The 144179-nt window shown below is 41.4% G+C and overlaps 1 protein-coding gene across 8 annotated transcripts; it reads left to right on the top strand.

The window, feature by feature from the left end:
- Positions 1 to 36651: 36651 nt before the first annotated feature.
- Positions 36652 to 133939, top strand: nlgn3a (neuroligin 3a; the record flags this gene model as incomplete). 8 transcript variants are annotated; one of them, XM_083914692.1, is made up of 7 exons in its annotated part: positions 36652 to 36772; positions 37866 to 37925; positions 50903 to 50962; positions 58868 to 59017; positions 94287 to 94472; positions 122662 to 123451; positions 133081 to 133939. In XM_083914692.1, the coding sequence occupies exons 1-7, from the start codon at positions 36667 to 36669 to the stop codon at positions 133937 to 133939; spliced, it is 2211 nt and encodes a 736-aa protein (XP_083770818.1). In that variant the 5' UTR covers positions 36652 to 36666. The 8 variants fall into 8 exon arrangements, with proteins under 8 accessions (XP_083770818.1, XP_083770822.1, XP_083770819.1 ...); XM_083914696.1 differs by having other exon boundaries at positions 50903 to 50974; XM_083914693.1 differs by lacking the exon at positions 37866 to 37925.
- Positions 133940 to 144179: the final 10240 nt, after the last annotated feature.

Below are 144179 nucleotides of genomic sequence, written 5' to 3'. Positions count from 1 at the left end.
CCACTCAGAATAACCATGGTGCTATAATTGACTCGTAGTTCACAATGGCCACGCATACATTTGCATTGGAAAAGAATTATACATTTCTGTGCTCTAAGGTATTACTGAGAGTGTATGTACATGTCTCTGTGTCTTCAGGTATGGAGACAAAAGAGGGACTTGATGCATCATGCAGTGTTGAGGAACTAAGTACAGTAAGTATAGTGCTGCTAACCCTGTCAAGGTTCTGTTCATGTCTGTTGGTTTGCTTCTGTCACCCGGCTGTTTGATTTACTACATGTGCTGTTATTTTCCTCCTTTTCTTTCTGCTGCTTTGTTTGTTTTTTCTTGTCAGATAAAGTTATATGTATTAGATGAAATTGAACAACACATACATTTTCCATAACCACACACACGTACATTCGCGATGCAGATGCAGAACTATTTAGGCATGTATAGTGTAGGACAATCACTTCCGGACAGTCTTATATTTCAGGCGTTTCCATTATTTTTGTCTTGCGTCGTCATAAAACTAGTTGTGCTCCCTCTTCATCATTTGCCAATTGTCCAAACCAAAGTTCTACTGTTTTTAGAGACCAGAAGATGCTAAAGTATTCATTGAATTTACAGTAAAACAAAAGCAAAGATAAGTAAAAAAAAACACAAGTTTAACTTTGCATAGCATAAATACATCACTTCTTTGATTAACTCGTCACCACAAAGAGTGATCTCTTGTGCACCATCTGGTTCAGTCACTACTATCTTTTAAATCTCTTCTTAAAACATACTTTTACCTTGGTTCAGATGTTTTTTTCATGTTGATTTTTTAAATTTACTGCCTTGTATGCATCATTTATTAACTTTGGTTTTGAAAAGTGCTCTGTAAATAGATGTTGTTGAGCAGCCAGTGGGTTTTAATGTATCATCGCTTCACTGCTGACTGTGAGCTACTTACACTATAACATTTAGCTTAAAAAGGTAGATTTTAATCAATCAAGCGTCATACCGTTTTGGGGTCTGTGTTGTAGTGCGCTTGCTGCAGATACATATTTGTTTCAGTGACTCAGCTCTACGATTGGCATTCAGTTGAACTCCCTGCAGGATTTCAGGCAATAAATATGGAAATCTGAGCATGAGAGCCAAGCTCTTGTCTAGCTGCTTTTTGCCTATTGCACAGTTTAGTCAAGTATCACTTCAGCATAAACAGACTGATAGCAAACAGTAAGATTGCAGCTTTCTCAACTGGCAACTATTTACTTCATTTCCAATTTGCCCAATCTTGGTTACCATAGTTTTTCAGTAAGTATATGTGGCAGATACGATAATGGGTACAGGAGGCAGGGAAATCATTTGTGCATAATAGATTTTGTTGGGTTAGATGTTACTTTTAAAGACTTGTATAGGAAAAACCAGCAGAACCCCCGGCGTTCGGCATAAAAATATCCCTAAATCTCCTCTCCCACCGTGGGCAGTGACACAAGCTGTGACTAACCCTCTTCCCGCAATAAAGGCCTTAAGATTATTGTACAGAAAAGCGTGTCCTAATAAATACAGTGTAGTAGTAACCATTTAACCAGTATCTGATGAATACATTAGTATTAAAAGCATACATCAACAGCTTGATTAAAAGTCTTTGTTTCCTCGACTATTGGGGTCCCAGGGAGATCTCCTGATTTTTGAGACTACCTGGGAAAGTGCCTGATGTTGCAAGCTGTAATCAGCCTCTGCCTGAGACTCAATCACTGTGAGAGGAGACTGTCTCAAAATACCATAAATGTGTTCTGAAAGCACAGAAAGCAGTTCAGCCAAGCTGAAAATGGATGTTTAGGAGGAGAAATGATCAGAGGGAATGTACAATGTACAGGGGTATTAATGTGAGCTGGTTGTGGACATGAACTGTGAGTAAAACCATGGAAGTATTACAACGCCATACACTTTTCCTGACTAAACTGAAGCTTAAAGCTTTTACACATTGGAAGGGGAAAACATATTTACATCAGACTTTTTTCATTTATCCAGTGTTTCTCCTTCTTTTAACCTGGCTATGTTAAAGATCCTTTATTATGCTAATTTTCAGGTTCATACTTTTGGCTTTCTACTAGATCTAGATCATATTTACATGCTTTAAATGTTCAAAACCACATTATTTTTCACTTACTGTCTGTCAGAATTTACCTGTAGGGCTGGACGATACGGCCTATAAAATATATTGCAATATTTTCATGCTATATTACAACACACAATATATCTCCCTTAAGTACTTATAAATGCTCAATTGTAACCCTTTAATGCAAACAATCACGCCAGCATTATAATTCTAGTTCCCCCTTCAACATATGTCTACATTAAAACTTTCTTGTTTATATTTATATTCTTGTGGTTTCTGTTGGAACTATTTTGAAAATACTTGTAAAAAGGGGAAATCACAACCAAGTTCAAATGAACACAATAGTTGACTGTTTATTCGAACCAGGTAATTACAAACACACACACAAAGACTTTTAACTGCTGTTAAATGTGTGCAAATGTGGAGTTATCTACCTATTTGTTTCAAGTCCTCTCCCTTAGAATGGTCATAGCAACAGCAACTGTTGGACATTGGATCTTGAAATCCTGTGATCATTATCCATGGCCAGGTTGAGACTGTAAACAAAGATGGGAGGAGGACTAAAATCTAGGCTAAAGCTACCCAGCATTGTTCTTGTTCTTTAAGCCCCCCTTCCAAAAAAAGTCTGGTCCGCTCTAATTGGTCAGTATTTCCAGGTCTTCCATGTATGTGCTCTTGGCGTCACTACACTGTCATTGCAGACGGGGAATGACTGTAACAGCACTGTAGCAGCACTTTCTACCTTTATTTATTGTATATATATTTGTGACATCACAACCTTACAAAAGTCCTGACGGCTTGTTTAAAGACAGTTTTTTGTGTGTTATATTTAGAATATTTCCATCGATTTACCTTGCCATCAGACAGCCCTGTTTAGGTTTACACGGGGGAATTGAAGAAGTTAATGATTTTATAAAAGCAACCAGACTATTTTGACAAAAACAGTTTTTTGACTTTGCAGAACGCAGGAGTAGTTGGGTCTACTGCTGCCTCTTTTTGTTAGTTTATCTACTGTGGTAATTCAATTCCGTCCTGTTGACTGTTGATAGTCCCTTAACATGTGTGGGGTGCTGTGTGTCTGTGCCATCCCTACTAGGATGAGAAGATTGTCGGTTAAAGTGGAAATCTTATTTTAATATTTGTCTGGCATAATTTTACAGTAAGATAAGGATGTAATATGAATCAAGATCTAATGGTTCAAATTCATGCCATGCCTCTACCCCCTCTTCACTTTCTATTTTTAATATTTCGAATGGCAAACCAAAGGTTGAAAGGTGCTGAGTAAATTGGTCAAGCTCTGACAGAGATTACAGAGTTGATCTTTAGGGTTATGCTGCAATAAGGGAAGTAAGCTGACTCCAAATAAAGCAGGAAGTATTTTACAGTGCCCATATGAGAACTATGTAATGCTCTGTAGAGGACAGCTGTTACAGATAACTGACAGAAGCACTCAACTCACTCTCCTGATTCATATGTAAGAGGTTCAACTACAAAACATTCTGTCAACTCTAAAGTATCTCAAATTCAAGATAGCCATCGTAAAGAGATAGAGATATATACTGCACGAAGACATCTAAATAATTTACAAATACATTATAAAACAATACAAAATACATGTTAATAATTGCTGGTGCAACCAGCTGGCTTCAGAACGTAAGACACGTCACTTTCAACAGCCAATTAAGTCTATCTCCGTCCTCATTTATAATGCTACAAAAGACTAACCTGACTGTCGCCAGATGAATTTATTTTCGCCTTGCTTCCGCCTAGCTCGTCCTAGCTCTGCCTAGCTCCACTCATCCATCTGGGATTGCTCCATAGGAAAGGGATTTCGGGACCACTGAAAAATGGTTTTGCCAATCAAGACCGCCGGATGTGACCTAGCGGAGAAGCGTTTTCATTCAGACAGCAATGGCGGCTTGCATCGAGGAAACAGGCATTGACATTGATGCTGCTATTTCATCCATGTTTTCCAATCTAGCAAACATTTACCCAATCATATGCAAGGATTTTTGATAAGGCCCACCCTTCTTAAACACCTCTCCTAAGGAGTGATCCCAGATGGATGAGTGGAGCTAGGCGGAAGCAACGCAGAACAAAATTCATCTGGCGAGAGTCAGCTTGACAAATTATATCCAGCTACGAAATAGTCGGGAAAGTCGGAGGATAGAATGGAAGACAGAGAGGCTATGGAGGTGATTCACCACCTCGCCTTGTCTCACTGGTGTGAACTGGCAGGTTTCAGAACGTTGCAGACCTGCACATTGTAAGTAGTTGCAAGTTTCAACTCATCTCGTCGCAAAATCTTTGGTCTGAACTGGGCTTTAGAAGTCACATAATTAGTTCCAAGTGAATACAGATCCCCTGTGTGTATCTATAAGGTCCCACTTTAGGTGAGTCTTTAGTAACACCTACACAGTGAAGAAACACTCCAAGCAACTCCACATTAAATCCCTTTTGGTTCAAGGTTGTAAAACAATACATCATGAAGACATCCAAGGGAGATGAATACTTGACAGGCACTATAGGGATATAAACTGCAAGCATTTAATAATACATTGTGCAGCAGACATCTGAATGTGTTGGCAAGGAGGACATTAGAGAACTACATAAATTAAACTAGTTGACCCCAGAGTTCTATGGAGTGGGTTGGACTGTGGATCCATTTTACTCATAAACTACGGCAATAAAGTGCCACGATCACGTCACAATCACTTGTTTTAGAATTAAAATTGTGAATGTACTGTAGGCCTGTGTGCCACCTTTCAGACTCCTGACTCTCTTCAGCACTTTCATCCAGACTGTACTCAAAGCCTCTCTTCCTCTTTTGGGATCCCCAATCCATTTGTGTACTTTTGAGAGCCCATTTGTCCAAGTCCTTTGAGAGCACTTGGCCGCACTGCAGCACGAGCCAAGGGCTTTACAGTATCTGTGAATACCAGCAAATTGAAGCTGCATTATCCTTCTCATTATGTGCCTACAAAACATATTAATCGTTTCGTAAAATATATTGATTTTAATCATTTTATTACAAGCTGAAGTAAATTGCAAGCTTGGAGGAAAAGGAGTTTCAAAGAATTTAAACCAAAGACTAACCAGAGGGTATCGTTCATTTCTTTAATATACCGTTTTTCACAATGTAACTGTAAAAGCCACATTTGAATTGTTGCACTGTAACTGAAAAGCTATACTTTACTAGTCCTACAAAGGCGGAGCATGGCTCTATCAACAATTCAAATGAATGTCATAAATGTGTGAGTTTGGACACCAGCAGATCAAGTTTACTAAAGCCACAGGCGTCACCTGACTTGGGCACAAGGGAGATCTTGAAACAAAAAAACTGAACTCAGCATAAACTCCCTACAGGCCTGCAAATGGAACAAGTAGCAAGTGTGGTCGTTACCCCAAGATTGATACAGTACGCCTATTTTGGCGTCATGGAAGATAGCTCACTTTCAAAAGGGCTCGATCTCCATGGTAACCTATGCTGCCTGGCTAACCTGCTTCCACTCAGGTTAAATGAGATAGAAAATAAATCCAAATATCGGTGAAGCCTTCTTTCAGTTCTCTAGAAAAAACTTCATAATTCCCACAGGACTCTTATATGGATGAAGGGACTGCATTCACATTAAAGTGACAAGAAGCCAAGAGCACTGGGTATTGTAAAATGCAGAATAGAATCACTTTGCTCTCTATGACAATTCTTCAGGGGTGTAATAAATGTCAGATGAACAGGGCCCCTCTTACTATAAAACATGCGTTATGCCCACTGTGTATTCATGATGGGCAGTAATAAGGAGTAGAAAATGTTTTTGTTGATTAAAAATATAACAGTGGGTTTTTGTTTCTGGGTTTCTTGCTCAATGTTCCTCGAGTTCAACTAAACCAGACTCTCTTTTGAGTTATCTGGCTATACTAAGCCTGACACTGCAATCCTAATAGACAGCACTGAGGCCGTTTACATGGGGGGGAAAGATCGGGGAGGGAAACAATCACATACAGCATTAACATATCGAATTAATGATCTTGTGAAAAATATTGTTGCTTCAGCAGCTGGAGAAATGATATGATTCAGCTGCGTATAAGATGAGCACATTAAAAAAGAACAACAATAATAGTTTAAATGAATGGCATCACTGATGCAGAAGCAGATGTTCTCTGTGTATTTTTTTTTCTTCTGAGGACAATGCAAGTGGATGGTCCTCTTTAGAAGACACTATCAAGATGTTAATACATTAAATGCTGGCGTTTAAAATGTCTGAGACTGTGGGCCATCCCTCAGACAAAACTTGGAAAAAGGTGCACCCAAACCACCATTTAGTTTAATTACTAGATGTCTGAGATCATGGTTATGTTATTTGATCTCATAGGTACTGAATAATTTAGCCAAGATAACCTAATAATATTGCTGTTTGATATAACTTCACGTACAACAAATATATGAAAAAAACTCTGTCCTAAGGCATTCATTAGTTTCTGACTCTGGTAAAGAGTGAAAAACAGTGTAATTCCCCAAAACGACTGTCTCTGAATCTATTTAACCAAATCACATACATTTAGGGGATTCTCTGTGATCATTTTTTGATAACTAATGTAATTTTTTTTTCACTTCCCTTCACTAAGCCTCTCCTGAAACTGTTTGGAGGTCCTCCGGGGAGGCCTGCCCCACACTTTGAAAACCTCTGCTTCTTGTACTTTCCATTCCAGTGCAGCTGAAATTATTCTTTATTGATATACAGTCATCAGGGCGTCAGTTATCTGCCTCACCGTTCTGCTGACTCTCATGTCCTGCTGGCCTGTCTTCTTTGTTTATCTTTCCCTTCTTGCATCTCCTGCTTGACATTTCTCCCTTAATCTTGACTGTACAGTATTTGACAGATCGGAGCTTTGTTGCTCCATGTATATGTTTTTTTTTTTTTTCTTGGTGCTCTGCTTTTCTTTTCTTCTGTGAATCTTGTACCTCTATGCTTCACGACTAGTGTTTTTACCGTTTTTTACGAATGTCATTGTAATGTGCTTTTTCAAATCTGGCCAGAGACAGACAGCAAAGATCGTTTACATTTTCATAGTTCATTAATGGCCATTGTTCCTAATTAACCATTTAAGTAATTATAATAAATCTTAGCCAAATATGAAATTCTTCTATAGCAAACAAAATGATTTCCCTGGCAGTTCCACCTGTTTTACATTATTCTGCCCTCATTGATATTTTGTGTAGTAATAGTGATTGATTGGACATTATCAAGCTGGTTATATTTTCTGTCCTCATAGATCCCTGTTCTCACTTCCCATATGATAGTTTTCTGATCCTCAGATGTGACTATTTTCTTGATAAATGATGAAGATAGGGAAATAGTGGTATTTCCCGTTGATTAATTAACCACAAGTGACCAAATTTATTGGGGCTTTATGTACAGTATAACCTAAACTTCAGCAAAAATAGGATTTGAAGACCATTTTATGATTTACGCCTGTATTTTGACATTGTGATGCTCACACTTGCGCCTAAGGCATACGTATTATTCTCCAGTATGCTCAACGAACCCATCCACTCACCTCAGACACAACATTCATCTGTTTGCCACTGAGCCAGCACTCTTCTGAAGAGAAAAATTGTCCTTGTGAGTATGAATGACTTGCCTGTACCAACTTGGGGTATTATAGGGTAAGACCACTTTTAAAGTATGTTGCAAAGTTAAAAATGTTTTGATTTGTTAGTTTGTTTGTAATGTTATCGACTGTCTTTCATTCAGTCAGCGTTTGGTTTATTTTGAATATACACTCACCGGCCACTTCATTAGGTACACCTGATATATGATCCAATACAACAGCTCTGCCATGAATTCTAATTTTACGAAGCTTGTAATAAGTCAAGTAATAATTCTACTTTATGGGTGTTGTTGTTGTGGTGGTGGTGGTGGTGTACTTGGTGCATTATAGTGACAGGGGTTTCTTATATTCTGTCACTTTCATGTAGGTACATATTAGGATCACCTTTCAATAATAATATTAATAATGTAGTCCAGTTCAACTGGAACCTCAATAACAATCATGTAGTTCAATTAATACCTCTCTGACAGCGTTAATCAAAACTGAATGTAATTATCTTTGAATTTATAACAGAGTGGTTGTATTGGATCTCATTGTACAAGTGTACATAATGAAGTGGCCGGTAAGTTATCTAAGCCTCTTGCTAAAACACAAGATGTCTTATGGCTGTATTGAATTCTTGCCTGCAGGATGTTTGTATCAGTTTCTTTTCTATATTTAACTGTGTGAGCGTTGAATGTCAGTAAAAGTGTCAGCCCTAGCATCAATCCCTCGCTCTTCAGCTGTGACACTTGTTGACACTGGATACTTTGTATAGTGAAGTGGTGTCAACACAGAGCGCCGTGCCTATAATGTATAAGCTGATTTCGGTTGCAAACTAAATTTCATTGATTAGCAAATTCAACATAAAAGAGGTATGACGGGCTGCTATAGTGTGGCTGTAATAGTTGCATTAAATTATGTCTATTTAAATCTGAACTGTTCGGTAAGTATTACTTATTTATTTTGGTATTTTTGTATATACAGATATACAGTTTAGCAGTTGAATTACATTCAGTTAAACTAAAATTAACTTCCTTTATTGTCACAAAGGGCTTTATTTTATGAATAAAGTATATTAAGAAGGCTGCTATTCAGATTCACAACAAAAGTGATGTCGGCTTTATTTATAGACATTTAAAAACAAATAATGTTGACTAAAGCGCAGCGCAACTTTAGATAAACACATAAAGGACAATACAAACATAACAGCAGAAACACAAGGACAATAGAGGTACAACGCAGAGAGACAAAGCACTGATGATGCAGTATTGATCTCAATTGGATTTAAAGGCCAAGGAAAAGAGAGAGGTTTTCAACCAAGATTAAAAAATGTCAACAGAGGGAGCAGACTTATGTGGAGGGATAAAGTGTTCTCGTACCGCTACTGTGGCTCTAACATCACGTAGAGTCATAGAGGTTGCTACAAACACAGTGAATCCACATTCACGAACATTTAAGATTGCAAAAAAACAAATCCACTAAGGAGTTTCAGCTTATTATCGGAAATAGAGAAATGTAAGCTAGAAATAAAGTGGTGTATTAAGATCATGTAATAAAATTAATTTGTAATTTGTAGCTTATCAACATTATGTGTTAAGTGTTAATAATAAGATAATAATATTTATTGTTACATTATATAGGATCATTAGTACGGATCTAAATCAGGAGCAATGTCTTTTTAAGGTTACTAAATCGTTTTTATGATTGATTGCGTTAATTTATTGAGCGACAAATGCAAGTTCAACCACACCGCTGTAAAAACTATACTGTAGCTTATAGGCTTCTAACCAGCCTATTCACACTTTAAAGAACTTTTGCATTGTCTCTTCATTCATTCATTTCTCCCAACCTCATAAAAGCCCTCTTTCATGCTCTAAACAGATTGTTATCTGTGTAAATAACGCATTAGTAGCATTTAATGTTGATTTAGATTGGGAACTTATTAGAAAACGCTTTTTACAAATAGGAACAAGCTGCCTTAGAAAGAATGATGGCTGTGATAGGATGATATTCGTGAGACAGTAAAACGTGGCCCTCTCAGTGAAAAATGAAAAAAAGCCCTTTTTTGATGACCTGTCAAAGACGGCAGAGCAGAAGGGCAGAGTTGGGAGGAATAAATCCCCTGCTCCTTTTCATGTATGATGCGTGTACCCTTGGTTACCTAGTAACTCTCCTCTCCATCTCCAATCGGCGCTCCCGAATATCCAGGCGGGGATCGCGCCGCGCGCTCCCGCGAAGCTCGTGTTGAGCCGAAGAGTCCAGGCAAAAGCATCAAAACGCACCAGGACTAGGAGGAGAGCTTCCGCTCAGAAAAAAAAAAAACCACAACCCACAATAACATGGAAGAAATCCATTAAAATGAGAGCGGAGTGAGGATAATGAGAGACGTTACCGCTTCACAGGAAGGTCATTCCCGAAAAACATAGCAGTGCGCAGACTGTACGGATATTTGGAGTATACCCGACTGCAAGTGAAGACCCGAAACAGTGAAACATTGTCCCGGCTTTTTTTCTTTTCTTTTTTTTTTTAAATAAAAAAGGAAAGAAAAGCAGGGCATGGGGGGTTTTACATTTCGACAAGGCAGGTGAGTCATTTCATGTTACTTGATGAGCAGCTGGGGGGAAATCTTAAGGCTGTGTCTGTGCGTGGTGAGTGAGTTATGGAGGGGATGCGGGGGAAACGGGCGCATCGGGCTCCTTGGACTCAAATTATAGGCTACGACTTGTGTTTTTGTCTGTCAAGATAAAGATTGGTGTTTTTCCTGACGCTATATCGACGCAGCGCAGTACACCGACTCGAAGCACGTATACTTCCAAAAAACGCATTTGGATTTGTTGAGACTTGAACGGACTATCCCGACTCTCATTGGGATTTAGACGCCGGATAACTGTGCGCGTCCGTTACCCACACTGCCATATATAACGTGTTAAAACACTGCACTGCGAAAATAAATAATGTGGCAATTGTTCCGAGCACTTGTTACTTGGGCATAAAGACATCTTGTGTGCGTGATGGAGCAGTGACGCGCAGGCAGGCTGTCTCTCCCTCTCATAGCTCTCCCTTTTAACGCAAATGAAATAGCCCGGTGACTTGCTTTAGGCAAATGAGATTGCAAGCTCTAAAGTTTAACGGAAATTAAATGGAAGAATTACTGAATCAAATCGCCCAGGATGACATCAGATCTAATATATCTATATATATATATATATATATATATATATATATATATATATATATATATATATATATATATATATATATATATATACAGTATATATATATATATATATATATATATATATATATATATATATATATATATATACAGTATATATATATATATATATATATATATATATATATATATATAGAATGCCAGTGGGATCTGGCACCAATTTGTAGCAAGCTATCTCCATCTGTTGTGAGGAGCAGGATCATCTGCCATGAGCATACTTGGGGATCCCCATTTTCCTTTTTATATATATATACATATTTATATAGTATATATTTACGTATTTATAAGTATTTATAAATATATATATTTTGGCACATGAATTGATTATTTTGGGTGTCTGGATAAATAGATCGCTCACTCAATATGGATGCATAAGGTTCAATGAGAGTTTGCCTGGCTAAGCCTATTTCTTTTTGGCATTTAGAGTGACAGTAACTTATAAATATTGTATTAATTTGGTGCTTATAGGTATTATTTCCATGCCTACTCATCACTGAAATTGTTTCTCATATCGTAGTATTTAAATCTACCTCTTTTCATCATTGATCTTTTGACTTATTGCATGACTCTGCTAATTTCTTGCCGTAAACTACCTCACGCTTCCATTTTTATAATTCCTGTGACAGCTGTAGAAACCACATTCACAAACTGCTTGTGGAAGAAGACAGGATAAATCCAAAGCACTGTGATGATCCAGCAGGCCCAGAGTGTCTTCTTGCTTACCATCTTGAAATTCCTGGACACATTGCAGAAGCTTAAAGATAAATAGTGCCATTGTATTCAGTGGTAGAGAGAATAATTAACTGTGAGAGTTGAATCCCAAAAAGGGAAGAGGGAGTGGAAATGTCAAGTTAAGAGTTGTCATGGTGATTGGTTGAATAAGCAATGTGTCCCTGAAACCTTAGCATTTAGGAAATGGTCCAGCCTTTTCTTTGGCATGCACGCCGCACTATTGATGAAAGAAGCCCTTAATGAGTGGTAATAACGCAGACGCATGGAATTCCCAGGTTTTGTTTTGCACGCATTTAAAAACCATCCTATGAAATTTGATTAGCACTCTTTGGATTTTGATGTGCAGGCAAATTGTGTTCTTTTCTTTTGTATATGTGTCTTCAATATCATGTGAAGGATTATGCATGCTGCTGCTGCTGCTGCTGCTGCTGCTGCTGCTGCTGCTGCTGCTGCTTGTGAATTCTCTCACTGGCCCTTCAAAGTTTGTATTCCAGTCTGGCAAAGTGCTATTTTTCAAGTTCCCTGCTGTTTTAATATCCATTCTTCAATATTTTTTTCTGGGCTTGTGCTTGAGCTGTGGCAACTAGAAAGAGAGCTTTGTGTTTCAGCTGTTGAGAGAATAATTACCAAGAACGCTGCTTGCCGAATGTGTTCATTAGCTGGACATATTGGACTTGAAGGCTTGGGGCCATGGAGAAGTGGTCAACGATTACTGACAGGCACACAAACACGCACACACACACACACACACACACACGCACGCATGCACGCACGCACGCACGCACGCACACACGCACGCACGCACACACACACACACACACACACACTAACACACGGCATTTCAAAGTGCAACATTGAGTCTATTATTTACCCTGTGAGTCTTAGAACTGCTCAAGAAAAGCTCCATGAGACTTCCTGTCTGCTGCAAAGGTCAGCAAGGCTTCGTCCCGACCTAAAGTGAATACACCTGAGTATGCCTTGGCCTGACTTAACATGGATGAGCCGCTCATTGGCCCAAGAGGCCTCTTGTTCTTTTGCCTTCAGTTTCTCTTTCTGCATGCTCTCGTTATTGCTCTATCGCATCCAGACGCGTGGACGGAAGGTGTGTGGGCACGTGCGTTCCTCTGTGTATATGCAGAGGTGTGTTGTTGCACATATGAGAGGAGCGGCAGAAGGTTATTTGTGTTTTTCTAATATCCTTCATTGTGTTTGACGTCTTGTCTTGAAGCAGCAGGAGCAGGGGCTGAATAATTTCCCAAATGGATACCTCTGACCTTCTGAAAATAAGTCCACACTGCCTATCCCACACCTGAAGAAAAGCCTGTCTTTGTTCTAGTACTGTTTTCACTACTTCACAATGTCATACACACAACAAGTAAAAGGCAGTTGTGGTAAATTTTGATTTAAAGGGATAGTCTTGACGTTTTAAGTGGCGTTCTATGACTTACTTATTAATAGTCAGTGTATTACCTACAGTAGATGGCAGTCGGCACACCTTGAGTTTGGAGAAACAGGCAGGAGTCCTGACACATAAGCTAAGAAATGCACTGCTGTAGCCACCTAAAAAGAGCTGGAGTATTTTCACTGCTATTCCTTTCCGTCAGACAGCCCTGTTTATGTTTACACGTGAAGAACTGAAGCCATTATCCTATGCTCTTGTCGAAACCACCAGACTCCAATTGCAAAAACTGTAATTTTACCTCGCATGAACATGCAAAACAACACATTAGAAATAAAAATCACACAGCAATAATTACACGTTAAAACCACACATTAAAAGCAATTCTGATGGGGTGCGTTTTGGGTTAGGAACTAACAAAATTAACAAACAAACAAAATAACTGATCGAGGCAGCGGTAGACCAGCCACTCCCATGCTCTGTAAGGTAAAATTACTGTTTTTGTCGATGGAGTCTGGTGGCTTTGACGAGAGCTACATAACAGCTTCAGTTCTTCCCATGTAAACTTGTGTGAAGGCAAGGTAAAGCAGGAAAAATATTCTAAATAAAGTGTACACTTAAACTGATTTTTGTTTTAGGTGGCTTAAATACATGTAGTTGCTGCTCCCGCCCACAGCACTACATTGCTTAACACCCCCTGTCTGTCCTCCAGCCTGCTTCTCAAAGCCGACCGTCATCAACTGTGGGTATAAGTACCTTTATTCTACCCTTCTTCAAAAATCGGAACTATCACGTTGGTAACTTTTTATGAAAAATGTGGGTTTTTTTTTCATGTTTGCTGAAATTAAGACAGATGATTTGTGAAAAAGTCGTGTACCTCTGCATCCACCTGCTGCTCCCTGGGTGCTCCTAACGGCATCTGAAAGTTTCTATAGAGACCGACCTAAAATAACCAATGAGAGTCGAGGAATCTCTGGTGCTGATTGACTGACTGGTCACTGCCTGCTCTGAACTCCGATCAAATTGTGGCACCACTAATCAAATATGAATCAAGATTCTGTAACTGTATTTCCTATTTCCCACATAAAGTGTTTTCAAAAACATGTTTTAGTTTCTGTTTAGCTATAAAATGAGTATGTTCGTGACCGAGTCAAGCAAAAACTGTCCTCACAAACTTTCTCATTTTACAACTAAACCGTACATTAAAATGTGCTTCTGAAAACACCTAATGCAATGCCTAGTTTCACAGTTTGAAGGGTGTTAACGAGCAGTCATTGACACTGCGTCAGAGACTCTTCTGCTCTGAAAGATTATTTTATGACGGCGCAATGGAATCTTGCAGATGCCATTAGGAGCACCCAGGGAGCAGCAGGTGGAAGCAGAGGTACATTACAGCATACATACAGCAAATGTGAAAAAAAGTTTTTCATATAATGTTACAGACTAACAGTGATGCATGTTAGTTTTCACTACATCACTGTACCAAGCAAACAAGATACACAATATCACTGGCGTTGATGGCTGATTCTTTTAAAGGCACTGTGTGGACAGTAGTCTTACAGAGCAGACATATTCTATATACAGACATCCTTCTATTGGTGCAAGATTAATTTAGCGAGAGAATCAGTCTTTATGCTATTACCACTAAAACAATAGTATTGGTGCTTAGAGTCAAAACTGTGTTTTATGACTTGTCTGACTGAGCTCTTTCATAATCTGACTCTCCAGATATAATTGTACAGTGACTAATGGAGGATAAACTTGTCTCTTCATATTTGCTCCGGAGGTTTATCATCATTAAATCACAGTTTTTGTGACAGAATTTCCCAAAAATGAGCTGACTTTTTTATTTTTTAACATTCAACCAAGCAGCAATTCACTAGATACTCTTGTGTCATTGTCATTTTAAAAATGAATAAGACGTATTTGTTAAATCTGTGAAAAGATGAAAGAGTCTTTGTTTGACTAACAAAATGGTTTTGGCCAGAGGCACAAAGATACGCCTCAAGTCTACTGCACATAACATATTTAACGGAGATTTTACATTGTTCATGGCCCAAAAACATCTCCCCTGACTAACAGGTTTCCCTGCCAAGGACCAATGTCTGCTTAGTAAACAAGATTCTTTTGGACATCGCCATCCTAACTACAAAGCAGATGTCACACAGTATGTCTCCACTCACTGTCTGCCAGAAGTTATCTATTCATTATATATTTATTAATTAGAAAATTTATACTCAATGATACACAGACAGAGGATGAAGCCTGCTGAGTAAAAATCATAACTGAATATGCAGCAGCTGTGATGAGCTATTTTTGATTGTTTTCCTTTTTAAAGGACACTTTTTAAAAATGCATTGCATAGAGAGCGACATCAAGGGTGGGGGGTGGGAGACTGCCATGACTGGGAGAGAGGCTACGACTTTTACTTACATAAACTTAGAGTGGGATGAACCTCAGTTAATTTCATTCATGTGGCACATGCAAACAACACAAATGACCTTTTTTTAACTTTGGCGTAAAGGAATCAATCCACTGAAGCAGCGCATGCATGTTTGTTTGCATTCCATTAATTTTACTTTGTGGAAGCGTCACACTCATTTCCAGACTATGACTATGATATGACAAACAACTAACGCTCAAATTTATGTATAGATTTCTATGGCCCTGCACTTTCTGTCCTCTAAAAGTCCACTTCTGCGGCTTGCCAGCTCATTTGAATTTTAAATTGTCTGTCAAAAAGAATTTAAGGTAAGTCTGAAACGAACAAAGAAACAGTCGTTCTGTCCTTACTTTGTGCCTGACAGAGGTGAAACCCTGCCTGTTTGTTTTCCAAAAGTTCACCTTAATCCATATTATTCAAATTGCATTTTATTCTGCTTAATCCACCCTGAGAATAGACAGACAAGTGACAGGGAATCAACAATTTTAAATCCTGGGGATGAACGTTACTGTCCAGGTAAAGTGGATGTGGCAGAGTGTGCCATTCCCCCCCATCAATTCCCCGGCTTCTTATCCAACTAGGCGATCACTAAGCCCCTTTCTCTCCTCATTTTCTTAACATGGAGTGAGCATTGTGTGGGTCTGGCAGGACACAGAAGCAAATGCCTGTCTAATTCATGGGGTAAATTAGTGAAGATAAGGCCTGAGTCAGTACCTCCAGCCTACCATAGATCCCCCTGGGGCAGGCTCTTAAGGAGCTTAGTAAAAGCCTGTCGTATGAAGACATGACATGGAGCTGGCTAAATGGGCTACGTTGGAGTGTCTTCCATCAACCTAATATTCATATATGGGTCACTGTCGTTCAAGCTTTAATCCTATTCAATTTATTCATTCTTGGTTATTAATTCAGAGTTTTAGGAAAATAAGGCACTATGTTTGAGGTGAAAGAGGGTGTGTATTGAGGCTGCGCACCAAACTGACAAAAACACTTAGGCCCAGTCATAAGACCATGTTCTGTAAGAGTCTGTGCCACCAAATCAATAATGAATGCTGTTTTTTCCATATCAAAAGAACAAGGAAGAACTCCTCCAGAGTCACTGTGTCACATACACTGGGGAAACAATTAGAGGCTTCCTCGCACTTGTTTTTTTTCTTTCTTTTGTCAGCTGTGCACATTTCCCTTAATTTTTCTCTAGGGTCCAGCGGCATGTCTGTACCGCTGTTGAGAAATTACAGACACCGATCACAGAATTCTTTACCAGCCAGAGCTAGAAAAGGCCATGTCAGGTCCTTGTGATGTATGTGGGGCCACGTGAAGTGGAAAGCATGGTGACAGATAGGACACCAGTCTTGCGGGTGTGTGTTAACCTCATAATGCTGACAGATTACAGATTTAAATATTTTAAATCTCACAGAGCACATGCTGCTGGTGATGAAGAGAGTAGAAATGACTGCAGTAATGCAAGAGATTAATAGAGACCCCCCCCCCCCCCCCACACACACACACACACACACACTTACACATACTCAAACAGACCCAATAACTCCTCTGAAACTGGTCAGACATTGTATACTCACAGACTCCTGGGCCACAAGTCTTGAATTACAGTTTCTTTATACACTTTTGTATAGTCACTTCTTTCTCTCTTCCCTTGCCTGTTTCTCTTGCAGACGCACGCACGCACGCACGCACGCACGCACGCACGCACACACACACACACACACACACACACACACACCCACACACACGCACACACACACACACACACACACACACACACACACACACACACACACACACACACACACACACACACACAAATAACCCTGGCCACAAATATTGAAGATTTTTGATTATATCTTAGATTTACCAAATCAGTGCTGACATTGAGTCCAGCTGGTGCTGTGTCATGCTGCTTTATCTTTCTTTCTTTCTCAAGGCAAGTTGTAAATAATATAGAAGAGTTTATTTATATCCTTTTCTTAGATCTGTTTTAAAGTAGACTCTCCACCACACTTTTCACCTGTATTTGTGGCAGTACACGGAGAAGGTTTTAGGCCCAGATGTGAGTTGTTAAAGCTCCAGCTGACTGAGGTATTGCCTATTTAGCTTTTCTTTTTTTATCCCACTATTTTTGGTGTCTGAAGATCCTGCAGACCAAATAAAAATATTATGTGTATCATAAAGCACAGGATTGGACTGGCTTAGTCTACTAACGTGCCTTTGGTTTGTCTCTGGAGGGACTATGTTGGGGTTTTTTTTTACTCAGGGCTGTAACCAATTTTCTTTTTGGAAATACTGAGGCAATAAGTCCAAATTAGAATTTTTTGTCTAGCCCACTAACAAAGCAAATACAGAAGTTTCTGCATTTTCTATATGACTGTTTATAAATTGGTTTATAGTAACTAGTGTTTAGAAGTTATCTTTTGAAATTAAGTTTCAAAACCTTCTCCCCAATTCCTGGCATACAATTCTGATGGAGCAATACTAAATCCCTTTATTTAGCTTTTATTTTCTGGCCTTAAACTACTAAATCATTTTTTTTAGAATATCAACACTAAAAAAAACAGAATCAGCCTAAAAAACTTCAGCATTTAAACTAAAGTTTTATGACCTGAGGAGGGGTCATTAAACCTTCCAAATTCCCCCACACAATAGTGGGGACATGTCCTTGCTGTCCTCAGTGGGAGCTACATCTCTAGCTTTACTGATGCTCACATTTCCTTCCACATTGCACATACATGCAAATCAGGTTGACTGGAGACTCAGAAGTGCCTGCAGGTATGAATGCGAGTGTTAGTGGATGTCTGTGTGTTAGCCCTTTGACGGATGCCCACTGTGTCCTGTGGTGGTTGTAGTCCCTCCAGTAACCTCAATATAGGACACATAAGTAAAACAATATATATATATATATATATATATTAGTAAATAGTAAGCAACCATGTCTAATCAGAGTCTCTTAAGACTGTGTATTACATTGTGGAAGCTTTTAAAATATGCCTTAATGACATTGTAAACCCTCTACCTTTATAGTAACTGCTTTGGGATTGGGTTATTTTGGTGCTTACATGTAGACCTGCTCCTAACTGTAGTCTATTTATATCTTGCCAATTTGGCAATGTTTCCCGATAGCCTTTGAGGACAGAGAAATTCCTCCATCAAACTCAGGGCCCATCTGTGCCCATATTCCTCCCAAAAGGAGCCACCCTCCACAATTATAGTGTTCTTCCAATGATCCCATCATCATGCCATCACTCTGTGTAAGAACAGGCTCCAGGAAATTGACTTGATTTTAATCTGACAAAATTACCAAGAAAGGAAATTAGACTGGGGAGTTTTCTCTGGCATTGATTGTGTTTTAAGGAAAGATGCACACTTCACATGGCTCCCGGGCCTTAAATAAGAGAGCATTTACCTTATTTATTCTTGCAAATATTCTATGAGAGCACATTTCAAGCTTTCACCACGTTTAAATAGAGTTTATTTGCCGTAATATGTTCCTTTTGACGTGCTGTAGCTCATTACATTGATACGGATCCAGATTCACCTGAAAATCTGGGTCACTACAGAAATAGCCTCATGGCTTACTCTCCCAAGACGGCAGCTCTGATGAATTGGCGGCTGGAGGTCACTATGACAATGGAGTTTGAGTGAAAAAGTGAGCATGAAGGCAGGAGCTTGAGATTGTGATGTGTTTGTCCATGGCATTTTAATTTAGCAAAAGTTTTGTTTTTGAGGAGTTTGGTGATGTGGGCGAACACATAAGACTAGAAGGATCCTCAAGGCGCTTTTCTGATCCTTTAAGTAGCACAGATTTGAGGGGTTTTGCTAAAACTGCCTAAGTTATGCACTCCAAAATCCATAATCACATATTATATGTAGAATGCTTTAAGCATGTGGGATGCAATTTGAACTGTGATTATTAATATACTGTATATCCATGAGCCAAAAGTACATGTGTGACAGTTTGAATACAACCTGCTTGGAATCCTCGGAAGTGGCATGTGTCTTGTCTCTCGAGTCACTACAACAGGAAGGTAGATTTGGAATGAGAGACTCCAGAGTTGTAGTTTTTGTCGTAAGTCCTTTCAGCCTGCACCCACGGTGAATTTCAGCCTGGTTTAAGTACAGGTGCTGAATGACATAATAGTGGTGGGCAGTCCAGTCCTGAAGCTGAAGAGTGAAATGATACTGTTGGATAGAAATGGTTCTGTGAGAGTAGCAGAAATGGAGCAGGGATCAGAGAGGATAACAGCAAGGACAGAAGGAAGAGTTGAGATTGAAAGGAAACAAGAGGAAAATGGTTAGGTAGGAGAAAGGTAAGCCTGGATAAGCCTTTTGACAAGTGAGCTCTGGGCTGGAGAAAGCCAGTCAAACAAAAAAATCTGCCAGGTTTCTTTTATTCATGTTGTGGACAACTACCGCTCCACCATCTATTTTTTATAGGAATACACAAACAACAAGCAGAATACAAATGCTACTGAATCGCATTCTGCGCTCCCTCTTTAATGTGAAGTTTTTTTGATTGAGGCGAATCTCCCTGCCATGTTGAAAATTACTAAATGATTCAAGGTTTTCTGACACCCCAGAATTTGCTGTCATTCTCGTCTCTTATTCTCTTTAATCACATCCTCTTTCGGCCCAAACCTGCGTCACACACATTTTGTGCATTTTAAAATTCTACAGAAGCCCCAACTCCAAAGCAAACGGCGACAATAAGCATTTATTGTAGAAGCTTTTTGGTAGCCTGGCACCCAGTAATATGTTAATCAATGAGATTTCAAATGGAAGTTATTTGCTTTTGCTGCTGAATAATAACAATTCACCAAACAGGATTTTGAATTTACATTGTGAGCATCTTCTTGACTTGTATGACCAATTTATCGCCCAAGTCATCTGACATAAATAATTGAAAGGAAGATGTATTGTGTATTTTACGGTGCAAAAAGCATCAGAATTGTAAAATATATTTCAGCAAGATTGCCACACTGCAACACATTATACTTGATTGGCGCTTAAACCTAAAGGAAAGTCATTATCCAGCCTGCACACACACTGACACGCTGCAGCCAAAGACTCCGCAGGGTTGATTCTAATGATACCCATGTGATTTATCCAGCAGATCCCTGATCAGTGTGTGAAAAGGAATACAGGACTGACCTAATAAGGCATATCTTTGCCTTTGTTTCCTACTGTGCTTTTTGAAAGAAGACATTAGGAGGCAGGCATAAGGAAACCTTATCACAAAAGACTTTGGAAATGTGACATATTTCCTCAGGGATAATTGTGTGTTCTGTCTCGGTGGCCCACTTTTCCTTCATATTGATGCTTTGCTGCACACGAATAACAAACAGCTGCATCACATGTAAAGGTCTTTTTTTAGTCAAATCCATTACCAAAGGTTCAGAGCAAAGGACTTAAGAGCGCCATATCCTCCATTGAGGAAATGTTTACTCTTTGCATTTAATTGTTCAGCACAGTGTGAAAGGACTTGTCCAATTGGGTTAAATGGAGATCCTCAGTTCCCCTTTTAATCTGACACTTGCACCCCATACCCACGCAAAAAAAACCATAACACTGCTAAGGATAAAAAAAAAGTGGCCAAAACAGTAGAGAATGGATACAGTGGTGAATGGCTCATAGAGGATATTTATGTAATCTTGGGGCACCAGGGCTGACTCCAACCCGACTCAGAGCCGCTGTTGCAGAGAGAGGCCCAAGGACAGTAGCACATTTTCTAAATCCCTGGTAGACACAGAAAGTTAAGACAAGCAGTGTTGCAATAAAACAAAGCCCAACCCATTTATCTGAGCATCCCACACAACCCCTGGACCCGATTTACAGCCCCGGGCATCCAGAGCTACCAAATCTTCTGGCAGCCACTGCCGCAGATATTGATAGGAAGAGCGAGAATCCCACCAAGGAATTCTGAGCTGGAGGGCCTAACTTCCCAAAACATGAGCTGTCCCCTTATGGTTCGGTTTCAAAGTGTATGATATAAAATGTTATTTACTATAATCACGTTGTAAATTGGGATAAATTGTTTTTTCATTGATTTTTTGCTCTTTTTCTGAACTTGTCAAGCAAGTATCTTGTGCTATGTGGCATTAAGAGTTTAAGGATTGTTTGACAAAGCCAGGTCTTTGATGAGTATTTGTACCCTCCTGAGACAGAACACAGCCGCTATTTCATCAAGACCAAGATGCCTGTTGGAAAACAAATAAAAACTGTGTTTCTCTCATCATTAGATCTAAAGCACTTAATCCTGCACAGAAGCGGCTCTCCTCTTCCACTGAAAACCTTTTCTTTGTATCAATCACATATGGATTTCCTTTGTGAAGTATGCCTGCATACCAAGTTGCTGATGATAACTTCTGGAGTAAAGCTGGTTTTATGCTTTCTGTGTTCACGAGGGTCCCGTTCAGTATGCGTAAATGTCATCATCCCATGTCTGCGAGGGTCTGCGAGGACCGTCTGCATGCAGTCCAAAAAAGTGGCTTATTTACGGGTGCGAACCTAGAGCTGATTACCAAGAAGGAAAGGAGGAAGAAAAGAAGAAGACAACAAAATTGATTGTTTGTTTCGAAGAGGTCATGTGCCGGCGCTCCCTTGTACACAAATTATATAAACTTTACCACATTTATATAACTCTTCTTTAAATGAATACAAAGACCACCAACTGTAATACTGTGTAGTACGTGGCTCGGGTAATGCACATGCATGATATGCCAGACTGACGCAGACCCTCAATAAGGTATGAACGGAACTGCTTGTGCATCCACATGATGGCTACAGTTCTACAGCCGTCAGTAGACTCTGAATTCTGACAGTATGTCCTTTCCTTTGCCTTCAGAGTACAGTCTCCCCATCATGACCCTCTTAAGGTCACCCCAAGGGTGTGTGTATACAGATGTCTTTTAAATTATTCAAAAGATACAAAAGGGGAAAAAAAGTCTAGCGCTCAGAACGAAAGAGGAAGTTGTCATATTATCAAAAATTTTCCCAAAAACTTAAAGCATTACACTTTGCTTTTGTCATATAAGCAGGCTTTGAATGAAAAGATGGATTCTGTTCCTGCTGGGTGGATTTCTTCCCTGATTTATCGCACCCTTTTTTCACTGCCAACTCATAAAACATGAAAAGGACAATACAAATCACCCACACACACGCTTTAACACAGAATGAGACACACCTACACAGGCCTGTATTCATATCAGCAGGGCTTTCTGTTCACCACAGGAGTAAATATGGGTAATAGTTGACTTGCCATTGTGGCTCAGAGGGCTGCGCTCTTAGTGGCTATGAAAGGCCTTGTCGTCACATGAAATTTTTCAGCAGGCATGGAGGCATTTTGTGTTTGTTCGTTGCAGAAGCTTGAAGGCTCTTTAGCTAGAAAACAACAATAGCCTCGTTGTTCCGTCTCATCTGCGTTCATGCCTGGTAAAAAGAACATAAAACTCTCTTTCCCCCCGCGAGCCCCTGCTAGTTGCACTCGTATCGGCACAGTTCAGGCACAGAGGAATAGTTTTTCAAAGTGTCACCGTTTAGGGCATGGTTTGGAAGTCAGCAGCTAAATGAATAAATAATGTGCCCTCAAGTTGTATTTGATGTAGCGGGATCTGATCTGATACGACTTTTCACTCAAGGTATTTAACATCCAGATGTTAGAAAATGCTTCCCCCCCCTTAGGTTGCTAATAAAACATGGGACAGGAAGGATGTTTATAGTCGTTCCACCAATCAAAACATTAGGAGGAATGTTGAAAAGAGGCAAACAGCAAAATTGATTCGGAAACGTTGCCTCATGTGTAAGTCCGGACGCATGAACACGGCAAGTACGTATACAGTATCTACAGCGTGTGTTGCCGTTGCTCTGGGCTCCTTTGCTGCAAAGTAGACACAGAAAGGGAAGAAAGATAAAGTAGTCGTCTCTCTGTGCGTGCGGTTTTTGAGGAAGAGCAGACAACCCGAGGCCAAATTTGCCTGCAGTGTTTGGACATGGCCTACTTCTAAGCATGCAGTCATTAACGTGGTCTTCTTCTCTGTTTAAAGTATCCAAATGGGATTTAAATTCACACCCAGAGTTCTGTATGCAGGCTCTGTCCTTTCATCTCACTAAATTCAGTGCTGTAGCTCACCATATTGTATATACAGTACATAAGATGTGGATAAAAATGTCTTTTATTTTCTAGGAAGTGGTGACAACCTGTACGTGTGGCGCCTTGCTGTATGACCTTGAGTACCCTCAGTAAACCGCAGTGTCTGAGGATGTGTGTGTGTCGGGTACCGTAGTGGCCTACTCCTGTCTCATGGACTTTGTAGTGCCTGTGTGTGTTTGAATAATGTCCTGCAGGAGACACTCTAAGTGCAACGTCTAGGACTCAGGCGTCAGCAGTAATATCAGGGCAACCTCTCCTCTCTCCTCTGTGTGCAATGGCATGGGGGATATTACAGCATTAGAACTCTTGAATTATAGCCATATTGTTAGCTCAATGTCATGGGACATGGACGTGTATCTGGTACCACCACAGCATCAGTCAAAAGATAGAAAAGGAGGAATGGGGATTATAAAATGTGTGTTAAGTATATCCCTGTGCACACTTATTTGTACTGTGGTGATAAATTTAAGCCAATTTCACTGAATAATGCTGTGTTGAATTAGGATGCCACATTTGTCTCAAACTGTTGTGAGCTTAGGGCTGTTTCCCCCTGTTTGATCTGAAGGCTGCTGTGCTATCACAGAGCCTGGTTCCGACTCTGTATTCTGTATCTTAGTAAATGGCAGGATCTGTGCATTTCCCAAAGATAGGGTCAGGGAGGGGGGGGAAAAAGAAACCAATAACAAAAGATGCATTACCTAATAGATTTGGCAGAAATACAGAGTTCAAGGCGGTCTGATAAAGCTGGGTTACAGTACTTTAATCAATCACTAAGAACACGAGCCAATTTAGGAAGAAGCCTGACATTCAAGATAGGCTTTCAGACAGGATTAGAAATAGTGAATGGAGAGTGGACATATCTGCGAGGGTGAGCCGACAAGACTGTTGTCAGGGAACAGTGTCCCCTCCATGTGTGATATTGAGGCATGTCCCTGCCTCACCCCCCCTCACACAACCAGCCCCGCCCCCCTTTACATTTGAAAAGTCACATCCTGTCTTCTTGTCCTTGCCCCTCAGTTACATGAATGCAGATGAGTACAAGTAACAAGACTCCTCTTTTGTTTGTTCTCTCCCTTCAAGAAAAGGCACTGTCATTTAAAATGCCCCTCGGAGCTCATCTTCATCTGGAGTCTCCGGGCTTGCTAATAATATCTAGAATACAAATGTGAACATGCAATGAGCAAAGTGAGACGACTGCTTTCCTTAACAGACACTGGGAGAGTCACTGAAGGAAAAACAGCTGCTTTCTTTGCCTACAGGAAAATCATTTTGCTGTTTTTTTTCTGCTGCACCAATGCAGCCTTTTTATCTTATCTCTAACACACACATATCTGGACACCACAATCTAAGTCAAAATTTAAGGATACATCTGACTCTATCCTCACATTTTGAAATGAATTTATTTATTTTCCAAAGCTTTAGGATTCCCTGAAGGGAAAGCCCAGCATTTAGCTCCAGCCCTATTGCCTGGGATCAATGGGGAAACAGCCAGGGGCTGTGATGCTGCTGGATAAGGGGCTGGTTCATCTGAGGTGATTGATATCACCTCACTAATCCCTCTACATCCCCTCTAAATCCACCTGGCTGTAGCTCTGAATGAGCCTGTAATGTGATGAATTAAGATGTAAATGCCTCAAATCACATTTACATTTCAGATTGTCATTTTTTTAATTATCATTTAGAATATTTAACATTGAAATGAAAGCAGTCAGTATTATATTTTCAGTATATTTTGTAGCTTTAATGGCCTTTTTATTTACATTCATACAGTAGATCTGTATTCAGGCTTTCCTGATCCTATAAATTAAGTACAACATTTAGTGTTCAAGACCAGATTACATTTAACAACAAACATTTTTTTCTGATAAGATTGTATGCTATCTAGTCCTTCTGGATATTATAGTGCTACTCATTTCATAAATACCTCTTATTAATGGCTGATAGAGGCCATGTGGCATGGCATGTGTTCGTTTGGACTTTGTTTACGCAGAAGATGAAGGTCACCCCCTCATTAGTGCAGCAGCATCTTTTTTGATGTTGTGATATACATAGTAATCAAATGTGGCTCACATCGCTGCTTACTGCTGACCTTTAGTTAAAAGCACATCACTGTCGGGCCGGTTTGAAACTTAATTATGCTCTCATAAAACTCATCATGTACAGTGGACAGACCTCATTTAATCTGTTGTCATTAGGCTACAGTAGCCGTGTGCTCCCTCTCAGGGCCCACACCATAATGCTCATGAATCCATAATGCCTGTTTTTAAATAAGAAAATAGATGTTGAGGGTTTTCGCTGTGTCAAGCACACTCGTGTACACCTCTGCTTTTGGCTATGTATTCAGAATACTGCTTGTCACACAACAATACACTTTGGCACCACTCACTTCTCTGCAACTGCCAGATATTTGCATGTCAATAGCATCAGTCTACCACTGTGCTTTTGGCATTTGTGAATACTCTGAAAGGAAGCCAGGTTGTGGAGGTCTTTGAAAAGAAACATCAGAATAATGTGTTGGGCGTTTCTGCCTCCATTAGCTCCGTATTTTCTCAAAATTCATCTTGACTCATTTGATCGTAAATCAGAATTAGGGATTAGATGTGCGACTCTGTACATTCAACATTTTAAAGCACGTGCCTCAAGGGAAAAGGCAAAGCTACAAAACTGCTGTATATCATGAAATACACTGATACTTTTAGATCATATCAAATTAATTAATTCAGATTCTTTCATTAACTCCAACAGCGTGTTTTACCTGAATGTGGAATGTCTCGGTTTGCACATTACTGTAACTGCTGTGAATGCTAAGGCACCTAATGCATTATTAGCTCATTAATTTTACAGGCAGCATCTGGGTCATGTCTCTGCTTGGTATATGTATTATTCTGTGGAGCCCCTTTGCACCGAATGATAAAGCTGATCTTTCAATTTTCACTGAGAACTGCAGCCTACTTACCTTAAATTAAAGCTGTTATTTAGCTTATTAGGCCATGGAAAGAATCATTTTCTCAGCATACTTACATGCACACATACACACACACACAAATGCACATGGCTATTATATCTCACAGTGAATCACCAACATCTTTAATTTTCTTGTAAGAAAAAAAAATTAAAAGAAATTTAATTTTGCATTCTTTTAGAAAAGTTGATCTATATTTTTAATCTCTGTCTGCAGAAAACAAAATTCAAAATGCAGTGGATGAAAGTGGTGAATTACATGCACTCAGTGCACGGCTTCACTGCTTTTTTGAAATGGTGCATAGCTAAGTGTTGTCCTCGGGATTATCAGCTCTTCAAATGCATGGTTTTGTATGGTTTATGAGGATACTTCTTCTCTGCTTTAGTTTCTATAATGGGGTGGTGGTGGATGGCAGGCACATTACATAGAATTCATTTCCTCTATTCCGAACAAAAAATATCCACCAAACTGTAGACATTACTGCGTCGTAAATTACCCACATAATCCAAGTTTTAGATATATATTCTATACTGTTCACTGCAACAGCAGTCTAAATCACGTTATCATAATAACCATTCCTGTGGACTGGAGGAACTGTTTTGTTCTGTTTAAATAATTATCCACCAATGTGGGTTACTCTTAGTTGCATATTTGCATTTAATACTGACTCTGCAAATTATTTGTTCAGGCCAAGGACAACTGTCTCTTTAACCAAGAGTAGAAGGGTCAATACTAGCTATAGGAGCTGATCCATCTAAGATTTTGTAATGCTGTGCCAATGAACTTGGAGCCCTAATTGAGAGAGATCAACTCTCTGTTGTAATTACCAGCCAGACCTCAATTAACTCGCAGCAAACCCTCAACCTCAAACAGTTCAACTCTGTATTTGTTAAGTGTTAATAGCTGCTTTAAGAAAATAGTTTCCCCCACTCTCATCCCTATTAATTCTTTGGTACATCTGATCCACTTGGATCAGTGCTTAATGTGCTGTATATGGTTAGATATATTACTTAAAATTACATATTTTAAGCATTTGATAGAGAGTTTAAATAGGAGTAACTCTTAATAACTGGCTGGTAGATCCATGACAAGCAGCATTTAGACCACAGAATACAGCAGGAGTAATACACAGCATTTCAAGTTTGAAGTGATTGTCATAAACTTTGATTTGGTTTATATACGTAGTGCCACGCCAGCACTGTTCAGGTTCCTTGAACTTGCCTGGATTTTATTAGGGATGCATCCCAGAAGGCTAAAAATCCATCCTCCTTTCAACTGTAAGCCAGAAATTGATGTTAGTGCTGCCATGTTATACGTGCTGTCCTCACAGTAGAGGAGATGAGAGGAAATATCTACTGAATTCTCCTTGGTATGCTCAAGTGTATCCTCTCTAGGAATTCAATCATGTTTCACATGTGCTCACCAAATCCAATCAAATGTGTTGCCACTTTGCAGATGTGGGATGATATGACCAAAAACTAGAAACCACAATATTCAGAAAGGTATGTGAGTAATGCGTTGAAGATCTGAGTCATTTGATCACGGACACCACTCTTTTGGATATTTACCCAGTCAGGATGCTGAATATGAAACACAAAGATGCCATAGAAATTCTTGTGTATTCTTCTTTTATTCTTTTACCCTCTAGTTTCTCATGAGCAGAGAAAAGTGACATTAAAGATGAAAAGAACAGGAAAGGGGAACAAGGACTAAGGCTGTTTGATATTACGTGCTAATGTCCTGCATACTAGGACTGTATACTGACATCTCTGGCTCTGCATTCGAGTCGAGTCAAATCGAGTCTGGCAGCCCATTTTGACTCCTGCTTCTCTGCTGCAGCTACTGCTGCACGGAGCGAGGCAGACACATGAGTGTTAAAATGCAAAAATGAACTAAATGGATTTAATTTCTGTGAAAGAAAAAGCAAAACAACAGTGGGAGACTATGAGCAAGTATGTAAATATGTGTATCCCCATATGCCATTTAACACTATTAACACCAACTACCATGGCAACCCTACTGCATACTACATGCTCAGTGTGTTTGTAATGCCTATTGTCTACTAAATTAACGATTAAACATGCCATTACCAGCAGAATAACAGTCTAACTGCCGATCTTCGCAAATTTCAAAAAAAGGGAATCTTGAAGGGTTTTTTTCTCATCTGAAAAAACATTAAAACTTAAAGAATGACATTTTAACAGCATTTAGCTGTTTAGCCATTGCATCTGAAGATACCCAATGCATTGTGGGGTCTTGCTAATCTAGTACTATACATATGGGCATTTCTCATGGACACAAAATTCATATACTATGCAGTGGGAAAGCACAAAATACTCAATTTTAAAACATATTAAGTATTAATAGTATGTAAGTGTGTGATTTCAAAACACAGTGTAAGAGTCTACAGCCATGCTAGTGGCTTTGTGAGGCTTCATTTAGGCACAGCAGTGCTTTGAGCTAAATGCTAAAGTCAGCATGCTAACACTGATTTTTAGCAAGTATGCTGTTTTCCATTTTCACCATCTTAGTTTAGTGTGTTGAAGTGTGCATACTAACATTTGCTTAAGCGCTGAAAACAAAAAAAGTACAGCTGAAGCTAATTGGAATGTCATTAGTTTTGCAGGTATTTGCACATAAATAATAAAAGTGACCTTGCACCTGATGTTGGTGCTAGATAAAAGTCAGGGGATCCCAAACGTTATCACGATGGAAATAAATTCAATAGTAGAGATATTTCACATAGAAAAAACAAAACTAAAAAAAATCACCAAAGTCCCTAGAATTCATCCTCTGGGGGATACAATTTCATGGCAACTCATCCATCACATTTTACTGGGATATTTTACTGACCAGACTGACATAACCACCCCTGGAGCCACAACAAAATCCCTCAAAAATATAGTATATGTATGTGTAATACTAATACTGGGAACCCATTTAACGTAAAAACATCATATTGGAACGGCTCTGTATTGGATGATGTGTAGAAACTAGACTAAACAAAATTGCCCCATTCTATTTAGACATCCTTGTTTTTAGTTAATAACTCTACTATTACTTTGTTATTTTTGAAGACAGGACAGAGGCCATCCTCTCCTTGTGTTCTTTTGTTAGCTGCTCTTTGGAGCTGTGTTTGTAGAGCGATAGAAATTGCTCACAAAACACTTTGTCAAGAGAACAGATCCCACCCTGCAAATGGCATCTATGGAACCGTGGTATACCATGTGTAGAGCTTTAGTGTGTTAACATCCGGCTAGATTAAAGACGGACCCAATACTTGCCCCTGCGGTTTCTCAAAGAATCCCCGTGGGCTACTTGAGTAATTCTCTACTTTTTTCAGTAGGAGTGTCTATTGGGACTGTAGTGGATCAATAGCAGTTAGGATGATGAACTGTTGGGGAAATGTCTTTATTTATCCTTTTTTTTAATGTAAGCTCCCCAATTATTTTCCAACTAATTGAGTAAGTTTGCTTTGATTAATATCCCTATACCCCCACTTGTTGTTTCACATATTGTATTAATGCCTTAACCGTATCTGACACTAGGAGGCATGCGCACCAAGTCAACAGTAAAAGGAGGCAATAAAGATGTATGGACGGGCCCACTGCCTCAACATGCAGCTTTAGGACTTTAGGACTAGATCAAATCTGTCCCTATCATTTTAGTCACAAAGAGCAAACAGTTGTTTCAAGCACCGTCAGCAGTTAACAGGATGGCCATTATTTATTTGCTGTGCTGCCACAGAATTCATCTAAGCATGTACTCACCTTGAATCGGTCTTTATTTTGCCCGCCATGCTCACCTCACCGTGTTTCCTTGGCCGTTTGGCTGGTAATGATACTCACCGCAGCATTTATCCAGCATCCAGAAGAAGGGGGCTGAGACACCTGGCTTAGCAGGCGACTGCAACAGCAGCAGCAGCGCCGTCACTCCTCACCATCGGCCTGTTTGCTTCTTTAGAAATATGTCAGCATCACTGCGTGATTAGCAGTCAGAATATTCTGCGTCTCTGTCCTTGATTTAATGCCAAATCTCCTAAGTAATAATGACTGCAGAGGCTCTGTAGTTGATGAAAAAAGAAAAGGAAGAAGAGTGGTCCCTGAGCCCTCTCTGTTATAGTGGCACTGGTTCCCAGCAGGGGCCTTATGAAGCCGCAGTTGGGTTTTGACATTTTTTGAATGTTGTTTCTGAAACATGCCAATCTCCTTAATTTAATACGGCAGGCTGTTGTTCCTCAAGCCACAGAGCTTATATACAGAGCGAACCTGCGAGAGGAGACATGCAGTATGTTTGTACATTCATTATTGATTTTGCTGTGTTGAAATCCGTGTTTGTCTTTTTGAAATAAACAAGTGTAAGCAGACGATTTATAAAATATATTTTTCACATTATTGACACGCAGAGGCCAGAGAGCAATCCTATCATAAGCTGAGCTCGTCTCAAAATGGAGCCTTCACACTGATGTAGATTGGTGTCTTTCTGGAGCACAAATGGAAGGTGAAGACACTAAATTAAGTTGGGTTTTTTTTCACATTGCCTCTCACATTTTAATGAGTTCAGCTGAGGTAACAGCCGGGGTGCATGGGTTCCTGTCTCCTGCTTCTTGTCTTGTCGCCTTTCTCTTATCGTTTCTTTAATGACACTTTCAGGCTTTGTTATAATGTAACAGCACCAGAAGCATTTTTAATCAGTGATTACGCTCTCTCAGGTGAGGACGGCTTACTTCATTTGAAGTTGGATGTTCCAGAGTACTAATGCAGCTTCGAGAATGCCTTTGTTGCAGACTAGCTACTATAATAACAGCGTAGGGAGACTCAGAAACTCTATCTACTCAGAACTGTTATTGGTTCCTTTTTTAACAGAGTCCATTCAGCCTCTCTCTAAGGGATGTCAGGGTGTAGGAGTACATTTGGCTCTGCGCTCAGACTTTTATTGCGATGCAGAGATCTCTCTGCTGTAGGAGAACAAAGGGTCTTCTACAGTAAGCGTACACAGCTATGGGCCAAAATAAAGAGGAATAAAGTCCATGTATTTTCTTCTAAATATGGGATCTGTATAGGGACAGCTCACATATATCTACCACTGGGGTGCTTGTGAATATTGGTGAATATTTGTGAATAGTGGTGAATAGGGATGGAATGGCAGAATTTAATATGTCCTATTAATCAGAAACTAGAGAATTGGGGAGGATGATGTTTAACAGCTTGCACTTGGTGGAGTGCTGTCTTGCATTAAGGGCTAATAACCTCCCTAAGACTCAGCACAGCACCCAACCACCCCCACCCCAGTTCTATTTATTATGGGCTGCAAGGCCACAGTGATGAGACGATCAATATTTCTGGGATGATGAGGGAGAACTCATGCAACTCTCTCTCTCTGTTCCTCCCTTGGCAGTGCTTCAGCAGGTAGAGAGATCAAAGCAGAGGACCTCTGAGATGCTGTTGGAGGGGAGACTGATGAAGTCCTTTGTGCTGTGTCCTCTAAACACACACACTCCATCACACTGTCCTATGTCCTTGCTATGTCCTGATTAAAAAGTTTGACCTGATGTATTTTATCTCAACAAGAATTAGTGTTTTTCTGCTGCTGCCGTGCGTGCAGATCTAAACACAAATGGCCTTAGCTACAGTAAACGTCTGTGGGGAATGATAAGATGTTCTTTCCTTTGGGGCAGACATCTTTCTCCGTCCAGGGAATCAATATGCAGGACTCTCATAACGGAACATAAATTAGATCAATTTGGGTTCGAGTTGAAACTGTTTTTCAAAGGGGGATCAGACATGTAGTCATAAGTCATCAGGTGCTTTTTGTTTGTTTGTTTTTTGTGGTACTTTAATTTTATGGTTTCGGATTCTGTTTTCCCATTTCAATCTTCCTTTAAACTATATCCTCAATTCTACTGAGTGGTGGACAGGTCTAAATACAGATTCTCGGCTGTGGTTGCCATGGAGAAGAGGCCACCCTGCCACCAGCTGGAACGTAGCAAATTCAAAATGTGTCATCGTTGCATTCAGCCGCAATTGAACCAGAACGTAAAGTGAATTCATTAATAAGCTTCAGATAGTGTTTTCAGTTTTCTTAACACCGTCATTTTTAGCTTCCAACAGAATCTTAAGCTCTTGTGTTTCTTGCTTCGCCTTAGCAGTCACAGTTATTGTCTACCTCAAAGTTTTTATATATATATATAGGCTTGTACCTTAGACTTTTTTAGGGGTGCACTGATATATTTTGAATAGCTGGACAATGGGGCTGATCTATTCAATTAAATTCTTTATAATATTATTATTATTATTAATTAGGGGTGTCCCCGACTAAAAATTTAAAAAGTCAAATCTGATTCTTCACGTCTTGCCTATAGGAATAAGGTTTTTTTTTTTTGCTCAAAGCACATGAGTTATTTATTAATAGGCTTATATTTATACCCAAATAGGCTATTTAACATGGTTTATTGGAATAAACCAAGCATCTTTATGTAAAATCAGACATTCAGCACCACCAGAGCCAGAATGGATAAATCCATTATTTCATAACCACATTTTGCAACGATTCGACTGAGAGATTGGTCAACAATCGAATCAGGCTCCTCGGAGCGAATCGTCGAATAGTCATCTATTCGGGGTCACCCCTACTATTAATATTATTATTATTATTATTATTTATTTATTTATTTATTTTAAGAATACATGACAATTCATGGGATTTATCTATCTATCTTTATCTATCTATGTATGTATTTGTTAAATTTTGTCCTACAAAGTTAGGAAATAATGTTTAAATCAAGCCTGTTGTTGCCTTTCACATACAATAATTATCCCAGTTACTTCCACACAGTGAGGCATACGGCTTATTAATTTAACCTGATATTGGATTAGTACTCCAAACAGTCAAGTATTGGTATCGAGAGACAGGAAAATTGGTGCATCCCTAAACTTTTATCAAAGAACCAGATTTTCTAAGGGAGTTTTTAATCCTTTTGACTGATGATTTAGCAGGGAGAGTTTCATGTTGATCCAAGCTCTAGAAAAGCTCCAACTGCCTGAAATTGCTTCTCTAACTTTGTAACTATATAATGTTTATTCACCTTAGTGATCATTTTATAGGCCGATGTGAAATATTCTGAAGAAATATTATTTTTTTAATTAAATTGAGAAAATACTCAATGATTTTTGATTTATTTAATTAAAACAGAAGTACACAAAAATAGACTCTGCCATGTTGTTATTTCATACAGACTATTTGTTTTTCCTATTACCAGAAAACATGCTATGTCATGATATATACCATGATCGAGATATGAAATTACCTATATCGGGATGGAAGATTTTTGGCCATATTGCCAAGCCCTAGGTGGACAAAATATTAGAAATAACTCTCAGTCTAAGGAAATAAATCAACAGAACAACAAACTACAGCCTCTTAAATGACCATAAAGTTCAGCCAACACCTCGAAACAATGTCAGCAAAAGTTCAACATTGTAATCTTCATTTAGTTGGGATTAATTACAGGACTGTTGTATTAAACAGAAATCGTTTTAGCTAGGTGTAGCTAATAACCTGGCAACTGATTTTGTAAGATGTTTTATTTGCCACTTGCTTTTTTTGTGGTGTCAGTAGGTGTTTTGTTGTTGAGTGGTGATTACTGTATTCTTATAAAGGTCCATTTAGGTTCAACTGTTGACGCTGTAAAACACTGTGGTATGTGGCACTGGTCGATGCTGTGTAAAAACGGTTATATAGCACTTTTAACAATTTATTTCATATCGGTTTTAAACGTGGGTATATATGGCAGTAAAGTCTGTTTAGTCTAAAGGTTTTCAGCTCCTGCTACAGGGATCCTAGAGAGCAGGGGAGAAACTTTGTCAGTGTAACTTCTCTGCATTTCAAAACCTTTGCCAGCCCTTGGCCCCCAGCAATGCATGCCTTCTAGTTGCTAGATTAGATATGGATAGCTTTTGGTGGTTGGCTCATCTGCAGTACAGTATTTACAAAATGTACTGAATATGAAGGCTTCCATGTACAACTTCCACCATCTGCAGCAAATGGGAAAGCTGCCTAGCCATAACAGCACCTCCAGAAACATCAGGATTGCTTTCTCTCAGTGGTTAGTGGCCCTCCAATGGCTACTGATACATAATAAATCATTTACACAGTCATTCTGGAATGCAATATCCTCTAAATGCTGGCTTTTCTTCTCTGTTGTTATTAGAGTGAATACTGCAGTAGGCGCACAAGGCGGAGGGGGGCCCTAAGCCACAGAAATTGAAAATTGATCAGGCAGTGTGGGAAGGTGTTGTCACTGGCACCACTGGTTCACCGTGGGACTGTTGATTAGCATTTACAGTGCTGTCACTGGAGGTGCCTGTGTAGCCTGTAGCTTCCTCCTCCTCAGGCCCTTCTCCTGTTCATACCAAAAAGAAATCTCTTGTAAGAGGAAACAAGGGAGACGAAATGTAAATTCTACCTTGTGTCATATCTAATGCCAAAGGAAGATGTATGGAAAATGTTGCATGACATCAAGCCGGGCATGAAATTTTTGTAATGTTATTATGTTCCTGTGTATTACTCCTGCTGTTGGTTTTTAGCAGTGCATCTCTTGTAAATGGCTTCTGCTTAAAGGATAGCTTCACAAATGTGTCTTAAGCGGTATTAAGTTTTGCTTGCCGGTCTTTAAAATGTGTTCAATGGAAGTGATGGGGGGGGGGGGTGCTTATTCTCTGCAAATATACATAAGTTTATCTGAAGCTAATATGAGGCTTCTGCAAATCCACCAAAGTTACAGTCCTTAGTACGAAGCCCCCTCTTTTTGTTACTATCCTTCAACTGCAGCTCAACAGTTAAATACTGTCTGTTGAAAGTGAAACTGAAGAATCTCGAACTTTGGATGACTCTTACTTGATATGATTTATTTAGACAGTAGATGCCTCGTAAATTAACTTCAGATATATTTCAATAATCCACATCCCCATAGACTGTGGATTTAGTCCCCATCACTTCCATACTTACTTAGGAAGGTGTTTGTTAATGGACAGTATGGACAGGAGTAATAATTACTGCAAGCAAAACTTGTTTCAATGTTCATATTGACACCTGACATTGTTTAAAGACACACTTTGAGAACAAAACCTTTAACTATAATTGCAAACGTTGGCCTTTAAAGTAGAGAATAATTACCTACTGACAGTCAATGCCTTTTGCGTTTCACATATCCTGTAAGCATTATTAGCCACAACTTGACAAGTTTCACAGCAGTTAATTGCAATATCCAAGTCAAAGACAGGTTTCGTGTGTATGTGGATTGATGATAGCACTGAAGAGCATGTCATGTTTATGTGAGCTGTTTTATGTCATACCAGAAAATGACTCCACAAGTCGATAAAAAATGACTAAATAGGACCAAACTGATGGGCTGTCATGAAAATATCATTAATATTCCTGTCCTCTTCTCTTGCAGCACGGGATAGAAGATCTGACGAACGGAGAGAGGACGGTGAATAAGGGCCGCGCTGCGGAGAGGAGCTGAGTAACTGTGACTGTTTCTCCTCGTCTGTAAGCCGGCGGGCTCCAGTATCACAGCTGATGACTGTCCCTCAGGTGGCTGGACCGCGAGGCTGAACAGGAAGTTTTTTTGCTGAGGGGGGCTTCCCCAGCTTGTATGTTGGTCACTTGCAGTTGCACTTGCTCACAAGGACCATGTGGTTTTCTCCAAGGAGAGGTCGTCTCCCTTCGCAGAACTGGCACAGTGCCGACAGTTGCTCCAATTTCAATGTGCCCTTGTGGGTGTTAAGTTTTTGTTGGTGCTTTGCAGCCGTGAGAGGTCAGAACTACCACCCCACTGTGAACACGCAGTATGGGAAACTCCGAGGGGTGAGGGTACCCCTGCCTAGTGAGATTCTGGGGCCCGTGGACCAGTATCTGGGGGTTCCCTACGCCGCCTCCCCCGTGGGAGAAAAACGCTTCATGCCCCCAGAGCCTCCTTCCTCCTGGTCGGGGATCAAGAACGCCACTCACTTTGCTCCTGTCTGCCCCCAAAATATTCACAACGCTGTGCCAGAGATCATGATGCCTATATGGTTCACCTTCAACCTGGATATAGTAACAACATACATACAGGATCAACACGAGGATTGTCTTTATCTAAACATCTATGTTCCAACTGAGGATGGTGAGTGCGTCGAGTAAACAGGATGAAACGAAACCTCTCCTCCCTACTATTCTGTCTTTGACTCCTTCTCGCTCTGCCTTTCCTCTGAAATTTTGTGTCACCTCTGTATTTTTGCGAGGAGCATGACCTGTTGTCTGGCGCATGCTGTGTCTGTGTCCATCATCTCAACCTCCCATCTTGACTTGATCTTTCATTTAGTCTTTTCATCAACTCTCCCCTTCCATGCCACTGTTAGAGGTTCCTCTTTTGATGACTAAATGACTTATTATTATTACTGAATAAGAAAAGAAAAGAAAAAATCTAATCGTACAAGAAGCAGATTGGAAATATTTGGTTCTCCTTCCTACCTTCACTGTCTTGACTGTTCTGGGGATATTATCCATTAGTGATTAGCAGCCTGCCTCATAAGTGAATGAATATCTACTCTAGGGTTGGTGAAATATTCTGTCTGGTACACGAGAGGCCTGTGGCATCAGCCTGACCTATGTAAGACCCTTTACTCTCCTTGCCTCATCCAGTTTGACCTTGCACAAAGCTAAAAGCAAGAGCAGGTTTTGTGCAAACGGTAAACAGATTGGGCTCCCCAGTGACTCACAAGATTTCAAATTTCAAGATGTTGACTCTTTTTAAATGGCCACCATTATTTCACCACTTGAAGGAGACCCACGCGGGGAGAAAATATGGGCTTGAAATGTTAAGTGCTCTGAGAATCAAATGGGCAATGTCAAAAAACACTTATCAGATTACAATTTGAACTGCAAAAAGTCTGACAAAAATCTAGCCTCTGCCTGCTTTGTGGTTGTAATGGGTCTTAAATAGAAGTGCATGTGAATATGGGCTTCCTGTGTCCCAGGATGCAGCAAATTCATTCCACCACTTTGGAATATTTCTGCAGCAACACCCCAGTTACTTTCTCAACAGGTCCTCTGTTGTTCTTGTTGTTGATGATGAATGGGAGGGTGGGAGGAGGAGGGGGCGAAGGAGAGAACAAGGGTGAAGAGGGGGGGTCTGACTCAGTCTGAGCTGTTGCATGTCACATGCGATCTTTTCCAGAGCTCTCTGTTATTTTGTAGTTTTTCCATTCATTTTACAGTCAAAAGAATATCCAAGGAATGTGCCAGGAAACCCAACAAGAAAATGTGTAGAAAAGGAGGTATGTAAAAAAAAGAAAAAAAAAGAAAGCCAGCACGGAACGAAAGAGAGGAATTGAAAGAGTGAAAGAGAGAGGAGAGTGATGGGTGCATCCTTCCAAAGCCGCCAATATCACCACCTATCAACTCCCAAATCAAAGTGCTAATTGGGATGAACGTGGGACTTGTGACTCAGATCAACCTTGACATGAGTGTAAGACATGAGTGTAAGAGATGAGTGAGCAGAAGTGTGTGTGTGTGTGTGTGTGTGTGTGTGTGTGTGTGTGTGTGTGTGTGTGTGTGTGTGTGTGTGTGTGTGTGTGTGTGTGTGTGTGTGTGAGTGTGTGTGCGCGCATACTTGCTGAAGTGTGTTTTTACGATGAGTGTCAAGTGAGTAAAAATGTAGGCCCCTAAATAAATAATGACACTGTTAAGCAATACATCATGATGTCTAAGAATAAGGTGTTTATTTGTTTACATGATTGTATGGCTTGTTCATGTTTAAAGGGTAATAGTCTTTAAAGGAGCTGTACTTGAAATGCTGAGTGAAAAGTAGGCTGGGATTGCCTCCACATAAAACTCACCGACCGTACACGCGAGACACAGACTTTTTTTTTCCACGGCCACATTCACTAACATGCAGATGGACAGTCTAAAAGGAAACTCAGATTACAACACACACAGAGGGAGAGTGACTTCTTTCTCTGCTCAGGACGCCATTAATCCACTATAACTGTACATAGCAAATATTTGTTTGTTGCTATATTAATGCTCTGAATGTTGAGTACAGCTCCTTTAATTTAGATACAAGTGTTGATTAAATCAGAGGCATGAGTGCAATACGGGCAGATAAAATTTGACTTGGTATGCAAAGAACTTTAATCATGTTTCAGACGGCTCTGACAGCACTTAAGACACCAGCTTATTGGAAGTATTTGTCAAACATGACATCAGAAAGTGTCTGAGACTCAGCCGTTGATTAAATTTACGCTAAAAAGTGGAGGGCCGCCACTCTTAAATTTATGATTCACAAATGTTCAAATAAGGGGTGGTGGGGCATTTTATTGGCATGATAGCTTTCATCCATCTATGTGGCAAAGGCTCAAACACACAGCCACTGGGAAACACAGTCCAATTTCATTAGCAACAGCTAAAATTTCACAATTGGTAACAACAGAGGGTTAATTTTCTAAGCGCGGCTGAAGGCACTAGAGGACCCCACAAGTAGCCTTAAGGCTCCACAGTAAAGATTCAGTTTCAGCTGGGGGACCTCTGCTGCTGATTTCCATGGAGGCAGGAGGAAACTACTGGCCTCACTCTGTGTGCTCGTACATTCTGCTTTGGTAAACCAATTTTGTTAGAGACAGACTGGCCCTCCAGGCACTTCTGCTTCTGAATTAGTCCCAGTTGTGGAATACACACAGAAATATCTCTTTAATATTCCCCTTCCACTTGGAATTTTTCAATTATCTTCCCCACGTTCATCATATGTTTCATATGTTGGTTTTGTGACACATTATTGTGCAGAAAGATGAATTGTTCCTCTGTCGCTATAAACTCAAAGGTTGTCATTTTCAGTTTTTCTTTATTTCAATTGCACCGTGTTGTTTTTTTTAAACTCCTTCTACTAATCTTGGCTTATGTTGAATTAGTGGTGCAAATGAAGCATAATTTATCCTTCTTAAGCAATGCAGAAAGCGAGCTCTTGAAGCATACTTTGTTTTTTTGTTTAATGGTTTCCAACAAGAAACTTAAAGTCTTGTTTGACAAATTCTAAGTGAATAGGGAAACAGTTTAACAGTCATCACTACCCTCAAAAAATATTTTAATTTCAATTTCAAATTGGTAATAATAAAACAAAGGGGTATATGTATTTTTTATTTATTATATTTTATTTATTTTTTATGTATTTGCACTGTTTTCATTAGAGATCTGTTTAATGCAGTGGAGTCATACACACCGTGCATATTCAGTTCTAGTAACACCTCCACCATCAATTTTACAATCTGTATCTCTGTGAATGTGCTTCGACTGAAAGAAAGAGTCATTTAATTTCAGAAAGAAGTATAGTATTTAACTCTTGGGATTGTTGCCAAGCAACATTATGCAGTTATTTACAGAAGTGGTCCTCTTACCTTGCATGAAGCCCCTTCGTTGTAATGGCGATGCCTGTCAAGTGACAAATATACGTCAGCCAAGGACCCTGTAACATCACACGTGATCTTAGATTCTGTTGTTTTATGAGGCAAGAGGCTAGTATGTAATTTGTGATTTGTACAGTGTAGAGCTTATGTAAATATTGCACGCAATCTTCACTGTAAGTTAGAGCAGTGGTGGTAAGAATATATATGTATGATTTGGTTTAAAGAAACAATCCAGATATTACAACAGATTGAGAGAATATTCCTTATAGAGCCTGTTCTATTAGCATCCTATTGGGCATTGTGAAAGGAAACCACTCAATGTGCTGATATTAAACATGTTTTCCATTCATTTTCTTCCATTAAACCGCACAGTAGTGATTCAAAATATTGTAGATGTTGTGCGGCTGATTTCGTCTGTGCAAAATCAGCAGACCATTGGTCTTTGTTCAGAAACAAATTGATGTTTGCACTGACTAAAATGTAATTTCGAGAATGTCTGTCACTTCCTTTTGCTTGACTAGTGCAGCACTACATACACATCCAAGATGTCCAAGGAGGTAGTCTAATGTGCAAGATCAGCACTGTAGCCCACTGCTCTCTCTGAAGTGGCCTTATAGTGTGCACACAGGACACAGAGCAGCAGACATTGGAGCCTTGGTTATATCACGCAGTCATTTTCTCTTCTCTGAGTCAGAGTGAATGGAGTGAAGAGAGGGGTAATGATGTGCAGGGACACAGCTAAGCGCTATTCAGCCTCAGAGTGCTAGATTGGCTTGAGATGGGTCATTTTACCGGGACAAACCATGATGAGGTCAATCTTTATCTTTAAAAGAGGATTACATTGTTAAATTGATTGACAAACTTTAAAAGAGAGCTGTTAAATCACATCCGGAGTGCCTGTGTCCTCACTGTGCTGCATGCTGCCTGTTAATGCAATATGCACATTATTTTGTATGGGGTTTTACAGCACGCCTCTGTCACCGCTTGTAAAAAATGTTCTTAGAGTCCTTCACACTGATCTCTCTGATAACACAGCTTCTGAGAGACACTCTGAGATCAACCTTCCTGACTCCTAAATTCATCCCTCATCATGAGGCTATTTGAGATAAGTGCAGCAAAATCTGTTGTACGTTTTGGCCTGATTTGGACCACTCAACTATCATTCTTATGCAGCCCTCACAGGCAGCAGGCTGCCATGTGTTACGCAGCCCAGTGCCAGTACTGAACAGCCAGATCAGTTGCCAAACCTGTAGATTAACTACCCCAGCAGAACCATGGGACATTTTTTCCTCTTACCAGATGACCTCCAGATGCTAGAGAGCTGTGAAAACTGTGAAAAAGCCCCAATCCTGGTTAGAATGCGTCTGGGCCATAGCAGACAGTAACACACCATGGTAATCCCGTTGGTTGGCCGCCTCAACCCTGCCTCGGGGAAGGAGGGGCTGCTCCCTGAGTGCTGCAGAGGAAATCTGCACGCCAAGCAGACAGCATAAAAACTTTCCAAGAAGACAAGAACAAATATTGGCTTGTGACTTGAAAACACAGCGGATGTCTGCTTTTGTTTGACAGAAAATGACTTCCATGATTGTCTGTGATCATCTATTTGGGACAGTTTATGACCCAAGGGAGTCAGATCCAGGCTGATCCAGCCACACTGACTTTAAATGCAAGACGCGACCTAAGCAGGAAGTCCCTATTCAGAAGTCTCCTGCTGCTGTGCTGTCCAGCTTCCACAGTCAATCCCCGGCTCAATATCTCTGTTCTGTTCTTTGTTTATCCTAAACTAAAAAGGAATAGAGGACACAGCCTATGGAGTATTAAACCCTGTTCAATGGGGAATCGCTAGTTATGTGTTGCTTCTGGTATCTGTAAGCTTAGGTCCAGAATACCGACGGCAGAGTTTTTTATGGCACTTGTAAGTAGCTTCTATTAAATTGTCTTTTAAGTTACAATCCATCAAAGAGTGAATTAAAATAATGGTGATTGATCATATGATCTACTAATGAAAGGACTTCTACTTTCCTTTTTGCAGAGTATTCCAATTTTAGTTTCTGCGGCGATATACACAGGCTGGATGTAAATAAGCCGCCATGTTAGTGATTCTACTGACAGTGGTTGGTCTGTAGATAACAGTTATGCTGCGTTCACTTGTAATTGAAAATCGGGAACTTCAACTTCTGAGTCAGGCTTGTAGTAAGGACAGAAGTCTAATATGAACGTGTGTGTGTGTGCGTGTGTGTGTGTGTGTGTGTGTGTGTGTGTGTGTGTGTGTGTGTGTGTGTGTGTGTGTGTGTGTGTGTGTGTGTGTGTGTGTGTGTGTGTGTGTGTGTGTGCGTGTGTGTGTGTGTGTTTGTGTGTGTGTGTGTGTGTGTGTTTGGATACACACACACAAGAGGGTAACATGTAGGGGACGGACTGAAAGTAGAGAGGTGAATGAGTGTCAATAAAGTTTACAAAAGAGCAAAAAATAAATAAATAGTAAACACACAGTCACCTTGAATCTGACAAGATGGAGGCTCTGAGAGAACACTTTCGCCTGCAGTTACATCTTGTCAGCTTAAAATGCCGCTTGAAACAACATATCTCAATTCTTATGGAGTACAACTTTAATGATACAAACCTGTGTTATGGCTGTATAATAACATGCATAATTGTATTTACACATTTTCTTGCAATACAGGCTGATAAATTTGGTATTTCTGGGATCTTGGAATTATCTTGGAGTTGCCTTCTAAACAAACAAAATGTATACATACATTTAGTATTTCTCATCGAAATGCATCGCTTAAATTCTTAAGGTTCAACACACAAGCATGAATTTCTTTTTTTTTCATATTTAAACTCGCTTACAGTCTTCTTCTTGACTGCCTTTGGTAGTGTTTCTTTGGCAGTTTTCAAGCCTTTTATTAGACAGGAGGAGCTGTCTCAAGGAGCTTCAACCTCTTTGCATGGGGCGACTGCTCTAACCACCCCTTTTGGTGGTGTTTTGCCACAATTCTTTTTGTTTTACTGTCCCAATTTGTGTTACAGGCTACATACCTGCATTGTTCTGGCTTTCAAAGGCTTTGAATGAATCTGAAATCAGTAACGACGCTTTCAACTGAGGTAAATTGTGTCTTACAGAAGATTAAGAAGCCTAAAGCCTGCTAGTCTTGATTGTTCATGTAAGGTATTTGTGCAGTATCATCTTTTTTTTCCTAATAGGGGGAATAAATAGTTCATTAGGGATCTAGAACAGAGTTAGGAGACCCCGGTGTGTTAGGCTGCCTCTATACTCAGAAGCCTATGGTCTCTGTTAAACATGTCTCTTTCCATTATCAGGCTGTAGACAGGCAGAAAGACAACTTGGCTGCCTTTTATTTATTGTTTTTTATGGGTTTTTTTATTTTTGGAACAGCTGAAGCGCAGTGTGAGTTTTGGCTGTCCTTTACTGCAGGATTACAGCCTCCTTAACCTTTTAGCTGCATTCTCCATCATTCTCTCTTATGTGTCCCTCCCAAGCTGTTCCTTAACCTCTACACTGGGAGAACGATTGAGAGAGATGGTGACCGACAGAGATAGAGAGAGAGAGAGAGAGAGAGAGAGAGAGAGAGAGAGAGAGAGACACAGGAGGAGAGATGGATCTGTGCACTCTGAAAGAGAAAAATGGCCACCTGAGGATTAGAGACTGAATATAACTGCTCTAAATTGTCAAGGCTGCAACATTTCACATTTCACTAAGTCCCTTTCCACATTCTGACCTTTCTGATATTTAACTCTAAGGCCCATCTATTGTCAGCAAACCTTTTTCCAGCAAAGGAAAGGCAGTTAACATTCAGCCCTTCCACGATGTATTGAGTGAATTTTGGATTCAGTCAAGAAGTCTCTTGAGTCTGAGAGCACTCTATAGCTGTTTTTGCGTGTGTGTGTGTATGTGTGTGTGTGTGTGTGTGTGTGTGTGTGTGTGTGTGTGTGTGTGTGTGTGTGTGTGTGTGTGTGTGTGTGTGTGTGTGTGTGCATGCGTACAATGCGTGCACGTGCTAAACCTCTACAGCCAACTACTAGAACGTCTTTTGTTTGCAATTCCATCCTGCTGAAATGTTAAATTTCAATAGCCTTTATGTAACAAGTAAGCCCATCAAACAAGGTTCCTTTGAACCTGATTTGATAAATGCGACAGGTTTCTATTTTGCCTGTCAAGGAACATGAATAAAAGCAGTTATTAGAGATGCCGCCTGTTTTGAAGAGATGCAAATGTCGACTCCTGGAGGCCGGCTAAGCAAAGAAACTTGTCAATTCATTGTAGTTTTGTTTGAACATTGCACTCTGTCACTGCGGCATCACTTTAAAAGATTCAAGGTCAAATATAGGCTTGCTTGCTGAGTCACTGCAGATGTCACATGTTTCACAGCTCCTATTATAGATCTAGCATTTGACACACACAGGCTCACAGACAACACAATTCAAAGTGACAGAGCTTCCCTGTCGACACCTGCCATCCAATCTATGCCTGTCTGAAGCACTATCACTCAATAACATCATTGTTTTACCATGTCAACGGCACAGTGAACAATAGAATAGCCGCAATCACTAACAAGCTATAAAGGAGGCTGTTTCAGCAGGTGAAGCATTTTTGTTTGAGTGCTGGCCGTTATTCTTCTAAAACATTTTTGTAGGCTCTCTTGAAGCCTACATGAGAGAGACATGACATCTGGTAGCTTAATGGGAGTCATTTCCTACACAGGAACAGGAAGACGCTCCTGACTGACCTGGTGCTACTATGAAATTTGTTCAAGTTTAAAGTTCCAGAATCTGAGACTAAAGCCATTTTTAGACTAAATTTAGCAGTTCTTATTCCTTATTCACTTCAAATGAGATCACTGGGTTGGCAGTAAATATGACGGTTTAGATTTTTCTTTTCTGACCAATAAACGACCCCCATTAACTGACGAGCAGGCAACTGCAATTGTCATGTAGCTGTCTGTTGTGCACCATCCAGCAATCGGTCCTGAGAACCATGAACTTAGCAAAATGAGCTGTGTTTTAAAGTTGTTTTTTTAAGCTCTCTTCTCCTTTTTTTTCTTGCTCTGTGGATTTTTATAGCAGTTGGCATCCATGAGTTTCATTACTACAACCTACTGTTATCAAGACTGCCCGCAAAAGTGGTTTTAAGCTCCCCAATGAGCTATTCCAATAAAAGGCATGTGTCGTTGAATGCGTCCCCTCGATTAGTTGTAGTTAAGAAATAGATTGCATAGCCTGTTTTTCTTTCACCTCCTGAATCAAATACATTCAAACGCATGTTCCAGATTACCTTGTGACGTGAATTTTTGCTCATTCTGTGGCAATTGTTGCAAAAATATCAACAAACATTTAATATTTCAGAGTTATTAAATCTAGTCTTGTAAGGTTATGAACCGCTGTGGCATCTGATGATGTATTGGCCTGATTAATAATTGAATTTTATGGTCTCACTTAGGGCTGAAACAGTTAGTCGAGTAAATCTGAGGCAAAATCTTTGAGGATTCGTATAATTCTTATTTTGCGCGTTATGCGGCCTGCTCAGCGCAGGGATCATTGTTCCACTCACACCATTTTTGCGGATGCGCACCACTACATCTGGATTTCAGTTGCCGCAATAACGGAGGGTGAAGATAAAAGAAGGCAACAATGTCTTTGATGATTCAGCTTCTGAGCTGAAAGCATCCCGTTGTTAATGCCGCTTCGCTGAGCGCTGCTGTTTAACAAGTGACCCTGTTAACTGGCGAGTGTGTCTGCGGTTGCCGTAGTGACTGCAGTTGTTAAAAACAGAAAGATAATGGGAGAATGCTGTCCCTGTGAATGCCTCTACGTTTACTTTTTCATGACAATGCAGTGTTTCCCCTACGTTTACAGCATTTGGGGTAGGGGTTACAACTGTTTTAGTTGTTTTTTGTAGGAGTGGAGCCTCTTCCCAAACAATTTACCAAACGATCTTTGAACAAGTGAATCTCCAGCGATGTTGGAGTTTTCTGAGAATTATAAACACACAGCCATGTAGAGACAGAATGTACACGCTGTCCTGTAAATAAGACAAATAACGTAAAGCTGTATAGTTTTTGAAACCTTTTTGAGTAAACACATACGTCAGGTAGAATTGTACGCACCACTTTGAATTGTTTAAATAGTAACTTATTAATTTTTAATTGCCTACAGCAATAGAGTATTGCCTACAACACACACACATCTCGTCTCTCTCTCACTCTCTCTTTCTCTCTCTCCCTCACAAGCGTGCACACACAATCACAGACTAACTCACGCATCCACCCCTGTGTTAGATTGCCACACCAAATAGGCCTATCCCAGACATAATATATTCTTTATTAGTATTATTAGGTTTGTAATAACGCAAAATTAAAATTATTTATTTATTTTATTTGCAATTTTTTTTTTTGTCCGATTACTCAATTCATCAATGGAATAATCGGTAGAATACTCGATTTCAAAAAGGTTTCATGGCTGCAGCCCTAGTCTCACTGTTACCTGAAATAACATACCCCACTATATTTTATTAAGCGGGGTTGTTTTTGTGGACATGCTACGATAGAATTCTATCATTTTTTAAGGCTTTATTGACATCAAGTCAAGGAAACATCTGCAACAAAAGTTTACATGTTTGTTGTTAAAGGATGATACATTTTGATTGCAATCACTTATGACTGAAGAGCATGTGTCTTACCACACCTGGCAAGCCAGTCACATTACCCTTTCCAATGGCTAATACAAATTAAAAGTCTGCTCCTGCTTCCCCACAACATATTTATTCATTCATTTGCCAAATTATTAGATTGTACAAGGTCACTGCACACTGTGGAATCAACAAATTCAAAAGGGCTCTCCACTTTTAGAGTTTTAATGTACTCAGTAAATGTCACGACACTCAGCCTGTTACATTATGCAATATATTGCATTGCATCTATCAATTAACAATGGATGAGGCGTTCAAACACGGTGGTGCATTCATTCAAATAAAAGCTGTTTAACTAATGCCAAAGAGGTTTCTCTTGCTGCTGACTTCGTCCAAATAACTGGCTTGTCCACAGGAAAGACAAGACATCAATAATATTTGAAAAACTTTCAGTGACTTGCAATTCGGAAAAGAGCTACTTCACCAAATTTATTTCACCAAACAGCCTTGTCTGTGGATCATCCTCTAGGGACCTGGCCTGGCATTGGTAGACTTATTCACTTAAGCGTTAGCTCACAACTGTATGATGGGATTATATCATGGCTAAGGGGCGTTACTCGACCCGACGCAAAGCTATTGTTTTCATAAAACGGTTACCAAACTATGGCAATATTAAAATGATGGACATATTCCAATTTAAACGGTGTCTATCAACAAAAATCCTCCATAAAGCATTGTTCTTACAAAGAAATAGGCCCTGCTGGCCATTTAGCCTGTTGCTGCCTTGTTAATTTAACCGCACGTAGCCTAGCATTAGCATAGCTTGTAGACATCTTGAAGTTTCTCAAACTGAATAAAGACCACACATATAAACACTAAACTGCTTTTCTAGCTTAATCCTGTTGTAACTAAGATATCTGCTGAAAAAAATAATTTATCTATGGACAGATTTAGGCAACAGATACCGTTTCTACTGCCCATTTAGTCACCAGTCAACTTAAGCTAACGTTAACTTGTAGACATTGCAAAGTTTCTGAAACTGAATATAGACCACACATATATCCCAGATCCTGTAAAACTGCAAGACAGAGGCGTGGGTGGATGTGTCAACACAGAGAACACGTTTTGTTATGTCTGTTATGTATATGCATAATATTTAATCACTTAGAACTGCAACAGAGACCCAATTTTAAAATCAGTTAATTTTCTCAGGCATCTTTTGGTTGAAGCTTCCTCAGTGTGTGGATGTGATGCTTTTCTTTGTAATATTTGATAGTAAATTTAATATATTTGGGTTTGGACTGTTGGTTGAATAGAACAAACAGTTTAAATACAACTCCTAGGGCTGTGAGAAAGTTAGCTGGGATATTTTCACTATTTTCTGAAAATATTTAATGATTGTGCAGATTCATGGATAGTAAAAAATAATTGTTAGATTGTAAAACATAGAATGACCAAGAACAAGGAATAAAATGACCAGATAGAACGCTTTTTGTTCACCATCAGAAATGTTGTTTAATCAATTTGTCACTTGACAGACAAATAGTTGGCAACAGTTTTGCTATTTCATTTTTGAAGTCTTTTTTTAAGCAAAAATGCAAAATCAGTTGGTTCACACTGTTCAGATGTGAATACTGGCAGATTTTCTTCATGTTCTGTAAAAGCATGCTGAATATCTTTGGGTTTTGGACTGTTGGATAAAACAGTCACCAAGTTCAGGCATTTCAGAAATTATACACAGTGATGGCAGTGATGGAGAGAAGAAGCCACTTTGAGAAAGGAAGCTGCAGGGTTTGTGATAAGTGTGAAGTGTTCAATAAAGGGGCGTTATGAATCCCACAGCACGAAGCTGGTGGTAGAACCGACTTACTAATGCATCTATAAGAACACGTTCTTTTAAAGACAGAGCTGTCATAAAGGTAGTGCACTTGTTGAGGTTCTGAAAGTTACTTTAGACAGTTTCAACTCTGGCCTATGCTGTGACATATAATATTTATGCATATGACCATGTAACCTATATGTATGTAACCTTAAACCCCACTAAGCATTCAACACACGTATTTTACTTAAGTCTTGGGGTTGTTGCTTTGTCAAAGAAACTATTGCTTTTTATAGCTAATTTCCTCACCTTTAGATTAGGTTATGTAATAATTGTGTTACTAAACTACAAAGACAGCTTTGTTATGTATGAATATGTTATATGTATAATACTAAACTGCGTTGCCAGCTCAATTCTGTTATGACCATGTCATCTGCAGAAAAAAAACATTTTTCTGTGGACAGATTTAGCTACTACCTCCGTGAACATGTAGGGTTAGCTTAAGCTAAGGATAATACTCAGCCACCACCATGTCACCGACACACCGGCCCAGCTGATTGACATTTCCAATATCAGAGAGCGTTGTATAAATAAGGATAACCAATGACTTTATACATGTATTGAAAAAAATAACACTAACTGATCACTTTGTAAATATCTTGAAATCTTCTGCAGGTTTATGTTTAAGCCCCTACACTGTATAAAAAGATGAAAGCAGAGTGGTATACAGGAATTATACCACAGCTAGCAACCAATCAGGTTGCCTGATTCGAGCCATCTGTTTTATAAATTCAACTAATTCACAAATGTGTATTAGCGTGGGGCTTCTCAGTTTGTCATTGTATTTCCAAGGGGCATTATTGGGGTTAAAAAATTCCGAGAATGTTCCAAGTTGGAAACTGTCCATAGAAGTAACAGGAATTTATGGAATTTCCCCCCAAGAAATTGTTAAGCCATGGACGCAACCGGATCACGACGTATCTTGTCTCATGATCGATGTAGTTAGTAGATGATAGCTTAAACAACCATGTGATGTTAGATGAGGTGATGTTTGTTTCAACGCTTTGTTAGACGCTAGATATCTTATGGAAATCATGAATGCTTCAGTACATTCCATGACAGTCAGCCCATTAGATTTTGATATTAATCTGTATTCATATTGGCCTTGTGATTGCACCAAGGGGAAAAAATCCAAGGTCACGAATGAGAATTTTCTGTGTCAAGAATTGCTCAAGAGGAAAATCTGAACTGACAGTGGTGCCAGATGAAAGGTCAGGGTATAACCAAAATTGTGGAATCCTCCTAAAAATACCATATTTCTTTCAATTATTGTCAATAGATGATGTTTGTTGAATGGATGGACTGATGGGACTGACCAACTGACTTACCAGCATTGATATCCTCAGGCTCTGCAACTAGTGGCCATTAAAGAATAATAACAAACTAACCAGTTTAGAATTCCAATGAGTAAGCGGTAGGTCAAGATAGGGCATGTTCACATTTGTTCATGGTGTGCAGGCGCTAGGGGGCTAGATTTTCAGAATAACATTTAGCACAGGGACAACAGCATATTACCTACTCTTTAGGGCAAAGAGACAAACTGAAGTAACTGCACACATCACTGACTATACATGATACACACAAACTTGTGATTTATTCAGATCTCTGCTACCTCCAGGGTACTTGCAATCCCTCACATGCTTTTCCTTGTGGTGTAAACACGCTGTTCTTTCAACGGTTTTATGCATCCGGATTTCTTATATTGTTTAAGTGGCTAGTAGCCACATATTCTCTTAATATTATTGTATTTGTCTTTTTATGGTTACTTAAACTGTAGTTAGAAACTGATGTAAGGTGCACATTCCAGAGAGAATAGAAAGTCACTAAAGTCTTTTAAACACACCAAAGCCCTCCTCAAAAAGCCATTTCTAGAATGCAATTAAAACCGATCAGATTTACATGTCAGAGGTTCATTTGTTCAGCAATGATTTAATCCAATAGTTTTGTCGCCCAGATTTATAGGATTTCATAGGATTTCCTAATAAATCTAAAAAGTTTTTTTTCTGAAACTGCCAGTGGTGTATGACTCTGCTCTGACTATGCTAACAGTTGAGGTTTGTTTAAGTTACCTTCTGCAAGGTGTGCTTTGATTTTTTTGTACCCATGTAGTTTTTATTTTATTTCTATACTATTAAGAATATTTATTTTTCTCTGGTTGTATGTGCTGTGAGTGTTAAGAAGAGTGTATTTAAATAAGCATTGTAATTATTTGTACATGGTCTTAAATACTGCTTTTTATTGACTTGCCCTTTTGTTTACTCTGTGTGTTGCCAAACATGCTATTTTGAATTTCCCTGTGCCTCTCTATGTCTCTGCCTGCTTCGCTAACAGGGGCCCATGCAAAAAAACAGGGCGAGGATTTGTCGGATAACGACGGTGATGAAGATGAAGGTATTTTCCATGGTGAACAACGATGGTGCATGATATTTTTTCTAAAAATGCCACTGTTTTCTCATTACATATGGTTTTTGTTTGATTTATTTGTGTCTCTAATTGCAAATGCGATCATCAAGCACCCCTGTCACATGAACTATGTTGTCTTCGATGAAAATGTCCGAGTTTGTGTGTGAGTGAGGTCTTCTGGTCCTAAGTATCAAAATTCAGTCGATGAGTAGAGTGTTTGGCTTCAGACTCAGATGGGATCGAGTAGCTGTCTGGATAACCAAGCCTGGGTTGAGTCATGTTAATATCTCACATAGTGACTGTAGCAACTGTTATTACAAGGGCAGAGGCAGTGGTTAGAGCCCCTCAAGGTGTGGTCATGCAGCAGCTGTATTTGTGACGATAATGGCAGAGGGAAAGTGAAGCAGCAGTGTAATATCAGGCTGTTCACCAGGTCTGCCAGCAGATTTAGACAAGAAGCGGCAGTTCACGAGTGCTGCTGGAGAGGATTAGAGGCGAGAGGTGTAGAAAATGGGAAGTTGCTGCTCAGCAATCGCATTGTTCACTTTCCATATTTATCTTGGGATATTCCTGGCTCAGGGTGGATCTCTGCCGAGATTAGAATGAGAGACGATTCTTGTGCTGCAACAGAAACGGCTTATGTCTCTGAATCTAAATCAAACCCTTGATATCGCCCCGCCCTTGTCTTCCTTTGCAAAAGTGAGCAGGTGATGCAAGCATGATGTTGGGTATCAAAAGTAAACCCTTGATTTATACGGACGGATTTGATTTTTGCACATTATGTGTATATTTGGTGAAGAAGACTGTATATCTGCAGCAAAGCTGTTTGGGACCTTAGCACATGTTTAGGGCATATGGACCTTGTACTTGGCAGGAAAACTGCAATGTCACACCAAGTTGCCATATCTTTTTACATATGTCTTGAATGTTGGCACAATTAATGCCGGCTTTACTGTGGATCTTGCATTGGGTTTTAAACCCACCACATGCCCACAGGCCAGGCTTCTTTCCAGATGTTTAAGGGTTTGCAGTGAAGCTCCTTCCTCTTTGCCAGTGGGCTCTTCATTCAGAGAGAAGCCTCACGCTGGCCTTGATCACAGAACAGGAAGCGTTGCCATGGCACCATTTTGACACACAGGTGTTTCTTCATTCAAGCCCAGGGCGAGCTGTTGCAACTGAAGCCAGATTGTCTTCATGTTTTTGGCTTGACTGTGTGTATATGTGCACACGTGTATGTTTGTCCTCCCTCAAGCAAGCCCACATGCATCAGTGTATGTGGCCCTAAGTCCGTTCAAAATTGCTGACAAGCGCCGATCCCTTTGTCTGGCAAGTCTTTGCATGCACGCACAGTGGCTTGGGCTCCAAGCTGTTGTGCAAGACTAGCCTCACTGAAAATGTGACAAGTCTATTCTTTACTGAGCGCAACTAATGCTATTTACAGAGCATCACCGTAGAAACACAATACGGTCCCAGCAAAATCTCTGCCACAGCACTGTAACTAATGCATGTGTGACAGAGTTAGCCATCAATCGCTAAACATGATCCGGAAGATTTCCATTGTTCTGGTGAATGTTTCTGTTTTGAAGTTTCATGGCCCCAGCACATGAAACCAGTGATCAGGGATACCCCTGTGTAAATGCTCCCAAAGAGAACTGTTAAAGAAAACTTAACTTCACCCCTAACTGAATGATGGTTGAATACACTGCACATAATACAAAGTCCTACTAAACTGTCTTACATACTACTGCTTTCACAAGTGGATATACTATTATTGCGGGTAATAGCAATCTTCTTGTCTAGTGTAAATGCATTGCATGCAAAACCAATGAAAATCAGGCATTTGTATTCAAGTTAAAGGCCAAGTAGAATCAGAGCAGAAGCAGAGCTCCCACTCTCTCACCTCTTATCCACATATTCTCATTCAGTCCAGAAAGCTGTCTTATATGGTGTCTCTGTCTAACCCCCTCCATCTCTCAGTCTGTTCATCCCAACATTACCATGCTGTCTCAGTTGGCAGTCTGTCTATCTTGGGCTAATTCCCTCCCTCCCAACACCAGATTTGAGCCGCCTTCCCGCCTGTTATAACCCTCTAGACACACTCTTGAATTCAAATAAGTTTTATTGGAACAATAAAGGATTTCTCACACATGCAAAATAAATGTAAGTAACATATATAATTGAATAGTAATTTAAAAAAAGCAATTAAAACATCCAACTGAGACAAGGCGATAAACAAAATAAACTACATGTCTCTGTCCACTGGCTGTTCCTGAGGCTCCCCCTCTTAGCCATTCTTCCGGTGTCCTTCTATCTGTCCCTTTGTGTGTCAGCCTGTCTGTCTGAGCAACAGTCAACCCCCTGGCACCCCTTCGAGTGCATTCAAATTCTATGCAACACTTCCTCCAGCAACACAAGTGTGTGGGCCAAGTTGCTGTGATTTACATCGCCCCACAATCAAGTCTAAATTTTACAGAGGCTTATTGAACAGTAAAAAAGGAGCACAAGCTATCAATCACCTACCTGCTGTCGTTAGATAAAGGTGGGCATGTAAATAGAGGAAGGCAGGGTGTGTAGGGGCTAAATCTCCCAGGTGGAACATGGCAGTGGTACCGATGTACTTTGCCCAGTGTTAGGCAGAGAGAGGCATCCGTCCCTACTCCCCCTCTAGAATGTCTTGCACCACTACTGCCTCGGCCCTCTCCCACTGATGAAAAATAGATGCGTGTGTGTGTGTGTGTGTGTGTGTGTGTGTGTGTGTGTGTGTGTGTGTGTGTGTGTGTGTGTGTGTGTGTGTGTCATTTGGCACTTTGAGACTCTAGCTCTAATCAGGACGAATGCTTCCACCCAGCATGAGTGTGCACACACTCAGACATGTAAACCTGCATCCATTAAACCAGTGAAGCATGCACATACGCATGCACTTTTACACATCAACAATGCTTGCCTTCGAGCTCCAGAAGCAGGCACCAAATAGACAACACACATACACACTCACAAACACATATCCCCCCCACCCCCCCAGAGAAGCTTTCCATCGTTGCTGTGCCAAGGAGCAGAGCAGAGCTCCACCTGCCTTGGTATTACCATTAATTCCATTGCACAGGCCTGACTGGATCCCCATCCAGCAAAGCCCTCAGCTCAGGCAGGCTGGAGACTGGTGAATCGACAGTGGGGGCAATTCACACAACATTCTCTCCATTCTGCCACTATCCTATTCTCTGTGATGTGGCAGGGCTGAGAAATCATGCCCCTTGAAGCCCATTTATGCAGAGATATGTGGAATGCTGCTGCTCAGCTTCTTTCCAAGATAAGCATTGCTGCTAATGGCTGATCCACAAGGGCATCATTTAGGCCATTTCAAAGGATGGGAGACCCAGACTGTTGCTGTCATGTACCCCCCTGTCCTTCCTCTTGAGTGGCACGAAATAATTAGCAAGGGAAAAAAACATGTAAAAGTGCACTGCTTTTGAAAAATCGAGAGAATAGAACGAGGGTGGTGATTGGCTTTGAAAATTTCACTGAGGCTCACTCGGGGGTGGCACTTCTGTAACACGTTTATTGGTCTGCTGTCCTCAACCCTTCAGTCAGTTTGTACAGTATAATGTCACCTTTTTGTGGATTGCACCAAGATTGGCAGGCTTTCTTTAGAGACGAAAATGGCTGTCTGTGAGTCTTAGATTTTACAGTACTTCTACAGCCTTCTCTTCTCATCTAGATCCAGGCCAGCTGTAAGGGGCTTTGGCTAATAGCCTTGTAGGCTTCACACCGTGTTGTCCCTTTTATTTCACTCAGCCGACGTCTATCCCCGCCTCCTTTCTCTCAACCCTCAAACAAACTTGTGTCTCTCTCTGTCTGCCTCTTTGCCAACATCATATTTAACACATAAACACACTAGACAGGGAGCAGGAAGTCACCTTCACATAAAGGTTATGCCTCCCATTACTTTTATTGTAGCAATGTCAAGATTCATAGTGGAGGCACACACTCACGGCTGCTTTTCATATACTATTTTTCCTTTACACACACACACACACATATATATATATATATATATATATATATATATATATGAAGAGCTCTTTTCCAAAACGAGATAAAAGCCAAATTTTAAAAAAAAGAGTTTGTCATGCCACTTTGCTGTATACAGAACCTATTCACTGCTTCATCAATGTTTCATGCCAAATCGCTATATTTCCTTGTTTAAAATGGTCCGCAAGATGCAGTTCCATTCCGAACTACGACCAGCGCCAAACCTATTTTTAGCCTAAATGCGATATGTCCTCTTGACCAATCAGAATTCAGTAAGCATTCTATGCGATCCAACATGGCGGCGCTCTGAAGCGGGAGAGTTTTTTGTTTCGTCCGTCTGGTTAACATGTTCAGACTGAGCCATAAACCATTTTGAAAAGATAAATTGAATATTAACCAAATGTGTGGGTCTGGGTAAAAAATGTAATTTTCCTGAAAACTATTAAAATGGATTCATAGTGTTTTGGAAAAGAGCTCCTCATATATATATACACATATATATTTTCAGCCTTTTTCCCCTCCAAGGTCTTGTCACACACAGTGCTAGCTAATTTGATTCAGTATAAAGGGAATATTAAGCAGACATTCGTTGACATTCAGAATACTGTTAGCAACTTGTACAGCGGCAGGAGCTGCCGTATAATTCGGTGTAATTACACTGCCTGTTTTGCAAGGAGCTCCCCAGTTCAAATAAATGCACTTATTAAATGTGAACATGGGCAGTGATGGACTGGTCATGAGTGAAGCGTGAAGCTTGGCCTGACAAGAGCACTACAGTAGGGTGCGTGTCATGTCCTGCCACATCAGGACATTGTCACCCGTTCCCTCCCACCTCAAACCTCACTGATAGCTGCTGACAGCCACCATGTTTTAGCAAGTGTTGACACAGTGAATGCCACCGACACTTATCTCCACTCGCCTTTGTCCTGTCCCACTCCAGGGTGTCAAGGCCAGTTCTGGAGGGGCGCTTAACGTCAGATATATGACTGACTGTTTTCAATGGAGGCAGAGTCAAAGGACAAAAAAGTGGAGGTACGCCGAAGGGAGAGAAAACCATATGGGGGAGGAGTGAACGAGTGCTCCAAGCCCTCCTGGTGGGTTTTACTTGCAGCAGCAACACTTCGAGGCTCAGCTCAGGCCTGAGTTATGCCTCCCACTGACACTCCAATCAGTCCAGAGCCACTGCGACACACAGAGGAAAGCTTGTGCTCCTCAGGTGTTGCTAAAATGCCTCCCCTGTGATGTATTTGTAGGTGTGTCCGTCCCCAATCCTTCTATTTAAGCTGGTGCAGTGAACAGAAGACTTATTTATTTATTGGCAATTTTTCATGTATTTTTCTGATACAATTATTTGCTGTATGTATGATATGTGCTGAGAGTTTGTCACAGTATGACAGGTGCTGCATGCTGTGACTGGGAGGAATATATGAGCAAATACTGTGTTTTATAGAAAACTTTTTCTCTTCAGCTCACTCTCCATTGCACATCCGCTTTCATCTGGATTTCTATCACCCACAGATTTCTTTGTTCATCACCAAAACATGAGTTTATTTGTCTTTTTTTTCCAACTCCTTGTGCATGTGAGTCTTATTGCAAATATACCAGTCTGTGCATTAATGAACCTATCTCTGTTTCTTTTCTAGCACAGAGCACTGTGCTACATTTTGATGCTGTGAATATGTGTGTGTCGAGGTAATGGTTGTGTTTGCCCTGGAGAAGTTAGCGAATCGAGAAGCAGCTTTTCTTTCGAGGTGGCCACTTGTCACCTGTTACACCAGATTAGGCTGTCCGCAGCAACCGATAAAGCTCTCGCCTGATTGGTTAGGAGAGTCACTCACCTCATGATCTATGCGTCATGCTGTGCTGCAGCCCACATGTGGATGTATTTAAAAAAAGGATTATTATTTCTCAAGTTCAGTTGGGATCTGTTGCATGTATATTTTTCTCTGACACACATCAGTGTCAGGGAGAGCTATACATCACATCTGTGTGGCACATCCCACATTAGATCAAGTCAATAAATAGATTAGAACAAGTGGAGCTGCAAAGTATTATATCGCTCTCTCATAGGGATTTAACTGTTGTCATGGAGACCCAATGTGAATCAACAAAAGAGGTGACTGATAACATTGACATGACTAATCTTTTTCTTATTTCTGCCCCCTGTTCAGTCTTCCTTTATGCCATTATCCTTGTATCTGTGGCCCATTTGTTTGAGTAGCTTGTGTAGGATATGCTGTTTTTCTCCCTTTCTTCCCCCCACCCTCTATCCCCCTCTTTGACTGTACCTTTCATGCTTTCTCACCCCATGCATCTCCTCCTCCTCTTGTCTTAAATAAGTGTGTGCATAGAGAAGTGTCAGCTATAAATCACATTTCACTGTGTAGCCTCCTCAGATACCAGCAAGATAAAGAAAGCCATAAATAAGGCCACATCATATACAAGTTATTGCTTTGCTTTTAAATTTAACAGGGCCATGAATAACCAAGGGAATAACAAGAAAACATGTGAGGGCTGAGCTCTGCTATAGGCAGTTAAAGAAAAAAAAAACGTGTCTTTACAAAATACATTTAAGTAGTTGTCCCGGTGTTAGACATGCTAATGTGATGGGGTGCATAACGACGAGCAGTGCCTGCAGATACTGTAGATGCAGATTGGGCTGTGCAGGATGTGAGCTGCGATTAGCTGTTCTTGAGGATTTTAAATTTTGGCTCTCAGTCACCATAGCAACCAGAATACAATACCACCCTTCTAAATCGGAGCCCATTTTTATCCCTTTCTTTTTTATATATGATTCTTTGCTTTCCTTTTTATTTTTTGTCCTTTCTTTTCTTTAGTCCTTCCTTCCGGTCTGTCTTTCTAGCTCTCTGTCTCTCTTTCTTCCTCACTCTTTGCCCTCCCACCCCTCTCATTCTCACCACTCTCAGGGCTTGAGGGGGGAAAAAAGAGAGAGAGGGAGTTGGACAGAGACGGAGGGAAGGCGGGAGAGACAGGGGAGAGTCTGTGAGTGAAAGCGATACAAAGTGAGGGAGGGGAAGGCTAGAAGCTACACAGAACGGCGAGTGGGGGGGCAGTGAGTGAAAATGAGAGAGAGTTTCTTGTCTTGTCTCCCAGCTCTAGCTAGCCAGCCAGTAATTCAGTCTATTCCTCAAACAGAGGCTTTTTTCTTCCCCTACCTCTGGATGTGCTTTATCCGGCTGGAGTGTCGCTCCAGCTGGGTATCAAGCCCTGGTTTGGGAATAGAATAAACAACATTTTACTAAAACTGAAGCACAAATTTAACTGCCTGCAATGCCAAGCAAGGCTGTACAAATAAATTGTTGCACAGAGATAGGCCTGTGTAAAAAGGAGGCGCACGGTAGCATTGTGTAATTAGCCACTGCATTTTCCCTATCACTGTCAAGCCAGATTAGCCTTCCCCCTGGTTAGGAGATGTGTCAGAGTACCTCTCTTTATTCTCCCTAATGGCTTCCTGCGTGTCTATTGAAAGTGGGTCTGCCTACTGGATGGCAACACAACACCATATACAACCCTAATAGTTTGGTGTATAAGATACATATTTTATAAGGTAAATGACAAGCCATATTTTCAGCTGAGTTGGCCAATTACTATAATGGAGTTGAACTCGACATAATGAGTGGACATTAATTTGTTTCTCATAGAGCAGATATGAAAGATTATTGCCTCTGTTTCCATTAGTAGGCCAGCAGACTGTATGCTTCCGGCTGGTATCTGAGAGGTGACTGTATGCTTGTCTGTTTGTGGCCACCATGCACTGTATCTGCTGTATCTGAATCTGAGCTGACCCTTGATCGGAGTGGGTGGACGACAATGTGAATGTGTTAATGATGGCCGCTCTTGCAGACATACGAGATACTGGGGCCAAACCTGTGATGGTCTACATCCACGGAGGATCCTACATGGAGGGGACAGGCAACATGATCGATGGGAGCGTCCTGGCCAGCTACGGGAATGTCATCGTTATCACTCTCAACTACCGTGTCGGAGTCCTCGGTAAGCAGCTTTTCCTTTCTTTTCTGTTGAATACTTCTCCTCTTCCTTCAAGGACATTTTTCTGGGCCATCTTTATAGGGCAGCTAGGTGTAATGAGCACTGCTGATTGCCACATACACTCCATATAAGGCTGAGGAAAAAACACAGCCCTGGTTCCTGTGCTTCTTGTTGATGTGGTGCTCTTGTATCAAAATCACAGTAATTGAGTGTGCTGAATGTGGGTTTGTTGTTGTGACTGGGGTTTAGAATAAATTAAGAAATTATTGTAATGAGGTTGAAAAAAAATTATGAGATGGGCGTGATGCTGGAGAGATGGAGGAGAGGAGAAGAGTCTGTTAGAGAGAACGAGGGTTTCTCTCTCTGAGTTGCAGTTGGTTGCAGATTGACTCACACAGCTGAATCCTCTTTCAGTCACTGTGTGTCTGTGTGTGTCTGTGTGTGTTTGTGTGTGTGTTTGTGTGTGTGTGTGTGTGTGTGTGTGTGTGTGTATGTGAAAGAGAGAGAGAGAGGGGGAGAGGGAGGGGGGTGGAGAGGCAGAGAACCAGAGAGAGAGCAAAAGAGACGGAGAGAGCTCCATGGAAACAGCTGCAGCAACATAAAATGGAGTTTGTTAGCACAGTACCCAAGCTTTGTACCTTTTCCATCCATCTCTCTGACAAAGCTTATTTCCCTCATCACTCTTTTTTTTACATTTTGAGAGGTTGTGTACCACTTACAAACACTTTGAATATTAATGTATATGTCCCTATTTTTGTTATGTTTGTTTGTGTTTTGTTTGCATTTGTCGAGAATATTGCCTTAGATTTGGACCACTGGCTGTTGTTAATTTAAAGAATATGGCAAGTGTAAGTGGTAAGTGTTATTCTACTGTATAAGTTTCCTTTGGGTGACAAATGTCATGAAAAAAACAAAAACCAGCAATTCATAAATCTGTTTGACAGTACTGTCTGACTTCTTTATATTGTCTGTGGTTCCAACTGGAGATCTAAATATTTAAATCTAAACGAATATGTCATTTCATTTTTCACACCAATGTCAAGTAATTTGCTAAAACAGCTGGCCTTATAGTTTTTGGCAAATGTTACTCAAAGAGCGGTAAACATTGCATTTGTTGGCGAAATATTTTGGCCACATAATAAATACAGTATTTAGCAAAAGTGAAAATATAATGTAACTACAGCAGCAAAGAGTAGAGAAGTAGATAACTGACTCTTCACTATCTACAAAGCAATATCTATTCGCTACTGGTCATACCTATAAACTGAATATAAGGAGTAGACATAGTCACCCAATGATTTGTGGGCTACTGTTTTAAAGCCTCGAGTTTGGCATTTTGACGGTTGCCATCTTTGTTTTTGGATAGACCATTTTTTGGGAGAGGGCGCAGCTAAGTTATCCAATATGGTTACTAGTGCACAGCCAACTCTTTAGAGTCTCTTTTAGTAAAACCAAATACTGAATAAGACAGAAATCTTTACTGAATAATAATTTGGTAAGTGAGAAGTCAGGTCGTTTTCCCTATAGACTTTGATACAATCAGACTTCTTTTTTCAACCAGTGGAGTCGCCCCCTACTCGCCATTAGAAAAAATGCAGGTTAAAGGCACTTCAGTATTGGCTACACTTTTCAGGCCTGGAGGTTGCCATTTGGTCATACCAGACCAAAGGCTTTTGCAGCATTGAATTGACAAAGTGTGTGTTTTATTACTTAAAAATGTTTAATTTGTAAGAAAATATATTTCTTATTCTTTCTTCAAAAGTTACATAGTATTAGTTTACTATTCACTTGTGTGCTAGTGAGTATTTACAGCAGCAGCACAGTTGTATGCAGCATTGACTCAAATAAATGACAGCATCCACGATCATCATGTTGAAGGAACATGTCACCCAGTGATGTGTTTTTAATAGTTTTTGGACAACAATGTAAGTCTATGGCACAGAGGAATAAATTATATAAGTGATTCTCAACCTTTGGGTTGTGACCTCATAAGAAGTTGCCCCAAGATGACAAGAAAGAAGAAGAAGAAAATAAGTCTGCTACATAAAAAAGGTTGAATAGTTTTACCTTTTCAGGCCTCTGAAATGTATGACATAAGTGTATGAAATATCTGTGACGAGTTGTCACAACCAGACATTGCATTATTTTAAGGGTGAAAAGGCAAAAGTGTCTTGTCTTTTTTATGACATTTGTTGACAATAAAAGATATATAAAATATAGGCTCCTTTAAGCCTTATCCTTGAAGGAGCGGTCTGCCTCACCTTGCTGCTCTGAGGGCTCGACATGAGGAAGAGGGTGACTGAGGAGTGGTGCTGCCTTATCCTCCAGGACATTGAGATGACTGGTGTGGGTGAATCACGGAGGCACAGCTATATTCATCCCGAGACACTCTTTGATGGAGATGAGAGCGCTACGGCCTATCGATTTTGTCATCAGGATTGCTCGCCTTGAATGGGCTGTGTTTTCCTGTGTCACTTTTGTGGAGTATCATTTTGAGCGTTGTAATTAGCCTTCAGGGTTGTAAGGTAGTCTGAGTACTGGCTGAGCCGCTGCCTTATGCTGCTGCTGCTGCTGCTTTTTTAAAGCTGAGCACGTAAGCCTAATACAGATTCATGATCATATTTCTTTCATGGCACTTCAATTATGAGTCAGATGTTTCTTCACTCGCTGCCACATTTCGCTAAATGTCATTCTACATGCATGCACACACACCCTCAAACACCACATACGAGTACCCTGAGCATTTGACACACATGCTAGTATGCACACAGACAAACACAGTGAGGCACAAGCAAAGATAATCTACACACACACACACACACACACACACACACACACCCACACACACATACAGACAGATGCAGTTTTGCACAAACACACACATACAAATGTGCAGTTCACAAAGCTCTCTGGGGGAGCTCCCCAGCAGCCATTCTAAGAAATGAGCAGAGAAGAAGTGATGCATGTAGTTGAGCGATAATGTCCATCGCTATATGGTCTGGTAATCTCCCCATGGTGCGGCTTTAAACTGTTATTACAGACACACTCAAAAACCAAATAAAACCAAGGCCAGAGAGAAATCAGACCATGATGGGCCAATTAACTCTAAGCTGTCGGAGGATTTTCAGTCATAAAGTGCGAATTGCAATCCTGAGAACAAGAGAAACCGTAATTACATGTTTTCATTTTTGTTTGCAATTTTTTTTTTTTTATTGAATATGGGTGCCGCTTACAGTTTTACAATTAATCTAGTCTAGACAGACATTAAGTGGAGTAGATTATCGGTTTGTACTGGACACTGTACATTAACCACTGCACATAGAGTTGAACACTTGGTCATCAGACAGCTAAAGTAGATGAGAGCAGCAGTTTTTACTCCTTCCATAGCTTCAACTCAAGCACTATGCAGCAGGACTCCCTTCATTTAAATAATGGAAGAAAAAAAATCAGTAATTTAGATTCCACGCTGGGTGATGCAGTTTTGTGTAGAAATGCAGAATAAATAAATAAATATTAATGAAAAAATGAAAACTCATTTAATTAGGCTGCTTAAAGGGATGAGGGAATAATGGAGGCAGAGAGAATTAGACAAGATAATGAGTTTAAAGTGAAAGCAGACAAGGCAACAAACTACGCTTTCTGACAATATTATAGCTCTCCCGCCATCCTGGAGCAATCTGAGTATGGCATTAATAATGCAGTAAACACCTTTTGAAATACACACAACAATCACAATAGTTACTCATTTTACAGAAGCAATAGACCCAAACTGTTAGGCAACAACAGCCCTCACTAACAAATCTGCACTGAAAGCATTTCTAATTTTTGCAATATGTCAACAAATTGGACAGCGATGAAACCTTTTTAAATATCAGTGATGGATGTCTTTTTTTTAATCTTTTGCATTAATTTAATTTGCCGATTTTGTAGCAATACTTTTTCCAGCTTTGCAGTGCTTATAAACATTTCAGTCAAATGGAGCAAAGTCATTAAAAGATTGTGCTCAGATCATTATGAAATATAGATTTAGCATTTGTTTGGTGTTTTCCAAATGACAGGCTGGATTGAGTCAGTAGTAGTACATGTGAAAGGCGGCTTAAGATTCTACAGTAAAGCACAAACACTTGCAGAGAGAAAAAAAAAGAAATACTGTAGTAAGGAGAGGTAGCATGGAGACCATGTGTTGAGTCGCTGCCACTCCAGTTCCAATTAAAGAGGAGTCCACCAAGTTTCTCTCATCCCCCTGCAGCTCTTAGTTCTATGCTGCTGTGATGGTAATTATTGCATCAAAGGGTGGACCGCAATTCTCCTGAGGCCCCATTTGGAAAGTATCATATCTGAACCTTCTACTATTTAGATGAATGAGAATTCATTTCAGATTTAATCTTTAATTACTTATTTACCCACCACAGTACTATCATCACCAGATGAAATATGGTGAATAGAGTTTTCCACTGTCTGGACTGTCCTGTTAGGGCTTGTTACACTCTGCTCGTGTCAGGGGACCTGAAGAGCAGAGTTTGTTTACCAAAGAGAAACAGTGTTTGGATTTTTGCTCATTGATCTAAATGTATATGTGTGTCATAGAGACAAAGACAAATGTGTGTGTGTGTGTGTGTGTGTGTGTGTGCGTGCGTGCGTGCGTGCGTGTATGTGTGTGTGTGTGTGTGTGTGAGTGTGTGTGTGTGTGCCTCCCCTCTCTAACGATGTGTAATGAGTCCCAGTCAGAGGGGAGTATCTTGTATCACTGCTCTTTACAAATATAATTACTCACTGGCTCTCCGGAGCATGTCAATTTCCCAGTCCATTGGGGGGGGGGGGACACTTAATTACTAGTTTCCAAATGCATTAAAAATTAACAAAGGCTACCTCTCTTGCCAAAACTCAAGGTGAGTTCCTTCCTCTCTCTAAATTGGAGAACGGTCAAGTACAGTCTGTACTTGTGGAGAATTTTCACCTTGGACAGGGTTTATTTGTGACCTTAGATGTCTATCTTCCGTATCTCTCTGATCGCAACCATTTCATGGTGAGACCGTCACAGCTATGGACTGTCACCTCAGTCCATCCAAGTTATTCAGGCCTTCAAAGAATAGTTTTAGATCCAATCAGAATAACCTCAGCCTACTGTATGAATATACGTGCAAGCAGCGCTGAAGCAGCAGCGCAGGTGATGTAGCATTGATTTGTTCAGTTGCCAGAGTTATTTTGTGTGGTAAGTGACTCTGTCTTTCTCTCTTGTACCTCTACTAAACTAAAGATAGTTACTTTTGGTAATTTAGCCAGGGATTTGGGGAGCAAAGGATATGTATGGCTGTGTGTGAACAAAACTGCAGAGCAAAAGAAGGTCTATATCATACGTTTGTATTGTTGTCACTACTTACTGAAGAATTACTTCTGAGTTCCACTGAGAGATGAACAGTGCACAGTGTGCTCATGGCCTCCTGACAGAGACACTGTTATCTGCTGGACATGGTTAAAGTTGCAATAGGAAGAAGGTAAAAAACACCAAGATTTAAAATAGAGTGAGACCTCTTCCAGCAGCTCTCCGTCTCTGTCTTAAGCCCCTTCTAACACACAAGCTATGTACGGATCAGCTCAGATGCCATCAAAATGTGTGTGTACTCTTAAATAATCCACCCACTACCCATCCAAATTAATAATTTTCTCTGTCTGAGAGACCCACACCAGCATAGACATTTCACCCCCCTCTACTGGTCCCTGTATGAGTGTTGTGCACCGCTTCGCAGTGTTCTCCATACGATAGTGCCACTGAAGGAAGACGAACACTGTGCATGTGAACGGTCACCATTCATCTCTGCAGCGGAGTTCTGCTCAGAACGAAACATTAAGCTTTGGGAACACCGACACACATGCCTGATGAAAAATGATCAGCTGTCTGCTGCATCAGTGGACAGAAACTCTGCAGCTCTGCCACATTTATAGAATGTAGTTCATATATTTCTTTAATGATGTATTATTTCACCAGTCCGCTGTTAATCAGAATGTTATTTTTTATGAACCGACCCGCCCATTTGACGGATTAATTGTGGTGACTGCAGACATTAATTGCAATCCACACATCACAAACACAAACAGGCTTTACACAGTAACCTGTACAAGACGAGTCATTCATTTCATCCTGACGCTGTTATACAGTGGCATTTCTATGAAGATTACATTCTTGTTTTCTTTGCAAACCTGTGGGTTTGTAAACTCTTTGAGATGTCCGACTATGATTTGAGGCTCTTCAGAAACATGGAGCCCTACAGCAGAAGGCTAAACTATTAGCAACATCTCTGAAAGGCTCGCCGATATTGACACATATCCTATACTGTCTGCAGTTTTACTGCATTTGTCAGACTTTCTTTTAATCTCTGACAGTAGCTCTCAGAGATTAAAGCAACTATTCCTAGCAGTTCAACCTGCTATCCTTAGGCTCACCGAGCAGTGTGCATGGATGCAGCGGCCTGATAAACTAAATTCTAAATGTTGATTTTAATGTTAATGTGTCTGCGGCCATAAGACATTGCTGGAATTTAAGAACCGGCTTCCACATGATCTTGTAGCCGCTCTCACTGAGAAGCTGCACAGCTGGGATTAGCCTTTAGCTTACCATGAATACCGGCTCCTGTGCCGCGTTTACATTTCCTCTCATGCCGCCTCCAATGTCTCCTTATTTGGATGGCATCATTAGGTGATGCAGCAGCCTCGGCCTCTGGTCAGTATGATAGGAAATGTAAACACAGCAGACGAGCCGGGCTGCTAGGCTCAAGGCTATCCAGCAGACCAGGACTCACCTCTGTTTTCACAGCAAAGCTGTACTCGCTGCAGCCGTGAACTCTCTCTCTCTCTTTCTCTCTCTCTCTCTCTCTCTCTCTCTCTCTCTCTCTCTCTCTCTCTCTCTCTCTCTCTCTCTCTCTCTCTCTCTCTCTCTCTCTCTCTCTCTCTCTCTCTCTCTCTCTCTCTCTCTCTCTCTCTACGGTCAGGGGCTAGATTTTCTTAAAGCTTAAAAAAGATAGCCAAGAGGAGGTGCAGAAGTCCAGTTTTTTCACAGAACATTTACATTACAATATGATGACAGATTATTATGGAATTTTTGCAGAAATGCCCCAAAAATAAACTGCCTACCAAAGCTTTAAGTAGTAATATTGTAATCTGTAAATCTGTTTCCTGTATAACCTTTGAAAACCATCTTCCTCTTTTACACTTGCATCCTGGTTGGCCAGATCTGATTGTAATCCTGGGTTTTCCAGGGTTACATGCAAACCACGATAGGACCTCTTCGTGTCGGGAAGGAGGGTTAATGCACCTGAAGCTGCACAAGCTGTATGACAGAAACGTCATCCTCACCCCCACTCACTAGCTATGAATTCTCTCATACATGGCTCAGTCGGACATTACACAGACGTTGAACCAGGGAACTGGTAGGGTAAAGTCCGTTTGATTTTTGATCCAACTGATTTGGTCATTTACCTTTTCAAAGGTCCTCCAGGTAATATCTATATAACTTCACAGTTGCAGTGTATGGGAAAAAGGGATCTATATTGTTGTGGTGTATTCCTCTTAGATTCAAAATGCTCCTGCTGATTTTATTGTATCTTTGTATATCAAGTCCGGATGCGTCTCATTTGTCACATCGGATGTGTGGGATCACAAAAAACGCTCTGAGTTACTACAGAATAAAATTTGGCTTGACAACCTCCTGTGTGGCGAGGGTGAATCAACTTAAAATAAAGAGCCTCCCTCAGTAAGCGTTCCCAGTCTCAGTCATTTTGGTTATCATCTGATATATGAGCTTGGCGCAGAGCAGAGGAATTCTCAAACAGTAGGTGGAAGAAAAGGCGAAGGCAGAGTGAGTTCTCTTTGTCTCCTATTATCAGGAGGAGAGCTGAGATGGATATTTACTTGTTTTTAATGCCATTTGGATGAATTCATCCAAATTAACCAGAGAACAAAAACATTTATTCATCCTATTAATGTCAGGGAGTGAGGGATTGAAGTAATGGTTTTCATGCTCCAGTCTGCAGCAGCTTGTTGATGCTGCTTTCCAACAAATCACTGCCAGGAAATTAACTCTTAAGCTGCTCTTGCCAGACACACTGCAACAAACGTCTGGCTCTGCAAAACACAGCCAAGATGGGGCCTGTGGTTTCCCAGGACTTGGCTTTTCACCGTCCCCTAAAAAGATGTTTCCTTTCAAGCTTAAAACTCTTGAAAAGTATTGATTAAAACTGAAGAGGAAAAACAGAGTAGTCCCAGGAAATAATGGAGCAATTGATGTCACACAGCACTTACACAGCAGGATCTTGAATCTTTTTCACATGCACTGCTCAAACACTCAAACTTTTTGATTATGTTGTTTCTGTAAAAACACTTTATAATATGTTTTCATGTATTAAATCTTGTCTAAAGTAAGTTGCAGTTTTCAGTACTATGCTTTGACAGGGCAATCCGTACCACATCCAGAGAGTGTGTCATTTCAAATGCTGGAGTCCTCCCTGATTGAAATAACTTAGTCAGTTGTTGAGTGAGGGCAACCAATCAAGACCAATTGTGTTTTTGCACACTGATGGGAACGTCCAAAATCTGGAACCTCCAACTGGGTATCTTTGCACCATTGCCATGCAGTATTTTTATTAAACCCAGACAGACATGAAATTATATAAATTCAATGACATCTTGAAGCTCAACAGGCTGATGAAACTGAAACTGTGTTTACGTTATTATCCTTAATATGTTCAGTGAATCGAACCCTGTTTTTTAGATGATTTACAGTTGGTTATTTTTTCGCAATAGCCATTCAATGTATTTTCATTCCGTAAATTACTCGCCATACAGTAGTTTTCATTTTTACTGGCTTGGTCCGCCATTCACATTACCTACCCATGCACAACAGGAAATGGTGCATGGATGTAAATACTGATAACTCTCCTGCAATCATATCAGAGGTGTAATATGTTGCAGTTAATGCAAACCAAAACATTCTGCAACCACATTCTGCGACCACAACCTCCCAATGAAAGCAAATAACTGACAAAACCCATTGTAGCCTGTATTGGAAGCGGGCACAGGAAATGTAGCGTATTTGAAATTAGCACTGACAGCATCACATTCACAAAACAGGATGTTTTCATTTCCAGTACTTTTTTGATAGCATCAGTTTAAAATATCTTCAGTTAACATGACGGTCTGCATATTGGGGTTTTCTACAAATAATTACCATCTTATTGTTTTCATTCACAGCTGTAGAGAACGAATTTGTTTTCATTTCATCTCATTGGCTTCATCTGCTAAAAAATCACAGTTAATAAATTAGAAAGTGAAATATAGACACAGCAAGGCAGCTGAATAAAAAACGTTTATTAGGTATCTTCAATTTTTGTTAACATTTGATCACTCAGAAACAAGTATTCGGGCTGATTTTATGGACATCCAATTCATTCACTTCCATGGACTCAATTCCAACTTTGACATGATCAGTCCAACTGCACTTCTTGCAGGCACAGCGCTTCATTATTTTTTTCCATTTTCCATTGCTCTGAAGCATAACCAGTTGTGATACTGTATATTGAAGGGCTGATATATGAAATACCTCTTAAAGGTTGGAAGGTACTGTTTCTTTAAGTCTAACCACCTGCCCAGAATCACCATAGCAGTATTATGTAAAGATGTTCTACACTGAATGAACAACAAACTTCCCCCTCGCTGTTGTGACTTGAACTCAGATTGCTGATGTATTTTTAATGAGAAATTGTCCTTCTTTTTCATCTTACAACAAATGGAAGCAGGAACAAAGCTCATTACATTTCATAAGCCTGACATTTCAAAAAACTGTGACATTAAGAAATCAATTTCTACGGTACAGTAGTGATTTTCACTGTGCAAAGCAAGCTTTGCGAAAGCACTGCCCTGGGAGGAAATCATGTTCAGATGATCGCAGTTCTTCCACCAAAACAGTAAATATGCATTACAAAGACATCAAAGAGCTAACCCAACAATTGCTTTCATCTGGTCAAGGGGTCCTCTGCAGCATCTCATGTAAAAATAGAACACTTCATCCAAAGATGGCAATATGAAGTGCACAGATGGAACGGTGGTTCACTAAAGAAAATGTCAACCTTGTGTCAATGTTTGTGGTTCTGATGCTTTATTGACGGAAGTTTGACCTTTACTGGTAGAGATGGAAGATTTGCTTCTTGTGAAGCCTTCATTTACATCCTAAACATAAGTAAACCTTATTCTTATTCAGTCTGTTGGCACAGAAAAATTAGTTTTGTGGATGGAGATTTAGATCCTCAAAGACGGGAGGCTAATATTGACTAAGCAGCTATCTCGCTTACACTGGCATGGCATGGTAGAGCAATAAGAGATGGCATTTCCATTTCCACCGCAGCACAATCTGACCTAATAGTGATTCAGGGGTAGAGCTGCAATTTACAGGTATGCCACTGGCTGCCAAAACTTTTTTTATATTTTGAAGAGGTCCTTAAATTGAGTGTATTTGAATGTGAGACTCAAATAAAGTACCCAATAGGCAATTCATAATGCAATGCATGCACAGTGACAGGTGTTACCAATGCGGGCAATTATGCTTTCACCTTTGGTTTTTGTGGCAGAGGCCATTGACTTGCACAAATAGCCGTTTTGGAGTTGTGTGTAAATCCCTAGATGGCCTTCACCCTTGCTTTCAGAGCCAGATGCCCTTTTGATAGCCACATCAGTAAATCGCCAAATATATACACCAACATGTGACCTGCTACACTTAGTCATGTTTGGACTGGTTTATTGACCAGTCATTTCAAAATGACCTTGGTTTCTCAAGGAAATAAATTGAAGGTCCCCTGAACCTTAAATGCATCATTGCATAACATATCAGCTATATAACATCACGACCGAGTCATACTGAACTAAGATTTCAGAAAAAGTTCTAGGCTCTTAAAGTTCCAATATTGTTAACAAGGAGATTTACGTTTCTTTTTTCATTAAAGCAGGTGCTACATAAATACTCTGAAAGTAACTAAACACTCCACAGAGAAATGCACACAGCCTGTATTCAGAAACTGTGTCTTTAAACGAGCTGTCAGGACTTCTGTACGGTTGTGATGTCACAACGATACCATATATGTAGTTAGAAAGTGCTGTTACAGTGTTGTTACAGTCATTCCTCGCAGATGCTGAAGACCCAGTTTGCTGTCCAACCAGATAAGTTAGGTGGGGGGCTTAAAGAGACGGCCGCTAAAATAGAGCGTTTTAGGCGTAATGTGTTTTTTTAACATTAAAGCATGTGAACATGTGAGCATTACTAAACTAAAGAACATTGAGGGCCACAAAATGCCACCGAAAAAAAAACATTGCAGCCTGGGTGATGGGAACTGCAAATTACTGTGTTTTTTTCTCCACTGAGATATTGACTCTGGGACCAAAAATCAATTAAATGAAAACACTACATATTATTGTATTATTGTAAGTCTTTGAACAAATCCGTCAGAAGGTGACACAAGGAAGATATATTGTATACCCGAAGGTGGATATTTGTATTTCTGAGACTTTTATAACTTTAGTCTGTTCCTAACTCCTATTGGGCTTCTTGTTTATGGCGCCTGAAAGATCTGTGGTGATTCATTGCCTGAATGCTTTGTTTTGTTTTATACTCTGCTCTAGGAGAGAGTATGGGGCTCCTAATGGCAGCACTGCTTTTCCTCTTAGTGCATTTGTCCTTGAGGGATTTTTAACTCCGCAACCAAAAAAAACACACAGGCGCTTCTTCTTCCTCAGGGCAAAATACGTACAGGTAAGAGCCTTATCGAACCGAAGCCAGCGTGTACACCATCCAGATGAGCCCAGTGCGGCAGGTTTGATCATACATAGAAAAAGAAAAAAAGGGTGTAAAACTCCCTCCTTTGCAGTTTCTTACTTCTCAGCAGCATTGTGAAGGGTAGGAAGTGGGAGGATTAGAGAGCAGGTACAGCAAGAGGAAGGATGGAGGTTAAGATTTGTCCATCATCTGGCATGTCCTGAGACAGGAATGATGTGGGTAAGAAGATATATATTGGCCAGGCAGGTAGAGGTACTTGCTTCTTGTCTTGTAGAGGCATTAATCATAGCAGTGGCCAAGCCTAACCGCCAAGGTCAGCAGTCCTCGCGTGTGTGGGAGGCACTCTCACAGCTGCCACCACAAAACACTGCATCAGAGGGGCTAACAGGAGGAGGGAGCGGGGCCTTATTTGTGCTGGCTCCAGATTGGGACTGGCGCCCATTTGATTGGATCTGGCACCTCCTTTTTTAATATCAAAATCTATCAATACATTTGGTGTAATATTTAATGTTATCTGTTCTGTCCTTTCATTCTTTTATATCCAAGTGAAGTTAATTGTTGTTTTTGATTCACTTTAAACCCGATTTTAAAAAAATAAAATGAAAAGAGAGAGAGAGAGAGAAGTCATCACTCAGGTCACTCAGGTCACTCAGGTCATGCAGGCACACCTGAAGCATATGAGGTTTGTACACCTGAGCAAACATCACTGCAATTTGAATTATGTGTTTTTTATTGCTATTCTCTGCTGTTTAGTATTGATTGATGATGATGATGATGATGATTATGATGATGATGATGATGATGATGATGATGATGAGCATAAAGTGTTAAGTAGGCTCCGTTGTCGTGTCAGAAGATGCAACAATGTTTCCTATCTGTGCGCCGCCACATAGCGTTGTCTTAAGTTTCAGCACAGAAGCACCAAGGTGCTGTCTTGGTGTGCCAGGCACCTGGGACCTGATGTGTTCTGTGACTTCTTTTTTTCTCTCCTCCCGACCCGCCGGATCAGCAGCCTCTCTGTGTGTCGGCACCTCATGATTGACAAATTAAGCACTGGGCGGGAGGCAGGAGTCTGAAGAGGGTGAGGAGCAGGGTTTTGAATTAACAAGGTGAAAGTAGGAGGAGAAAAACAGGGAGGAGAACAAGGTTGGATTAGTGACGACCCCTCGGGGGGCGTTGTCGGTAAAGAGTGCCACTCGAGGTGGCAGTGAAGGAGATTGCTAAGCAAAGGTAGGTGGACATTTTGGGATAATGGATTACAGTGGGCTGCACAGCTGGGGAGGGGGAGCAAAATAACAGCATGTAATGCACTTGTGCAGTGGGTGGAACTGCAACAATCAGAGGGAGGAAGGTTGGGAGGGGCAGCATTTGAAAAAGGTCTGGTCACGATGCTTTTAATCACACTTCTCGAGTAAGAGTTTGGTATTATTAGAATAGGCCAGAGGTGAGAATTAAAACCCATTTAAGGAGACTCCTGACTGCTTGGAGCTTTGTGAAAGATGCCAGATGATAAAAGTGCTGTTATTATAGCAGAATACAGAGCCAGATATCCAGTGTAGTGCTTAAACTTAAAACAAAGTATCCACAGAAGGACCATAGTAAGCAAATAAGTGGCAATATATCCACGGCAGGTCATATTAGACTTCAGGCTAGTATCATCATTCTCCTATAAGAATTAATTTTATACGGCTATATGTGGTTTTGAATGTGTCAGATCCCCCAAGGAGGTCTATGGAACGTGTAGGAGGGCATTTCTGCTGTGAAAAAAATACAAAAATGATATCTGCGGTGTGAAACAGAGGTGCAATATACCCTTACATTCTGTAGTGAGTGAAGGCGTGGCTGCAGTCCAACTTAGTCCAACTTCATCTCCTTCACTATTTAGGAGTCTTGATTGGTATAAAATTGATCCAAGTGGGATTTTACCAGCATCTCCTTTGCCCATCCATTATCCCCAGGAAAGAGGAATGTAGAGAGTTAGATCTCACTGGAAGGGCTTTCTTGTAGTAAGCCAGTGGACAAGGAATTTTGTCTTTGCCTGCCTGACTTCTGCAGTTATATCAGGTTTGTGTGTGTGTGTGTGTGTGTGTGTGTGTGTGTGTGTGTGTGTGTGTGTGTGTGTGTGTGTGTGTGTGTGTGTGTGTGTGTGTGTGTGTGTGTGTGTGTGTGTGTGTGTGTGTGTGTGTGTGTGTGTGTGTGTGTGTGTGTGTGTGTGTGTCTGTCTGTCTGTCTGTCTTTCTTAAGGCACCATTATACAAGCCTGATTAGTTGTTCTTTCCTCGTGGATTACAGAATCGGCTTCAGATCAAGTTATTGTTCTTATTACAAAAAATATCGCTAAATTAGAAACCTTGTAAGCACCTTGTGTTTATGGCTTATACATAATGGTAAACGTATGGTTACTTTTAGGCAACTAAAACTTCACCTAAATTAAGAATTCAATCATGTTATTTCTATGGTCTAGGAAAGTTTAATCAGCATTTGTGAACATGAGCTCCCCTCTCTCAAAGCAAAAAATCAGAGAAGTAAGTCTCAAACTTGTGTCATCAGGTATAAAGTCTGGAGCCGCACCATAGTCAATGAATGGACCCTGATTCATATGAGCTTTATTCGGTTGTAGTGTTGTCAGTTATGAAACAGGAAATGTTCCATGTTCCAATGTGTCATCTATAACATCTTTCCTAATTCATTGTCTATGGAGCAGCTCCACACTTTATACTAGATGAAATCACACATTTGAGTTTTAATTTTTTTTTTGAGAGAGAGTTACTGTAAGACAAAAAACATATTATGAATTGTGACACAACAAATCTAAAGGTACAATTCAGAATTACTATATAAAAATGACCTTCCGCCCCCAGCTCCCCAAAAGGTTTTTATCAGGATCTTTACTTGCAGAGAACACATGCCATATTTCTGACATTAAATTTCCTTTTCTTTGCTTGAGCAATAAATTAAAAAAAACACAACATACTGCCAGAATGGACAGGTGAGAATAACTGAAGTGGCCACAGACAAAAGGAAACAACTACAAAAAAAAGCAAAAAATCCCTTAATAATGCAGAACTTACTGGAGTGGAGGCAGCCTGGCGTTGGCATCTCCAAGACTCAGCAACTATGTTCTGGAACAGCTATAATGAGCTTAGCAGGTGAAACAAATAATGTGACTGATCAGTCAAAGCAAACTATTAAGCGTCAGTCCTAACCAGTGGAATTTCTGCCCATCAGAGCGAATGTCAGTGAACAGCCAGGACAGCCTCAGATTCAGCACCCTGGACAGCGGTCACGACATTCACTGATGTATTTAAAGTGGTGGTGGCTACACTTTTGTATAAGTTATGATTGTAAAAATAGGAAAAAAGACAGACAGTATTGGTACTTGTGCGATTGTGAAATAACCATGAATGATAATGAAACATTTATTTAGGGGTCAAAATACTTTTTTTTTAATTACATTTTTATTATCAGGACTAGTAGAAAATCCTTGCAACCTGAGTCACATCTTGACAGACTGACCTGCCTTTTGGTGCTTCATGACCAGAATTCAAAATGTCTCATCAGTGTATTGCTGAGGATTGATTTGTTTTGATTCTTATGTTAGAACAACAACAACAACAACAAAAGAAAGAAAATTTTCTATCAACAGAAGCCTGAAGGGGGGAATCACGGATGACACAGCAGCAGACTAGAAGTAGTGTAGATTTTAGATATCTAACAAGTCATTTTAAAAACGACATATTTTCAAATTAAGTAGACATGCCTGTAAAATGATGGGAAACAAATGAAATTGCCATCATAACAAACAAAGGTAATCAGGTTTATCTAAGGAAGCTTTTTGCATGCACATGATCTGAGTGTGTGCATGTGTGTGAGTGCATGCATGGCAAGCCAAATGGAAATGTTCCCCCTCAAAATTAACCAGTGATACTGCATACATGTGACACAGTTCTACATTTTAAGCTTTTATCACTTAATTTGATTTATGTTTATCAGAGGATTAAATATGCTTTGGTTCTCCAGCAAAGAGCTTAAAGGGTTTTTCACTGCAAATACAGCTCGTAGTTGCGTAAATGACACATGGGTGATGATGATGGGTGTTGAAATATTAAATATTGAACCAGATATTCAATTTTAGATAAAAAAAATAAAAATAATAAAATAGAATAAAATGCACATAGTTATAATAGAAGTATATTCAACATAATGAAAAAAGAGAGAAATATAAAAATAATTTCCTTCAGACGTAATGCTGTTGGATGTTTTTTTTTTATTCAGTGGCCATTATGTACTGATTTTCAGAAACTGTGCGCACGCAACCTCATCAAGGGCAGGGCTTAATTAAGATTAGCCCAAAGAACAGGAAAAGGCTTTGTTCCTTGCAGGCAAAAGAAGTTCAAGGGATTCCTGTAAATATCATGCAGGACTGATGTAAGCGTCAGTGCCAGTTTCCTCATGAATAATAGCAGCAGAATGTGTTGATAAATCCTGGATGTCTTGTTGAAGTTGCGTGGCTTCAGGTGTTGGCTGACATTCTCTCTGTGGAGCTGCCTGTCAAACCGATGCTGGGCCTCTGGAGCGCCGTTGCTGTCTCTTTCCTTGATATTTTCCAATAGCTGCGCTTGAATTTCCTGCCTCTCTTCAGAAATATGAGCATAATACCACAAATCCACAACCTTGCAAAGATTCCCACCTTTATATTCAGAGGTCTCATCTGTTCTTGTTTTGTTTACGCAGATATGAGCCTTGCTGTGTTTTCCCATATCAAACTGTATTAGTTTCGGTCGTCTCTAACACCATGTAGCAGGCTAATACAGGAGCGAAAATGAAGTGTGCAGCACATGGCAGCCGCTCAGGAAACAGCCGCAGGAAATGCCGCAGAGTACCAGCCCTCATCCGGTTCTAGAGAATTGTGTCCTGCTCCCATATATTGGCTAGGAGCCCATGTGAGTTGTGACCCCATGCCACTTGTCCTTTACCCTCACTGGCTGCATGCTGGCAAGTTGACCTTTATCATTAACCCTGCTGCGTGCTTGTCATTTGAAGTCTTTATTATTCACGCTTCCCTTTGGGTATATTGTATACCAGGGAGAATGGAGGAGCTTACGTTCAGCAATTATAGCATTTAGCTGCTGCTATGAGAAACCCAACAATGAATGTTTCAAGGACACAAAAGCATGATATACAAAAACAGTGTGTTGTCAACTCAGTTGCAACCATCTTTCCTACATGCAGCAAGACACCAGCAGAAAAAAACATGGCTTTATCTCACAGCCACACATACCCCTTTTACTACTATACACGCCCACATGCATTGGCTTCTGCACAAGATTGTACTGTGCTTTGCAAAGAATATGAAATGCAAACATCATCTGCAATTTTTTAAATATTAATTAGACTCATCTCTTCACTATAGTCATGGTTTATTTCATACAACAGCATTTGTTCCATTTTTTTTTTTTTACTTTGATGTTTAAAGCCCAGCCAGACGGGAGGCGCACACACACTATGGCTTAGGCACTGGTGATATTCTTTGGACACTCGTCTTTAACCGCGGAAGCGTTAATCAGACGCAATTCTAATTAAACTAAGTTTGCACTTGAAATGCTTTAAAACATGTTCAAACACTTCTGAACGACAACTGTTTGATAGGACACATTGCTGTCTCTGTCCTGTTCGCAGGTGATAAGAGCAGCATGTGCAAAAAGGAGTCGGGCAGGGATGTATTTTAAAGAGCAGATTGGCTGTGTGTTATCAAACAGAGTATATCCGCGTCACACACTTTCCCGATGATATTATTCATGAATGTTTTTTAGCCTGATCCCACATCCATTACATCTTTATCACAACTGTTTTCATTATCACCGGCTTTGCCACTTGCCTTCACTCAACCTGCCAAGTCAGCAGTCTCCCACGAAAAGTAATCCACTGCCTTTACTGATGGGCTGTGATATAGCTCTCATCGTTTCAGTGCTGCAGAATGTGGCAAACAGGCAGTTGACACCCTACTTCTGCTTTGTCAACTATTCAATTTGAACAGAACATTATCAGCATCCTACTAAATTACCTGATTGTGTTATACATCCCATGACAGTGTTTGGGTGAGGCTATCATCAAGGCATTTCCACTTGTACTGCAGGTGGGGAGATGGAATATCAACTTTGTACTTGGAGCCAAATGATACAGCTTAGTTGTGCATACTGTTTGCATGTGTACTTGTTTGTATTCCTGTCAATCCCCTAACAGCTCTGCATACCTTATAACATGAAAGTTAGCCAAAGGGAAATTTACAAAAGGCTTTTGCCTCGCAGAACATCCATTCATCAAAAAAAAAACTAAGTGGAGGAATACTATTCAGATAACGAAATGGAAAAATTGCAAATGCATTTTTTTTTCTCATCCTCCTTTACCCTGTCTGAATCAATTGAACAAACCAGCATGATATTTGATGGCCTGTGAGCTCCAATTATTAGAACAATATTATGGCTGGGATAAGTCAGGAGCACTCCACTGGAATTCCAATAGTGTTTGGAAGCTATTTGTATTGGCGCTAGTCCTTCAGGGGCTGCAGAAGGGCAAACAGCTCAATAACTCAATTCTTAACAATTAGCCCCTGACATGTCCCCCAGAAAACAGATAGAGAGGACTCTAGTGGATAATATTTTCTGAGCATAGAGATTATTGTTTCCAAGCCCTAAACAGCATTGCAAAAGAACTTGTCACTCTGTTTTCAAATCATATTTGCCCGACGATAAGATCGTAGTTGATAAGTGCGTAATTGTTCCGTGTTCAGCTGTTTAGGTGGCTTTTTTTTGTCTGCATCAGCATGGATCTCATCAGAAGTACCAAACGCCACTGGCGGCTCTGAGAAAAAAAAAAGGCTGTTCTCCAGGGTCACTAATTATCAACAGCACACTTGCAACATTTCAAATGGCACAGACCTTATCACTCTCAATTATAATTGTATTGTACTGCAATCAGGGCTCTTGGATCTGGGATCAGAACACATCTAACTAACCGTGCACCTGCAGTTTCGCTCCCCTCCCCTCCTTGGAGCACACCTCCTCAGCCGTGGACCCAGCAGAGAGTGACCTTGGACCAGGACCGACCTTGCTGCATCACAACAGTCTGATGTTATTAGATTGTCCAGGAAGGATAAAGGTTGAAAAAGCATACGCAGTCCTTCTCGCCTTCGTTTGGTCTTCGGTGCACTTTCAAGGGGATAGGGAGAACAAATAGAGCTGTCTGAGGGTCTTTGACTTCTGCGTGCGGGGGTGCAAATGTGTGTGTGTGTGTGTACGAGCACTTGTGTGTGCGCATCCATATAAAAACATGACTCGCAGACAGATACGGAGGTGGCAATTAGAGTTGCCTGCTCAGGGGATTGCACTCAGCCGGGTACTCCTCTGGGTCCTGGTGGGCCGTGCGCCATGGTCCGATTGTAAAGAGGTCACAGCTTTGCCAAGGAAGCCCCAGAGGCCAGCTAGAACAATTAGAAATATGTGTTTCTGGGTCACTGGAGCACAGTGCAAATTCTGGTAATGCTATTCTATTCGCCAGTGGAGGCAGAGGAAGTGGCTTTACCCTGGCTTTTGTCTGATTTGCGATGTGATATCACGGTGCTGGAAACACTATGCCTGCTGCTTTGTTTGAACTGGTTTACACTTGAAACAATTGCATAGATTTCCAGGCTTTTACTTTATACAGTGTATTCTAATCTTGCTCTCCCCAACTCAGCAGTCCTTAAATCTGTGCTGCAAACACAGCAGTGACAATACAAATGAACGAACAGTAACCCAACTACAAGGAAGCTAAGCCTCATGTAAACACGGCCATTATTTCATATATGCACAGTACAGCCTGTACCAATGTGAGTAATATTTCCACAAAAATAGACCAAGGTAGTCCATAAATATTTGATGAAACTAACAATACAGAGCCAGCAGACTACACTACACAAGAACACATGTGTAATTTAATCCATTGTCGCTGTATCACTGCTGTGACTCTGATGCTTTCATTGGAAGCAAATTGCCACAGGCTATATACCTCTCTCTGAAGCAGCATATCTGGTGCTTAATATAGCAGTAAACAAGTTAACAATGCTTGACAGGGATTAAAATGGATATAGATTCCTGAGTGGCAGAAATTCAATGACACAGATCACATTATTAGTTGAACTGTTAAACGTGTCAGAACATGTAAGCTGAATTCAGATTTCAGTTGCACGTCACTGTTGCTCCTGACTCATGCTGGAGCCGTGTAATTATTTGACTTTCTTAAAACGTCAGCAGGCAGCATTAATGAAGAATTCACATGGCAGCAACAATATATGGAGGACGTTTCACCTTTATATTTGTCTTTGTGAAATACGAAAGGGCATAGGCAGGATGAGTCACACAGTGCCTGTGATCAGTTGGTCCAGCTGTTATGTATAAGTGAGAATATAGAAAGATATGAATTATCATAACTGGTATAAGGGCTGCATCAAAACAGATTATCTCCTGACTCAATAATTTTTCTAGGGTGGTATCACACTAGTCTAACTTCATCATCCGCCCGCTTCATTTTAGAAATGAATGTGTGTCAATTATCTCCCCAGCTACAGCAGGCTTGATTGTAAGTGCAGCCTGGTTAGATTTGGTATTCTAGTTCTGGCATCTAAATGCATGCCCTTTCCTATAAGGTAACATTTTTCATGCAGGATTATAAAATGCTGACTGCATGCTTTAACGTGCTGCATTTGCATTTTATTGTAAACCCTCATTTACATTTACTAACAATACCACAATGGTCAAAAATAAAATGGTAATACCAGCAAAGGAAGAAGAAATAATTTGAAGGGGAGGGGGGGCTTTAAGGCTTTTAAGAACAGGGATATTTTTGAGCTAGAAAGCTAATACATTTTTCTGTGCAAACAAGTCAGGGTCTAGTGCCATGTGCTGGTGGCACCACTGCTCTAATGCTCATACCCCCCCATGTTGTAAAGGGCTAAATTAGCCTCCTCTGGAGCCAATTTAGCTGAATTAAGGAGCTTAGAAAGGTCATACTTACATTTCATTGGAACTTAATAGACATTGCAGTAGGAGTGCCGTTCTGTGTTTGCCTACACCACTAGCAGACACTTTCAAAATTTATAAGACCAAATATTCAGTTATTATTCCTGATCCTTTATCATCCAGAAGCTTTATAGGGACTGGGGCAAAAAAAATCTCAAGTATTCAATATCTTTGTGGTCTAAATTAGGCCTCAAATCCACTACATGTTTGGCCACTGAGTCACCTCGTTAAGTTAAATAATGAATGAATAGCATGGGTAATTATCAAAACTCTCACACTGCTGACAAGCGGGACAAATGCTTCTGCTGGTTTAATTAGAGCAGTAGCCTGCCACTCAATGCTGTTCCCCATGCCAATCCTGAGGACATAAAGGTGGATTCTCAGGCTGGGCGAGATAAGGCTCGGCTCAGGGGCTCGGTATAGAACCAGCCTGCAACCGTTGCACAGGCTACTACAGGTAGCGTGGCTGCAGGATTTTCAGCCACAGGTAGGGGTGTTACGGAGCCGAAACTCACACACAGGAAGAGCAGTTAACCACCTGTCTACCAACATGAGAGCTATTGTAGCGTAGTTAACCTATCAAAGACAAGAGGAAAGCATTGTCATCAGCATATGTCTTGATAGCACCACAGAGAGCTTTAATAGACATTATAGAGCATTATCCATAGCGCAGCTAGTTATTGGACACAGAAGTGAAGGAATAGCTGTGGCGTGGCAGAACGAGGGATGATTCGATCAAGACAATTGGCTTTATTTCTGCCCTGCACCTGCTGGCTGTTTGCTGCTGATGCTATCATAGAGCCAGAGGGGCTACTGGAGCATTGACTGAAACAAGATGTCCTGCTAATAAGATTCACAGTCCTTCCTTCCATTAGAACATGTCTGTTTCCCTCCCATTATTGGCATTGTTGTTGGGTCAGTAATCCACCCTTGTAACCTCTAGGCAAACTAACTCTGAAGGATACAGAGTTAACTGCAAAGTGTGTCAGCCTCGGAGATGCCTGACTGAGGAGAGGTGACATTGGCCTCAACTACCCAGAAAACGCCACAAAGCAATCTGTATAATGAGTGGCTTCGGACTTTGACTGAGATGGCTTGTTATTCCATTCATACGTCATAGCTCGATACATCCACCCCAGCTCCAGTCGGCCCTCTGACGCCTGAGGGGAGAGGAGAAGACAGTGGGGACGACATAAACACAGAAAGCATTCACCAGGGGGGAAATGGAGCATGCACTGTACTTGAATGAAATAAATGATCACATCGATATTTTTGTTAATAGTGTTGCAATTACAGAGTAATTATGCTAACTAAAATATGAGAATTTAGCATTTGAATTTTGTTATTTTGGTTGTTTGTTTTTTTACTAGAATGCTGATACAATTCCCTCAGCACACTTGGCAGAAATTGGCTACACTTATTTACGTCCTTGGTGTACTGTATAACCAATGTCTGAGCTGTTGTTGTTTACACCATGTCTGTTTTGAAAGTGTGAGCATGTGCCCTAGATAAGCTTGTAGGCTTATGCAGCATGCAACCACGGCTCAAACACATGAACTCATAAACGTCTGCTGTCAAATAAAGCAAAAGAAACTCAATTAAGGGGAGAGGTCTGGTGGGGATAGCATCAAATTAGGTGACTGACAAACCAAGTAATCTGGAGCATATAGCATTTTTCATCTATAACACTCAGAGGTGTCCTTGGAAAATGGGGTTTTTGGTGATGCTCAGCTGATATAGAGGAGAGGAGAGCGTAGCTGCCGGGGCAGGGGTCATGTACGAGTACAGTGACAATTTCTTCCGACAATGTCCCGTCTTCTTTTTGCTCTGTCAGCACGCACTTTAAAGCAGGGATGTCATATTTAATCAAATTACCTGCAAGGGCTGCTCCTTTCTTTATTAATTTATGGAGGCGGGGGCGAGGGGGAGTCGGGGATGGGTGAGGGAACACGGATGAGCTCCTTTGGGATGAGTGTGTTTGTGCTTTCTGAAACGTAAACCAGAGAGAGGCTAAGCTAACAGGAGCTGACAGTGGCAACCGTCCTATTGCTCGGCTGTGATAGGACCAGTTGGCTTTTTCGCCCGAGCCTTGTTAGGGAAACAGTGGGAAGAGTCATCTGAGGCTTAGAGATCAGAGCTGGGTCTGGTGCTGCTACCATTCAGAGGAGAATGGATCCAATATGACTGTGGATGTCAAGAGTTTGAGGTTTAGAAGCTGTAATGTTAAGCGATGGTGAATCACATCTCCCTGCAACATAAAAGAATGCTGACTTAGTCCTGTTGATGAACCACATATGATTTATTTGTGGCATGATCATATAGCTCTAAGGTTAAAACCTCTAACTTTATTGTCCATCAAAGCTGATTTGGTCAATGAGAAAAAAACGAAAGCTGCTCACAAAATGTAGCACAGGCAGGCAAAATGAACAAGACTGGAAGCTGTTCTGTCTCCATACCACCTCTTTCACCGTACTCTCACTCTGTTCTTTGGCCTTCGGGCTCTCAGGTGTACAGTGCATCTGGCCAGCCTATAGGATGCGTGGAACAAAGCCACGGTGACATTTCATCTGATGGTAGCTCCTGTGGGGCCTTAGCCATGCTGCTGAACTGTCAGGCAGATTTCAGTACGATGAGGAGGGGGGAAGAAAGCCAAACAAACAGAGCCCTGGCACAATCTCCCATCGCCAAGCAGTGCAGACGAGCACATAGAGGCGTCCCTGGGGATGGCAGGAGGCTGAGATGAAACAGAAAGCGAGATCTAACCTTTTTGTTGTTGCTGGAACCTAGTTCTTTAGTGCTGCTAGATTAAAAGGAAAAATGGTGAAGTGAAATGAAAAAGGAAATAACTTTCCAATGTGGAGAGCCTTACTGGAAACAGAACTTCAATATCAATTGAAAGGGAAGAATATAAAGCAAATATTGTCATCTTTTGTAGGACATGGGTACAAGTGTCTTTTGTAAAGCACATGCCCCTTGTGTTACATGCAACAATACATGACAGGAACACTCCCTCTATTGTAGAAGTGTTATGGTAATTACGCACACGATTTCAAAAGCTTTTCATCCGTTTTTGATTTCCCACTGTTCTCGGGGTGAGGGAACAGGCATGTTTCATCAACAAAGGAATATGCGAAGCCAAGCAAGCCAAGCACCCTCTCAAGGTAGAAGGTAATACATTCTCCACATGTACAAACCTAGTGGTTTCAGGTTCTATGAGACATTGAGACATCCAACCAACAATATAAAATATGTTCAGTGTTGCATAGTCAACAAACCACATTACCACAGATTCATATTCCCAAGTCACCCACTTTAATTTTCTTAAAGTAGATGGCACTCCCATTTATATATCTTATTTTGATTGTATAACGCAGTTCCCTGAAGGGCTGCCGCATTGACACTCAATTGAACATCTTCAGTTACAGAGCTCCTAAACATGCTTTATTGTCTTTTTCCAGCTTCGTTTAAAGGCACAGATCATTCCAAAATCAAAGATACAAGCTATTTTCCTTTATCTGTAGTGCTATACATTAATCTAGATTAATTGATAGTCCTGGTTGTAGGCAGATTCATGTCGGACCTATTGTCTTTCTACCAAACTACACCCGCCAAACGTATCTCTGCGTAGAAGAAAGCATGCTTGTGGAGGTGAGGCTTGTGCTTGTGACAGTGCAAGATGTAAACATTAATGCAGTCCTCCTCGGCTGAACTGTAACGTTAGCTATCTCAGATGAGCTAGCAGTATCGGTTAGCTATCAAATCTCAAGGGACCTCTGTGCTCTGGTGATACAGTTGACGGGTGTAGTTTGGCAAAAAGAAAACCATTATTTCATTAGAGTGCCCCAACGTCTCTGCGTTAAGTTATTCAAATGTAGTTTTAAGAGCTTTGAGCGCCACATGCCGAATGTCACCTAATTCCATTATATTAGAGAGAGGGCAGACATCTTTTTGGGAGATATCACCAACACTGGGCAACTCATACCAAAACAATCAAAACTGATAACTAGCACAGACAACAAATAACATGGAAAAAATATGTATTTTGGATTTTAGGGTGAACTGTCCCTTAAATGAGCTATATGCAGATGTGTAGGATTGAATTAAATATGTGGTACAATAAAGTTCCTCCCCTCTCTCACTCCCCTCTATAGAGTTGGAATTAACCTCCTGACGTTCACGGGCAGATGAAGAGATACCAACCACTAAATGTTAAGCTCGAAATGGAGCTGGAGCCCCAGGAGGCTCTGATCAAATCCCTCAACTTAGCGCTCCACAGTTCACTGCGTTACCCAGTTCAGCCGCACATGGCCTAGTCTGCCCTAGCTTATACCAAAGTGATCCTCTTGCGCCATCCTCCTGGTGTGAAGAAGAAGGAGGATGGTAGCAGATAGAGGCAGAGATCAGATGGAGAAGGAAAGGGGAGGAAGCAGAAAGCGATATTCAGGAGGAGTAAGATGGTGATTGAGAATTAGTTTCATAGAGGCCTCGGAGAAATGTCCTCAGTCGTCCTTCCTAGGGATGACAGGAAGTTTCTGAAACAAGGCTTGCTGCCTCTGGTTTGTGGCGTCAGACCTATGAAAACATGGCTTAACACTCCTTGTTTAGGTGACAGACACTTCAAAATCTGCCCTGGCTCCATTTCGTTAGCGGTGTCAGGCTTTAAAGAACAAAGCTATAAACAGCTAGAGGAGGTGAGACCTTTAATACCTGAACTCAGTTTGTCAGCACTGCTGCTCACTGTGATGGCTGGTACACATTGTATACTTCTTTCCACATCACAGAGTAAATGCACACCATTACCATTGGCCCAAGCGACTGCTCGCATTGCCATCGTTCCGGCACTTCATCAAATTGATATTGTGGGAAAACACACGGGCAGTGCCCAATCTTTAGTTCGTAAACACACCCAGAACCTCTGCCAGTTTCCACTGGCTAGTGTGCTGGCCGTAGACCGAGTCAGTGTGCTCTGTTGATAGTATGAATGGTAATGAGTGAGTGGCTACTGGGATTGAAAGTGCTGTCATAATTAAGTTAGAATAATTAAAAGGAGCTGCACTGTATTCTTACAGATCAGTGCATCTTGTTAGAGGGCTGTGCTATGGGTTGGGGCACCGGAGGGGGTGTGTTTGTGGCCAAAGTTAATGTGTTTGTGCGTGTGTAACCTGCAGATTGTAGGTTAGGTGGGTTATTGTGTGAGGAACTAATTGAAATGAGAGGCGATGTGCAAGTCTCAGCCAACATGGCCGGTCCATTTGTCAGGGTGACATCACTGCACTCACACCCCATCCATCTCCGCCCGGCGCCACAGAACCATGCTCCTCCTGGTGATTAATATCCATACCTCCCTCACCGCACTGCATACATTCCACCCCTCCGAGCTCTTGCACACAACTGCTGCTGCTCCACACATGCACACCCACAAACAAACAAATACTCACACGCAGGCTGTTGGAAGCCCTCCTCTTCACTTATGCATACAGTGGCTGCGTACTCACCCACACTCTGTGGGTGGCACTCCCATTTACTCTCTCATGCACATATGGCTGGATCCCAGGGCACAGACAGTCACACACAAAAACTTCCTAATTGTTCAAAACACAAACTGTCCTTGCTATTTGGTTGCGTATACATTTCATTGATTCTGGTTCTACTAACTAATTACAATTTATATTTAATCCTGATTATATATATATATATATATATATATATATATACATATATATATATATATATATATATATATATATATATATAGAGAGAGAGAGAGAGAGAGAGAGAGAGAGAGAGAGAGAGAGAGAGAGAGAGAGAGAGAGAGAGAGAGAGCTGCTCCTGCCCTCTCAACGGAGTATATAGCAGGATTTTCTACTGTGAAAAATTACCAATAAATGTGTCTTCTTTCCCAAACACTACACAACCGGCAGTAATGGAAGAAGTACTCAGAGCTTTGTAAATGTAGAAATACCGCACTGTAGAAATACTCTGTTGCAAGTAAAGGTCCTGCATTCAAAATGTGACTTAAGTAAAAGTACATAAAGTGCATCAAAATGTACTCAAAGTATTCATTTTGGAGAATGACCCTTTTCAGGATATTATTTTATTAGGTTAGAATTATTGTTAGATTAATGTAAATATTACTATTGTTGCAGCTGATAAAGGTGGGGATACTTTATATACTTCTGTGTAGCTTCATCTACTTCATCGGCTGGGGCCCTTCTGTGTGGAAGTTGCATGTTCTCCCTGTGTCTGCGTGGGTTTTCTCCGGGTTCTCCGGTTTCCCCCCGCAACCCTGACAGGGACAAGCGGTTGAAGATGAATGAATGTATGTAGAGTAACTAGTAAATAAAGTTACCAAATAAATGTAGTGGTGTAAAGAGTACAACATTTCCTCTGAAAGTAAAAGTATATAAAATGCAATTACCTCAAAATTGTACTTAAGTACAGTACTTGAGCATGCCCCCGGATCCCCTAGTGTGTCTAAGGACCACCCACCACTGTCTCACAAAATACTGTGGGAACAATGAAATCCCATGAAAAGACCTAAGCCAACAGTGTTGTCTCTCAGGCCAAAACATTTAACATCTGGGCTCTGTAGTCTTCAGTAAATGTTCCACAGGTGTAAAAAGTGTATGTGCTGGGGACTTTTTTTCAGCCAATGATTTGGTGTGCTGGTATTTAAGGCAGCAGCAGCACAGATTCTGTATGATGGACTCAAAATAAATGACAGTGTCAGTTTTCATCACAATGAAGGAACATGTCATCTAGTGCAACGCTGTGGGCTGATTTATGTGTTTTTAATAGTTTTCAGACAGCGATGAAGCTCTGGAGTCACATAGGAATAAGATATATTAGGCTTTGGCTACACAGACAATACTTCCATCATGTCAATGCTGCTTTTGTTCTTTTCATTAAATTTTTCACCAGACCTATCTTTTGTAGGCCTTTTTCCACTGCTCATTATGTTGTAGCATACTGTAAACACTGTACATGTACATTGACTTATGCGTAACCGACAATCTAGTTAAAAGTAGAGCAGGTCCAAACTTTGCTTTCAGTATGTGATAAGCAAAATCAAAAAGGCCTGTTCCCTAACAAATCTTACCTTCTTGTAAGTTTGGAGCCAGTTCTAAATCAGAACAACCCCACTGGCAGCAGCAGCCCTTTCTGTAGCCAAAAATATTATACCCTTCCGAAGACAAATAAAACATCACACACACACAGTAGACATCACAGTGCTAAACCTCAGGAAAACAGATGATTTACAACTAAAGTTGGCAGGGTTTTTACAAATGAACAATATAAGAACACAGGATTTTACAGTATCAGGAATAAAAAGTGTAGTATGGTCTTCCTTATTGGGCTTATTTCACAAGATGTTATGAAGGGTTAATCAAAACTTCATTCATTATGACCAGCAATCAGAGCTACTCCAACCTGAGGAGTTAGCCTTTGAAGAGCCTCTAAATGATGACCTTTCTGTCCTACTCTGCTCCACTGATGTGCTTTGATAAGCCGGCCTCTGATCTTCTCTGTGGTGCATCAACTGCCCTGTCCTCCCAGAGCTGGGTGGCGCTAAACTTTCTCACTACGCCCTCAAATTACATCACCCAGGCTTGCTGTCTTGTTTCACACCATGCCTTTGAACTTGTGCAGCCACAGGCCAAAAAGTGAAACAGAGAACCTTGCAGTGTTGTTTTTTTTAACAAAGAATGGAGAGTAAACTGCAAGAATGCATTTTTTTTTTAATCTCAGACTAAGTAAAGGCAAATTATTGTTTATGAAACATCCCTCCACGATGCTTGCTCCTCCAAGTGGAACCAAAGCGCTGCTTAACCTCACAGTTGTGACTCTTCAACACCAGCGTCTCCCTCTCCCTCTGTGGGAGCATGCACGCCGCCTCCGCACCAGCTGTGTGAGATGCAAAGCTTCCCTTAATGTAAAAGCATTTCACTGTCTGAGAATCCACTGTCTGTGCTATTCACTGAAAAGAAAGAAGCTGAGAGATACTGAGAAGAGAGAAGGTGATAAGCAGCATAAAAAAAGGGACGGAGAACAGAGAGAACCACTAAGAGCAGAGGAAGACTGGAATCATGACAGGGAGGGAAAGGGAGGGTGAGAGGGAAGAAAAGGGGAGATAGAAAAAAACTGAAAGTCGACAGCCGCTTTGTGTGATTGATTGAGTGGCGTTCAGGTGCCAGGGGTCATACATATGCAAACTGCTCATTTGTAGTTGCTGCCAGGGCCGCTGTTCACCAGAGCCCTTGAATAGTGTCGCCTGACCACTGGGACACATAACACAATCAGATTAAGAAGCCCCTAAGTCACATGCAGGACGACCAACAGCTGCCATGTGCACCACCACCAGTGCTGACTTACAGTATCTGTTTTTCATCCTTGTCTGCTATGACATGCCCTTGTCTGTCTGTAAGAGATCTGGGTTTTAGGGGCTCAGATATGTGTCGTGAGCTTTGGTGTTAATGCAGCACAGATTTTTCCCTCTTGACATTTTGTTGTTGCTTTTTTTCAGTGCTTTGTTGCACACAAACCACATTTTCCATTTGAGTGGCTCAGTCTGTATACAGCAGCGCAGCGATGCTCTATCTTCGGCATCATGCATCATACTATCCGGCCAGCTTTTCAGCGCACAGTGTAGCTGCTGTGTTGGCTCATGCTTCACACGCCGCATCTCTCTTTATCATTGTGCGCAACCGAGATGAAAAGCCAAAGCGAAACCATTTAGGTTTCTGTTCGTCGTCGGTCTGTTCACATTTTCAGCAAGGACCTGCAGTTCAGCGAGCGAGTTATCATTCAGTTTGAACTTGCCCAGTTGTCGAGGGGCAGGACCCTGAAACATCGTGTGACTTTGTTGCCATTCAAGGTGATCTGATATTTTCTTTAATTATTGATTTGTGATGAGGCCAGCAGGAATCATGGGCTCATACATAATTCTTTTTCACCATCTTCTAGTCTGATTCCACTCTCATGCTGTGTTCATTCATTTAGAACTAGTAATTTCTAGGAGTTACAATCACCATTCAAGTCTTCATTCTTCCACCGGAAACAAGGATGTGGTGTTGGGTAAATGGCCTTCAGTGTTCAGGCTACCATGAAGAGACTTTCTTGTGCCTGCCTGCCTTTCGCTCTCTCTCTTTCTCTCGTTCTCTCTCTCTATCTCTCTCGCTCTCCTGCTCTCAGATCAGACTGCGCTCCAGCCATGCCATTGGGCAGCGAGCTGTAAACAGGAGCTGTACACTGATTCAAGTGGCAATCACTTTCATTCAGGCCCACGCACTCCTCCTGCCCCTTTACCTTCACTGAGCTTTTTTTTTTTCAGTCTTGCCGCCATGCTGGAATAAAAAAAACAAAAAGAGAGAGGATGAAAAATCTTGTGGGAATGACTGCATGGAGGATGGACCACTGGGCATGTCCCTTGCTCATCGTGAGCTTGACACACAGGCCCTTTATGTGGCTGTGTGGAGGGTGGCCCCCTTCCCCCCTTTGCTTCTCATCCACACCCCAGAGGCTCCCATTCAGCCCAGGCCTGGCTGGGGGGAAATTGGAGCTCTTTTGTAGTAGGGGATTCTTAGGGGTGGCTGTCAAGGCTGCGACTTTGTGGGCCTTTATTTCCCTAGCGAAGAGAAGGGGGGAGAAACGATAGAGGGATAGGACAAGCGAGTACCAAAGGAGAGTTTTGGACACAGATGGCCTTGTTAACAGGCACCCGCAAGAGGGAGAGGTTAAGGGGGAGAAGGGAACAGGGAAAAGTCGAAGAAAAAGCAAAAAATGAGTCCAGCAGAAAGCCAAAAAACTTACCCCGGGTTACGTCACCACTGTTATTCCCATCCTCCTTCTCCTCGTCTCTTTTCCTCTATTCCTCCCTATCCATTCCCTCCATCTGTCCCTGTGTAAGCTCACTCTTGAGCTCAATAACAAGCTTTTGCCCTCCCCCTCACCCTTCCTCGCCCCCTTCTCACCCTCCGCCATTACTTTATACACATTCCATTATCCGGGAGACCAGACTAAGAGAGATATCTGGGGTTGGAGCGATCATTATCATCACCTCTTTCCTCTACACTCTGAGTTATAGCCCACCGTATAGGAAACAGACATTTAAATCATAATCAATAGAGCAATATCAATGCTGAGAGGCATGGCTAAAGGAAATCACTGCTGTGGCTCAAGAGGAAACGGAGACGTTCAGTTTAGACTGAGATAGCGGTGTGTGCTTATTGATAAAATATGATCAAGCCACGAAATGCATTATGTGGCATCACATTCAGAGCTGACATTTTTGGAAAAATAAACTCTTTTGTTGATATTCAGGTGATGCAATGATTGTGGCTGGTGTGTGAAAACGTGTAAAATTGAAAAGCTGTTGGATTTCAGCGTTGATCTCCGGGTCTCTGCTGCTCATGTATTGCCTCCCGCATGTTGGCTGAAGCTCAAAGAGAGGACGCTGTCAAGCCCTATACATTAACTGAGCCTCTGGTTATGTTAAGGTAACATGGGCGGCTCAGTTTTTCCTAGGGGGAGTAGCGCTACATACACGCAATGTTTTGTCCGACAAGGACAATGCAAGGTGACAGGTGGAACCTGACCTGGCTGTGACCAGGCCACGGTCGCCGCTGCCACTCCGGTTGGGATCAAGAATGAATCTCTGACTCTGCGCTGCCACAAGGAGAAAATTCCAGGTCTTCATACAGCAGAAGCAAACCGCATCACTGTCAGGGAAGAGAAGCTTTGAAACACGATACAAAACACATCATATAATCAGTCAGGACAAATTACAGCTCTAACATGCAGCTGACATGTGTAGACAGTTAGATTCCATTTTTGAGCGTTGAGACCATTTCAGATGTTATTTGTCTGCATGACCTTTTGCAACTTTATGTAACCAGTTTTCTCAACTGACTGTTTCTGACATTTTGGATTTGGCATACATGATTCAAGAAGGGTTGACTTCAATGAAGATAATTTGTGTGATTTCTTTAGTTCAACTTCAGGGCATTTTTTAATTTCTTGATGTTCCCATTTTCTTTTTATGAACGTTTTCCACTGAACCATTTGAGCTTAATATACAAAACAATGTCCGGTTTATAGAGAAAAAAGGCATTAGGCAAAGCGACATCTGTGTTCAGCCTGAGGGTGTTAGGCTTGTGCTTCACCTCCGTTATTGAGGCTGTACTGAAAAAAACATCCAACATTTAATCTACAGTTTGTTATAAAACTCACCACAGGCACGATTAATAGAGGAAATTAAATTAGTACAAATTAAATTAGTACAAATTTATTTGTATGTACTTTTCAGTATCAGGTCAATTACTATTTAATGATTATTTCGTGTTTGTTGAATTAACTTGACTAGAACATTGTAATTGTTTACTACTGTAGTAATACTGTTTGTGCCAAAGTTAATTGGTCTGATCATTTAATGCATATCGATTTGAATACAGTCAGCTAACACAGATGGATACTATGTGATTACAGTCTGTAATTAAATGCTTATTGTAAAGCGACATCTAGCGTGTATTAAAAACCTCAATTAAATGTCAGATTGAGTAGCGCAGTCAAGCCTGAACCTGCCTAAACAAATAGTTAGAAGCACTGAGCTGCAGCCCAGAATCACAAGGTCCTGTGTAGGAGTGAGCTGTGAACAGATAGTGCACTGCACATTGCGGTTCATGTGCAGCCAAAGCCCACGCACTGCTGATGAGACGGGGATCATCTGCTAGATCTGGAAATCTAAACCCAATCCCCAGGAGGTTTGGAAATTCTGATAACTCAAACCGGAGACCAAAGCAAACTGTATAGTGTGTTATGTGTCATTTATTAAAGTTCTCATATTGTAAAAAAGTGAAATTTGCATGTCTGTGTCGAATATGACGTAGGTCAAGATACTGTAAACTATAAATACTGTTAAAGTATCAAAAAGCTCAATCCATAGAGTAGTATAGGTAGAAAGTGGTGCTGCAGTGCCATTACAGTCATTCCCCAGCTTCAGAGACGTCAAGAGCACAGATACAGAAGATCCAGAAACACTGACCAATCAGAGCAGATTGGGCTTTTTTTATTAGGGGGGCTTAAAGAAACAGGCGCTAAAATGAAGCATTTCAGACAGTATGAGAAAAATAATGTGTTTTTATCACTAAAGCATGTAAACATGTTCTAGTAGAAACCCAAAATACAAGCATGAACCTGCATAAAAAAGTAGACACAAAGTCCAGAGGTCATGCGTGAGTGATGTATGTAAAGAAAAAGCCGTAAAACTAAAATACCAAACACCTCCAGAGCACAAGCATAAAGTCAACAGTCTGTTATAAATGTAAAAAATAGAAATAACCATGCATAAAAAAACAATTACTTTGCTATCTTAATTGCTTTTCAAAGAAAATACTTTGGGTCACCTTTCCAATTAAAACATAACCAGCAGCTATATTAGATGTATTTTTAAATGGAGCCTGCAGCATGTCTTGTTGTCTAAGATATTGGATTCCACCTCTACATTTTAATGACCAGTTTCATTTATAGATGCAGAGGAATCAGCAAAACACAAAAAAAAAAAAAAATCACAGAAATACTATAGCATTGAGCGGTGCTTTATTCTGCCAGCTGGGGATCCAACTCTAATGATTTACAATTTGTCATTTAGTAATGTCTCATATTACAATGCCAAATGGATAATGTTTGCTATGTCTTTTCAATTAGGCTAACAGTTGCACAGAATCCCTTTTACATGTCGGTCTCCTGACATTTCTTAACCCATCTGACATACACTTGGTGAAGTGTGAACCATTTCGCAAATGAGGGTTATTCTGGGAGAGTCACGTCTCCTCTCTCTCTCCACAGCACCCGGGAGAGGGTTGTAAAAGCTGTTGTCCTTAAATTATGACGGAACGCAAGGAAGAGCCGCAAGAGAGAAAGAAGGAGAAGTCTTCTCTCTCTCTCTCTTTCTCTCTCTCTCTCTCTCTCTCTGTCTGCTTCTGTCTCTGTTCCTTTGCCTGTCTCTTTCACTCTCTCTCTGCATGTGCCCTGCTGCTCTGTCATCCTCAGGGATGCATCTGAAGGAGACCATCTGTTGATCCATTTGTCTCCCACTTTGCTTCCTGTGCCACCGCCTCTCTCCTATCGATGATCAGGCATGGCCTTTCCCTTGCCCACCCTCTTTGTTGCTGCCAACAGGCACTCCGAGCGAGTTGGGTGTGCTGTTGGGGGGCGGGGCAGGAGGCTGTGCCCTCTGATTTACACAAAGAGAGGAAATGGCGGACTGGTGGACATGCATCCTTTTTCAGTGTTTATCCAAAGTTAGTATCGCTGTACTGACCTGAGTCAGAAAACATTTATTTATTTATTTTTGCATTGTTTATATCAAAACTATTTCCTTTTCCCCCTTAGGACTTAAACACAGAGAGCTCATCATTATATGGAGGCATAGACCATGAAATAGATGTTAGAAACAATGCTGAGGACCATCACTGGAGGCAAACATTCACCACCAACACATTTATTGCTTGTGAAGAGTTGCAACTAAAGAGAGGAGGATCTAGGTTTCCACGCACATCTCCTAGCTGTCACCTCGCATGCATGTTCACGGGTTTGATGGACACTGAGTCCACCGTGGGGACTCCAGGGATTGCTTGCCTTTGATCTTCTCCCACGACTCTCGATTACCCATCATTCAGCAGGGCTTAGGCCCTGGAGAGCAGCTGGGAGAGGGTGGTGTGTTAACACAAGCTCTGATGTACCCAAGAGAGATTCACCGTCCAACTCAAGACATCATACAGCAGATTACACAGACACGGAGGGAAATGTGCACAGATAGTGCCTGTTGTGGATGTTTAGACTGAAAGTATGAGAGTGTGAGAGAGAATCAAAATGTATCAGAGGAAGGTGGTAACTCGGAAAGGATATATAACGAGGTTGCAATCCGTACCGCATCAAAATTATTGTAAATCTTATTATCAAGACTGTTTCTCTCTGTCTGTGGAGTTTTCATAGATTCCTAAGATTTTCATCAGGACTGCTCAATATATCTGATGACGGGTGCTCCACCGGGGAGACATGCCATTGATTTCCCATAAGGTGCAGATGACATGTGGTCACACGCAATCCTATTTTACCAACAGCCGTGTCATCCATTAAGTCATGATTTCAGCAATGCGGTCAGCAGGCGTGATGGTTTTTCTGACAAAATCGGGTTGGAGTTAATCACTGCAGATAACCTTTTATGCTGCAGGTGCACATCTAAAATAAATATACAGTTCATGACATCTTGCATGTGCATGTTGCAGTCCACCTATATTTTTTTTTCTCCTGGTCAAATGCAAACTTCTGTATGCATAAAATGTAATTTACTTAGTTAGCTGCCTCTGGGTGATGTTTTAATTAATATCTATGTGTGTTGCAGGCTTCCTCAGCACTGGTGACCAGGCTGCTAAAGGGAACTACGGGCTCCTGGACCAGATCCAGGCTTTGAGGTGGATCAGTGAGAACATCGGCTTCTTCGGAGGAGACTCCAACCGCATCACTGTGTTCGGTTCTGGGATCGGAGCGTCCTGCGTCAGCCTGCTCACCCTCTCCCACCACTCTGAAGGTATAGTACAGCAGTAATGAGGGGGATGGGTGATACAGCTGTGGAGCTCATGCCTGCTGGTGTGTAGGCTGCTGAATATTAGAAACTGGCGATGCAGCTAGAGAGTTAGAGTAATGTATTCTACTGTACTGCACAGCATAACGAATGCTTTAAGAAGCAGGTGTTTGCATTTAAATGATTGTGACGTTCATTACCATTCAGAAATTGAAACTCCACTGCATTTTTCAAACCACGTGAGTCTTGAAGGTTTGCTAGTATGCCTCTCTATGTCAGATGGAGTGGTAGGTATAATGTGTCTTTGTAAGCAAGATAAAGAAAGACATGTACCAGGAGAGCTTTTTAGTGGCATGCTAAATGACACATACACACACACATACAAACACACACACACAGAGACACACACACACTGTTCTCTTTGTAAGAAATGTTGTTTATCTGTTTGCTACCTTAGTGCTATTTCATGATGATTTACTGCCCACGGTGGCCATGTCTTAAATACTAAATGCAGCATGCGCGCTGAACCCGGACATGCGATAAACATCCCTCATGCTCCTCTAATGCATTATTGAATTAGGATGGAGCATCACTGCTTCTAGGTAAGTTCTTGCAAGAAGTGCTTTGGCTTATGTAAATGAACTGTATCTTTGAGCTCTGTGCACCCTGCACAGCCAAATCGACACAACATCATCCTAAACCCGGAATCATTACAGTCAGTCACATATATATTTGTCCGGCTGTTTGTTTTGCTTTTAATTGACATTGGTGTTGTGTACATAGTAGGCTATTAGGATGTTGAGGTGTCGTTGCATAGTAATGTTTATGGTTTTTATTTCTACATTGTTACTGTGGTGTTGATATTCCCAATGAAAAATCTTTACATTCAGCCACGCTTATGTATCCTGCCCCGTGAACATGTTAACAAGCCACAAATATGCTGCTTTGGACACGCGTGGTTGGAAATGTAACACGGGGCGTTTACTGTACAGTACATTACATGCAAGTGAATAGCATTAAAGAAAGCACTCTTGCATGAGATAAAGGATTGGTCTAAGGCAATACTGTGGTCAGAAAGCTATTAGATGGTATACGTTCAAACACCACACACACTAACACACACACACACACACACACACACACACACACACACACACACACACACACATTTCATTTTCTTGTCACTAGGCAGAGTAGAATCTCTTTTTAGGAATTTTTCTAATAGTAGACCCACGTATATTTGAAAGAGGTCATTTGAGCTGCTCTTCTTTGGTCCCTTTTACAGTGCCAGGGATTTGTGATGTGTTTTGCGTTCTCCAATTTGCATTAAAGTGTTACTAATTGCCTTGATTTCCTCTGATGAATGATGACTGCTTTTGGATTGAATTTTTACCATAAATGCCTTTTTTATTCATACGCCATAATGTTACGCTCCATGTAGCATGTTATTATACTGCCAGTGAAACCATCTCCTCTGCCTCCCAGTAAATTGGATATTACCGGGTCTGTTTTTTTCCCCTGAATGGAAATGTATGCCCCACTGATGGGATAAAGAAAAAGGAGCCAGTAAAACTTGAGGGATCCTAGTAAATTGAAACAGGAAGCCTTCTATCACGCCAGGACTCTTGCTGCGAATGTTACCAATGGCAATCAGATTTCACACAGTCTCTCTCGGAGCACAGATTGTTGTAATTATATAAAGTTTAGGACTGGAGTGGGCTGCAGGATGTGACAGGAAATCCAAGTGAAGAAACGTCTTTTTGCACCTGCTTTCACAACCTTCGCTGTACTCTACTCCTCTTCTCCTCTCCTATATTTGAGGTGCAAACTGGTAGGATGTTCTTGTTGCCAAGCCAACACAGTAAACAAGAACAGAATCAAAGTGTCTGGCTCTGCATATCGGTGAAAATCTATAATCAAATGAATTATACACTGTGGCATGAAAACACCTGCACAAGGGCCTCTAGTAATGGGCTTGTGTAATCATCTCCGATCCATGTTAGCAGCCTCCGAAAGAGCACCTTATATTGAGTTTTCTCCTTTAAATTAAGGCAGGAAACAAGATTGTAAACAATGCATCATGGTTCCCGATTTGGCTTTTTATCTCGACTCGCTCCCAAATAGAAATTATTTTTTTTACGGCTAGAAATAGAGGCAGCGGTGTCACATTGACTGGGGCGCGTTTGAATTCAGGAGTAGCACGCGGTAGGATGTGATAATACGGCACAGGATTCACGTGTGTCTCATGAACACAAACACTTTCCTTCACAGGCAGCATCTCAGATGCAGGATAACGAGGCCCAGGTAAAAGAGAAAAAGTAAATCAGCGATGACACACTGTTCTGGAGCTCCCTGGTGTGTCTGCGTATTTAATGACAATATTCCCACTCTCACTGTACATAGTCTGTCATCACTGCCTACAGTGCATAGACTTTCCATCCAACAGAGACTCCTTTTATGCCTGTTGGTGGCAGAGTGACAACTTACTTCAGATGCTCCATGCTCCTCCTGAAGCCTATTTAATAAGCTGGATCCTCCTATATCATCCCAGCCCTCCGGCCTCTCTCTTTGATTGCCTGCTCCTCTGGCCTGGCCTTGGTGGCGTCTCCATGTGGGTGGGCCTAGGGCTCCAGTCACAAGGTACATCCATCACCTCCCCCCTTCTGGCCCGTGCGGAGGCTGGCTTGGACGTCCTCTCGTGAGGGCTGGATTTTTTAGACCCCTGTCCCTGCCCTGCCTCCTCCATCTAATCTCCTCCTCACTGCACCCATCTGTCTCCCTGCCCTCACAGACAGTAAAAGCATGCAAGGGACACACGCTTTTCTATGCCAGCATGTCTCTCCCTCTCTGCCTCTCTGGGTTTCTGCTCCCTAGTCTGCAGCATGTGTGGTGTGTTGCTATTAATAAGATGGCTGCCTTGTCTGCCTTGCGAGCAATCTAGCTGCACATCTGAGACTTGAAGCAGAATGGTCATTAAAAGCGCAGTCCCTCTCGGCAGGAGGGTGTTTTTGACCAGCTTATTAAATGTAGCTCAACAGTTGTGTTCTCGCAGAGGGAAATCTCTGTCCCTATCTTCTTTTGCTTCCGCTTCAAACAGAAAACGACTGAAGATGTTCAGGAGCTAGGACATTAGCCAGTCCCATATACTATCTGGCAGCTCACAGGCACTAATTGAACATGCAGATTCGGCTTTTTTCCTTATCTCATAATAATCATTATGATATAAAAAGTGAGATGGCTTCTTTACACACGAACAGCATACTAAGTAGCCTGTGACTCAGATGTGTGTATTTAAACATATATCTCTTAGTGGAGTTGATATATTTGTTTTTATGTTCCCAACCTACTGTATATCTACACACATGTGTCTGCATCAGTGTGCGTATCCCTGCTGTCTGCGTGTGTGCATGCCAGCGCATCTATTCACAGAGCACATAAGAGGGAAGGGCTAGTTGTAGAGCTGCTGAAGGTCATTTTCTTTTTTTCTTCTCTTCCTGTAAGCAATCAGGATAAAAGCTACGCTTCTGAGGAAGTGCTCCCCTTTTAATGGAACGTCTTGGACATTAAAGACAGCTAGTGTGGAGGATCCTTCATGCCAATGTCAGCTTTCATTTTTATTAAGACTTCTAGGATATTGAGTACCATAAATGTGCATGTTAAATGCTTTGGTTTTATTACAGCAGTGCAATGAGTACCAAGGCTTTTTAATGCAAGACACCACCTAGCAAACACTGACACCCCTTGAACCATGAGTACTAAGAGGGCAGTGTGATAGGTAGTCAGTTTTCAGAGGGTTTTTTTCAGAGAAGAGTAACACGTTTTTTAATCCATTTAGTATGAAGGATAGTCTTGAAGGTGATTAAGTTAAGAAATGCATCGTGGGATGTGTAGAAATCGAGGATCAGACAGATTGAAAAAATCAAATAGCATGGCAGGACATTTTTCTCAAATCACATCTAAAATATTAACTTTATTAATGCCTGTTCTTCATAGTAAACTACTTGCTGTGGACTAAAATTTATGATTCATGCAGTCTTGGAAAGGATGTGACATGGAAGTCATAGGAACTGATGTATTACCATACAATTTCCTTCAGCTGATTGGATGAGAAACTAGAGCTTCTGTTAGAGTAACTTGAGTGTGATGTTATGATTACAGTGAGGCACAAACTGCCTTGTCCTTTACAATTAAATGTGTGCACCAGAAGGCAAAATATCTAGCAAAGCTTTCATAAATAAACTAAAATGACCCATAATAAACCCAGAAATTTAGAACTGCACTAATTAGGGCATTAGTAGATAAAATGTTAATATAAGTAATATTCCAATGGATACATGTAAACTTGATAAAGACTTAAAAACTGAATATTTAGCTCGATTTGATAATTAACGTTATTATATACTGTACATCACAAATACATCAAAACGTATCACTGTTTGCGCCGGTCCAACAACACCGGTCCAACAACACCCAGCAACACTCATCACAGTTGTGTTGTTTCTGTTAAAACACCTTTTTCTCCCCACCATCACCCTCCAGACTCCTTCCTCTGTAGTGTAAACAGAACAAATACTTCACATGAAAAGGATACAGATACAAAGAAACATAACAAATACGAAGAAGTCGTAAAGAATTGAGAATAATGATGATGATAATAATAATGATAATTTGTAAGTTAAATCGGCTTCAGTTTAAGCTGAATATTTCACAACATAGAGAGGATCCCAAATAAAATCATGTCTGAAAACTTGTATTAAAAATCTCATGTTAATCCTATCAAATGCTTCATTATTTCAAAATGTGCTATCAAATTGACACGTTCTACACATTTGTGTAAAAATGCCAGACAAACAGTATTCACATGCAGTCAAAGCTTAATTTGTTTTAATTTCCGTGTGTCATCCCTCATACCTTTGTTCCTGGGGAGGATAGTGTATTTAACATGGTAATTCTTGTTTATTTTCATCATAGACTATGTATGTAAAATATTCTCTGTGATGTAAATGAAAGAGTTTTGAATTAGTGAAAGCAATACATATATTTTTTAAAGCAACAATGAATAATGTTTACAATAAATGTGTAAAATTTACCTTGTCAACCCCTGTCTAGATTTGATAGTAAATGTAATATCCTTTATTCTGCTGGATGGACAAAACAAGCAATATTAATACATGTGTAATACATACATATGAAATCACATGGCAGGTTAGGGAACAGACTTTGTACGGTGACGTCTTGGACCTCTTGTGTTTTCACCGCACAAATCACTGTGCAAATGACTACCGTGCTGTTTATGGCATGTATTTACCTCGTGGACCTATAGAGGAAGGGAATAAGACTGACAACAATGTTTATTGGAACTTGAATCAATCTGCCTCTGTCAATCTTGGTGATACAGTGCTGCTGTTGTGGGATTCAAAGCCATGCATACCTAACCTCTGCTCTGACAATCATTTTCCATGTACATACAGGCTCATAGTTGTCCTTAGAGGGAACAACACAAACACTACTGTAGTGAGGCTGCTGGGAATTGTGAGGATGTGTTGAGCTTTGAGAACTTGTGTGCTCATGCATTGTTGTATCTTGAGATATGGACAGGTAATGGGCTACTGTAAATGCTGCTCCAAATTATCATACAGAGCGAAGAAGGAGGCCAGCAGGCCTTATAGATGAAGAATGTGTGAGTGTTACTCTACATCACTACTTTAACGCTACTGTTACATCTAGCTCTGACCTTTGAAAATAACACGTGTGGGTTTCCTTTCTGAAACGAGACCCATGGGAGGTTCTCCTTGTGGAATGGCCTACAGGCCTGCACAACCCCACTCTGTAATGCCCCTGTGCTGAGCTCCCACCGTACACCGATCCGGAGGTGCGATCCATCCATACTCTGTGTTGACTTAATTTCTGTGGGCTCCTGTAACAGCCATCCATTTCCTGTGGAGTTTAAGCATCAAATAAAGGCACCTTGTGAGAGCTGGATTGTGAATTGGAGAAACCGGGAAAGATAGCTGCATAACCACATGCCTTGGATGTAATTCACACACAATTCAGCACCATTGTTGTGCAAATGCCTTGTGCTTGAGAAAAACCAGGGACAATTGTCGAAGTTGAATAAACCCTATTTCTGAGATGTCAAAGGCATTCAGCAACTCGACACTGTAAAGATACCTGGGTGTTTGGGGCACCCGAATGCCTCCATCTCAAGGTTTGATTTGGCTGTTTGCTGAAGGGTGTCTGTGCATCTCAGGGTGTGAAAAAGGCCTATGCAAGATGAGAGAATGGGGACACGCCGTGTCAGGTGCCGTATTCTTCCACCTCGATTGACAAGAGCGATAATTAAACCAGGGGGATGCCATCTCTGCGGAGCAAGTATGCTTGTATTTATTTACGCTGACTACTCGGCTTTGTTGTCTGCCATAAAGTGTGGCCGTCATTGTGTGGAAAAAGTAAACTGCTTTTAAGAAGTGGCCAATATGGCATTTTCATTCAATCTTTGACTTTGTATAGCAGAAGGGGAAACAATTGCATTATTTTTTTTAACAAAACAGAGATGCAGGAATGCTCACCAACTAAAAGGTATTACTCTCTTTAGAATTCATAAGAAATTGGAGACGGCCTAATTCAGGAAGCAAATCGTTTTTTTCTCTTCACTACTCACCGTTGCGAAGAGAAAAGGAAGCCAAAGTTGTATTGAGCAGAAGAAATAAGGAGGCCCTGCAGAGTAATGAGAGATGGGAGGGGTGTTAAAGATGACTCCGCTGAGGTCAGATGGCCAGTTTGAGGTAAAACTCCAGAAAATAATATCCAGCTTGGCTGTCCATCAGAGTGAGGCAGCTTTACCTATCCCTAGCCAGAAGAGAGCAGAGGAATGAAGAATTGACAAATGGCCCCAAAACGGTGAAGGCAGTTCATTCATGTAGTCCTGCCATCAGTCTGCCTCTGCTTGCAGCAGGTAGTTGAGCCTATAAAGCATGGAGTTATAGGTGTTAAAGAGCCGAGCAGCAGGTCAGAGAAAGAAGCATTGGATAATTGAGTACTTTAGTAAATCCATGCCTCCATCAACCAAGGTAATAGCTCAGAGCATTGCATATAACTGTAGCCCCGGATCCACTACTGCACGAATGGGCTTCGGCAGCTTGAGCGACATGTGGCACACATGGGCTGTCTCAGCAATATTTTCCAAGACAATACAATGAGACCCATCTGGTGATGTATTGCTGAGATTACTTTTGGAATCTAATCGCGGCTGATGAACGAGGTGACTACAGAATATGTCATCTGTTGATGACCTGCAATCCCCAAGTGAAGACGCTGGCAAGTCATTAGTTCAGGTAGATGCCATCTATGAATCATTGTTGATAAATCATTGTCAAGGGCGCATTCATACACCTCCTAATGGACAGTGACAGTCGAATGCTGGAGAGGGAACTGTGGCTGCAGCTCCTGGCTGTGCCCTGGCGTTCTGTGATCCTATTAGGCTTCAGATCAATTAAACCAATAGCTGCATCATATTGCTCCCGGACTGTCTCGTCTGTTTCCTCTCATGATTGGTCCAATGACTTGATGGAGGTTTCTGTATGTCTCTCTGTCTGTTTGTCTGTCTGTCTGTCTGTCTGTCCATGTCCCTGCTAATTTGACTCCACTGCCTTAATCTCTGAGGCATTTTCTTCAGCTCCTTTCCCCTCTTCCTCGTAGCAGTTTCTTTCTTTTTTCCAGTATCCATCCTCCCCCAGTGTCTCTCTTTTCGTCTTCTAACCATGTCTCCCTCTCTCTGCCTCAGTCTTTCTCTCCCTGGCACCAGAGTAAAGCATCCATTATAGAGTGATGCATGGGTGTCTGTGTGAGTGGGAGAGAGGGACTTGGCACTCCTCCTGCCCCACCTGCAGAGGAAGCACTGACAGCTGAGCACTGGGGGCTCATCCCTCCCCCTCCTCCTCCGCCCATCTCCACATCTCTGCTGACCTCCCTCCTCCTCTCACACCTTCTCTAGCTCCCTCTTCTCTCTCACCCTCTGTTTATTCCCTGTTGTTCCGCACACATTGGCCCAATTTCTGCCACCTATTTTCACATTTCATTATGTCTTTCCATCTTTTCTTTTACACTGTATGTTCTCTCTTTTTGTCCTCTTCACTGCACATTTTTGTGTTTCCTTTTTTTACCCACATTTGTGTAAGTGTTTATTCATTAGGTATTCTGCACTAGGCAACACGGATGGTTGGATGTGTTGTTAAATAGTTACCCTGTTTGTCAGCCAGATGAACAACTACAGTGTAATTAGCTGAACTTTGCCCTTAGTTATGACCACGAGCACTCTGTTTGCTTGTTGTTGCTGACAGCTCACCTCTGTGGCTAGCTAGGTCAGTTTTACGTACCATATCTGTTTACCTCCTCTGAGAGGAAAGAGCTCAGTGCCTCTGCATGAATAACGGAAAGATACTGTCGAGCTGCTATGAAGCCGTGCCATCTCATTCATCATTTTCACAGTTTTGCGTAACATGTGATTTATACATATATCCGGCAGCAGGAAGGGAACATTACTGGGATTTTCAAACTATTCCTGTTGATTTTTTTTAACTCCTAAATTATTCTGAAATAGGAAATGTATGACTTTGTGCTCACTTAATTCTGGTATAAACGCTTCATCTGCAATGAGTGGAAAAATACTTACTGCATGATTATAGGAATCCAGGAATATATCATTCTGTTTGCACAGTGCCTGCTTGCCACACTCTGTGCTTACAGGCAGAATGATTTGGGAGGAAAATAGTGTCACATCAGACCAATTACTTTGCTGTAGGACTAAGTTGGAAGGGGTGATATAGACAATGAGATTCATGTTTACCATCTGGATACCGATCACTGACATAATGTACTCTTAAGAGCACACATTAACTGTCCACTGTGCGTGTGTGAACATGTGCACATGCAGTCACAAGCTGTAGTCTGGCTACCAAGACGCTCAATTCTGGGCAGTGCAAATGCATTAGCCTTAGCTGTGAAATTTGCATCGTCTGAGCACAATGGAATCCCAAATGAGAGGAACTTCGGCAAACATGCTGACGAGCAGAAACGTCTACTATAAAGGGCCAACATTGTGCAACCTGACAAAAAGACTAAATCTTTAGCTTTCAGCCCACAAGGATGTAATAGATTTTTAGCTTAGAGAGGTAACATACCCTATAGATCCTTTTCAGTGGTGAAAGAGAGTGACTCGCCAATGTGAATGCACTTGTCAGGGAACAATATTGCACAAATGCCATTTCTCAACTTGAAGACCACTTCCTTCTCCTGGATAGGAAATTCTACAGTAAGTTACAGTGTTCATAGTCGACTAATGCCTGGACAGAGAGGCTACTGTACCAGCTGCGGACTGAAGAGTGAAAAGTAAATGAATTAATGCTGTTTGACACTTTAAAATGGTCTGCAGGTAATATCTCAGCTTTAAGGGCTCCTGCATGCTTTTTACAAAATTTCTTGCACGACACATTATTACAGGTATTACTGCAGTCACATAGCCTGTTCTAATTTAGTCTTAAACATCCGAGTCTCTTGCCGTTCCTTGAATTTCTCTGACGATTACGACGTCGGCCCTCCCCGACAGCAGTTCCCGAATCTCTTCGTCTCTCCAGTTACAAGTTTCAGTAGCTTTTACACTCTTGTGTTTGCTTTCTTCCTGTTTTGCACCAAAACGAATGACAGAAACATCATCACCATGACCACTTGTTTGCCGTGAATTCTCCATACAATGACCCATGGGCTCAATCAGAGATTACATGGGCATTGTACTAGGGAGCTGGCAGGGTAAAATCCGTTTGATATCCAATTGACTCAGAGATTTGCGTTCTTGCATACAGCTCTACTACGTAATGTCTAGATTTCAGGTTTATAGTGCGGTCACAAATGCACAAGATAAACATTTGCCTCCTGTTCTCTTCCATTCTGTGCTGTGGCGTAGCAAATTTGCATGGAGTTCAACTATGGTGAACTTTGACCAGCGCAACACAGGCGTGTGACTTTCAAGACTCTTTAAGACAAATTTTGCCTCCATGTTTTTGGCGCTGGAGTTTTTCTTTGCTATGATTTTTATCAAACAACTGTTTTGTAAAAGTGTATGTGTATACCCACATAGAAATATCTAGAAAATGTTACGGCATTAACTATCTCACCAGGTTAGCCCACAGTGGCTAATCTTAGAGCTATAGTTCAACACTTGGTGCAGCTGCTTAACAGACAAAGCCTTCAAGGGCACCTTAAAGCCTTCATGTGTAGGATTTAAACATTTCTTATATTGGCAACTGCTGAATCTGACCTGGTGTGGGTTCATTCCAAAGCAAAAATGTTTTGATGGTGGATATTTTATAAGCTTATTCCAATAAAATAAAAAAGAAAGAAAGAATACAGTAATCCTACACCACAATTCAATTTCTTGCAGCATGAAAATGGCTTTGAAACAGCATTTAGACCTTCATGTTGGGAGATAAAACAGCAACGCTTTTATTCTTTGGGTCCATAATTAATAAAGTTTCCTGGAAAGAATGATGTAATTTCTTAGTAGTTATAGGGAAAATAGAGAGTGTTATTTTAGGCAGTTAGAGTTTAGTAAGTTTAGTTTATAAGCAGCTGTTGATTCCATAGTAATTGCCTTATAAGAACTTCTTCATTTTAATGATAAATGTGCAGCATTGTATTTGGTTTTATTTTTACCACAATTGTCTCATTCTTGAAATACCTTTTTAATACATTTTTAAGATGCTTTGGGGCGTACTCACACTGTCCATCCGTACCGTGTTCGTTTGACCAGTGTGAGTGCAACCGTACTTCGTCTAGGCGCGGTACACTTGCCGGCCACGGTCCGTTTTGGAGAGGTGAGCTTTTGTAAAGCATGTGCGCACGTGTACGAGCACGGGGCCTACGGCGGTTCTGACTCAATTTTATGTGCGCCTGGTCGGACATAGAAAAAAGAAGGACGGACCATGCGCGGACATTTAAAACAATAGCGGCAAAAGGTTCACAACTCCGAGGTCTCTGCGGCGTGATGACGTATTGGCAGCAAGAAGCATTTCGCCAAGGCCCAGGCAGCTTGAAGGCTTTTATTGTGAAGCAGCTGCAGGAAGTGCTGTGGAAGTGTTTGCAGGCAATACACAGCAATGAAGTGGATCACAAACTAGTCATACTCCTATCTGTTATATGAAAGGTGCATAGATATAAAACAGAACTTCCAGTGTGACTCCAATACCGATATCCATGAGCTAACAAATGCAGATTAAAGTAAACACCAAAAGGAAAGCTTTTCCTCAAAGCTGTTCATGATGAGCAGTTTAACAGTGTTAAGAATGAACAAAAAAAAAAGAACAAAATTGCAGAGTACTTGAAACTCTGCCTATTTCAACATCTAAGCACACCTGGCTAATTGCTGCAAAATGTAATTGTAGACTTTTAGAATCAGAAACTCGGATGCAGTCCCACATTCAGAACAATTTCCGAATGATTATTCATTTAAAGCATGCTGCCGCCTTGACAGCTAAAATGACTGCTCAACAAAGGCAAATAGAAAACAAAGTAAATGTTAACACAGGTATTGTTTGAAGGTGACCTAGGCCCTCGTCAGACAACGATGCCTTTGACAGACTCGACATTTAACTCAAACAAATACTGCTTTTTGCTCACCAAACATGATGCTGTGTCAAGTTTTCATCAAATGAAAAATAGGCATCACCCCTGAAACATTTCTCCTGGTTTAAGTGAAGGCTGTTCGGAGAGTACGTATCCTCCGCAATATTTCAGATGTTGACGTACCCATATGGCATGCCACTAATGTTGATCGATGCCCAACACTGCGAACACTACTCACACTGTAGAGGATAATGAAATGTTGCAATGTGACATTTCCAAAAATCCTCACAGTGATCTGTTTATTATCCATTATGAAAAGCACCATGGCTTCTGCAGTTTTCCACTCGAACAAAAAACAATGCATAGGAGTGTTTACTTTCCAAGCGGAGCAGCGCAGAGTTCTCATAAAAAATGTCTGAGCTCACCCAATGTGCTATTCTTAGGGTTCCCCTTAGAGCCACTATCTAATTGGAGTCTCAGTTGTCCAATTGGTGAAGCCATCCTCCACACAGATTTTTTTACGAGACCTGTGAGTGACTGTGATTCCCTGTTTAGGTGTCTGTGGCTGTTCTCAGGCATGTCCCGGGACTCCTGCTCATCGGTGAAGGCTTCATTAGCGGGGATGGGAGGTGGCAGCAGAGAGAGAACAGCTGTTTAGCTAACCACTTGCATTGTTAGCCAGCCTTCTCCGTATGCCTAACTGCCTAAATACATCCCCTAGCTGCTAATAGAATGCTCATTAGGTGAGGAGGAGACTCGATGGGAAATAGCGCCACATTGTGCTACAGCTCTACTAGCTTCTACTACTCCTCCTCTCCCTCTGGTCTCTATTAAAGCGCTGTATCGAAGAAAAAAAAAACGTTCCTCTGTGGATCAACTACATCTCCAGCCCACCTTGATCTCTCACCCTGACCTCCAGGGAAAGACAGGGGGGTGTATGGGTACTTGAGTTTGACGGGCCACCAGCCTCTGTGATACCAAAACACGGTCCACACGTGCAGAGATACTGAGGTATACAAGATTACAAGATCCCAGAGGACAGACGGATAATACCGCCTGCTTCCAACCCTGAAGAGAGAAGGAGTTAGTTTGGTTTGAAGGTTTTTTTTTCTTTTTTTGCAAAATTTCCCCAAGTGGCATAGTGTTCAATTATTCAAACACTGTAGATTGTGCTGCCGTAATTTGTCAGTAACCCACCAGCACCAGTCTATTTCTCTGTGTCAGAACTGATGAAGCTGGCGAAGAGGAGGGAAAGCTGCGACATCAGAGATGGCACTGTGAATACCTGATAGTGTTCATGGGAACAGCTACAGATCAGAGCCAAAAACACTGCACCCCATCACAGCCAAAACACATCCCTGGCTGCAAAAAGTGGCGGCCCATGTTTGATTAAAATTCAAACAGGAAAACATGCTACCATGGAAGTACTTCTTGAATAAACACGAGCCCGTTGCTAACATTCCCCATGCAGAAATGCAGTCAAACAAAGTGCACAGCGACATGGGGGGAGACGATGTGTGGTAGGACTGATATGCTCCAAGCTATTTACAGTAAATGACAGCAACTGTAGATTCTGCTGTCATGTGGAAATGTACCCAGGGGAATAGTATACACAGAATACGTAATCTCACCTGTGAATAATAATATAAGACATCTATGATTATAAATACTTTTTAAAAAGATAAGAAGCATTCTGAATAAGACAAGGTGGTGGATTTATACATCTTAAATCTTTTAAATTAAAGGTGGGAAACCTAATGATATACACTCAGAGACAAACTGTCAGAGATTCCATCATGTTTTTAAACCATCATGGGTAATGTTGCAAATCAATAAGCAGGAATGTTTTCTGTCAAATAGGATTTCTATACAATGTTTGCATCAATGTGATGAAGCACTTTGACTTGGAAGGTATTCAATTTGCTACATTTGCCAAAAACAGACATTCCTGTCTGCCTATTTAATTACTAAACACTTTCTTAGTTGATTGTTGATTAGTTGATTGTGTCAATGTACTTCATCACAATAAAACATCAATATGACATCTTAGAATGACATAAACCGTGGTATTGGATTTCATCTATATTCATACTCATATGTACTTTTCCATTTGAAGAAAGATAACATACAGTAAATCACTAAAATTACATAAATTGAAATAAGCCATTTTCCTCAAATGGATTCCGAATAATGTCAAGAGACGTTTCCCTCTCACATATTTAGCACACACCAGGAGATTGTCAAGAAATGCTCTGTTTGGTTTAGGTGTGGGGTGGTACCCGGGTAGAGTATGCATGAGGCAGGACATGACACAGATTACACCAGCAAGTTCATAATTTGGTCATAACAACGAGTCTCTTGCCGTTCCTTGAATTTGTCTGAAGATTTCCGCATTGACCCTTACCATCAGAAGTTTCTAAATCTAAATCACCCTTGTTCTTTACCCTCGGAAGCCTGTTTTCTTCCAGTTTCGTGCAAGCCGCATGATAGAAACCTCATCAACAGTCAACAGTCCACTTGCTCACTGTGAATTCTCACCCTTTGGGCTCAATCAGACATTCACATGAACTTTGCACAGGTGCATTCACATGGAGCTGACAGAGTAAAGTCCCTTTAATGTCCAGTGCAACTGATTTGGACATTTACTTTCTCACGTACAGCTCCTCCAGGTAATGTCTGGCTAAGTACAAGACTGCAGTGCATGTGTGATAGATGTGCTATAGAGAGGCGTAATGAACCTGTGCAGCTCAGGGATTCCTTTCGGTGATTTGTGTTTTTCCTGGTCAGATAGAAAGATCACTTTCTTTTGTTCAGAAAGAAAAGAAAAAACTGTTACAACATTAACTCAATTACCAGTCTAGCCCACAGTGGCTAATATAAGAGCTATTAAAGTTATTTAAGTTATTTCAACAAATACAATAAAGATGACAACTTATAGCCTTCTGGTTTGACAAAACAATGCAAACTCAAGGTCAACTTACTAACTTTTCCTGGAGTTTTCAATTGTTTTTATCAACAGATGTTTTCTCCGTTTTCATGGAGATTAATCTTTTGACTTGTGAGCTCAGTAGCGGTTCAGATTAGCACTTTAAGGACTTCACGTCCAACTGTGGATGAAGACCCTGTAATCTGGATGAAAGCTACAGAAAAAGCTAGTATGTGTACTTGTGTTTTAACCATCATCAATGCTGATAAAAGCAGCTTTTAGAGTTTATCCTTGTATTTCCCCCCTTCTTTTCTACAGCAATGAGAGGGAGGGAGAGACCCAGATAGCATAGAGTCAGAGAGATTACCAGAGTTTGAATGAGTGATGTATCGTCTACACAAACACAAAATGTTTAGGTCAGTATGGGAACAGCTAACCATCATAAATATTATACAATCTGACAAATCCAGTTGACTGTGCAGTATGTCATCAATGGCCCAAATAGGTTTAAAATGTGTTTTTGTTTTTTCATTTTTATTTCATTCAGATTTGTAAAGAATAATTTATACATAACCTTTTTACTTTTGCTAGTTGGAAAAGCACAGGTGCTACTAATAACATTAACGATGGCTCTGTTGTGTTTAAGTGTCCCATTAAGTCGTGACAGTGAGCCATGCTGGCACAATACCAGGACCCTAAAACCAAAGCAGCTAAATGGAATTCAGCCATCACTCATTTTATTATTTACACGCTTTTTCCTCCTGTTTCATGTCAAAGTGCGTTCTATGAAAAGAAGCACATCACAACAAATTGTCTACACAAATGCCGATTCATGTCAGTACCCCATATGCTCCATTTACCTTTGACTGAAGAAGAAATGTAAAAGCAATAATGAATTAGTAAATTAATTCTAAACTATACTGTATGTACAGGGTTTGTTCGGTTGCTGGGAGTTCTTAAAAACACTAGAATTTAGTGTGGTGGGAAGGTTTAAAAAGTGCCTGGATTTTGAATAAAGTGCTTTAGACTTGTTGAACTTTATGTTATATGGGATGGCATCAATTATATAACATAGATAAAAGGAGTTCTCAATATATTTACGAGAATAAAAAAAGCATTTTCTGACATTATTGCATGAAAAAGGACTTTTGATGACTGACATATAAAAATAGTTGGTGATTATATTTCTGTTCAGTTAGTTTTCCTTTCATTTGTCGCTCTTCAGTAGAAAGATGTATCAAAACATTGTGTTGGTTGTTGTATAGGACAATAAAATCTAATTTAATGTGATGAACTAGTACTGAATACTGTATACAAATATGTTGTTTACCACAGCTGTAAGGTCCTGGAAAATGCATCTTGAAATGTTTGAAAAGTGCTTGAATTTGACTTAAGGTGAAGGTGTAGGATATGCATATGTATATATATATAAATATATTTGACCTTTAAAGCCCAGAGTGAGTTGCTGCTGTTTGATATATAGATACATATTTCCCTCATGCTGAGGAGCTGATCTGTGTGTTACAGACCCGAACTCTGTGTCATTTGATTTCTTTATGTGGTGATGGAAGCTGACAATGACACATTCTATAGTAACAGCAATTGGCTCTTCGATGCCACTCTGAATGTGTGCTGGTGAAAGGATGTCTGCGGGTGAGATATGTGTCAAGTGTTGTGACGTTAGTTGCTGTTGAATATGTGTTAGTTTGACATTGAGAAAGTAGAGCGTGCCAGCATGCAGCCTAACTGATAGACGAGCACACACACACACACACACACACACACACACACACAGGCCAAAGCACACACATAACTCATCACCACAGCCTAACATCGATACTGCACAAACATGTACGTGCTTGCACAAACACTGCTATACAGATTATAGCTATGGCAGGTCCATGCCCCTGGGATTGGTTATCGTTAAAGGTTGGCCTGCGTAAATACACCCCCCACACACCTCATGCTCACCTCTGCACACAGGCAAACACACACACACACACACACGCACAGAGTCCACGTGTACATGCAAGTCCACATACCCTCCCACTCTAGGGGATTTCATGTGGCTACAGCTGTGTGCCTACTGGCACTGGCAGCAAGAGACACTAGAGAGAGGAGAGAATATAGGGGAAGATATGGAAACGGACAGCTTGCGGTGAAAGGCATGTTACCATGGAAAAGAGGACAAAAACATGTGAAAGGAACTTGTGCACTCTCTCTCACGATTGTAATTTTTTTTTTTCCTTTTTCATTCCTCTCCTCCACTGCCTACAGCCTGGTTTGAATGTAAAAGACTAATAATCTGAAGTGGGACTACTGAGGCAGAAAGGCAACTATTGAACGGCTTTCTTTCTTTGGCGAGGCAGTCACACAGCTCCTTCGAGCGGCACGAAAGGTTCACCAGAATGCAGACGTATGTAAACGCACGTAACGTAAGCAAACAGAATGACGCTAGCTAGCTCAGGCAGTATTCCCCCACACACACACACATGGGTACAGATAAACAAATAAATAGTGAATTAGGCTGGCAGGGCGGGGACGCACTGCTCCTCGCCATAGCTCAGCTCACAGCGCTCTGCCCTTGTGCCGGGACCTCGGCCTGTCACTGTGTATTTTACTCCCCTGCACCACCGCTTCTCTTTTTAAGCAGCCAACACAATTTTGGGTATTGAGGTGGTGAAGACACTGTCCACCACTACCCATTTGGCCTTTTCAGAACTTGACAGAAAGGACCGGAGGTAAAAATACACTGTATTCTGTCCTGCCAAAATTGAAAATGGCTGGAGTGCTGCTGTGAAAGGGAGAATGTATATAGTACTTGTTATTAGGCTGGCTGCTCAGAAATAAGGTTGACACAGCGCCAGACATTGAGATGTTTTCTGTCACTTCGTTTTTTTTTTGTTTCATCTGAAATTCAATATGATACATTAGTGTCCCAAATGGAGTCTGTGCAATAGATATTAATTACTTGTCCATTATGGTTTGTGACACTATCAATCTGTTATCAGCTGGCTACACCAATGGCTGGAATTAACTGTCACTTCTCAATATCAGCCAAGTCATCTCTGTGCTTTATTGCCTTCATTCCAATATTCATTTCTTAAATGGTATCCTCATGAGATCGGACAGTAACCAAGATATTGGCATATACAAAAGAAAGATGTCACGACATGTTTATCTGCAGATAGTTGGTAAATACCAAAGTAAATGTCAATGTCGGTATCAAACACCGTACAAGGAACAAGAGTGTGTTGTGGGCTTGAGGAAATAATGGGAGTGCGGCCATATCATGATTTCTTGAGGTCCATGTATATTTGATAGGGCCTGCCAGATGTGGCCTTGGATATGTGGATGTGTATCAGCAAGCAATCTCTCTCACTGAGCTTGCAGAAATTAGATTTCATCTCAGGCCCCTAGATCTAATACACAGGCTTATATTTACTCACCGTTGCAGAGCATCATAAGCCAATATGACCCTATAGAGGGGTGGCAGAGCCGCGCAAAATACAGTTAAATGAAAATGCTTTGAGCCAACTCTTCCGAAAGCCATCGAAGCTTTTTAGCCAGCTCAGGGTGGAGATGTTTCTCTACTGCATGGGCTTAAACCGTCTTAAAGAATAACACTGCCAAAAACCCTTAACAAATAAAATATAATTTTCTTTTTTTTCTCTTTGTCTTAGACTTAATAGCAATCAGATTGTTTTTGAAAAGGTCTGACAAATCTACTTCAGGAGGAAAATAGTTGTCTTTAATCCCAGTGATGAATCTGTGATGCGTTTCCATTCTACGGTAATTTCTAACTCATATAGAAACATGTCATGTTAAGAAATTGAATTCAACCAAATCGCACTCTAAAATAATTTCCGAGCCTTTGTATTGAGCTCAAGAGCAGTGCATATTGGAGATGAAATGGTTGCATGAGTCACCCAATGCATTGAGATGCCTGTGTCTTCCTCACAATGAATGCAAAGTCACAGTTAGCATGCAGAGTGCCATTTTCTTATGCAGAGAGCTGTTGCCTGCCTTGAATACTCTCCAGGGACAATAGCACCCACTGAGGAATTTTGAGAGATTTTTTATTTTTTTTATTTCTTCTCTTATCCTTCCATAACCTCCCTCCCTCCCCTCTACGTCTATGCCACAGTGAGAATAAATGTCGGCAACTTAGTTCATCCATATGTCTGTCTGTGTGTCTCGCTAAGATGTATTTTCTAGTTTGTAGTGCAGATAAATGTGCAGTCAGCACACTTTTATTCAGAGGAAGAAGAAAATGAAGTATTTCAGACTGATGAACACTTAACACATTTAACACATTTTTAATCCCTGTTAAAGAAAGTCAACTTTTCAGCAAGTCAGTGTATTTTCTAATCAAAATTTAAAAAATATATATTTTAATTGATTGATTTAGATTTGTTTTGTAGCAGATCAATGCCCAGTGGCCGAACGCTTAGTTCAGATAGGCTACACAAATAGCTCTTAATTGTTGGGATTTCCAGTTGACTTGATTTGTTCGAGTAGATTTTCCGGGAGCCGCTGGTGCTGCCAATGGACATACAGTAGGACATGTCATAACCCAATTGTCTCAACGTCCACTTACAGTAAGTGGTTATGGTGGCTAAAGAGTCTGCCACAGTAATTGACTCAATGGGAGTTTACAGTATGAAGCATGAGGCAGGGAAGGTAGACATAGTGCTCTCCAGGAATGGGTCTGTTGTGACAGTGCTGCTGTTCCTCCACTGTCTCAGCAGCACGCAGAATACAGGCCACTCATACACACACAAACAGAAGCATACACACACACACTCAATAAATACGCAAACACAGCAGCCTTCCTCTGAGCTGGTAATTCCACAGTCAGGTGCTGGGATCACATTGCAAGCGCTTGCGAGCGCCGTGCAACTACGAGCCTGGATTTTTTTGTTCTCAATCTTAATGCGTGCCCAAGAATGAGAGAGAGGCGAGGGCGACGCATATCCATCCTATTTTTGTCCGTTTGCATGGTGTGCCGCCTTGAATTAGACCAAGCTTGTGTGGCTTCTGGCTACTGGCACAACGGGGCAGAGCGGGGAACAGCGGTGTCAGATGCTGTGAGAGAGGAACACGCAGAGTGACATAGGCACAGCCAGAAGAATATGTTTACACTGTTGGAGCCCGGGCCCAGCCTGGCACAATAGTTAATCAGCTCGGACGCTGCTGCTGGTGTGACCACTGACCCCGAAAGGCATTGCAACAAGGGGACCCTCTCTAATAGAAAGAGCAATATAATTCTGAGTGGGGCGCAGGAATTACAGCACATCCAGGGGAGTTTTTTTTTTTTTAACGTCTCCTCTGGTTCTGCTTCATTAATGGTGGTTTAGATTAAAAGAGTTGCTGATGTTCTTGGTCAGAGAAAAAAAGGTTGCTGCCTACTAGGTTTCTGTGTGTGGTGCCTAATGAGCTCCCTGAATTATATGAGCGTGTGTGTGTGTATGTGTATGTGTATGTGTGTGTGTGTGTGTGTGTGTGTGTGTGTGTGTGTGTGTGTGTGTGTGTGTGTGTGTGTGTGTGTGTGTGTGTGTGTGTGTGTGTGCGTGTTTGCGTGCACACTGGTAGCATTTATGTGGGTGGGTTATATAGTATGTTGCCTGTAGGTGTTTTCTGTGTAGACTATGATTGAACTTCCCTGGAGAAACAGTTGATATTTAGAGACTACACATGTGAAGCTAAGCCAACATGTTTATGCTCTGCTTGTGCATTAACACCATGCACGTTGTTTGCCTTTGTATGTAGGCTACAATCAGATGTAATCGGGATGTATCCTTCCCTGAACCAGACTTAAAGGCTTGTAAGCCCAGTGAGCCGCTGTATTGGAAGACTGTGAAAAGGGCCGGGGTAAGCAGTAAGCTTCCACCCACCTCCTCCTGCTTTTGGCCGGGATGTGCGTATCCATCTCAGTTTCACCTCCCGTACCCCTACCGCTCACTGCTAATTTGTTTCTGCAAGACTTAAGCACTTAGACAGAGGTCTCTTCCTCTTTCTCTCTCTTTTTTCTCTCTCAATCTCCATCTCCTTTTCTCCCTCTCTTTCACTCCTTTTTTTTCTTCTTTCCTTTTTTGCTCGGAAATCCCTCTGATTTACCCTGGAGGGGGGGTACACCCCTTGAGATAATTTGTCTGTCACAAATGCAACTGCGCCCTCGCCGTGGCTTTGCTTGCCCAAAATGAGTTTCAGCCATCCCATCTGGCTGTCACAGGCAAGATGTGGCCGAGAATAGAAGTTTCCCATCCGTCCACATTTCATGGCTGGATTGTCATATTTGTGTGTGACTTATATCTCTGACCCTTCCATGCGAGACATATTTTACATATGATTTGTACTTATGTAGCTTTGCTTCCTTGAAGTGAGTGCACTCTTTGTCTCTGGCTGTCATCACTTGCAGCATATATCAAAATGAACCAAGCTTTGGGGCTGCTACACAATGCAGATTGGGCAGTAACACATTACATGCATATATTTAGAAACAACAGGAGTCAGAGGTTTTCACTGCTGCTACACAGCAGCCACTTTCACAAATCTCCTATGAAAACAGGTTTCTCCGGGAGAGCAAAAGGCACTAATCATTTCCTCTCAGCACACTGATCTGAAATCTATTTGTGGACGCAGTAGGAGAAAAGAGGAAATCAGAAAACATCTTTAACAACTTGTCCCATCTAATGAGATTAGCAGAGCCGCTTACACAGTCATGACATGGAGATATACACAGATAACCCTGTAATAACTCATTATTCTTCCCATTTCCACACCGGCGCCTAGTCAAGGCTCGCTGACACTGTGTGTTGTTGTTGTTGTGTGTGTACACAGCTATCAGACCAATCTAGGCACTGCAGCAGTGTGGAGTGAGCTTGGCGAATACAGTACTGTTTCGAATGCCACAGCACAAAGAGAGCTAGCAGTAGAAGGACACGGAGATAGCATTCTCTGCTTTTCAGAGGCTGCAGCATTAGTGACACATGCATGAGTGCAAATGGAAAAATTCCCCGTGCAGGCTCTCTGTTTCCCTTGGTTTGGCAGGGACGCTGTGGGGGGGAGAGGAGGACAGAAATCAATTCAGTTTGTGTATGTGCATGCATCTGTAGTCATGAGAATGCACAGATAACATCCCAAAAAATACAGGGAACAGCTGAAGGAATGGTAAATGGGGTAACAGGCTTTTTGTTGCCATAGATTTACGCTGAATAATGATAGAAAATTGTTGAGTGATCTTCCTTTGTTGAAACTTTTCTGTTTTGGACAAGAATCTTCCCTCGACAACAAAGAGTCTATTCATAGATTTTGCATGACTTGTATATATTTAATAGAATATAGCCAACATACTGCTTGACTCTCGTCAGTCGGACAAATGAGGGCCTGCTTGCACCCTGTGACTGTCCATCAAACTCACTTTACTGGCAACTAAGTGCTTAAAAGCTGCTCTAATATTAATTTACCCGTAAGTGTCATGAGCAGTTTTTAAGCCAGTAGTAAGTGAGTGGGTTTATCTGTATAGGATTTTCAATAGGTGGTGTTATCCTTGCCTGAATCCAATTTGGCATTTTGAACAGTACAACACAGAAGCATCAACAAGTTTAAACAATCACTGGGAAGTATTTAATCTGCTTTACAGCGAACGACAACATGTGCTAATCTGGAATTTCCCGATGTAACAAAAACCTCCTGCCGGTGCCAATTTCTAGGCTGGAATAAATTGAGAAAATTAGTCCGCAAATATTGTTTGACTCAGGTATGGTGTGCATGCCTGTGATTAGCAACCAGATTGATGAGTTCAAAGAGAAGCGGTGGCCCTGTTGTGCTTTGCGTGCAGACAGAGGGAGGCCAGTGTGCCCATGATGATGAGGCCTGGAGTGGTATTGACCAGCGGATGTCACGTCGTGATTAGTAGGAGATATCACACTCACTGGGCTCAGATGCACATCGATCCTGGAACCTTGGTACAGCCTGTCAATGTGGTCAATTTTATCCTCCTCTCCTGCCCTTTTGACTTCTGCTATTTCCCAGTACCTATCCTCTCCTACACTCATACATTCATCTTTCCTCTGTCTTCCTGATCCATCCTATCCTTTTTTTTGTCTTTTTTCCCCTCCCTTCTGTCTCTCTCTCTGTTCTGCTCTCCAATTCCCTCCCTCTTCCCTCCATCCACCCCCGTGGATCAAACTCTTTATCTGGCCTAAGCCACAGCCTGCAGGCAAGCAGGCAGTCTCCTCGGAGGCTGAAGCAGAAGACCAACAGCTTCAAACAACATTATATAGGGCTGGCATGAAGCATGTCTCACACTGATGGATGAAAACACTGGCCCTTCAGACACTGTCTCTATATGGACATGATGAAACTCGAGCAGGGCAGTCCTTGTGTTTCAAAGCCCTCTGCTCTTCACTTGACTGTTGCTCCAACCCTTCCCCCCTCGTAGGAATTAGGCAACAGTTCACTTTTGTGTCCTGGTCCATGCAAAACTAAAGTCAGTTTCTGGGAGGAAGATGCAATTTCTTTGGCAGCTATCCTTTTGGATCATCTGTTATGAAATCAGTCCAGAGTAAATCTGGTTTAAACATGTGAAGCCAGGTAACAAGAATAGCTGCAGCCATAAAAGATCAAGAAAACAATCATCATCCATGCAATAAATCAGAAGTAGTGAGGCCTATTTGGGCCGTTTTATGTCATGTTTTATTTTTAATGTTTACCAGACAAGCACGGCAACTAACAACCTTGCTTGGATTAACGTTCACGCGTGCGCACGCACACACACAATGCCTGAATGCTTTTGTGCTTCATTTTACACTATGTCCCTGTAGCCCGAGGGAATCCAGGAAGTGTATTCAATGACACTACTGTCTCAGAAAGCTGCACATTCCCCTTTTCCTGATTCCATCAGCTTGTTTGTTCGTTTGATGTTGGGCAGAAATTTTAATGGAACAGAAAAACAATGTAGGTGTTGTTTCAGGGCTGCCAGACCAATGTGAAATTATCCATGGACTAATGCATGATCAGACCTAAGGCACTTGTGTTTAAGTGGATGCAGCCTTTGTTACTGTAGGCTGTAGCCATGGAGACAGCAGCTTTAACCCTGTGTTATGAGTTTGCAAGTGGCCAAGGATGTACAATTAGGCAAAATGTATAAGGTTCCCAGCTGGCTTTAAATATTTCAAGTGGGATTAAAGCACTTCATAGATCTTTATCATTTAGAAAAACAACAACACTGTGGAAAATGAAGCGAGGTTAGAGTTAAGAAAGAATGGGGGAAAACAGCAGTGAGAAAGAGAAAGAAGGCAACACAGCAACATTTATTGAGCAGGACCAACTGAGCCTAGTTTGGCTGCAGACGGAGAGAAATATTTGCAACACGGAGCTCTGCAGTCCATGGGTCTGTGGAGATTTCCTTACAGTGAAGTTATGGTGGAGGTAAGATGGCTCAGTGGATTCAGGCTCTGCTGAATGCTGCCTTATGTCTAATAATCAGCAGGGAGGGACTCTGCGTGGTCTTTCAGAAAAAGAGACAGGGAGAGTGAGATGGAGATGGAGAGAAAAACAAAAAAGAGCAACAATTGAAAAGCGAGGAAAAAGCATGTACAAGATCTGGTAGAGGAGTTGGGGGAGAAGAAAAAGAAAACACGTCCCTGTGGCCACGCTATTCCTCTCTTGCGATGGCTTTTATGTGTCTGAGGAGAATTTTGATAAGATAGTACTGCTTTACATATTTTCTTCCCTATAAGAAAATGAATCACTGACCTGTAAAATGAGACTTGGGCAATCCAAACTTTCAAGGTCATCTGATAGACATCTTTGTTAAGTTACTTGTTCTTTTTTTCCTTTTGGATGACATTGTTGAGGTTGCAGTGGTTTTGACAGGATGCATTGCAGTCACATTTTTCTCAGGGCCCAGACTGATAAAACTCACCACTGATGCTTCAGTGATTTTTGCCAGCTGTTCCAGCTTACAAAGTACAGTCATTTATGGCGCTTACTGGCATCCTCGCCAACAGAACATCCTTGTCCATTAACACAGAATGAACACTCACACATGCCCATAGTTGTCACGTAATACATTAGCAGTGATCCAAAGCACAGCCGTGTCATGCTAGTCTCTCCAGTGATGCGGCATGGGCTCATTAATATTAGCATTTCTTCCATATTACTGTTGTCAAAACACAGCCTAAACTTGTGTGTTTATTTGAGCCTGCGAGTGTGTGTTTGTGTGTGGATTGTGACTCTATAACCTATGCCATGGTCGTCATACCCCCAAGGTCAAGCTTTTTTTTCTTCCTATCAGCGGTGAATTATCTCCGCAAGCGATTCAGCCAATCCCGGGCCTGAACCGCATGCCCATTTAACGGGTGTCTAGTGAGGGGGCAGCGCGGTCGAGGTCGGCAAACCGCGGCGCAGAGGCGGCTGCAGAGGTGGCTGCAGAGCGGCGCGACAGCATTTTAGCAGGGACCCAATGAGTGATTACCTCGGAGCGCCAGTCATAATTCAGCGTGACCTCAATCTGCCAGCTACGCAGCAGTTTGATGGATCTGCTCACAGTTTGGGTGTCGGGTTCTCGCATGTCAAACACAGGCAGATAACGATAGGGCTATCTGTTGCTTTTGCAGAGTAAAACATGCAAGATATGAATGTGACACACGTGTTGATGGTGTTGCGTCATGCCATTTCTGTTTAATTCTTCAGGATGTTGAGTGAGGAATCATCATCACGCAGGATATATATAAGGAAGACAAACAGTGTCACATATGGTTAACCCCCGTCATGATGATACCTGTTGTTTGTCTGTCTATTCATCATCTCTGCGTCTAATCAATCAATGTCAGCAAAAGTACACGTGCACGCACACACACCTGGACTCACAGACACACGTGCACCTCCCAGTGTGGATAATTAGTGGATTCCCTCAGTGGGTGATAGAGCCTGTGCTCTTCTCTCCTCTCTCTCTGACCTTCCCCAGTGAGCTTCCTACCATAGTGGGGCTCATCACACACAGCTCTAATGCATATTTATCGGCCCGCTGACAGCTAGTGTGCGCTGGATTTATATGTTTCTCGACAAACAATAGTAAAACCTCAGTCACTCTTCCTCCCTTTCATCAACCAAAGCAGGAGATAAATCTAGTGTTGTCAACTTGGCTGCAGCCTCCTCTGCAGTTGGCCATCTGTGGGTTCAGACTGACACGGGACCAAGCCTAGTTGCGTTTAAGTTGCTCTCCTCAATTACAGCGAACAGATTTGATATACGTATGTCTGTCAAAATCACCTCGAGGTGCTCCGCTGGCAAACATTTTCCTACAGTAACTTTCTGATCAAAGACATTTGGAAAGTGGCTGTGGCATGGCTGTCGGCATTGGGATTCAGGACAGACTCCCTGCACCATGACATGGCTCTGTTTGCACAGCGCAATCTCGGTTGAGATGTGAAGAGAGGCAATACCACGAAAGAGCGAGGGGAGGGGAAGGGAGGGGAGAGGAGGAGGAGAGGGGAGGGATGGCAGGATTAAGCCCCAGCTCCCCCCTCTCTGCCTCCAAGCGTCCATCTTTCATCTTGTGGCTGCCCCTCTAATGCTTTCAAGTGGGTGAAACCCTCGACATCTGCTTCCGCTCCCTGGGACACGGCGAAGGCCAGTGTCCTGCAGAGATGCACAACCACAGGACAGCTCAAAGGGCAGCGTCCTGGCGAAGCCACAGAAAGCTAATGGGCTCATCCACCTACTGTAGCATGATGCAGAAACAGAACACTTCTTTCACTGTGGTTAAATCAAAAACTTCAATTTAGGCATGTAGCAAAATCTTCGCTGCCAACAGCTGCCGCATTCAGACCCAAACTCATTGTTCAAATACATAAATTGTGGCTTATACAAGTACACGCACTCACCACAGAAACATTTCACAGTTCACTCACCCAGACACATTAATTCTACTTTCTACTTGCGAACAAATAAATGTAAATAGCTCTGTAAATAAACACTTCATCTTCGCCAAGAAGAAATAAGCCCCCCGCCGCCTCTGATTAAGACTACCAAAGTGATATATCTGGCACTTAAGTCTGCTGTTTACCTCATAAACACAAAGACTCCAACACAGCCACCCACACTGACGCTAAAATATCACTAACTGAGTCTGTGTTAATGTATATTTCTCTGAGTCTGTGGAATCGTCTAATGACGTTTTTTATGTGAGGCATTTCTGAAGCATTTCATGTACTGTGGCGTTCATAATCATGAGTTCAGTGGTATTCCATGACTCCAGCAGCGAAACCGCAATGAGCGATAAAGCAGCTCGGTGAAGTGGTTGGAGCTACATCTCAGATTTTTTCCAGAGATTGGTAAAAACAGCACTCGTGATTTTGAAATCACATGAGCGGTGCCATCAAGATGGTGTCTGCGAGGCAAACCGGCGACAATGAGATTGAGGCCTCCCCGACATGGAGAGGATGTCATGTCATCTTCACAGGATACTTTTTTTTTGTAAAGGGGGCGCAATTCAATTATTTCAGAGGAAATTATGTTTGTTATTCGGGATTCTGTTCCTTATGGTTAAAAAAGTCATTGTAGATTTCCTTCATACTGCACTGCGACTAAAATGTAATTTAATTTGTCAGAGCACCCCATGAGACTGTAGATTTGTTCGCCTTCATCTTTGAACCCCCTCTGCCCCTTTTTAAAGCTCAGCAAAGCACAAACACCAAATGTGGATTCACATAATAGACTGGTATTTTGACTCTTTGTGCAACATGTGTCCATTTCTGTGTATTAAAAGCAGGAAACCGAGGTTCATTGTGTGCCACCATGTTGCACTGAATTGCCGGATGAATGTGTGCAGCTCCATTACTTCTGCAAATGTAGGGAGTAGGAGTCTGTTTTTTTATAGAGATCCTCCCACAAACTGTAGAATTTAGTGATCCGTCAGGCAAAAAACAAAACAACTATGACTTTTAACTTGCACAAAGCATAACTGATGCAGAGGTACGTGTGTGTGTGTGTGTGTGTGTGTGTGTGTGTGTGTGTGTGTGTGTGTGTGTGTGTGTGTGTGTGTGTGTGTGTGTGTGTGTGTGTGTGTGTGTGGTGACTGCAAAAAGGAATATGTGGCTATGATTGCAGTGTTTTAGGTTCATCCAATTCTAGCTACCTTGAACGGGAAGCGTTGCTTGTTTGAAATGGTTCATATACTAAAAAACCCTTATGTCTTACCATATTACATAAAAGGAAAGGAGTTCATTTTTGGTATGTATAGTCCATCCTCTAATTGCAGCAAAACCTATTGAGCCATATTGGCAACATCTGCTCCTGACAGACATACAGAGATTACTATCGAGAGAGCATATAGAGATGGATAGAGGATGAGAAGATGACAGAGTACTGATTCCCTCCTCTGTCTGCGAGCTGTCTGAGAGACCGGGCCATCTGCACATTCATTATCACAGCCACGGTCCCATTATTGTCCCGTGTGGCAACAAGGACTTGTTCTGTCTGGCCTTTGTTATTCTTATCAACTGTGTAGCTGACAGTCCCCTTTTGATCATGGCAGCAACAAAATTAACAATTATCACGTAGTAAAGCACATAACTGAATTATCCCTCGTAATACTGACACGCTAAACAGCATCCTGTCTCTTCTTCCTGTGTCCTTGTGCAGGTCTGTTCCACAGAGCCATCATCCAGAGTGGGTCAGCCCTCTCTAGCTGGGCGGTGAACTACCAGCCGGTCAAGTATACGCGTCTCCTGTCAGAGAAGGTGGGCTGTAATGTTCTGGATACCTTAGACATGGTGGACTGTCTGAGGAAGAAGAGCTCCAGGGAGCTGGTGGAGCAGGACATACAACCAGCGAGGTACCACGTGGCCTTTGGACCTGTAATCGATGGGGATGTTATCCCTGACGACCCCGAGATCCTGATGGAGCAGGGTGAGTTCCTCAACTATGACATCATGCTGGGGGTCAACCAGGGCGAGGGGCTGCGATTTGTGGAGAACGTGGTGGATTCAGAGGACGGCGTTTCTGGAAATGACTTTGACTTCTCCGTGTCTGACTTTGTGGACAGCCTGTACGGGTACCCAGAGGGCAAGGACACGTTGAGAGAGACCATTAAGTTTATGTACACAGACTGGGCAGACAGAGACAATCCAGAGACCAGGCGCAAGACGCTGGTGGCTCTGTTCACCGACCACCAGTGGGTGGAGCCATCGGTGGTGACGGCTGATCTCCACGCTCGCTATGGCTCACCCACCTACTTCTACGCCTTTTACCACCACTGCCAGAGCCTGATGAAGCCAGCCTGGTCAGACGCCGCCCACGGGGACGAAGTGCCCTATGTTTTTGGAATCCCCATGATTGGTCCCACTGATCTTTTCCCCTGTAACTTCTCAAAGAACGATGTCATGCTCAGTGCTGTGGTCATGACCTACTGGACCAACTTTGCCAAGACTGGGTGAGTAAAGTTTTCCATCAGTTATTCCAGTTGTTAGAATTTGATCAGTACTGGTATCGATACCACTAGGGCTTATGGGATTCAAACAGGGTCATTGTGTCCTTTGTTTATGTTTTATGAGATCATGGTATAATAATCTTAATTGTCCATCGGGAGGAAGAGAAAATGTAAGTATGAGATCTAAATCGATGGCAGGTCGTCTTGGTTTGTACAGGAAGAATAACGAACCATCTCCACCACATGTGTTGAGAGCAATGACTCAAGAAAGGCACATATTGGTGCACAAACACATCACATACAAGGAAGCATCTAAAAATGCATGGCATATAAGAGCAGAGCGTTATTAATTTTAATTGGTTGCTAAAGGGAATATTGTTCAAACATTTTGTTTAAAGACCACCAAAGTTAATAATTGGGTGGTTGTTTCCTCAGTGTAACCTTGAATTGAGGTCAGCTGCTAATTAGAATTGAGAGGAGTGGACTGGCTGCAGTGACAGTGGAGCAGCATATACGGCATTTCATCTCATAGGTTGCCAATGTTCCCTCCGTTACACACAACTGTCATACAGGTGGCCTCAGCTACGTTTCCTCCCTCTTTCCTACATTAAGCCCACTCTTCGGAGCATTCTCATCCGTCTGGTTTCCATAATGATGCCAGGATATTGCCGCGCAACACAAATGAGCATCATCATAGAGCAGATGGCTATATGTCGGGGAAAAGTGAATTTAACAGTATATGGAAAATACTGATAGCAGCACTGACTGCTGCAGGATCTTATACAGTTTTATGGTTCTGACCAGTCAGCACTAATTTAAGACCAGTGTTTATCTCTATTTCCAATTTTAGATCAGACAGGTGTTTTTTATTGTGTGTTTGTTGTTTTATCTTGAGTCTAATAATAGTCGCATTAAAACATATCCACATTGTATTATTAACATGTCTTTTTAATTCATTTTAACAACAGTGCTAGCAAATGAGTAAAATCAGTGATCACACATTTACAAACTTGTTATAAATAGAAGGTCACAGAGAGAAATCCTATCTCAGTCCTATTAAACTGACTTCTGTGCTACAGAATACAAAGCTGCAGGAAAAGGGAGCTCTAAAATGGATAGTACAGGACAGGAAAGGCATTTTTCAACACAGACGTTTTTTTCAGAGGTGTTTTTTTGCCTGGACTTCCCGGGTCCTAGTCTGAAGACCTGAGACATATTGAATCTGAGGAAGATTAAATGTTCCTCCGAAATTTGTGCTGTGCTATTTGTGCTTGGCTGCCTGTTTGGGTTTGGTGTGCATGGCTGCCTGCCGTTCTGTATATTTCTATGCGTATGTGTGTGGTTGTGTGTGTTGTGGGAAATACTTTCTATGCTCTATTACACCAATGCCCAAAAGACACAGAGACTTATCACAGAGACATATCAAACTGTTGCCCCCTGCAGTATCGATTTCCTCAGCGTGGACCCAGTCGATCACCCGTGCCCTGGGTGACTCCACCATGCTCAGTTTCACCCCCACCCATCACAAAGCCTGCCCATTTTGTATGACTACTAGTAATCATTTCTAACAGCTGAAATTTAATTTGACTACCCCGTTACCAGAGAGGTATCGATCCCATCCTGAATGGGATGCAGTCGGAAATCTTGTTCTGTGTTTTATCTGTCTCTATATCATCTGCTGTCCAATCAGGTGGCATTTACATCTGCCTGATAGGCCGATCCTTGAACCACTAATGGCAGTCTACTACAGATGGACTGATGTCGGCTTCTCAAGAAAAACACTGAGGTCCATCAATGATGCTCAGACTAAACAGCTGTCTGCTCTGCCCGGCAGCCATCTTGTGTCAACACATACAAGGCTGCAATTTGTAGATACAGATGGAATTTTTTTTTTAACTCGTCCTTTCAAGAATATATTCTACTGATATAAGAAGAGCGAGTGTGTTTGGTTTTAATGAGAAACTTTTGAGGCCTCTAGGTAACAATGCACAGTGCTTAAGTACTGAATCACTCTGAGCGTGGATCTTGCAACGTCGTTGGAAATTTATTCTCATGGACGATGACAGCCCGCTCATCTCATCCATAACACCCTCAGACTCAAAACAATGCCATGGACAGGAAGCTTACCATAACCCTTACCCTGGCCTTCAACCTGGTAACCAGCAGAAATCTAAAAACAAATTGCACTTTTACTCCTGACCCCCTTGTCAGTTTTGTAGATTTCCTGATTGATTGAGACGAGGAGCGGAGCAATAAGGGAGAGTAAACTGTTTCTAGATCTGCGCTCCCCATGTTACTGGTAGTATCCACCCTATGGTATATTGCTTTGGCATAATTCCAGACTGGGGAATTTCATGCAGCCCACAATTAGGTGCTCAGATGCCAGGAAAATAGAAAACTCAGCGTGCTACTCCAAAGGGTGATTTTACCCCAGCTCAGGTAAAGGACTTTACCATTGACGCCTCAAGGGAGGGCTTGAGGGTGAGTGTGAGCTAGTTATCTTAGATTCTGAAGTTCATCCTCCTCATTTAGACCACACAAGGGAATAGAGATCTCTCCTCCAACACCACCAAACCCAATCTGGCACTAGAGGACATCCTTTTAATTAAGACACAGTTGAATTCCCTTTTCCTTCGTGGTCCATCCAACAACCATCTTCCCTATATCTGTAAAGCAGCTCTCGCTCCCCTTCCAGATGTTCATAATGAACTGACCCAGATTGCACTTCCTGCCCTCTCTCTAAATCGGCTGTAGTACCATGTGTGACATGATGTTGAGACACTTGGGCTGCATGTCAACAGTGTGTATCATAGCAGCGTTCACCCCAAAGCTCTTCCTGTCCCTGGCTCCAGTGTGTCATCTTTACAGGGCAAATCCCTGCCCATGCACCTTTTTTTTCCCTCATCAGTGTCAGTGAAGCATAAAAGCATACAGAGAGTGCACGCTGTCAAATCTTCTTAGTGTGTTTGTGCGCATGTGTGTAAGTGCAATTGCGAGAGTGTGTGCTTTACACTGTGAGGCTGTTCTTTTCCCTGAGAGTAAGGGATGTATCCGAAGCGAGGGATTTACTCAGCTCGAGGTTATTTTTCTGGCTGCAACATTTGTTTTACTATTGACGGGCAAAAATTACCTGTGCTTTTTTGCCACACAACAACTTCTCCTGAACAGTTGCTCCAAAAACTTTCGCAACAATTCCACATACTGCGATCTCCACACCTTCTCGCACACAAATGCGAGCAAAGAGGCGAGACTATACACAAAAACACTGGCAGAGCACTGCAGAAAAGACTGATTGATGAAAAGCCCCAGAAAAGATCAATCCTTATATATCATTAGTGCTATAAATACATTGGTCCATCTTCCCACTACTTGTTTTGCTGTTTTGTATTTTTTTACTGCATGGCTGGTGCTCATTTCCCCTGTTCTGTGTGAGCTGGGCCACATGCTGCGCAGGGTCTTGCTATGTAGTTAAAGAGCACAGCGCTGTCATGTGTTGAATATTTCTCCTTGCTCTCCTCCCATCCCCCTCTCTCTCATTAATCTCAACGAAAAGAGGAAAGTCTATTCATGTTTTACATTCACAACATGAGCTAAAATATGCAGTATTGATTGCTTTGTCTTTAGTGACAATGGCTGTCAACCAAACAAATGTAGATAGAAGTAACTACATTGTGTCTGTAGTGCAGTTAAACAGCCAGCACTGTGATTTACAACCCTGCTGTTGATTTTTTTTCTTTGTTCTCCCGCTTGTCAATCGAACAACCCGCCTCTGTAGGGTTAACAACGCATATACATCAACTTTTTCTCCTGTCTGACCTCATTCACGCACTCCTTCAGTCTTTCTTTTTTTTTTTACTCCAGCTGTCTAGTAGTTACATCACTCATCCCTGATCCCCCTCCTTGTCCTTTCTCTGGATTATCCCTCCTTCCTTTCAGTTTCCTTCCTAAGGGCCAACTCAACCTGTACCGGGAGCCTGTGAATGCTCTGCATTGTAGAACAGCCACCTAGCTACTCCATTAAATAGGCACTCACTTGATAGGAGATTTGTAGCCAATATCCTGATTTGCATTAGAGAAGGTAAGGAAGTGGTGTGCCTTGTTGAGGGGCCTGGACGCCATTGATCGGTGTCCATGCTGTGTGCTGAATGTAATGAGCGGAGGGCGGCAAGGGAGGAGGAGAAAAGGAAGTAGATCTGCATGTGTACGTCCATAAGTTAGTGGTTGTCGGATGAAAATGGGGGTGAATACTACAATTATGTTAAATACTCAATTTAGAAGTGGCAGAAAGCTGCTAATTGGTTAAAAGAGGGAGAAAGGGAATGTAAGGAAGGTGCTGGGGGAGGGAGAGGTGTTTTGTTTGCTGTCACTCATCTAATCAAACAAATCAATAGCATCCATAATAAGTAGCAGGTCCTAGAGCTGTCCTCCAACCCTTCTGCACGCCCCAAAGTCACAGTGTCTCGCCCTGCATCACTTAGCCTGCTGAACCGGCGGCTGCCATTAAATATGAACCACGCATCACTCAGCCCTCTGTCCCAGCATGCAACCACATGAATGGTAAGAGCACAGTCTGATAATTTGCCCGCTCAGTGCTGAAGATGCCCCCTACACCGAGCCGAAACAAAATCCACAAAGAGAATTGAGCGAATCTATTAAAAAATGTACACAGGATGCAAGGAGAGGTGTTGGGAATCTTCTGTTGTAGTTAAAAAGTACAATTAGCTGCTTACGTTGTGTTGCCTGGTAAGTCAATAAATAACTACAGGGGATGAATAGTAACAGGCTTCAACTTTGCATATGTTAGCAGCTTAGCAAAATGAGCATCAGTGCCACTGAAATAATTCCATGTTTTATATTGAGAAGCTATACTCTGCTCCCGATTCAGAGACCCTGAGTGTAGTGAAAATAGATTCTTGTCTGCCTTAGGGCACCTAAACGTGTCTTTTCAGATTTGGTGATGACTAGGTCTATGATCATTCAAGCGCTTCAAATTACATCAGGATGAAAAGGGGAAGGAGGTACATGGGAAATGAAAAAAAGAAAGAAAATGATATCCATTCTTTCTCCCCTTATCTACCTTTTACATCGTTGCGTGCAGCAGAATAAGTAATGAGCTCAGGCCCTCGTTCTGCCACATGTGTAAGAAGGGCTGGGAGTCGTCTCTGTCATCCAGGTGCCGCAGCGTCTTACAGAAGAGCAGAACACTTACACAAACCTTTTTCTTTCTCATATCAGCCCCAGAGAAGCTCATCATCAGCGCAACACAGTATGTACTGCTTTGTGAAATGACATGTCTGTTGTTCAATTGCTGCGCTTGTGTGGCCCAGGAGGTCATCAGACTACGATGCGTCACAAATACAAATACACACAAACACACACACACACACACACACACACACACACACACACACAGGCACACAAGCTGACAGACAGGAGATGAAGCGCACACATACAAACTCCCAGTCAATCAAAGATACAAACACTTGGGAGCACTTAAACACGCATGGCAGGCCAAGGTTAGTAGGGGTCAGCAGGTCATCAGAGAGGAGAGAGGAGTGTGGGGGGAATGAGGAGATGAAGGCGATGGTTTATGGTACCGCAGCCATATGAACACATCAGAGGAAATCTGAAAGGCCATTAAAACGCCTGCTTTTATGGGTGTAATAATCCCTCTCCTCTGCCTGGGAGTCCAGCCATAGCTCCAATGACCATCCGGATTAAGTGGGAGGTCTGACAGGAGGCAGGCTATCAGCTAATGCAGGGGAGCTCTGAGAGCCCAACAGGACCACAAACATCACATTATGCCAGGGCTGTTCATAAAAGTCACAATGAGGCGTTTGCTATAGAGCCGAACACATATACAGCAGGCTCGGGAAGTGTTCAGCGTTTTATCTCCAGACTGTTAGAATATTTGTGAAATTATACAGTGACCACGAGGTCCAAGTGCAAGCTGTAGTTTGAGGCTATTCAGGCACATCAAATGGTACTTGTACCTCAGACACACCTCTTCATTTCAGCTTCCCAGAAGTTTTTTGACAGCTTAAGATAATGTTCAATAAGTATTTTCTTTCTTTTTTTTTTATCTCAAACTAAAATCCATCCAATCCATCAAGATCAGCAGTCTGTTGAAATCTTGTGATCAAAGTTGTCCAACCAGCCTATTTAATTATCTTTTGCTCTGTCTGTATGAGTATTCATGACGTCATAGTCGTCACATTGTTTTAAAGTAATAAAAGCACAGAGGGAAAGCAAAACGTCTCTGTTCACACACCCATGGAGCTCACTGCAGAGATTATGAAACTCGCAATTAAGGTGGAACAACTTCAAACCTTCCTTCTTTATTTTTTATCTACAAGGAAAAACACAATAACATCTTGTGCCTATAATTTTGTATGTGTCACATTGTGACTGTGACTGCAAAGAAAGACTGTGCTTTGCTGTTGTTTTGTGTTGAATTATATGTCATGTTATTTTGTCCTCATATGCACACCAGGGTATGGAAGCCCATTTTTTCCAATGTAATTAAAAGAAACAATCCTGTAAGTTTTTATAATGAGAACCTATAATGAGTTAACATCTCAAAATAATGACTTGCTCTTCCAAAAATAATGACTTAGTATCTAAAAAAAAAAATTTCTTATATCAAAAATAATGATTTAGTATCTCAAAATAATGACTTAGTATCGCAAAATAATTGCTTATATCAAAGTAATGATTTACCATGACTTAGTATCTGAAAAATGTTATGAATGTTAGTGTCAATAACAATAATACAATTAATAAATGGCTTAGTGTCTCAAAATGAGAGACATTCTCAAAATAATGAGTTAGTATCTATAAATAATAAAATGAATGAATGAGTTAATATCTCAAAATAATGACTTACTTTCTGAAGTAAAAAGAAACTTTCTTAAAATAAGGACGTAGTATTTCAAAAATAATGAGTTCAAGAGTCGCATTTTTTGGGAAAGTTTCTCATTCATTTTGAGATACTAACTCATCATTGAGAATGTTTCTAATTATAATGACTTGCGGGAACTTTTTTTCCCATCACATTGGCAGAAATGGGCCTCCATACAAGGGGCAGACAAAGTAAGACCTGTATAAGACATCCAAGACTTTCAACAAAGAAGGTGCATATCAACAGCTTCACTCTGGCAGTATTCATTACAGAACTGTTGGATTGGATTGTACAGATGTTACGTTTTCCCAGAATTCAAAGAGGTTGTCACCTACAGAAAACAGCAGTTATTCCAGCACTATTTAACCATGTTGAGATGTATTACACTCAGGAAACCCTATAAAGTGGATCTGACTACATTGCATCACACAGCAGCCATAAGCCTCAGTACAGCAGGGTAACCTAGTAGCCCTCACCACATTGAGCAACAGAGACAGAGCTCAGATCACTCCCTCTGACTCTACAGCTTAGGGCAGGACTTCAAAGTCGGCATGCAGCCCAAAGTTGAGCTGCGGTGGTAGAAATTGTTCAAAGGAATGTAGCCTGTTTACTATTGACTTTGCAACAATTACCCAAGCATATGTGTGTGTAATTAGATAAGGCAGCCAGTTGTTCTCTAATGCAGCAAATCAAATTAACTAAAGATGCCACATTGATTTCTTTGTGTTCCCTAAATTATTCATCTTCACTTGCACCGAACCAGCCAGCCAGCCACCAAAGTGCTTTTCTAACTCCTCCACACCACCGCTCCCTTGCTCCCTGATTGTTTTGTGAGGTCTATCAAAATACCTTTTCAATATTTTTTACAATTCAGCACCTCCTCTACTCCTCTTTACTCCTGAAAAGAAAGCATTTGCAGTGTTATGGAAATGCACTGAATTCCCATTAACTGAGATGGCTCTGACCTCCATCATTGTTGTTGTGTGTGTATGTGTATGTGTGAGAAAGAGAAGGTGGAGAAAATTTGCTTGCGTGTGTGACAGCGTGCACAAGGCCGCCATGAGAAATCATGAAGCCTGCAGGCTGCTGCTGCAGACAACCACGTCTCAGGCTGCTCCATTGACGTCCTGTTCTCTGGCATGTTGCACACAGGGAGATCAATATGACCTTACCTCCACCACCCACTCCTTTGAAACTTAATTACTGATATTCAGCTACAAAGTCATCATAGTCTGGCTGTCAATATTCATTGGGGATCATTACGGGCCTAATAAAAGAGGTTATTTACGGGCTGCTCTGCTGACACCGGCCCAGGTTTCTCTCTCTCTCTCCCTCTCTCACTTCTCCCAGAAGCACTGACCTGAAAAAGAAAAAATTGACAGCAGAGAAACGAACGGAGCGATGATGGAGGGTGAATTCTTCTGGCGCTGCTTTTAATTCTGTTGGCCGTGTTTGTAGGTTTTTCAGACCCTGTGCCAAAAAAACAATGTATCCCTAAATCCCGAACTAAATCCCGAACTAAATTTGAACTTTGCTTGCAACTGACATAACAATCGGACCCACAAAGGGATATTTCATGACATTTACAGAAATGTCGCACAGATCCTTGCCTCCTTGCAACAACACTGTTTTCAACTTCTCTGCTCCGCCATCAATTATTGTGTTTTCAAGGCCACAGCTCTACTCGTCAGGTTATTTCTCAGAAACTAATTCATCAGGACCCAAAGGAATACCGAGAACTCCCACTCCTGACATTGTACAGCAACAAGGCGCATGGAGTTGTGTGATTGTGGGAGATTGCTATATGTTAATTCATTCAATAAATCAATAGCTTCAGTGTAATTGAAATGGTTGGCTATCCAGTGCTGAGGCAACTTGTCATAAAACGGAAAAGTGAAACAGTGAACTCTGTAGATCAAAAGAAGTACTGCATCCATAGTCTCTCTCTCTCTCTCTCTCTCTCTCTCTCTCTCTCTCTTTCAGTCTCACACACTCTCACACATCCTTTTTGTCTCTCGCTTTCACCCTCACACACCCACAAACATCCTGATATCCAGGCACACACACACGGACCTCTGCAGTTCCCTCTTAGTGTCTTGATTAATATGGTCCACTTTACATCAGTACACTGGATGCCAATGCACACTGTGCTGCCTTCCCTGAGCAATTAGCAGAGGGGCTCCACCAGCATTGGATTATCAACAACAAGATGCCTCCTGACACAAGCCCTAAAGCCTGCTGACTTATTCATATGTGTTTACTTTAAAAGCCTCTGCTTTGGTTTTTTTGTAGTAGGTGGGCTGCATCAGAACTGAATTAAGAACAACATCTGGGGTGAGAGGATAGGGGGTGAGACAGAGAGGCACATGATGGCCACAAACAGGTGGCTGGATTAGGGAAAATTAATTGCTAGGAGAAATCAGTGTCAGTTGATGCAGCGACAGAAAGTGTAATACATACCACAACATACACACCTTGATCAATTATTAACTGCAGCCTGTTAGTTGCTGTTGTGAGTTTATGTTTTTGCTGTTGGGGGTTTCACCAAGCAAGATCAATAAATTCTCCAGTGGTGGCTGAACCCCTTTCACACCAAAATATAAGTTGTGTTGTCTTTTTAGTATGTTCATGTGCTTCCTAATCCCTCCTGAATGTGAGAGCATGAATAATTAAATGTACTGTGAAAATCTCATTTAACACTCTATCACGTCTGTCTCTTGTCTTTCTGTAGGGATCCCAACAAACCAGTTCCCCAAGACACCAAGTTTATTCACACCAAGGCCAACCGCTTTGAAGAGGTAGCCTGGTCCAAGTACAACCCCCAGGACCAGCTGTACCTGCATATCGGCCTGAAGCCACGCGTGCGCGACCACTACCGTGCCACCAAAGTGGCCTTCTGGAAACACTTAGTGCCCCACCTGTACAACCTCCACGACATGTTCCACTACACCTCCACTACCACCAAAGTGCCCCCGCCGGAGACCACCCAGAACAGCTTGTCCACCAAGAGGCCCAACGGGAAAACCTCCTGGCCATTTAACACCAAGCGACCGCCTATGTCCCCGGCCTACAACAGTGAGGATAAAGACTCTTGGAGCGACGACGAGGAGACGGGGCCGCTGGTGGTGGAGAATCCACGGGATTACTCCACAGAGCTCAGTGTCACTATCGCTGTGGGAGCTTCCCTGCTGTTCCTCAATGTGCTAGCTTTCGCAGCCCTCTACTACCGCAAGGACAAACGGCGGCAGGACTCCGGTCACGGGCAGCCCAGCCCGCAACGCCAGACCTCCTCCAACGACATTGGTCACCACGCGCCTGAGGAGGAGATCATGTCGCTGCAGATGAACCAGACGCACCATGAGTGCGAGGCGGGGAACAGCAACGAGGGGGCACTGCGCTTGGCCTCGCTGCCCGACTACACACTCACTCTGCGGCGCTCTCCGGACGACATTCCCCTCATGACCCCCAACACCATCACTATGATACCCAATTCCCTGGTGGGCATGCCCAACTTGCACCCCTACAACACCTTCACAACCGGTTTCAACTCCACCGGCCTGCCGCACTCCCACTCAACCACCCGCGTATAGCTTTAAGGAGGCCTGGGGCATCCGGCGCAGGCGGGGGAGGAGAAGGCGGCGGTGGTGGTGGTGGAGGAGGATGTACGAACGGAGGAGAGGATTGTGTTTTATAAATATCACAGGCAGGGGGAGGGCTGCGAGGGAGGAGGGGAGGGGAAGGGCATGAGTCGGATTAAAACGCGAAGAGATTTAACTAGACTTTTACTACATGAGAGTTGCTGAGAGCTCTCTATGGATGTCAAGTTGTGCAGAGCTGCCAAAATCAAACTGCTTCCCTTCTCCTGATCGAGGGAGGGGGTCTTTCTGCAGTGTTTTTTTCTAAAATAATCATTTTAAAAGCCTTTTTAAGCAGACTGAGGAGATATCAACACTTATCTTGAATTCATAACAAAAACAAAGAGAAGTGCTTTTTATTTCCCATCCCGAACAATGGCCTCTACGTAAATATTCGCGAAATGTTTTTAATTGCTTATTTGTTTTCTTTTACGTTTCAATGCCTTATAAAGCTTGTTCTTTTTTGTCATTATTTCTATTCCCTGAGACTATTCCAAGTGGAGTGTGTTACAAGCAGATGAGACTCAAAGATGAGAGACTGAATCCAGGATGGGAACCTAGAGGATATGCAGATGTAGAGATTTTAAACCAATTTTGGGCAACTCATGTTTTTCTTTCTGTTGCGTATCAACACGACAGCCACACAAATGGTGTTATCTTTTTTTTTAATCGCGTGTAGAAAATGATTTGTCTGGGACAACTCTTGCCGGGAAATGAGAAGGCAGAGATAAATACTATGTTACTGTGATTGTTTTGTTAAGAAAAAAGTGCATCTTTTACCGCCAATTTATCTGTTAAGCTATCTGATATTATCTCCACAAAGTGTGCACGTACACATGCTGCTTAGAGCACCTGTGTGTTTGTGTGCATGTGAAAATGATTTCTCGTTCCTTGCGCGCAAGCGCGGTTAAGAGGCTGAGATAAAGGAAGAGATGTGTTTTTGAACTTGGAAAAGCAAGACTGCCGAGTGTGTGTGTGTGTGTGTGTGTGTGTGTGTGTGTGTGCGTGTGTGTGTGTGTGTGTGTGAGAGAGAGAGAGAGAGAGCGTGTGTGTGTGTGTGTGTGTGTGTGTTTGTGTGTGTGTGTGTGTGTGTGTGTGTGTGTGTGTGTGTGTGTGTGTGTGTGTGTGTGTGTCCGTGCACCTGCTTTTTTTGTTTGTAGGTTGTATAATGTGGTTTTTTGGGGGTGGGTGGGAGCTGAGTACTTTCTCATGTTGTTGATTTTGGTTCACCACCAGTAATGTTTCTGCTGCGTCTCTGGGTGTCTGTCTTTGCGAAATAGCACTTTCGTTATTTTCAAAGTTATATATGTCTAATTTTGCTTAAAGATTACAAAATAAATCTATTATTTTACGTGTAAGAGAAAAAAAATTGCTAAAGTTTCAACTGAACTAACTGACATGATTCCATTGACTTTGTAAGAGTTCCTCTTCAAAAGCAGACAGTGGCCTGTTTGCACTGAATAAACCTACATCAGTGCACACTTGTATTTCTTTGAATATATATATAAATATGGGCATACATACATATATGTATAGGGCTTCTATGGAGATATTGCTCCCACTTACACAACAATTAAAACCCTGTTCAGACTGAAAAGCACCAACACAAATCATTTCTATGTATTGTTGTTGCCATTTGAAACATCGTTAGCCAAGACATCTCTAGGTGTCTTTGTAAGAGCTCTATATGTATATTTATGTATAAAAATATTTAATATTTATTTATGTATACCAGATACATACATGCTGATTGTGCCATGTGCCAAATTAAAACTGTAAAAAATGAAGAACATAAAGTTTCACAAAACTTTTTTTCTCTTTTGATCAAAGTTATTTTTCCTCCCTTGTATGGCTTTTTCTTATTTCCATTTTGAATGAGTTAAAAAAGAAACATTCTTGCAGCAAGTGCAAGTCTCCCCCCAGGACTTCCTCTCTACCTCCCTCTTCCTCTCTACCCTCCTCGTCTTCTCTCTTGCTCCTTTTCTCTCGCTGAAACCTTTGAGAAAAACAGGCTAACAGCTTGGAGCCTAAAGATTTTACTGTAATTCATGCAAAGTAGTGCTGCAGCAATGGGAGATTGTGAAAAGATTGCATTGATGTACTGGCATTGCATCCTATTATATGTTATTCTCTGGAAAACTGGAGTTATTGATTCAGAGAGTAAAACTGACAATTGTCATTAAATATCTTGGCGTAGCACAGATTGTCTCCCACGTTACAGTGAAGTGCAGTAATGCGACCGGACCGTTGATCCTAGATCAGTGTCGCAATTCTAACACTTCATGCACATACTGTAGACCTCAACATCTTTATGAAGTATTCCATTACAACTTTCCTTAGTATTAAATGATTGGAGACGTTGCAGAGCAAGAAGTACATTCTGGTCAGCTCATCACCTATCCTGCCAGTAGCAGAAAGAGAGAAGGGGTTATTTGAGGGAAATTGCTTGGAGACTGATCTATGTAAGTCATCTTGTTTTTGCTCATCCTGCCTTATATGGGGCTCACCTCCTAATCGGCCACCGTCTGAGCTGAGCTGCATCTGAAAAAGAAACAGGCAGTTGGTTTCTGGCTTACATATACAGAAACATTTAATAATGTCTCTGTGATTGTGCTTATGTGAGGAGTAGCTTATTCAAGTAGTTCAACTAGTCTCAGTAGCAATGATATCAGCAGGACCTGGTTTTCTGGTATAAAGTAAACAAACATTATGGCATCGATGGCATTTTAATGAGTAAAAGATATATTCTCAATATTCCTGACTGGAAAATGGATGTGAACCTTGCTTACGTTGTAACATAGTTACGCTATGGAATCCTCCAGCTGAAAGTTTAAGGGATTGGTTCCTTAGGAATGTGATGTAATAAAAACACTGGCTAGCTGAATCCAGAATTTACAGACTGTCATAGGCAGGGAGCCGTAAACGGGGGAAGTTAGGACGATTTCAAAGGGCCCTAAAAAATTATAACATTAGGGAATTTTTCCAATTTTAAATGATTCACCTATCATCAATTTTAAATAGTTTCTGTAAAATATGCTCCTTAAAGCTTTGTTTTGTCACTCACTGAGTCAGTGAAAGTGAAATCAGGTTATCAAAAACTATTGATCATGCAACGAAAGTTGCTCCAATATGTGTAGCTAAGCAACTCTTGCTAACTCATTGTCAGTAATGTGTAGCCAAAATCAGTAAGGTTTAAATACGAATGGTAATGCTGTCAGCACCATGAACAACATTTCATCCACCATTCAATTTATTAGTTATTCATTATTTATCTATCATAAGCAAGGCTATTACATGTAGCCGAAGGCTGCTGAATATGTTTAGTTCACAATGTGGTTTGTATTTTTGTTTTGGTTTGTTTTGGTTTGTTTGACCAAAACCTTTCCGACAGGAAACAATTCAAAGTAGTCCCCTCGTCTGATCCGTCTGCAGCATTGGGAGGTCAGTTTCCATTGGCTCTAACACACACACATACACACAGGGCTAAAATTGAGTGGAGGAGTTGAGAGTGAAGTATCAAAGTGAAGAAATGTCATGGGAGGGCAACTTGTTTTTTGCCATGTAATTTTCCCATATGTTGTTAAAGCAGAGCAGATGTCACTGAGTATTGGCAGGGCCAGACCTGGTGGCCTTGAGGACATGGTTTGGGATGCATGGCTCTGTGAAGAGCCACAAAGTTAATTGCCAGACCAAAAGGGAAGACCATAGAAAGTGCAGTGAGAGAAAACAGGGTCAAACTCCTTCAGCAAATCAGACATCTGACGAAATTAGCCCAAACTTCGTATAACAAGAATCACCACCAGTAGAAAATGGGACAGTTATCAGTGAGACACTTTTCTAAAGTCAGGATTGTTAGCAGTTCAGTGAGTGTGTTTTGAAAGTGACATCATTTGAGTATTGGCTGGAATACCCTGATGGGGTTTGTGACTGCCTCAACAGCAAGGAAGACAAACCCAGCCTAGGAAATGGATGTGCCAAATTACACAGTGCCACCCGCTGGGAGAGAGCTGCAGGTGTGTGTGTGTGTGTGTGTGTGTGTGTGTGTGTGTGTGTGTGTGTGTGTGTGTGTGTGTGTGTGTGTGTGTGTGTATGTGTGTGTGTGTGTGTGTGTGTGTGTGTGTGTGTGTGTGGGTGTGTGTGTGTGTGTGTGTGTGTGTTTGTGTCCACGTGTACAATATGTGTGCAGAAGTAGAGAATTTTATTTATACGGTGGTGAACATGTTGTCCCTTTTATTTCCTCTCACCCTCATCTCTCTCTTTCATGCAGTTTTTTCCTAACCTCCCTAACACGAAATGCAATCTGAACAGCTCTACCCGCGTCTCACACTGACACATCTTGCTTATTTTCTCTTTCTTCTGCTTTGAAAGTGCCATAATCTGGACTGATCAGTCATTTCCAATCGTTTAAGGTCTAATTTTGATGAGTTACTGCGTTTCTCTGCTGACTAAGATGCTAATTAACATTATTTACTGGGAAGCAGAGTATAGCCAGTCACTGAACGAAACTCTTGTAGTTTAAATTAAATAGCCTGTTTTTCTCCAAAGGGAAATCATGCTGCTTTCTGTCAAAACATCAATAATCTATTATTTCCATGTGAAAAACACACTCTTGACAATTTCCTTTTGTACCCACTGAGCATAAACAAATCATTGGCATATTTTCAGGTTTCCCTAACAAGTAACATCATGAACTGGAGCTTTTCTGGTGGCATCAAACCCAGATACTGTAACACATTTTTCACTAGAAACTAGAACTGATACGACAAAACCAATGGCCTTTGAGCCCAAATACATCATGATAAATCTGTTGTCATTGTACAGAATACTAAAGATGCCCTGTTACTTCTATGTTTATGTCCATAGAATGTATTTATAATCTCGCAAACTGGAGTAATCAAAATAAAATATCTATTCTTTCTGTATCTCATTGTGGTTCTCATGAATATAGAATATGACATTCATTTTCAGTGGGCGTGAGGCCAAGAACTTTGGTGCTGATAATAGTGTTTTTGTATATTTTTCATCCTACAAAGAGAGAAGGCATTACAATCCAAGAGATCACCTATGTAAGTGTTATATTTGTGTGCTCTGTTCTTCCAAAAAAAAATCACACAGCTTTTGCATTAAAGGATAAGGCCGCCATATTTGATATTTCATTTGGTTATCAACAAATCACACCAATGGACCTTAACCAACAATGAATTCATTCTGCTAACAAATATTCACTTCACAGCCAGATGTAGCCTCTGTGCCAGTGAACTCATTGCTGTCCAAAAACTATTAAAAAGACAAAAAGACCAGACTGGTGCATTTGGTGGCATATTCTTAAACTTATAACGTACACAGTGTAGCTCCTTCCTCACAGCTCTTCAATTAGCAAAGCTAGAAGCCACATCTCCCAGCATGCCGAGTGACGTCTTCCCAACATGAAGCAACTGTCCAAAGAAAATTCTGCTGCAGAGTTGTGTCAGAATAAACAAGAGTATCACCCAACGGTGGGGCTGCGTTATGTGTTTTTAATGGTTTTTGGACGGCGATGGAGTTCTGTGGCATGATGACATAAAAGCTACAAGCTGTGGCTACACAGACAGTACTTGTTAGCAAAATAAATTCATTGCTCTTTTTTGGGGGGAGGGTCATTTAATGGGATTTGTTGTAAAAAGATAAAATAACAGTGTAATGTACTATTCAACAGTAAAAGGAGATGGTTTGTTTTTTATGGAGGTTCAGTAAAGAACAGTAGCGGCCTATAGTTCATCTACAAGCAGTCCCACCTGCCCCCGGCTTAAAGCTGCCTGTTGACTGCATAATGATCTGCCCTCTGTAAGATGGATGGCCTGAAGATACCACTGAGGCTGCTGAGACTAAAGCCTGCACACTCCCAGTGTGTGTGTGTGTTTGGGGGGGGGGGGGGGGGTAACAACAGCAGGCAACAAGCACATTTTAAGCCTCTACACAATATCTATTCTGTTTCCTGTCTAGAACAGGAGCAGGATGCTGCTTGATGGCTAATGTGTCCTACTTGTTGTTCTGACATCTGGATTGGAGAAGAAGTTTCATGGCAAGATTCAAAACTTCCGGGAAGTTTCATATTTTTCGTTATCTTGTGGATTCAGAGCTTTTTTGCAAAGTCGTTGCCACACCAGCTGAAGCCAGGCCATGGCCGCTGCAGCGCTCAGTTGCATCAGCTGGAGTTCACCATCAGATGGCAGTCCACTAATGCCTTTCTCAGATGTTGGTTACTGGTGGCAGGGGAAGGTTGCATCAGTGGACCTTTGGTGTCTGAACTGCTGCTCTAGCACAGCCTACAGAGGACTCCCAGAGGACTTCCTGAAAGTATCTTATCCCTTAGATCACATAACAATGACTTTCAGTGGCACCAATTTGATCTTAAGAGCTAATCGAGTCTACCAGGCTTTTCAAAGATCTTTCAGATCAAATACGCTGTGAGTTTTACTTTAGTATCTAAGCTTACCCCGCCAAAAAAAACTGCACCAATTTCTTTTTTCTGTGACAACTACTGGAAACATCCTTTGAAGTTAGCCTATTTTTGCCCAGGGAGGCAGAGACATTCATTCGTCAGTGATGCCTAAATGTTAGTCCTGACTGTCAAGTGAATTCTCCAATTTTTCTGACAAATTGAATAGATGTTTGCATGGTAATTTTTTTAGTCAAATAGACCCAGATATTATTAATACATAATCATAAAGTTGAATAAATGTCCTGACCTCATGAAAGTTTTACAAATGTATTTCTTTAAAGCTGCAATAGTTTTGCTGATGGGAATCTAATTTGAACCCCACCGTATCTCAAAATTCAAAATGGTCCATTTGTCTTCAGCAGTTACAAATAAAACAAATTGGAAACAAATGCATTTTCACACACCCTGCTTTATAAAAAGATGTTTGTGTTATTAATTGTCAGAAAGAATGTTTCACAATATTGAAAAACAGATAATTCAGCAGCAAGGCAGTCTGAGTACCACAGGCAACTCTCAAGTCTACTGTTGGATCTTAAAAATCTGTCCTGAACCTACTAACACACTGTAAACATTTTCACACCTGTAAAGATACAGTGAGACCTCCTTGTGTGATTGACAGCTTACTAGCTTGGCACATTACAATGAAGAACACAGTTTTCCCTGCCCACTGGGTAGCCCATGGCATTTGCTAAAACTATGTTCACTGTCACTTCCATTCACACATCCACATCTTCTCACAGCTTGAGTTTACTCCATATTCTCACCAGTGTTCGATATATATCACTAAAGCTTAAACTGGACATTATTCAAAATACAGATGCTCTCCATAATCCAAGAACCAAGTTATAACCACTCTTTGATAGAACTCTATATTGGTTGCTTGAGTTTCAGTAAGGAATTAGATTAAATTGCCTGTCTGAGTTGAAAGAGGAAGGGTGAAGTGCTGTCAAGAAATCCCCAGTCAGCAGTGATGTAATGGCTCATTTGAAGCCCAAAGAAGGCTGGATGAGTCAAATTCTTTGGGAAAGAACTCCTCTGAAAGTCCTTATACTGGTTTCCTGTTCCATACAATGAGGTCTGGAGAGTCATACCAAAACAGGAAATTACATGGGTTATAGGTAGAGACATGACAGCAACCACAACATTCCAAATAAGCCATTGAAATGTTCCCAATGCAATTTTTTTCCTCCTGAGTGTTGCCTTGTAGATGTCTTTTTCACTTTAAGATCCACAAAGAACGTGTTTTTCTGATGCTCTGAAAGGTGTGTTTACATCAGTCATTTTTGTAAACACAGCAGAAAAACAGGCCAAGCATAATTATGATACATTTCCAAACACACAAAATGATGATTTTGCATCATTAAGATAAACTCTTCACTTATTATACAAATATCACTCAAATTGAGTATGAAACTGCTATGCTAGTGGCTCCTTCCATTTAAACTGGGAAGTTGGAATTTCTGAGTCAGCCGGAAACGTCAATTGGAACGCCAACCTGAAGCCGGATGTCCTACTCACAAGTCTGGAGTTCCCTCACCAACCCGACCTCAAAATCGAAGGTGGCTGCTCTGCGCATCATTAGTTAAAGCTGTAGGAATATACTTTTTATAAGCCCTTCTTTGTTATTGGTCTCATTAAATCAGTGGTAGACTGGTAGTACTATCCATCTTTTATCTGTGGAGATGTTGCTACAGTGTTTGCATGCGCAAATTAGTCAGTTATCAACTGGTAGTGCCAACAAAACTCACTGTAAAATTAACAATTTTGTTGTACTGGAACGCTGTTAAATCAGGTGTGACGTCATTCCAAGCTCCAACTTCAAACTTCCAAGGTAATGAAGGCAGCATTAAGCACAGCCGTGCTTGTACTACATGCTAACATCTGAATGCTTACATGCTCAAAATGACAATGCTAACATGCTAGTGTTTAGCAGGTATAATGTTTACCATGATTATCACGTTAGCTTGCAAACATCTGCTTATTAGCAACTATCCGGCCAACTAACCAACTGACCAACCGACAGACTGACATAGCCATCCTAGAGACATACTGCATGACGAATTAGACTCAGGTGTGTTTCAGCAGGGAGAAACCTAAAACATTCAGGGCAGCGGCCTTCCAGGAGCAGGATTGGAGATGCCTGCTCTAGGATGACTGTTGTAGTCAGTTGTTTACTCTCCTTTTATGTCATGATATCAAATTAAGAGAACAGGCTTACATGAGTATCTCTTTGAAGTGGTGTCATATACGAGATATTATTACCTAGCCCCTACCACCGCGACTTCCTGGTTGATCCATTAAGGAAGTGCCAAAAATCACAGTTCGTCGAGTGGCCATTAGGGGCAGGTTTTATAATAGAGCAATTTCTCATTGACCCCGATGTTAAACAGGTCCTTTTCACAGCATAATTTAACCCTTTTTAAGGCCCGGTACAAAAAAAACATTCTAGTCTTTACCAGACTAGTTCCTTTTTTATTGGAAGTCAAAGTTTATTAATAATTAAGGGTGCAGCCTCTTGAGTTACAGCTAGCCGCTGGCCCTCACCCGGAAGCTAGTTGTCAGGATTAGCATGCTAACTCCTTCATCTTGACCTGGACCGCAGCCATTCATGTGGTGGTTTTACCGTAAGTGACCAGATGGTTTGCTCTTTGATCAACTGCACCAACAGATGGTTTAGGAACACACCATGTTAGCTCTGTTATGCTAATTAAATAGCCGCACTTGCACTATGATTTGCAATGCAGCCTACTATAAATGGCACATACACTAGATGCTAATCTGGACCACCGGAACGATTCGGGCCATGAGGGTCAGTGTTTTACAGTCTATGGTCAAGGTACTGTGTTGAATATCAGTTTAAATCATAGATCATAAACGCTGGTTGCCCGCACTTCTATCTCCAGAGCCGGTCTGTTTTCAACTAGACTGACACGGGAGTGCCTGTACTGACCTCCCGTTTCAGTCTCTAGCAGAGTCTTTTCTCGTTACAAATTCTTTTTAAATTACTCCCATTCCCTCCCGGTCCCAGAAAAAAATCTTAACATTGACTCCCACTCCTTGTCTAGCAGAGTGTTCTGTTAGCCTAGCTCCCGGGCGGTGGTACTAATGTGGCTAATTAAGTATATTTCAGATGGATGTATCTCCCTCCCTCCACCCTCATATCAATGCCCTTTTTTGGTAAGAGAAAATAAGGCGGGGGCAAAGTCTAAGAAGATGGCGACTCCTATAGGCGAGTAGGATTGGATCAAGTTGAGAAAATGGATCTAAAAGGCTACGTCCATTTTTTATAGTCTATGATTATTACAAATCACCTAGTCCTTCTATGGTTCAAGCTCCTCTTTGTGCCTTTTGTGAGTTTGTGCAAGAATAACAAAGCAGTGATCCAAGTCCAAGGCCCACAGACTGGCCTCAGTTATGTAAGACCTTATCAGAATCTGACAATTCTATGTGCGTGCGTGCGTGCGTGCGTGCGTGCGTGCGTGCGTGCGTGCGCGTGTGTGTGTGTATTGGGCGGTTGAGCCAGTTAATTCCTTGGGAGAGCGTTGTTAGCCTGGACCATTTGGGGAGCTCTCAGGGGAGAGGCGTTGCTCCGGTCTCTCATCAGACAGATGACAGACGACTGCGTGCTCTGCATGCTGCACTCATCCCAGCCATGATAGCTTCACTGCACAGGCCATATCTCTGCTTCATTTAATAATAACGAGTATCTCCTTT

The sequence above is a fragment of the Echiichthys vipera genome (assembly GCF_963691815.1).
Source record: "Echiichthys vipera genome assembly, chromosome: 6".
In the NCBI taxonomy this organism is placed as follows: Eukaryota; Metazoa; Chordata; class Actinopteri; order Perciformes; family Trachinidae; genus Echiichthys; species Echiichthys vipera.
Note: the sequence above shows the minus strand (reverse complement) of the source record. Positions and strands in the feature narration are given on the sequence as shown.